Source organism: Helianthus annuus, chromosome 16 (genome assembly GCF_002127325.2).
Source record: "Helianthus annuus cultivar XRQ/B chromosome 16, HanXRQr2.0-SUNRISE, whole genome shotgun sequence".
NCBI classification, from domain to species: domain Eukaryota; kingdom Viridiplantae; phylum Streptophyta; class Magnoliopsida; order Asterales; family Asteraceae; genus Helianthus; species Helianthus annuus.
In genome coordinates, this window is record NC_035448.2 from 11345963 (window position 1) to 11479009 (window position 133047).

The window sequence follows — 133047 nt, forward strand, 5'->3', positions numbered from 1 at the left end:
TCGCTTGAAATGCAGTATTCCGCTTGAGTTTGTCTGCTGATTTCGCTTGAAAATTCAGGTTCCGCTTGAAAGTATTGTGTGATTCCGCTCCAAAGTGTTTGGTGATCCCGCTTGAAAATATTTTGTGATTCCGCTTCAAATTACTATCTCGCTTGAAAATTGTTGACTGATTCAGCTTCAAATCAGTGATTTCGCCTGAACAGTTGTTGTTTAAAGTTGGTTATTTCGCTTGAAAATACAGTTTTGAAAATTTTGAAATCCGAATCATGGACGAAGAATTTTATAACGCATTCGCTACTCCGGTTACCCCGATTACTCTTGCCCAAAACACGATGTTGGAAAATGAAACGGGAACTATGCAAAAACATCCCAAACTCATGAACATCGAAGAGTATAAAGTTTGGGAAGGTCGTTTCGAAAACTGGGTACAAGCAAACTATTTAGATGCTTGGGAATGTGTTGAGACAAAGTATGTGAGACCTACAAATGATGATGAGGAGATTATTCCTATTAAAGATCTGAGTGCTGAAAACAGAAAGAAATACAAAGATGAGAAAATGATGCTAAGTCTACTACAACAAGCTGTGAAGGAAGATATTTTGGTGTTATTACAGCATACTGGAACTTCATATTCAATATGGAAAGCATTAAAATCAAAGTTTCATGGTAGCCAAGAGATGGTCAAGAACAAAAAATCGCTTTTAAAGAAAGAGTTTAATCTGTTTCGTGGGTTGAAAAATGAAAGCACAAAGCAGATTATTGAAAGATACTGCAATCTTTTAGCCAACATGAGAAGGTTAAGCATCGAAAAAAACAATGAAGAGTTGATTGAAAAACTTGCTGATGCATTGCCACATGACACTTGGGGAACATATCTCATGATGCTAAGAAACAAGAAAGGATTCAACAATCTGACACTTAGCAAATTCATTGAAAAGATTGAGGCTCAGGAGATGGAACAGAGAAAGATCTCCAGGATGAAAGACTTTGATGGTGAACAAGACATCGGGATTTACTACAAAGCAGGGTTGAATGACAAAGCAACAAATTTTTCTCCAAAAGTCGAAACTGCTTTCAATGCAAAGAATTCATCCGGAAGTTCTTCAACAGGATCAAGTAGCAAAACAAGTTTCTCATCGTATCCTTCATTTGATCCAAACTTGACAGTGACAAAGAGTGGTAGGAAGCTAAAATGCAACATTGTTCTGAATCTGGAGAATGATCAAGATTACACTGAAGAAGTTGCAAAGAGCCACATGTCTTTGTTGGGAACTGTTTTGGAATCCTATGGAAGTTTTGTGACAGGTCGAATTGGGAATCCTATGCTGACTAAGGAAGATTACGACCAAATTGATGTTGAAGAGATGGAGCTAATGGATATAAAATGGTGTTTGGCTAGTGTGTTGAGGAGAGCTGAGAAATTTAAGCAGATCACAGGAAGAGATGATCTCCGTGAGGCTAATGTTTCTACTTTGGGTTTTGATAAATCTAAAGTCACTTGTTTTCGTTGCAGAGAAAAAGGACACTTCAAGAGAGAGTGCAAGAATCGCGAAGCAAGTGGAGCTCAAAATCCTTTCAACAACAACAACGATTATTATCGGAAGGCCATCTACCATCAAGTTGCTCAACAACCAACTCAGCAGCAGGCACAAACAACACATGGAAGGGTTGTGATTGAAGAATCATCAAAGAGAGCTTGTATGGTAAATCAAGATGAAAAGAAGCCAGCAACAGAATTCAACTGGGACAAGTATATTCTATCTGATGCAAAAGCATGTGTGATTGATCAAGATGATGAAAAGTTACCTGAAGGGTTTAGTTGGGAGAATTTCAATTGGGATGATTATGATCCTAACAAAGCTCCAGTCCACACAGCTTTTGTTACTCGTGTTGAGGAAGATAGTGATGGTGACAGAGAATATCATGCAAGAAGATTGGCAGCTCATTTTAAAATGTTGGAAGAAAGTGACAGTGAAGATGAAAAAGTTAAAAAGAAAAAGAAAAAGGTAAAAACACCAGTTAGTAGTGATGATGAAGATGTTCCTGTGATAAGGCGAAAGGTGAAAGAAGTTCCGAAGTTTAAAGTTGATGAAGACGCTAATGCTAAAAAGATTCCGGTGATTTGTGAAAACTGTGAGTTTATAAAAAAGAAAAACAGTGAATTGATTAACAACATAAACCAGTTGAAGGAAGCATACGATGTTCTGAACAAGGCCATGAATCAGTATAATCAATCAAGTGAAGAGCAAGCAACAGCAATGAAGACACTTCAGGGAGCTTTCATGACAAAGCAAAAAGTTGTGAATAACTATATCGAGAAGTGTGCTGCTCTTGAACAGAAACTGGAATTACAAAGAATTGAAACTGAAAGAGTTAATCGTTTGTTGAAAAGTTACTCATGTACTTCTTATGTCATTGACAGGATTTATCCAACTGTTGAAGGCATGAAGGCATTTGAAGAGGATGAAGTAACTGAAGAAAAGAATGCTGGAAAAGTTTCTGAAGAAAAGACTCCAGAAAAGAAGACTGAGAAGAAGAATGACACAAAGAAAAAGGCTGACAAGAAGAATTCTGGTAAGAAACAAGGTGTCAGTTATAACAAGTGTCCACCCCCGCTGGAAAATGGATATTTGCCAAGAAATCCAAATTCTGAAAGAGTCCAAAAGGCTACAAACTTACAGTGGGAGTCGGAGTCGTCAGTCAATTTGCCAAAAAGTATTGATGTCACGTTTACATCGTCTGACACTGATCAACAATATCAATTGATGAAGAAAGTAGTGGATCATATGTTAGATAACGATGAAACAGAGGAGTCAAAGTTGGAGTCTAGTTCAGAGTCAAAGTCTGAGTCCAGCACTCCGGATCAAAATGAAAAACAGGGCAAAAGAGTTTATAGTAATGAATTCCTGTTATCAAAATCTAATTTGGATGACGAATCGTTTAAAGTTGCTTATACTTTGAATGATTCTGACAAATTATATTCTGATGAGGAATTTCCAATAAGAGGTGTCAAAACTGAATTGATCAAAAAGGTTTTCAAACTAACAGAAATCAATATTTCTGAAATAAAAGATATAAATCTTTCTGATAAACCTAAAAATACACCTCAAAAGTTCAACAAAGATTAAACAAGAAAAAAGGTTACGGTTCTGGTTCTGGTTTTCAAAAGAAACCAAATCATAACGGTAATTTCAAAAAGAAAGGTCTTGGATTTACTCCAACAGAAAAACAGAAAAATGAAAAATATGTTCGAGATTTTAAATCAAAGATGACATTTGTTTCAGGTACATCAGCAGAAGAGGAAGAAAAGAAAGAATTTTGGAGACAGTCAAATAGAGAGTTCCTTGCAAAGAAGCAAGATGGGATGAAGACTGTTTATCAGAAGAAGAAAACTCGAACCTGTTTCAAATGTGGTGGAATTGGACATCTTGCGGTGAACTGTTCGCAAGCAATTCAATCCAAACAGGGAGTTTCTTAACTGAAAGAAAAAGTGGTTGAGTTTGAACCGCCAATTGATAGAACCAAATTATTCAGAAACTCAAAATTTGAAATTGGTGAATGTTCAAACAAGTTTTACAAGAAAAGAGCTAGATCTGACAACCAGAAATGGGTTGTTAAGAAGTCTGTTGATAGTTCTAGCCATGATTCTGATAGGTCAAAATCAGAGGAGCTATCTTCTGGCGATGAATCTGATTCCACAAAATCAGAGGAGCCACAGGTTGAGGTTAATGGTGAAGAATCAGTTCCAACTGTGGATGATGAGAATTTTCCACCACTTCGGGCTGAAAATTTTAGGAAGAAAATTGGTAAAGTTGAAATTTCTAACCAATTTTATTCTGATAAGCAGGTTTTTGATGTTGAAAAGACCTTTAACCCCAAGGTAAAACATATCTTTGGTAAAATTATTGATCGAAAAGTCAAAGGGGTTAAAGAGTTCTGCGAGAAGAAGATGGGAGGTAAGAAACCGAGTGTTGGTAGCTCGGTAACACCGAAGGCTGGTCAGGCTTGGGTGGATATTTTCTTTGAATAGAAAAACCTGACTTGCCGGAGTTCCCAGGTTGGTAAGAGTGGAACATGAATCGGCATCATTCTTTATATTTTATTGTTTTACGTTCAAGTGGTACAGATGTTGGTTCTTACAACATGATTAATCAAGGTCATTAATTTGAACTTGATGTAATCTTCATATATTTGGTTAAAAGACAATATGATGAACCACATCCCCATCCCTACAAGTGGTGAAATCAACTAAACTTATTTTCCGGAAAAATCATTTTGATTAAAACAAACTTAAGTGTTTTGAAATCTTAATGAGAAAATAGTTTGTTGATAGGGGGAGTTCTGATTGTTTATGCCTAAGTGGATGGCGAATTGAAGCAATTTGATATCAGTTGTCATTGTTTTTGTACAGTTTGTTTTCAAATTTCTTTAAATGTGTTTGCATTTTAGGGGGGGTAAAAATTTTAGAAAATCCAAAAACATTAGAAATTTTGAAAAGGCCAAAAACATGATAAAATCAAAAATGAGTTTTATTGAGAAAAAGAGGAAATGATAGTACATCAGTGGACTATCACAACATGCTAAAGAAATGGAAAGTATAAATGTGATAAACAATCTCACTGCGGATGTGCCAGTAGGTTTTTGCACATTTAGTAGATTGTGACGAGATATAAACCTAAAATTTCAAACTTGCTTATCTTGTGGGTAACATTTCTTGGATATATGGGTAACCCCTGAAATCTTGTTTGAAAGGTCCCTCTTTCTGAGATACTAGGTCTTTATACTCAGTGATATCTGGGGTATTATTCCGGGACTTCTGCTGAATGGAAATTCTGACCTAGTCCCCGTATAATACTTTCTGCAAATGCTTGAAACATAGCACAGCCCTCAACAAGTTGATGAAACAATAAAATTGATAATCATTGCTGTTGAAGAATAGATCCTCTAAAGGGGACACACCAAAAGTCGAACCGGCATCTCTCTGCTGAACGGAAGTTCTGACCTGAGCTCTCACGGTTTCGCATCTAACCCCTTTACAGATATCATCTGTGGTATACTCACCTGTAAGACTGAATATTGGGATCTGGATACGGGAGTATATACAAGTAGTGGGACACGCGAATAAGTTTAAGTGCTTAAGACATTAATCTCGTATCTCGAAACAGTTGAACTTTGTGTGAAAATTTAAGTGGACCAGTATACTGACAATCTAGGTGATTTGTTTAGAACTTAAAATGAAATCAAGCTTTCCGGTGTTGGTGATTTGTCTCAGAAACTGATATGATCCTCTTACACAAACTCACAAAAATATTGTCTGTAAATATTTCTTTACTGCATTTCATATTATTCAAAAATTCAAAAAGATTTTAGTGTGTTTTAGCATAAATTTTGAAAAATACAAAAAGATTTTCGACAACTGGTGTTGGAGAGCTGATTTTCAAAATTTCAAGTGTTAAACATGATGAACAGGCTTGGGAAGATTGTGTTTTATAGAGTTTAAAATCTATCTTACAAGTGGTCATCAGAAGTTTTTGTAAAGAAAACGATTCTGCAAATGGTTCATCAAAGACTAAATGATAAATCATTTTGTGATTTTTACAAGTGGTGTCTGAGTGTGTTAAAGTTTAATATCATAAAACTTATGTTTATGGTAGAGAATGTGCAGATTTGAGTCAGGCAACGATCTTGAATCTGTGCCAGCCAGACTGCGATCCCAGCCTACTGAGAGGGGGAGTCTGAATGACAAAGAGCCAGGTTCTGATCCTGAGATTGCTGATGCTGACGAGATTAAAGATTCAACATTTGAGGGGGAGTGTATGTTGGTGCTGATGAATAGAGAAGACGTCAACATTCGAGGGAAAAAGTTTGTTGGTGGTGAAAAAGAATAGAAGACAGAGATTGAGGATATTTACAGCGTCAGATACTTCAAAGAGTTCAAAGAGAAGCCCAAAGGCTGATAAAGACTGAAGATGCGAAGACTCGACACTGAAGACTCCGTCAACATCCGAGGGGGAGTTTGTTGGTGCATCTGTCTGTCGTCTTCGTCTTGTATCGAGTCTTGTATAGAACGTATTAGATCAGGGCTCAAAAAACGAGATAGTGTGAATTAGAACTGATTTCGCTTGAAATCACATTAGGTCATTTTCAAGCGAAACCACATTGCTTATGATTCCGCTTGAAACATTGTTGGAGATTTCGCTTGAAACGTGTTCAAACGAAACCTCACTGCCTATATATAGTGCAGTTCGAGCAGAATAGGTAATCAGTTGTTCCGGTTTTGCCACGAAGTGCTGCCGAAGTGTCGACTTGCTGTAAACGTCATTATTTCAATATAAAAGACAGTTTAAAGTGTATACATTGCTGAATTGAACTCAGTTTGTCTGTTTCCGTCGTTCAAACTGAGAAAAATTCTTCTGATCGACTCGTTTGGGTCTGAAAACGATCCTACAGTTTTACTTTGATAAAATATTTCCTAACTACGGTCCTGATGAAATTTCCGCTGCCAAATTAATAAACACCGATACCACCGACACTGATGCTCGCGACCGCCCGTTCCCGGGACAGATAGGGGGCGGGGGTTGCGACAGGTGGGGGTAAGTTATTTTTTAATTTTATTAATGTTTTAATATTTTTTTAATAAGAATGGGGAATTTGGTTGTTTCTGAACAAACTAACGCCAATCCAGTATAGGGACTACCCTAGTAACAAGTAAGCAAAACACAGGGAGCAAACATGTTATTTTGAAAAATTAGGAACCTAGTAAAAATATATAGCTAAAATAAGAAAACTTGGAAGGTGTTTGGGATTGCTTATTTAACTCCAATAATGTATTTGTCAAATGTGTTTATTGCCTTATGATTTTACCAAAAAGAGTTTTAAAAAAAGTATTTGGATCGGCTTTTTGTGGGAAAACTAAAATGACAAAAAATAAGGTAAGTTTCCGTATTTGATTGTTATTTTAAAGGGTGAAGTTAGATTGATAATTTTAAATTAAAGGGTAAATTACACTTTTCGTCCTTTATGTTTGTTTCAAATTGCAATGAATAGCCTTTAACTTCAATAATTACAGTCACAATCCTTTATTTGCAAAACCCATTACACCTTACGTCCTTTAGCCCTAACCTAGTTAAATTTTTAAGTTAAGTTTATTGACATGAGGGTAGTTTTGTAATTTTACCTCTTTGCTTAAAAATATATTAAACAGAAAATGAAAAAAACAAAAAAATGTCACACTTTCAACTCTCTGTCTCTCTTACTTAGCCTTCCCACGTCTTCCCCCACCACCATTATCAACCTGCAACCCACTTTGCACCCACCTCACCCCACTCAACCATCTTCTCCATCCCTCTCCTTCAAATGCATGTTTCATTATTAAAACTTAACCCCTGATGAAATTCTTTTGGAGAAAATAGTGGTAAGTGGATCTATTACAGGTTTCATTTGTAGATCTTGACGATTCACAATCTTGAGGATGACCCGCAAATCGCCATCTATACTAAGGGTATGTTTGGCTAAGCTTTTTGAAACAACTTATTGACTTATTGGCTTTTTGAAAAGTCATAAGCTTCAAAAAGTTTGTTTGGATTGAGGGTGTATGTGAGGGGAAAAGTGACTTTTCTAAAAAGTCACTCCATCCTGACTTTTCAAAAAGTCATAAGTCACTCCTGAAAAGCTAAGCCAAGCATGGCCTAAATGGATTTGTTCTTTAGATGATTTACTGAATTGTCTTCTGTGTCAGATCGGTTTTGATTTTGAATCTGATTCGATGATTCTGTATCTTGTAATTTTGATTTCCATCTGCCGGTTCTAGTTGGTGTTTTTGTTTACACCAACCCCACTCGTTTTCCTAAGTAATCTGAGCCCCCATCTCTTAGTTCTACTGCTTCATAGACACCTATAGGACAAGAATTATATGCGTAGCTTATTCTGATGTTAAAATCTCATTGCTGTGTTGTAATATTGCTTGCAAAGTTAAGATCAACGCCTCAAACCTTGACAAACATTGAAATACTTGAAATTCCTCCGTTCCCACGTTTCCGCATATCTGGAGCTTCGCCGGAGTTCGTACATCATCGGAAACTATTCGTCTTCGCTTAAACCTCGCAACCCATAAGTTTTGTTTACACCATTCTTGTCGTTTTTACATAGGAAACAAAAAACCCTCAATCAATTCGTTGTTTCGTTACCTGAGTTTCACGAAGTTTTGGATTCAAAAATTTAGGGTTTTCGGTTGGGTGCTGGTTGGGGAAGACGCACTGATTTTGCTTTTGTATATTGATATATATATTTTAAATAAATAGGTAAAAGACAAATTTGCCCTCATGTGAGGTCCACATGACTAGATTTAACTATGAAAATTAACTAGGTTAGGGCCAAAGGACGTATGATGTAATAAGTTTTACAAATAAAGGATTGTGACTGTAATTATTAAAGTTAAAGGTTATGCATTACAATACTATACAAACATAAAGGACAAAAAATGTAATTTACCCTAAATTAAAAAAATCAAAAGCTATTTAAAAAGCCGTGTAAAAACAACTTTTTATTCTTTTCCAAAAGAAAAAAAAACATGTTTATGAATGTGAAACACTTTTTTTAAAAGCCAAAAGGTCAATAGTCCTAAACACTCTCTTATGCAAACTGGGTCCCATCTGCATTGTGGGGTGATAAGCCAATTATTTTTCTGTTTGATAACATGTACGTCTTTATTTCATATACTTGTACATACTACACATAACATAATTTCAATAAAAATTACATCAAGACACAAATAAAAATACGCTTGTCAAAAACATTTTATTAATTAGGTTAAGGAATTATAGAGTAACTTTATTAAAGTCCAACCCATGGCTTTATAGCCTAGTGGTATCTTGGGGGCAGGATAAGGTTTTGGGACCAATAGGTCATGGGTTAGATTCCCACAATGGGGTTTTCCCATATTTATTGGGTTACTCCTGAATTGGTGTATAGGCATTATGCCTAGTGGAGATGGATATGATCGGATGGTTCCGCTGGTGGTACGATGATACTCTATTGGTCCGTCAGTGATCCAAATTTGCCGTTTAAAAAAAAACTTTATTAAAGTCCATCAATAACAAAACCTCACTATTCCTCCAGGTTGGTTCGTCACCTTAGCAAAGGGAAAAGACTAAAAAAAATACTAAAAGTAATAAAAGTTAAAAGGAATAAACATGTATACTACCAATGCTAAAGCATGGGGATTAAACACGCATTTACACAAAGTTAACCAAAAAAAAACTTTTTAAAAATAGAAAGGCTAAAGACGCATATTAGAAAAGTAAAATACAGCCAATGAGGTAGTGGTGCAGTGGTTGGGAAAAGACTTGGTATTCATTGTGACCCATGTTCGACTCTCACTCTCTCCCTTATTTTATGCGGCATCCAGGTGAAGGACGGATATGAGTGGTGTCGGTTCGTCTTGGATGGGAGGCGAGGTTTTATCGATTATTCTACTGTTATGCCTTCGGGCGGGTGGAGGTCGGGTTTTCGCGCATCTGGGAGAGCCAAGAGGTTGACGGCGGTCGAGTAGTCGACCTTGGCCACAACGCCCGATGTCACGATGGTTGGCACATCGTTATCTACCGTTAAAAAAAAGAAAAAAAGAAAAGTAAAATAAAAAAAATCATGGCCAATGAGAAGTGTCACCATTCTTACAATACATCCAAACTTTTCTAAACTTTGTAAATGAAAATAAAACAAAGGGAAAACGAGGAAAAAAACTTTATTAGAGCTCGAGAACTATAAAGTAAATTTTAAAGTTTAAAGGTAGTAACGTAGCTTATTAAAATTAAGGATTAAGGTTAAAAATCTCTAATTTACCAAAACAAACGCCGGAGAGGATTCAAACCCGGGATTGACAGTTCAACCGGCAACCGCATAAGCCTTTTCCAACACAACACTCCATTTGTTTTACAATCTATTTTCAAATGTGTGTATATCAATACTAGCTTAAGAACCCGTAAACTTCGCGGGTTGGTAAAAGAAAATATCTTCATTATCACCATTGACATAAATATTATGATTTTATACACGTTAAAACACAAACCAATATATTAGATTATGTCGTTTGAAATACAAAACCTTCTACATACAGTGTTAGTAAACCAACAGCATTATCTAACGGACGGAATCTCTGAGTTGGTCCACTTAGTTCACAAATTCTCCTACATAGTAATAGTAATTTCCCATTACACGAAATAGAAAAAAAAAGATAAAAAGAGAAAGAAAGAAAAAGGTTCATATGAAGTTAGCGTTATCTACACTCACACATCAGTTAAGTTCAGAAAGAAAATGGATGAAGGAATCGGTCCCGAAAGCCCCGTCCCAATTAGTTCTCTTCAAAAATGACAATACAAAAAAAGTGAACGGAAATAAATATACAGCACAAGTGCATATGATTTACAAACTGAACTTACAGTTCATTGAGCTGTCTCCAATTCTCTATGAAATTAGGTATATGGACCCACTGAGATTGTTGTCACTTATCCTGCTGTAAAATAAAAAAAAACAGTTAACTTACACCTCAAACATCAATGAAACAAAAAAAATCATTAACTTTCAATAGCAATGTGAAAATGTTTACAAATCTTTCAAATTGCTCAATTCAGCAAGGGATGATGGCAACGTTTCCGTCAACCGGTTTGAGGACAAAATCCTGGAGTCATTTTATATACCAATCAATAATTTTATATATTAAATAATGAAAAAAATTACATTTTTAAGAACCTTATTTATTATAGCCAGAGACCCTTTCTAACAGATTTCTATAATATCCATAGCCTAACTCAACTACAAACTACTCTATAATTGTTTCAAATAGAGTCACAATATAAAGTACTCTACTAACAACAATTTGGGGTGACAAATTAAAAAGTGATTGCAAATAGTAAATTAAAACACTTTACTATCAATCGGCATTAACCTAACCTTTTTCAAAAATTCATTGGAACCGATGCAATCCGTTCATCATATATCGATATATCATTTCTGTAAAAATATATCACAATATTTCCATAAAAATATGCAACTACAAAGATGGAAGAGTCGAGTCCATAAGTTGATTAGAGAAAAAGCCATGGACAAAAACCATGATAAGAAAGCAAATATGGTCGAAATAAAATACCGGCTGCAGATCTTCGGAAGGCAGACCGCCCCATCAGTAGTTAGCAACACATCCACAACGGGTACAATAGAAGAGGCTGCACCGAGTCTGAGTGTCGACAACAGCTGTTGCTTCCAGAGACAAAACCATGAGTAGGCAATTGTGATAAAGAAATAAAAATGCTTAAAACAGCTGAAATAACAAAAACTTACCCAGGTCCATTGTTGGTTTAAATCCCCACTCACGGCTATCAGCAGGTATCAATTAGGATATGGGAATGTTTCTAAAAAAATACCTCATTGTTGTACTTTCCATTATAGCCTCCAAAAGCAACCCAAAACTGATCGGCGTCGATGAATGCTGATGACACAGAGATCCCTTTGTTTCATATTAAAAAAGAAAACTATAAACATCAGTATCATAATTTATAAAAGAATACATTAAATGACAAAGAAAACATTTACATCTTTTAATAGATCACTCTTTCAAATAATGGTTACCTTGCTGGCAAGTGGTTGTCTTCCCTTTACGTTCGTCAAAACCGAGATAAGAAGCTTGTGCATATCCATCACCAATGTCTCTAAAGCACCTGCAACAGGTTGTATAAACACAACTTATTATCATATTCATAATAGGCAAGGTGTTCTAGCTTATTTGATGTATTTGAATTTACACACCTATACTAGCCCGTGTCCGTTTTTTCACCAGATAGACTGATATGACAGCGATATGACCAATACGGCCGGTATCACTTTTTTATCACCCACCAATATGACTTGTTTATGTAACCATATGGCTCGTATCACTTATTATGTCCGATCCATACCGCTAGCATCGGTTGTGGGGCCTACCTGCGCCATTCGTATATATCTGAAGTCTGAACATGAAACTTTATAGCTAAAGAAAACAGACCTTAACCCATAGTTCCCAAAAAGTGTTAAATTACGTGTGTGCCCATACAATTTATGTTTAACTACCTGCGCCATTCAGACCAGCGAATCGTATACAGCATTATCACCATGTGGATGAAACTTACCTAGGACCTGAAGAAGACAAAATAGTCCAGGTGTAAATTTACAATGTGAAAACAGAATACAACGACTGAATAACAAAGAGCAAATAGTCTGGTGATAACCTCTCCAACAACTCTAGCGCATTTCTTATGAGGTTTACGTGAAGAAAGGCCAATTAATGCAATGCGTATCTGCAATTATATTGAAAAAGATATTAACTTGTCGCATCGTTAATAACATAAACCAACATATCAATGCAATTGCAGATCAAACAGATTCACAAAAAGATGTAAACCTAATAGTTATTATTCAAGAGTCATAGGAATATTAATTAGATAGGATTAGATATTTAGATTGCTTGAGTTATAAGCTTCTAGCTCTGTTGTTAAGGCTCGCCTAGGCGTGAGCCTAGGACCAACGCAACCTTCTCGCTTCGCTTCAAAAGCCCCATTTTCAGACCATAAAGCGCATTTTTCAGGCCAAGTTCCGGCCAAAAATCGTCTGAACAGTCTTCAACAGGTCCGACACCATTATACCCGTCCTAAACAATCCTGAAATCAACCTAAAACTGTCTTTTTTATACTATACACCTCGCTTATAAAAGCCTTCATTTTTTAAGTGCCTTTCCGCCTTCAAACAATATCCACATATTATTCTCCAGCATCCCTTTCCCTAAACTGTTCTTCCACCTGAACGTCCAATTCATTCAACAATCATCAGTAGTCAATATCAATCAACAAATGCAGAGTACTAACTACAAAACACTTACATTTTCAGTCTGTACAGAAGAAACCATGTTACAAGTCGCTGCAGCCTCCTTTCTGACCGCGCTACCGATGAAACTGTGCAGCTTCCACATCATCTCGTTATTAAGAACCGCAAGATCAAGCTCAATTTCATCCGTTGGTTGTTTTCACATTTTTGCTAGTTGGATATTGCATTAACCGGGTATTACTTTAACTGGTTTGGTTATTCACTTCAACCTGTTCGGTTAATAACCAGTTATTTTCAAAAAAAATCACGATTAACCAGTACATCAGTTAAAAACAAGTTAAAAATAACCAGTTAGTTCTAAAAGGTCCATAACCAATTACTGACCTACGGTTAAAAACATCCACTAATCGGTTACTCCTCGATCAACTATTAACCCGTTACAGTTTCAGTTAATAACCAGTTATTTTGTGCACCTCTACCTAAACATTATAAATCAAAAAACTGTTAATGCACGGATGTCTGTTAACTTCGTCTTTATAGAGTCTTGTATTGTACTAGATAGATCAGGGCACGGAAAACGAGAAATCATGATTTAGGTAATTCCGCACGAAATTGTAATTTCGCACGAAATTGTAATTCCGCTTGGAATTATAATTTCGCATGAAATGTTAATATCGCATGAAACATAATCTCGTGTGAGTTAATTCCGCATGAAATTAAGTTTCGTGTGTGTCAGTTCATGCAGAATTAGCTGTCTATAAATAGTGTTGTGCTTGTGTCATTTCATACGGAATTACAGTGTGTGTTTTGAGAGCCGAGGTGCTGCCGGATTGTTATCTGATTTGTAAAAGCTCAGGAAATCAATATAAGAACAAAATTAAAGGAGAACAAGCTGTTTTACGTCATTTACATTGATTCCGCCTTTGTATTTGATGATGAACTACTCAGATTGACTCGTTAGGGCCACACGACGATCCAACAAGTGGTATCAGAGCTCAGGACGAGGAGTTCATACCAATTCAGCTTGATTTCATCGGATTCTCTCACTTCTACTCATTCTTTTCTGATTTGAACTAAATTTAACGGTTGAAATGGCTTAAAACTCACATATATCACGTAAAACATAGTTTTAACTAATCCTTGAGAGTTTTGGACCTTAATTCGAACAAATTTCGATAAAAACTGATAATTCCGTTTGAAAAGATTTTCGGACTTGCTGACATCATCATATTAATTCCGCACGGGATAACACATTTGGACATAATTTCGCTTGAAAGTTGTTGTTCTGTTCACACGAGATTTAATATCGTTTGAAACATTCAAACGAAATTACTAATTTCGCACCAAGTGACTTAATTTCGTTTGAGATTGATCTAATTCCGTGTGGAATTAGACATCATTTGGTAATTTCGTGTGAAAGCTTAATATCGTGTGAAAGGATCTTGATCTTAATTTTGCTCGAGTTGTGATTTCGTTTGAAATCATAATTTAGCTTGTATTGATTTCGTTTGAAGCTGTTTTTTAAAACCAAAAATTTTCTAAGTGTTTGTTGACTGTTTCAGGTACTTGAAAGATGGATGATTTCATGAATCCATTTAGTGACGTGTTTGCATTTACCAGTGGTTCGGGAGATGGTACATCAAGTAACACGAATGAAACTACATCAACACCGAGTGCGAAGAAAATTCTTCAGGATGCTATGAGTGTAGACAGTGCGTATGGAACATACAACAAGCCGCCCAAGTTGATGGCTATAGAAGATTACAACCGGTGGGCTACAAGATTCGAAGAATGGCTTAAAGCATTTGCGTATCCCAGTTGGAGAAGTTTGAAAAATGGATTTGATATGGGAAGAGATGATTATGAGAACTTAGAGGAAGATCAGATTGAAAAATACGTTGCTAAACAGAAGTGTATTGCCCTACTTCACCAATCTGTTCGAGATGACATTATCGCTTTGATCGAATACAAAGATTCGAAAGACCTTTGGGATAAATTAAAAAAAATGTATTGGTAGTGCTGAAATAGGGAAGAACAAAAAGAAATTGTTACGAAAAGAGTTTGATTTGTTTGGTTGTCTAAAGAACGAATCTGTTTCCAAGATGATCGAAAGATTTGGGCATCTGAAGATGGAGCTTGCTAGACATGATATCATTTATTCTCAAGAAGAGCTGGTAGACAAATTGTTTGATGCATTACCGAATGAGCAAGACTGGCAATATTTTGCATTGATGCTGAAGAATACGATAAAGCCGGCTGATATGAAGGTTGATCTGCTTATAGAAAGACTGGAAAGCCATGAATTGGAGATCAAAAAATCCAGTAAAGTCAACAACTCATCTTATCAGCAGAATGTGGAGCTGTATTACAGAGGCAGTATGATCCCAAAGACTGCATCTCCAAAGACAGCTTTTTCAGCAGAAAGCTCAAACACAATGAATCAAGAAACTCCTAGCAGTGGCTATCATGGTGGTTCTTCGTCAAGTACTTCAAATCAATCTGCATCAAAGAATCTATTTCAATGAAACATTGCTGTGGATTTGAAAAATGGTCAGAATTTCAGTGAAGAATCTGCAAAGCAACAGATGGTGTTTTTGGCGTCTGTGATGGAATCGTACGAAAGTCTCGTTGCAAGAAAGATAGGCAACACCAACCTAACAAAGGAAGATTACGATCAGATCGACCCTGAAGAGATGGAGTTGATCGATATAAGGTGGTGTATGGCAAGTGCAATGAGAAGAGCGTAGCGATTCATGGAGATTACTGGAAGACAGTCTATTGGTGGACCTTCTACCAAGTTAGGCTTTGACAAGTCAAAAGTGACATGTTTCAAGTGTAAACAGAAAGGTCACTTTAAGCGTGAGTGCAGAAATGCTTACACTGATGATACTGCAAATCCTTTTCGAGAGGATTATTACAAAAGAGCGATTTATCATCAGAATAAAGCAGAACCTCTGTAACACCTCGAAATTTTGTGTCCAATAATGTATTGACACGTGTCTTGAGTTTACACGTGGCATGTAATATTAAATAAAGGACTAAAGTTGACAAACATTGAAAGTATGTAAATTCGAGGGTTATAAATGTCAAACAGGGGTAAGTATACTGTATAGTAACCCTAAACGATGCTCGTACCTTCAAACGAATAAATCATGGATCGTACGGAAGCGAAACGCGGAAGAAAGTGAGAGATTACAAGTTGCGGGGGTTAACTGTGTCAACATGTTTAGTTATACCTCTGAGTGACCCTTTGACGTACCCGAGGCTTTGTAACAGTAGAATACGCTCACTAGAATGTACTATATGAATTCCGCGAAGTTCCGTTTTAAAACGAGAAAGATATGATCAAATTCGTACGAGAAGGGTTAAAAGCGTCAACAATGAAAGTTAAGGCTTTCCAGATAACTAACAAACTAACCGGGGACTTAACAATGCGGGTAAATAACACGAGGCCCTTAGTTGTAAATAATCAAGGGCCAAATCGCAAAGTTACCCCTTCAAACCCGAAAGGTCAGGTTATTAATTACCAAAGATTTCGTTATTAATTGCAAAGATTTCGCAATGATTATAAAAGATTTAGAAATCTTGAAAATCTAACCTAACGCGGGCCGCGTAAGAGATATGGTTAAGTTAACGCGGGCCGCGAGCCATCTGTTTATACGCGTCCTGATATTAGAACTCAGGCGACCCGCGACCAAGATACATGAAACTTTAACGCGGGCCGCGTGGGACACACAGATGCAGAATGTAAGGGCAGATTCAATGATTTGGCTTCAAAACGAAATTGTGAACAATCAATGAAGCATGGGTGCCCCCTACTCGACCCATAACACTCTAGGCCACCTGCCCATCATCCATACTCACTTGTAGACTGAGTTGTAAGGATCTTAAAGCAATTCTTGCACTATAAATAGGCATACATGGTTCACAATTGAAACACACCTCAAAACACATTCTCTGATCATTTTTGAAGCTCCCAAGTGTTCTTCTCTAGTTCTAAGTCTTACATCAAGTCTCTGTAAGTATGCCAAACCTTATATGGCTTTGTTTTTGCTTAGTTTAGCCTAAAAGTCAATCCGTCGTAACTAACGATTGACTTTGCGATAAATCACGAATGGTCCAGTGAATTCTCGAATCAAAAGTAGTTATGTGTTGGTATTCATGTGGGTAATAAACCTCTAAAAGGGTTCCCCTGATCACCACTCTAACTAATTCAAATGGCGAGTCAAACGTGCACTTAAAAAGTCAACAGAAAGCCATTTTGCGATTTTGTACATAATCTGTAATGTATATGCTATGAAACCTGTTTTGATGATCATAAAACATGATAATAAGTATATAAACTCGTCTAAGCATGTTTGATCCGACCGTTTGCTATATTGACCCGGTTCGGAGCCGAATGTCGCAAAAGTTTGACTTTTGCTTTGACTTCAGTTCTGACCCGTTTTAGTGCAATGTAGATATGCCTTAGGACTCTCTTAGGACCAGGTCACGTGACGGTATCACCCTCTGTGACCGGCTCGTTGTTTGTCCGAGTCTTTTACGCATTTCCGTTAATTACTTAAAAGTTGACCGTAACGCCCTTTTTAAAATAAAACAAGTATTTCGGACACGTGAAGGGGCCATAACCTTGCTTACTAAATTCTAAGCATGTCCCTAAAGTTTCACGCCAATCCGAGGTCTAGAATGGGAGTTATGCTAAATAGCGCATTTATAAGAAACTTTTGTAATAAACGGCGCAATTAGCATAACGCCTACCTAAACCAAGATTTCGTCACCAAAATTTTTACTCACTGTAGTAAAATAATATTTTGGGATTTTTAAAGATTTTTAATTAATTTTAACCTGCTCATAATCTGAGGTTATGGCTACGGTTCGGTAAATACCGAATACGCCCTTTTCGGCGAAAACTTGAGTTCTACAAGGTCTTTTGACCCGATTCCAGTTGCTACTGATTTTAAATAATAAATAAGATATTTTAGACTTATTAAACTGATCGGGAAACTCAGGTTTCCTGTAGAACTCAGAAAGCCCTTTTAAAAGTCTTTAAAATGACCGGAAAACCCCTACGGGGCGTATAATGAACTAAAACTCGTTACAGGCATTACGGAAGGTATCCTGCTGATACCACAACCTCTTTAAAGTATAATGACTTAGGAAAACAGTGTAGGACTCCTACGGATACCCGTTGCGCCTATTGCGCGCACGATTCGGCTTATGTAACTAGTTTACATAAATTAGCCGAAACGGGTCAAACCATATTATCTTGACCCCAAAATCCAGAGTGTGAATATTAAACCCATATAAAACAAGTCTCTGAACTTGTTGGGTCAGAATCACATTCCGTTCTCGGTTTTCGCCTTTCACGCGATTAAACCGTATCTATCCCTCGAAACTGACCGGTCTAGGCTACGGCTAATATAAAGACCCGTTAGGATTCTAATAGGTTATTTTAAAACCTTCGTTCCAGAATAGGAGCCCCAGTAAAAGATATATGTGATTTAACCGATTAAGGACAATACTTGCAAAGGTAAATACTTTTAACTTATTTTCCCTTATACGGGCTTGGGTTACGGTATATAATATACCGCTTGATTGAGCATCAAATCTTCCATCGCTTAGGTGGTTAATTGAATAATTTGATCGGCTCATTTAAACAGTCTTGTTACTTAAAAGCCTTTGGGGGGTTAATGACCATGTCCCGGATATCCTTGGCATCATTCGAAGAAATGGCCACGACCTTGACAGTCGGGTGTAGGCGTACACCCGGTATTATGTCTATACTATTAAAAGACGTAGCCGATGGTTTACCCACCTCGGTTTTACGCAATGTGGTGTGTCTATTGATCTTTAACCCGGACTAGATCCGGGCTACTGAACGCATAGAAGGAACATGTAATTCGTTCACAAGATTATAATTTTAAATAATTCTCCCAAGTTATAAAAGAATTTGTGCCTCGTGCATTCAAATCAATTTTAATAAACATTTTACAAAAGTGTCGGTTGAATGTATTTACCAGTGTAAACTGACGTATTTTCCCCAAAAAGATTAAGTGCAGGTACTATACGTAATCGGCTGGCAATAGCTCCTTAGCATCTTAAGAAGTCTCGCAAGCTTGATGTCTTATCTGTTGAACAACATTTTTATTTATTTTGATCCCTCCTGTGGATACTATTCAACTATATGTGATACAATTGATATTACAGTCAAAGGTTGAACTATATTTATCTTTATGCTTCCGCTGTGCATTCATATATTGTGGTTTGACTATATTGTTGCCAACTACGTCACGGTAATCCCCCACCGGGCCCACCGGTGATACACGTGGAAATCAGGGTGTGACAACCTCCCAGGATGAAGCAGATAGAGGAGGCACCCAAAGAAAAATCCAGGGCACTTGCAGTTTTTCATGACGATGAAGCTTATGTTTGGAGTGATGTTTTGCCTGAGGAAGACGCAGTTGGTTATGCCTTTGCAGCAACAAAGATTGTTCCATTTAAAGATAAGAGAACTGAATAAGTGAAGTATGTGAACAGGAAGGATACAGCTCGATTCATGAAAGCCAAAATCTATCGTACCTGGATGGAAGCAAAGAAAGCAAGGCGATAGGATCCTGATAGAGAATGTTATCTTGATCCTAATGGTAACATAGTTGTGGATCCAGATACTGTTGATCTTGAAGTTCTCACCAAACAGATTGCTGATGAAGAAGAAGCCAGACAGAGAGAATGGTGGGGAGGAGGAGAATCTGATGAGAAAGAGAAAGAGAAAGAAAAAGAGCCGCAGCCAAAGAAGATTGATGATGGAATCATTGACACATCACAAGAACTCACCGCTGAAAATTTGAAGAAGATGGCTGACAAGGTTCTTGCTGCGAAAGAACTATAGGTAGTTTCTGGTTCTGGAACTGAGTCCAAAAACAAGGTCAGTTCAAATGATACACACGAGTCAGGTAAGAATGCTAAATCTGAGAACAACTGCAAAAATTGCATGAAAGAGTGCAAAGTTTGTAGTACAGTTGCTTACTCTAGTGGTAAGAAGGTTGAAGAACTGACTGGTAGAGTCAGAAGTGTTGAAGATCAGATCTTGAACCGTGATAAGTTGTTGAAAGCTTCAAATGACAAATTAAAAGAATTAACTGAGAAAATCGAAAACGATAAAAAAGACGTAGAAAGAATTAGGAAAGAAAATGAAAAATTGATTTTTGAAAATTGTCAAATTTCAGAAAATTTTCAGAAGCTAAAACGAACGGTTAAAGAAATGGTAAGACAGACAAAGAAAATCTTCAACTGACAGGTGTTCTTAGAGTTAAAGAAGAGTTAATCAACCAGCAATTGGATGAAATTGCTAAGTTGAAACTTCAATTTCAAGAAGCTAAAATTGAAAAAGAGCGCATTAATATGAAATTAACCAGTTACAACTCCACAAGCTTTGTTTTACAACACATTGTTCCCAAACCCATAGGGAAAAACAAAGCAGGCGAAGATGTATTTTCTGATGGAACAGGGGTGGGGTATCATCAAGTTCCACCACCAGTTTTAAACAATTATTCAAAGAAGAAATCAGGGCTGGTTAATGATGAAGATGATCATGAAGTGAAACTTCCGGACACGATTGATGTCACATTCACTTCATCTTCCGATGAGGATGGTGTCCAATCTAAAATTGTTAAAAGCATGGCTGAAAATGTTTTAAAATCTGAAAGTGACACAACTGATGATGATGAATGTTTTTTGGACAGATACATTCCAAAATCAAAGTCCCAAAAGAACTTAAATGAGGAACCTAATCTTGTGATGTACAAAATGAAGGGTTCTAATAAGTTGTATTCGGATCATGATTTTCCGATAGAGAATGTGAATGTTAGCAAACTGAGAAATGTGTTTAAATTGATTGAGATTGATGTGTCGGAAATAGAAGGGTTGAAACAAACAAAGAGGCAAATGAATTTTGAAAAAGATAAAGCTTACTACAAGAAACCTGTTGTTCCACCGCGTTTTTATAACAACAATCAAAACAAATGGTCGGGTGGATATCAGGGTGGTAAGAAGTATCAGAAAAAGAATTTTCAAAACAAGAAGTTTGTTGAGAAGAAAATGTTTGTGAAAAGTTCGAGTTCGAGTTCGCTTTCGCTTTCTGATGAAGAATCTAAAATCTTTTCAAAATCAAACAAAGAGTTCTTCGAGAAGAAGGCCTCACAGTTTCAGTCTGAAAGCACAAGTCGTGTAGTTGACACCCGAACATGCTTTAAATGCAATCAAGTTGGACATATTGCACGAAAGTGTACCAACTTGAAGCCTAAGACTGAAGTTGTTGAGATTCGGAAAAAGAAAGTTGATGGGAAAGGAAAAGCTCCAATGGTTGTTGAAAAAAGGTTTTGAAAAATGACAACACCAAAGTCAAAACTGAACCTGTAAAGAATGTGGTAACTAAAAATGACAAGTTTTACAAGCGGGTTGCATCATCTCAACAAACATGGAAGCCAAAAGTGGTTGAAAAGAAAACAAGTTCTCCAAAACCAAAGGTTTCAGAGTCAGAAAAACAATCATCTTCTACTACACCAGTAAAGATGAATGTTCCTTTGGATTACTATGTGAAACTTGAGAAAGAATTGCAAAAGTCTGAGAAGAAAGATGTTTCAAAGAAAGACCAACCATTTGGTCAACCTCAGAAAGATGAGTTTTTCTTATACAAAGAGGTTAAGGTTGGGTATGAAGAAAGCTTGAAGATCAATGATAAGAATTTTCCACCATTGATCATCAAAAGAACTGTTCTTGATGACCAGTTACCTGAGTCGATAGAGGCTTGGGTAACACCAAAATCTAACTAAGTGTTTTTGACATGTGCAGGAGCTTCCGAGATCCGTTTCGCGATGGATTATGGATAGTGGAGCTTCTCGGCACATGACAGGGAAGAAGACCCTGCTGTATGATGTTAGAGGGTTTAATGGAGGTTATGTAGGTTTTCTGCAGAAAACAGTTTCAGCACCCTTTTCGGCCCTATCTGCAGATCAGATTCTTCTGCAGAAAACAGTTTCAGCACCCTTTTCGGCCGTTTTTCGCCATTTTTACCATCCGCAAACTGTTCTAACATTTTTCTCACATAAACCCTTCGCTCGGTATGATTAAAAACTGTACACGACTACGGAAACTACCAAACACACCAAAATTACGCTAAAACTAGAAAAACACATAAAAAAGACGATCCTACCCCTAAAGCGCTTTTGATGCTCTTGCTACATTTTTGATCCGCGAGTCAGTAGCGTAGACTCATGCTAAATTTTTGTCGGCGAGTTGATAGCAAGACTCATGCTAAATTTTTGTCGGAGAGTCGATAGCAAGACTCATGCTAAATTTTTGTCGGCGAGTCGATAGCAAGACTCATGCTAATTTTTTGTCGGCGAGTCGATAGCAAGACTCATGTCCCCACACTTGTTACATGTGCGGGTCATTACCACGCCCCTATTTATTATTATTATTATTATTTCTTCTTTTTTTTCTTTTTTTTTTTGCTGAATAGAAACAGAATATTAAAAAAAATGGGCTGAAAATTTTATAACAATTCATAAATGGGCCCGAATTTTTTTAAAAATCATAATGAATTAAATAATCGAATCGGCTTGTATAAAAATAATTTTTCGGAGCCGAAAACTCAAAGAATAAATGAATAAATAAATCCGGATTCGAACAAATAAATGGAACAAAAATTTACAAGTGTACAAAAGAATCACGAAAACGAATAAATTGAATTAAAAGCAAGAAATATTAACAAAATAAATAAATAAACAAATAAATAATCAAGAAAATATTCACAAATATTAACAAGTATATACACCGATAACACAATGACTCGGGTCGTTCCTAAAACTCGCCATGTCCCCGGCAGCGGCGCCAAAAACTTGACGTGTGCACGACTACTCGTATTTTTACAATGAAATACACACGATTTGGTTTTAAATTTATAAAAGTGATTATTACTTTTACATCAAAACACACACGAAAGAGGCAAGTGTACCCCGTCATATATGTAATAAAGTATCGGTAAGAACCAAGTATCGATCCACGGAAATGGGCGGAGAAATAATACTAGACCCTTGTCACTAAATTACTGGTAAAAACATAAGTTGTTTGGTTTTTAATTAAACTAAAGTAAGCATAAACAAATATTTATAAAACATAGTAGATTATATATAAATAGCCTTGCTTAATACACAACCAAAGCATGTCAACTAAGTCAGTTTTGGCACTAGAAATATTCGGTCAATTTTCCAATTTAAGACAATTAGTATCCCTTTCGGGAATCCTAACATGACAATCATTCGGAAAGTTAAAACGACAAACACACTTTAACCACCTAAAATTGTTCTTTAGCGTGCAATTGATTAATATCTACAAAAATCTCCTAAAAATAAGTTAGTCATCCGTTAGGAGTTTTCTAACCTCACTTAATCAAGGAAAGCGACACCGATAAACACAATGCAACCACCGAGACAAGCATAAACTAGATTAAATCACAACCGAGTTCATTTTACAAATCTTGCGCATAAATTCACCAAGATAGCAATTTTTGCCGAAACTACTAACTAAGCTAACAAATCATGGCAAGAATTCATAACAACACCATCTAACCCGTTAGAGTCCTTCCGTGAGGGCAAGCTTTCTTGATTAACAATAATTACATTTTGTTAAACCACTAACCATTTCTAGTATCATGATGCCCACATTTTAACCAAGTTAAACTAGTTAACCAAATTAAAAGTTTACTAATACATGATTAATTAAGCTTCATTTTTCAACTATCTTAACTAACCAAGTACCAATCATCCAACACAATTACTTATAATCAAGAAATCAATATCAATAACAAGGTTGCAAACTAATCATCAAAGATAATCATAGAAAATACTTCAAAATGTCATTACAAACAAAGATTAACATACTAATGGTTATAATCACGCAAGGGATTGTTGTGTTTTTGCCTAAAGGCTTACATTAATACATAATAATCAGTCTAAATGCTTGAAACATAACAAAATTATGGAAAGATTTGAGAAACCAAACCATAAACAAGCATAAGAATGAGAATCCGGATAGTAACCGAGCTAAACCGGGCAATGTGGCTTGAATCCGGACTAAAGCTGATGCTTCCGGAGCCTGAAAATCGCCTGTGGAGCTCTCCAAAATTCCAGAGTTACGAACAGAATGCTTCTGTTCGCTTTTTATATTTTTTTGATGTCACACGGTCGTGCACCGATCGCATGACCATTCACTTTATGCATTATTGTAGTTACTGTTCATGACATCAGCAGAGTTGACTGGTCTTCGCTCTCGTGCGACCGTTCTTCATATGGCACGACCGTGCCATTCCGGGATCTTGTTGCACGGACTGCAGCACTGGTCGTTCATCACCGGGAATTAGCTGATCATCGGATCCGCACGGGGTGCAAGGTATGGCACGACCGTGCATCACTGGGATTGTCTTGAACGCCTTGTTGCACTGGTCGTTCATCACCGGCTGATCTTGGTTTGTCGGAGATGCACGGTCGTTCCTAAGACCGCACGACCGTGCCACTTGCCCAGGTTAGTTTTCTAACAGAATGTCCGCAGCTTTGTCGTTTTGTTCGGAAAGTCCTCGTTTTCACTATCATCTTGCCCGGTATGCTGTTTTAGGCCTGTAAACAAAAGTATACATAATTAAGTATCCGAATGACGATTTTACGGCCGAAAACGCATAAAATGGGGATAAAATGGGGGACTAAAATATGTGTAAATTAGCGAATATCAAGTCACATATGATTATTCAAGATTTTCTTGGGTATTATTTCTGAAGTCAAAAGATGAGACGTTTGATGAAGCTTTTCAAGAAGATGGAAAACTTGTACCAGACACGCATTAGAAGATTACGTAGTGACAATGGTACTGAGTTCAAGAATATCAAGATGGAAGAGTATTGTGATGAAAGAGGTATATTACATGAATTTAGTGCTCCTTACACTCCGCAACAGAATGGAGTAGCTGAAAGAAAGAATAGGACGCTAATCGAAACGGCCAGGACGATGCTTGCTGATTCCAAGCTACATGTTAACTTTTGGGCAGAAGCAGTATCAGCCGCATGTTATACTCTCAATCGGGTTCTCACTGTCAAGAAATTCAACAAAACATGTTTCAAGCTGATCAATAACCGCAAGCCGAACCTGAAGTATTTAGAACCGTTTGGGTCTCCCTGCACTGTTCTAGAGCCTTTTGGGAAGTTTGGTGCAAAGAGCATTGAAGGAATATTCGTTGGTTACTCAAGTCCTTTGAGACGTGTCTTTGTTCCAAGCTTAAAACGGATCATCGAAGCACCGAATGTTGAGTGTCAAGGTCATACAATGCCACTGCAGAATCCAGGAGATTCGTGGCGTTTTCATTATGACACTTTGTGGAATTCGTTTGACATGGATAGAGAAGAGGAAGAAGAAGAAGATTTCTTTGATGAGTTGGATATTTTGCGAGAGTATGAGTCATTGTAGGAAAGGTTCCCAGCTGAGTCTTCAAGGCGTCAAAAACATACTTCAAATGACGATGAAGCAGGTCCAAGCAATGCTGGAGAACATGATGATATTCAACAAAATGAAGTTGTTCAAGATAATCAGACGGTAGAGAATGATAATCAAGAATCTGTGAACATACCAGTATTTGACCATGGTGATTCAGATTCCGAGGGGGAGCAGATTCAGATTTTAAGTCAAACAAATCCAGTCGGTGAACAAAGTGTAGATCAAAATCTCACTAATCTGGAGGGCGAGGTAGATGTTCCAGGCGAGGTGATGCCAAGAACACTTTCATACCATCCAAAGGAGCTAATTATAGGAGAATTGCAATCAGGCGTCCGCACAAGACGACAAATTAAGCAAGGCCTTACTTGTTTTTATTCTATAGTAGCACCTTTGCAAACTGAGTTTTCACAAAGTTGTTTTATTTCGCATATCGAACCGCGAACTTACAAAGAGGCGCTTACTGAAGATTCTTGGGTCAATGCTATGCAAGAAGAGTTGAGTCAATTCGAGAAGTTAGGAGTGTGGAAGTTAGTAGATTTGCCTGATGGTCACAGGAAAATTAACACAAAATGGGTGTTTAAGTGCAAGAGAGATGATAGAGGGGTTATTATTCAAAACAAAGCTCGACTCGTAGTCTAGGGCTTTAGTCAGCAGGAGGGTATAGATTTCACCAAAATATATGCTCCCGTGGCTCGACTAGAAGCAATTAGAATCTTTCTGGCATTTGCATCGTGGAAAAATTTCAAAGTATATCAGTTAGATGTGAAATCGGCTTTTCTCTACGGGAAGGTTAAAGAGGAGGTATATGTCGGACAGCCATCGGGCTTCACTGACCCAATCCACAAAGACAAGGTTTATTTGATGGATAAAGCGCTGTATGGTTTACACCAGGCCCCAAGAGCTTGGTATGAGACATTGTCTCAACACCTGCTAGCCAACAGCTTCATCCGTGGAAAAGTGGATGCCACTCTCTTCACCAAAGAGGTCGACGGACATCTTCTGATAGTTCAGATATACGTGGACGACATCATATTTGGGTCAACGAATGAAAATTTGTGCAAAGATTTTGAATCAGTTATGAAACAAAAGTTTGAAATGTCATCGATGGGGGAGATGAAATTCTTCTTGGGACTTCAAGTTGATCAACTATCTGAGGGAATTTTCATACACCAGACAAAGTATGTTCATGATATCTTAGAGAAATTTGGGATGTCAGGATCTACTCCACGTCAACCCCTTTAGCGACTAATCATGGGATAAACCCAGATCTCACCGGAGATAGGGTAGATGAAACGATGTATCGTTCCATGATCGGATCGTTGATGTACTTAACTGCTTCAAGACCCGATATCATGTATCCAACGTGCCTCGCAGCACGGTTTCAGTCAAGCCCCAGAGCTTCGCATATGGTGATTGTGAAACGGATATTACGCTACCTGAAAGGAACTCCTTCATTGGGGTTGTGGTATCCAAAAACAGGTGATTTCATGCTCGAAGGGTATTCTGATTCCGACTACGGAAGCTGTAAAGTTAACGCAAAATCAACAACAACGGGTTGTCAGTTCTTTGGACCATGTTTGGTCACCTGGCAATGTAAGAAGCAGACCTCTGTGGCTCTATCCACATGTGAAGCGGAGTATGTATCTGCTAGCAGTTGCTGCTCTCAGATCTTGTGGATCCAGTAACAGATGCGCGACTATGGTTTGCAATTTCTTAACACCCCTATCTTTGTTGATAATGAGGCTGCAATTAATATCACGAAAAATCTTGTTCATCACGCTAAACGAAACATATCGAAATTCGTCATCACTTCATCCGAGATTGCTTCGAGAAGAAGTTGATACGAATTGAGAAAATCCACACTGACAATCAAAAAGCTGATTTACATACCAAAGCATTTGACAAAACTCGTTTTAAATATCTTTTAAAACTAAATGGTATGAAGCTTTTATCAGTGTCGGATGGGATTATTGGCGTTGATGAGGATCACATTGTAGATGATGATGTTGAGAAACAATCTGCAATGGTTTGTCATTTTTTACTTGTTTTGGTATTTAGGGGGAGTAGTTATATTTTCAGAAAATACAAAAACAGTAAAAAAAATTCAAAAACCCAAAAACATGAGAAAATTCAAAAATAAAAAAAAAACAAAAGAAAACTGAAAAAGAGCTTGTGTAAAAAGGGAAAATGATAGTACATTGGCTTGACAGTTACAGTACGCTAAAGAAATGTAAAGTTTAAAGTTTTTAAACAGTCTCGCTGATGATGTGCCGATAGGTTTTTATACATTCAGTAAATCTTGTTTGGGATATAAACTTAAAATTCAAACTTGCTTATTTTGTGGGGAACAAATCTTGGATATATAGGTAACCCCTGAAATCTTGTTTGAAAGGTCCCTTTTTCTGAGATACTAGGTCTTTATACTCAGTGATATCTGGGGCATTATTCCCGGGACTTCTGATTTTGCGGAAGCAATGGCCTAGTCCCAGTATAATACTTTCTGCATGCTTTTTAAAGTTCACCCTCATCATAAAAAAAGATAACACATTGCAAAATGTTAATCATGTGCTGTTGAAGAAACGATTCTCTAAAGGGAACACACCTAAAGTCGAACCGTCATCTCTCTGCTGAACGGAAGTTCTGACCTGAGCTCTCACGGTTTCGCATCTAACCCTTTTACATATATCATCTGTGTTATACTCACCTATAAGACTGAATATTGGGATCTGGAGACGGGAGTATATTCAAGAGGTGGGACACACATATAAGTTTAAGTCATTAATTCACCTTAATCGTATCTTGAACAGATTGAAATCTGTATGAAAATTTAAGAGGATCAGCATATCGACAATCTAAGTGAATTGTTTAAGACTTAGTATGTTATAGAGCTTAACGGTGCTAGTAACTTGTCATTAGCTGATATGATTCCCTAACACGCTCATCAAAAATATGATTGTAAATAGTTTACATTCTGCATTTTAATTCCTGTATTTCATTTTCTAGTTTAGAAATTTTATTAAAAATCCAAAAAGATTTTTCATTTCTGCTTTATTTTTCCGACAAATCAAAGTGGAGAGTTGATCTTCAGATTTAGAAGGTTGGAGCAGATGCAGAAAGATTCTAAGCTGGATGATGAGTTGGGAGCTTAACTTGTTAATTGAGAAAATTGGAAAGTCAAAACAAGTTCATTAAATTGAAATTTGTAATTTTTCAGAAAATATTTGAAAATGTTGAACAAAAGTCAGTTTGTTTTGTCACAAGATCAACCAAGGTCATTAAGTTGGACTTGGTAGATAAATTGAGTAATCAGGGTCATTAACTTGGACCTGAATACTTAAGTGGATTTCTAAAACTGATGAACAATTAATGAAAGTTTAAGTTTGTATAGACTATAATGTTATATGTTTGAGGAATAGGAAACAGGAGTGAAATCCCCATGGCAAAGAAAATGTCAAAGTTTGAACCAGAATTCAAGTCCCAGCATATCGAGAGGGGGAGTCTGTGAAAGGGGGAGTCAGAATTCTGGATCAACATTCAAAGGGGAGATTGAAGGTTAGAGTTTGAAGATAAAGATTGAAGGATGCTTTACAAGTTCAAGACAATTCAGGGCAGAGAGCGATAGATCAAGACTAAAGACTGAAGACTGGATGCTCAAGACTTCGTCAACATCCAAGGGGGAGTCTGTTAATGCACGGTTGTCTGTTAACTTCGTCTTTATAGAGTCTTGTATTATACTAGATAGATCAGGGCACGGAAAACGAGAAATCATGATTATAGGTAATTCCGCACGAAATTGTAATTCCGCTTGGAATTATAATTTCGCATGAAATGTTAATATCGCATGAAACATAATCTCGTGTGAGTTAATTCCGCATGGAATTAAGTTTCGTGTGTGTAAGTTCATGCGGAATTAGCTGTCTATAAATAGTGTTGTGCTTGTGTCATTTCATACGGAATTACAGTGTGTGTTTTGAGAGCTGAGGTGCTGCCGGATTGTTATCTGCTTTGTAAAAGCTCAGAAATCAATATAAGAAGAAAATTAAAGGAGAACAAGCTGTTTTACGTCATTTACATTGATTCCGCCTTTGTATTTGATGCTGAACTACTCAGATTGACTCGTTAGGGTCACACGACGATCCAACAAAAACCCATCAAACTATCACACTCAACAAAATCAAGCAAATCTTTAAAATCAACCTCTTAATAACCTAGATCTAAAAAAGCTATCAACTTTATCAACATTCACAACAAATCTTGAACAACCTAGATCCAATTCATCATAATAACCCTCAAATCACAAGAATCAACACAAATCAACAACAATTGACAACAACCCATTACAGATAATATGAACAAAAATGTACCACCAAATAAAAGTAAAAGCATTTACCCATCATGAGAGAGTCCACAAGGAGGTAATTTGTAACACCCCGAAAACGGGTTTGGTAATCAAACCCCGTTAATACTAGATGACGGGTAAAGTAACGTTATAGGTAAAAGTAAACCGGTGAATATTAGGATTTTAATTAAATGAACCTAATATTAGATAAAAACGGTATAAAGGCTTTTGAGGAAACAAAGTATACAGAAGGCCCGAGATTTAACGGGACTTAAAATTAAAACGGGTTATAACTTCCCGAACCCATTAAGTTAACTAGGAATGTTTAACCTAGTTAATAAGGGGAATATTACTAGAAATAGGTGGGTTATGGTCTACTTAATGACTAACCAAACTAGAGGGACCTAAGTTGCCAAAAAAAAGACTTGAATTATAAAAACAAAAATCAAAACACAAGACACACTTCGTGTGTGTGTGCGCGTACGCCCAGGAGCAAGAACAAGGGGCTCCAAACCCTAGTTCAACAAATTGACCCAATTGAAGCCCAAATCAAGAGCCAAATCAATGCATGAACGCAAATTCGTGATCACCAAGTCAAGGGGATCGTAAGGTATGTTGAATTTCTAACATTCGTGAAGTTGTAAAAAGTTGGTAATCATCCTAATCGCGAATTAGGCATGGATTAGAGAAGCTAGGGCTAGATTAGTGATGTATACTTGCTTAGGAACGAAACCCTAAGTGAAAATCATACATAACATCCTATGAATTGAAGGATTTGATGAATTAACACACTTAGATAAGTGGGTTTTAATGTTATGATGAAATTGGTGGTATAACTATGCTTAGAATCAACATGCATGATAACAAATAGAAGGTGTTCGATTGAAGCATGAATTTGGGTACAAGATCATACTTCTCACTAAATGGGTTTTGTATGATATAGGGAAATTGATGTTAAGATCGTGATGTAGATACTTGAAATCATGTTACCTAGTAGTTAATGTGTAAAATTTGATTTCGTTAAAAGTTCGGATGAAATGCCTAAGCGAAATTCCATAAACCAAATGTGCATTTAATAAGTTGATAAGTCGATTGACTATAAAAAGTCAACCCGACCAACTATATGATCGAATGACAAATTCAATATAAGAAGCGTAGGACGGAATAGTCGTAAAATGATTATTACTAACCTAACCATCTTACAATTACAATGATAGTTTGACGCTTGGCAAGCTAGGTGAAAGCTTGGGGAAGGAAGCGGGTCAAACGAATCAAGAATGAAGGAAAAGCGCAATTCGGATGCAAGGTAAGTAAAGCTTACACCTTTTTATGTAATACCTATTGGTTTTATATATCATGATGAATGTAAAGTCTTGTTTGAATTATGATGTTCCGACACGACATGTGCGGTTCGGAACAAAAGACAATGTTTATAAACCATGTTTAATGGTTAAAAGAGAGCTAATACGGTTATTTAATCATGAAATGGTCAAAAGATAACGAGTCATATAGTTAAGATGGTAACTAATATCATCTCATAAAGATTCACGGTCATTTAGACCAAACGGGTCAAAAGGTGAAATTATCACCATTTGATAATATTGACTAATGGTTTGTCAAGTTGTATGATTTTAGGAATAAATAGCACCCGGATGTTCACATTGCTATTACTTAGCGGCCACTAATGCAAGGTATTAAAACTGGTTAATGCATTGATCCGAGTCAGGTATGTAAAATGGTTCAACTCATCACTTAGAACTTGAGGTTCTCTAAGAGTTAAACAAGGTCAAAAGTGGATATTCGGTTATCTTAGAGGTAAACCGAATGATTTAAGTTAAAATCGTGGTGTTTTAGAGAAATAATGGTTTCTAATCAGAATTATAGTTAAAAGATTGGATTTTGGGTCAAACAAGTATCTATAAGTCATTCGTCGTAAAAGAAGGACTAAAATTGACCAAAACGCCCTCGTAGGCTAAATTGAACAAACAACCCTTAAAGGTTGTTTGGAAACGAGTTTTTACGATTAGATAAATACTTAGGACGAGTATAAAAGTTGAAAGATGTAATACGTTAGTCAAATGGCTCTATTTGAGTCTTTGCCGTAAAATAATGAGTTGAGGGGTAAAACTCGATTTATATAGATTACCATAGTAAACCCACCATAAATACAGTTGTGGTGGAAAATTTTATGATAAGAAATGTGGTAATGTAATGCTAGAAACAATCGAAAGCGATTTTAAGTTAGAAGGTGCTTAAATACCCTTAACGGGTCAAAATAAGAACTTGAGCGTAAACGGGTTTCTATTATGTAAGAAACCCGTGATTTGAGATTAATATGATAGGAGATGTGGAATTTATGAATTTCATGAGTTTAAAGAGCAAATAAACATGTTTGTTTGATAAAATTGAACGGGTCAAAATTTGGTAAAAAGGGCAATAAGCCGAAGACTTAAAAGTCTGAAATTTTGTTAAACCGGATGTTGGATTTTAACTACATAAGGTGGAGAATCAAATTACAATTACGTAGGAAGAAACGGTAGGTCAAACGGACAAGCGGATTGAAAGATACGAAAGTTTTCGTGTCAAAAACGGCAAAATGGAAGGGTCTGATACAGGGGCCACCGCCGTAAGTTACAGTGGGGGCTGAAATCGTTACGCCAGTTCACTCCTGCCTTACGGTAGGGGTGCTTTAAAACAGGGGCCACCGTAACTTACGGTGCCCACCGTAAGTTACGGTGGAGGCCAGTTTCAAGTCCTTGTTTGTGGAATCAAGAGATTAATGTTGGGATTTCTTTCCATTATCATTATCTTGCCTAGTACCATTAATTAAACTATCAATACTAACATTTAAGCTGGTATTGATCATAGGTGAAAGTCGAGAGTCCCGGATGAAGATCAAGCGTCGAGCAAGAACCGAAAACACATTAAACGAAGCTTCCACAATGTTGTTTCGTCGTTATTCTAAAACGGCAAATTAAATCACACTATGTTGTTTTGCTTTCAAGTTTAGAAAAGTTTTAATAACCCGTATTTGAGTATGAATGTTTAAATATAATTACTCAGTAATTTGTGATTATTTACGGAAATCGCTAAATAAATTTATGGTTGTTACATAATTGTTCTTGAAAGAACTGAAACCCCTGAATGGTGTGCGCCAAAAAGGACCCAAAGGCGGTACCTTCAAGTGCACTTTATAATGCAATATACAAACTGAAATCACTACAACCTAACGAATCGAAGAAGAAAAAGTATGAATCAGTGTAAATACCTCAACATTGTTGTGTCTTTGTTCACATAGACATTTCCACAAACAGGTGGGCTACATGTAAATGATGAGATAAAGAATCTAGTTGCCTGAATGGTGATCAACTTGAATTTCATACAACAACAACATATGCTAACAACAAACATCTAACAACCAAATAACCGATTAATAGATTAAACTACAAACCTTCAATTCTGTTAATATCGGACGGGTTGATGGGAGACGCGAGCACTTAACACAGACGTCGTTTGCTTTGATTTCAACCGGCGGAAGTTCGAATAGCCGTTGCCGCCAGAGACGACGTCAAAAGACCGCCGACAACGACGGGCTTCCTCAGAACAGTTGCTTAGCTGAGATATTCGAAGACGGGGAGAGAAAGATTGAGCTCGGAACAACCGCCGATCGGATAGATTTAGGGTTTGTGAGAGCGTGTAATTGGCAAGGTTGGAATGATTGAAGAGAGAGAGAGCACGCGGTGTGAAGGGAAATAAGAGAAAAGAAAATCCCGCCCAAAGGGAATTCTCTGGCCAAAGAGGGTGTCCACATCACCCAATTGATTGGCTAAGAATAGATCATGTGGCTAAAAAGAATTCTTTTAGTATAGTAGATAGATTCACTCGATAAAAAAAATGATAATAACTTTACCTGCCGTCCTTCCATCTGCAGCGCAGTGGTTGTGACATCCAGGTGAAGGCTCGGCTCGGGATTCAACCCGGGTTCGAGTCCAACGGAGGATGAGGGTAAACCCATTCCATGGGGTTCCTGCGCATCAGGGGTGTGCGACGCTTTCTAGCGGTGGTCGAGTAGTCGGCCTTTGGACATAGCTCCGAAAGGGTGGGTTTACACGTGGAAAGCAGTTAGCCGTTAAAAAAAAAAAAAAAAAAACTTTAACCCCCGCCCATGAACTTTAATAATTTAAAAGTGAGTTAATTACTGTTTTCGTCCCTGTGGTTTGTCAAAAATCACTATTTCAGTCCATTAGTTTAAAAATTGCGATTTCAGTCCCTGTTGTTTCACTTTCGTAACCATTTCAGTCCCTGTGGTTTCACTTTCGTAACCATTTCAATCCATTATTCTGTTAAGTACAAGGACTGAAATGGTTACGAGGTGGACTGAAATGGTTACGAAAGTGAAACTACATGGACTAAAATCGCAATTTTTAAATTAATGGACTGAAATAGTGATTTTTGACAAAACACAGGGACGAAAACAGTAATTAACTCTTTAAAAGTAAACATTGTTCCCGCCAATAAACTTTAATAATTAAAAGAAAAAACTGTTCCCGCCAATGAACTTTAATAATTAAAAGAAAACATTGTTCCCGCCGTCAATGAACTTTAATAATTAAAAGAAAACATTGTTCCCGTCCAAGAACTTTAATATCATTGAAATGAAATGAAGTGGAATTTGGCAGGGAAACTTTTCGGTAGGTGAAGTTTCAGTCCGCACACATACTCACCCAACGAGTGTTCGGGTTACGTTCAATTTGGGTATCTCCTCCTTTTGATCTCTCTCTCTCTCTATATATATATATTGTTATTACTTACTTGATTTCATCAATTTTTCATGCCTTCTGTTTCAATTTTTGTGATTTGAGTAAGGGCTTATTAGAACTTTCATATCCGTCGTTTTTGTGTTGTAATTATAAATCTACGCTTTCTGTTTGATAACTGCTTCTTTCCATTTCACTATTCATAAGTGTTTGTTCATGTCATGTGGCTGCCAAAAAGTTAATCTGATAAATGGATAGGTGTTTCGATGTGGGTTTTTATTAGTTTTTTGTTCTGTATTAAGTTGTTATAATAGCGTTGAGTGCTTCAATTTCACGATTCATAAATGTTAATTTCACCCACAAAAACTGCACATCTGTGAGAAAAACAAACATGGGTTGTTTATATGGCTGCCAAATGTTAATAGAAAGAAAAAGTAACAAATAGACTGATAAATGGATACTATAATAAGGGGTTTGGAAGTGGGTTGTTCTGTAAGTAAATAAATATAAAAAGTGATGGAGGAGATGATGATGCCTCATGTATTTCGTTTGTTTTGCAGCATTATTAATTTTCAATCCAACAAAAAGAACAACTGAAGATGAAACTTCAATATGCTGAACGAATGGCTTTGGATAGAGTCAGCACGCTTCCGCAACCCATATTAGAAACCATCCTATGTCTTTTACCAACCGAAGAGGCTGCAAGGACTAGTATTCTCTCAAGGGAATGGAGGTACAAGTGGACCAAGATTCCTATACTAGAGTTTAATTTGCGTAAAAGAACTTCCGAGCTAACATCTGACATATCAAGTACAATAAAATACATTGACATGCATGATCTACACCAAGTTTTGCTGCTGCGCCAGGGTCCAATACACGAGCTCACCCTTTCTATGACGGGTAATTGGGAAGACCACGACTGTTTTGAATTTGATCAAATAATACTTCATTTGTCGAGAAACCACACTGTCAAGAAACTACGACTTGATGGACCGGGTAGCATGTTGCATGAATTACCCAAATCTGTTTTCGCATTGCATGACTTAGAGGACCTCGATCTTTGTGATTTTATTGTTGACCTTCCATCAATATTCAATGGCTTTGGTAGCCTTGTAAGCTTATACTTGAATGATGTAAAGCTCTCTACAAAAACTCTTCGACATCTTTTATCAAATTGTCCATCACTTGAGAGCTTGAATCTCGTAAGTACCCACTTGAACATACGTTCTCATGTCATGGACTTTCTAAACTCATCTGAGTATCATGACGTGTTGCAGGATATAGGTGAATCAGATGATAAATGCACTATTTATGAGCTACTCAAGTGTTTACCTGTGATTGAAGATCTGACTATTTCGATTGATTACTGTGAGGTAACATGTCCACATGAAAATATAATTGAAAGAAAAGTTGTAAACTTTTGGCTGTTAATATTTGTTTTGGTCTATGGTTCAAGTGGCTAGTTCTAGACTCGGTTCCGCAAGAGCTTCCAACCTCACTAATCCACCTCAAATACATACGTTTGGATGGAATGTCTTTTGTTGAGGGCTCAAGATTAGCTTTTCTTCTTGTTTTGATCAGATGTTCCCCGAACTTGGAGAGAATTAAGCTACAGGTAAATGATATTACTATATCTTGTATTCTGTTTGTTTGATTGTCGCTGACCAAAAGAATTACCTTTATGTAGATGGCGTTGGAATATAACGGTGATCAGGGATACGGTGATCATGAATATCGTGCTGTAAAGGATGAATATTCAGATGTTTGGTTTAAGCGTCTTTGGTTGGAGCATCTGAAAAAACTGGAGATTTCTTTGATCAGAAGCTCACATGTGATTGAATTTGTAAAAGACTTTGTGAAGTTTATCTTGGTTAGGTCACCTAAGCTGAAGAAGGTGAGCATATGCAGTGTGGTTCACCGGAATCAAGAGTCGGAGATGTTGAAAACTCTCTTACAGGCCCCACGCGCATCTCCGGCAGTAATAATTACCACCAATGAATATTAGTGAGAATTGCTTTAAGACCTTATTGTTTGTATGTTGAGATTTATGATGATAATGTAATGTTTGTATGGCTACTAGTTATTAGTTATCTAGTATTGTGGTCATTTCCGGATCAACTGTCACTTATTGTTGTGTTAAAGAGTAGAGTCGGGGAAATGGACTGCTATGAGAGATGATAAGCCACATCAGTGGCAAATGAAAAACCAGTGCGGGCCGGACTCTTAAAAATCTAATATTTTACACTACAAAAAAGTTTTTTTTTCGGAAGTTTTCGGTAAAATTAACACTACGAGCGAAAAAAACAGTGGGGCCGGACTTTTAAAAATCTAATATTTTACACTAAAAAAAGTTTTTTTTTCGGAAGTTTTCGGTAAAATTAACACTACGAGCGAAAAAACAGTAGGGCCGGGCCACCAAGAAGCTCCACCCGTGAGTCACGTGCCATTGCTGAAGATCAACCTTTCTGCGAGGATATGGTGACGCATTATGAACCATACCAAGATCCCGGATCTACGGAGTCAGAATTCCATGTTTCGGTTATCATACATGTATCCAATGAAGAGGTAATAGGCTCAGCTACCAATCCATTAGTATGAACAAGTCACCTGTTAAGTAGTCCATGTAGTACTTTTATTTTTAAACAACAATTCCTAAATTTTTAGGATAAATACACAACCTACATTCTACAGGATTTGAACCCCTGACATTTTGGTTATAAGGCATACACCTTAACCACGTAGATGTCCCATTGAGGACATGTAGCAAAATACTTAGGCTCACAAAAACCACAAGATCCTTGTACTTGCCCATGCCCATGCCTAAAATGTATTTAACCAATACGAAACGCAAATAAAATATCTTCAAACGTATGTGGATATATAAAATAATCATTTAGAGGTGCACAAACTGGTCCAAACCGGTTCAGGCTCTGTCAGCTGAAGTCAAATCAAATCGGGGCCAAACGGGTTTGATTTAAAACCGAGTTCTAATATGAACCGAGTGAAACGAAATCAGACCGGATCAAATTTTAAACACGGAAGAATCGAATCAAATCAAGTGGGGACCGGTTTTTGGTGAAACCCGGTTTCAATAGTGTTTCCGGATCGGACTATAGACTGGATTCGGATTCCTTTTTATTTACCTACAACTCATTATGTCTATGTTGGGCTATCAAATGTACTACCTGATGGACCTGATAGCCCACGTTAGATTGAAATTAGAATATGTGAAATGGCTTCAATAGCACGAATAAGGTAGGGGCGCTCGACTAGTAATAAAATTCCATCACTCACAACATCCAATCAAGTTTCGCTATGTTATCATGTATTATTCCATCACTAGTGATGGATTTTAGTGGAAATGCCCATCACTAGTGATGTTTTTTTTTAAATTATAAATTAACAACAAAACAATAAAACAATAAAATTATAAATTTCATTTAAATAAATCCTAAATTACACTCTATAAATCCCAAGATTAGCTCGAACCTTCGGTCGTACGGGTTTTTTCTTCGAACCCGAACCTCGTTTGCTTGAACCTTCCATCTTTGGTTGAATTGATTTTTTTTGAGCTTTAAAGAGTTAATTGCGCGGATGGTCCCTGTGGTTTGCCATTTTTTCATGTTTAGTCCCCACCTTTTTAAAATAGCATGTTTGCTCCCTGTGGTTTGCTCGGTTGTTACTCGGATAGTCCCTAATATGGATGGACGTTAGTTCTACTAGTTAAGTCCATATAAAATGACTAAAATACCCCTTAAAATAAATATAATCTATATATATCTATATAATACATTTCCAATGGACATAAAAGTAATTTAACCCCTAATTTTTAAGATGGCAGACTAAAAGATTTAAATAAAACCTATAATTTTACATTTTTCTTCCCATTTTATCCTCCTCTCCTTACAATCAACACCCACCATCATCAGTTTCTTCATTTCTTCACCGAACCGTTTCTACCTTTACCAGATTCTTCAACTCAATCGTCTCAAATTTAAGGCCAATTGAATGTCCATTGAATTCCCATCAGTTGTGAATGTCGATTGAATTTCCATTGAGGTCATGCATTTATCAATTCATGAATATGTGATTAATGGTACCACTCCTTCGATGTATTACTTAAAGAGGGAGATAGAGTGAAGACTGGAGAATACGGAGAGAGGGGAGCAAGCCAAGGCCCTCCGGCAACGGTGACATCGATGACAGCTACGATACTAATCTCACCGCTATCTCCTCTACCTTTTGATTGATTTGATGTTTCAATCGAAGATTGAAGACGCCAATTGAATTTGGCCAGTTGTGTCTAGACCCGCAAGCCCGTCGTAACGCCGTCATACAACAATGGTTCACGTCTCCTTCAAGATGTATATCTGATATTTGCTTGCTCGATGTATCAAATTGATCTCAACTTTTTAATGTACTGAATGCTTAATTTGGTTGAAGAGTAGCATGGGAACACATAGAAATTGTTGTTTTTTTAACTGTAATATATGAACTCATTCATCATTCCTGTTGCAGGAAACGTGTTATGATTCGAAATTGATGGTAGTCTAGGGGAGAATTCCACCGGTCACCCCTGTTGAATGAATATATCCTGGTCTGGATCTTGTTATGCTTTTTCACAGCTTTCAATTTGCGTTTTTAACCCCAAAGAATAAAGAAAACAGGGGTCACACGTATCAAACGAGTCAAGAACTGCAATAGGCATGTGGTTTTCTATTTCATAATCCTCTTTTTGTTGATTAATTTGTGATTTTTTGACGATTTGATTCATATTTTCTTGGAAACCACCTGTAGGAGTGACTCTCGAAACATGGAAGACAAATATTAAATGTTTATCCGTCACATGAACCCACCACGAGGGCAACGAATCATGTAAAAACACTACAATCATCTAGGTACACACACCTTTCAATTTGACAATTTCATCATGTTTTAGGGCATAAAAGAGCCTGATCAATAGCATGCCCACAAGGTGTTTGTGTTAATGCCTGAAAGAAACCGATTGCTTGATTCACATACTCCTACTTGATATTCAAGGTCTAGGTCAGTTTGCGGTAATTTTTTTCATATAATTTTTAAACCTAATAAGACATAATTTAGAGATTTTTTTGAGGCCCTAAAAAAGATTTGGTTATTTTTTGTTGGTACCATACTTCTAAGGGATTGTTATTATGTAATAGTCTTTAGGTTTTTTAGATGTTTTATTCATGGTTCAGAGTTGCGGTTTATGGGATGGCCTCTTTAATTTCAGGCTTAAAATATTTTTTTTTTGATGTTTTATTCATGGTTCAGCATTGCGGTTTATGGGATGGCCTCTTTAATTTCAGGCTTAAAATATTTTTTTTTATGTTTTATTCATGGTTCAGCGTTGCGGTTTATGGGACGGCCTCTTTAGTTTCAGGCTAAAAATAAATTATGAAGAAGGATGTTTGTCGTTTATGTATATATGCCAAGGCCACAATCAAAGGTGGGGTTGAAATTATGTACAAAAAGGATGCTATCGTTCCTAAAAATGTTCCGCATGCATTCTGGGAAAGAGCTAAAGTTTGATCTTTTATATTTTTTTATTTTGTTTGATTGTTTCATATATATAGGCTTTTGCTCATCGCCACTTTTATATACAGATACGATGCAGCGAACGAGATAGCTTCTCCATATTCAGTCTTGTTAGTTCTTGTATCTGCTACTATATTCTTAGCTTGTTTATTTATTATTATTATTGCTACAGATCATAAATTTGATATGCATGTAAGTGCTATAGGACATGTTCATTGAATCGGGCGAACTGGGCGAGCATATAACATAGGTCAATATGTTTCAATCGTAAGTTCTTTTTTGTGTATTTGATACCATTATTTCTATTCAGTTTTTTATTAAAAAAATTGGTGAGAAATAGTTGAGTTAGCTAAAGAACCTGATGGCAACGTACATCAAGATCATATATACAGGATAGCTTGCTTGGCTGAGATGACCAGCACCACGTGAACCCCCCGTCGCATCCCTTTGTCTAAAGGTTTGGCCTTGAACATTTAATCATTTTTAGAAAAAGCTCTATGTTTTTAATAAGTTAGTTTGGCAAGCCTGATTTATTCCTTTTTTTGTAATCTTCAGATTTGTACTCTTGTCCAACACGATTTATTCTTTTGCTTGACAACAGTTGCTCTCTCTGGCACAAGCTGGATATGACATAACTGCAGATTTACTTAGAACTACAGGTATGTTTGTATCAGTTAGTTACTAAGTTTATACTGATTGTTGAATTTGTCTTCTTTGTTAGAATATGTTTGTCTTTACTGGTAGATAGATGAAGAAATGCCTTATAAATGCTTCAAATCATCCTTATTTTGTTATTGTAGATGATGTTGAGCTTTTGGAACCTCCAGTGATGGAAGGTTTGGATTTGCTTTTGGCGGTAAGCATCCATTTTTATATATATACTTATTATAAATATATAAATGTTATGAAACTCTTTCCTGTATTGATGCTTTTCGCTTCTGTCACCTCCAGAAGCATAATGGTTCAAGAAACAATGGTGTCCCTGAAACAAACGGTTGGTTTCCACACTCACTTATGTCGTAGAAATTTATAAACCATTTCTTATTATCTTATTTGGTTCAACATTATGAAGGTGTTTTGGCAGGGCAGCCCGTGCCAGCAAAGAGTCTATTTGGTTGAAGGTGGTGATCATTGTGGTCTGATTAAAGAAGGATATGATGGCTAATTCTTAGTGGAACGTATATTTGATTGAAAAATATGTGATTTTTAAGCTCCAGCCTTCATCTTCATTGACCAACGACGGCTTCGACAAAGCACCACCGTAACCACCGGACACACCACCGTCATGGTCCACAACCCCATCCCCACCCATCTTCTCATCTTCTCCGGCGACACTCCTCTGTCCGTTCCTTTCGTCTCCGGCTAAAACACCACCTCCATCCCATTGTTCTCTGGCGAAGCACTCCCCTTCCCTCCTTTTTTACGGCCAACCAATTCTTTTGGCGCCCATTAAATCACTTCACTGCCACCAGGTGGTGGACTTCAACCGGCAAGATAACATCCATCGGATTTGCAGGTCCCTTCATTGCCAATTTTCCATCACAGGTCACCTTGCAACATTCACCAAACAGAGTACATCTTGATTTGCAGGTCCCTTAATTGCCATCGCAGGTCACTTTACAACATTCGTGGATTTGGAGGTCTTTTCATTGCCATTGGATTTGCAACGTCCACCGAACAAAGTACATCTTGATTGGTTTTACTGGGTTTTGGCATGTTTGAGCTAGTTCAGTTTGGTTTTGTTTTGTCTATAATTGTTATATTATCCATCATATCTATAAACAATTTTACAAAATCAAATTCAAACAAAATCAAGATTGTTAATTCTCTTTAAACAATAATAAGACATAAATTGCAATCAAGAATGCGTGGTGATTTTTCAGCGAGTTCACCTGGTGCGTTTTCCCGCTACAACACGGCGGAATGGAGTTGCCGCATGCCGGAACAGTCCTCGTAAAAGAGTTTGGGTGGGTTGTTGAAGATAAATCATAAATGGGTCCCACCTTATATTTTTGTTTAATGTATTTTTGTTTTTTTAATAACAAAGGGTATTTTAGTCATTTCAAACTCACTTAACACTAAGAACTAACGTCCATCCATATCAGAGACTATCCGAGTAACAACCGAGCAAACCACAGGGAGCAAACATGCTATTTTAAAAAAAAAAGTGGGGACTAAACATGAAAAATGGCAAAACACAGGGACCATCCGCGCAATTAACTCAACTTTAAAAGTTTGTATATTTTTGTGTTGGAATGATTGTATTGTGGGGAGATTGTTAGAAAGAATGTTTTTTAAAAGTTATAATGTGTGTGTATATATATATTTTCTACAAACGGTAACTTCTAACGGTCACAATCAACCCAACATTCAACTTTTTGATTTCAAAACGCGTGATCATGAGCACGCTTAATAATTTCCACGCGTTATAACCTACACCCGCGGCGGCGTTTCACGCCAATCGACGCGTGAACAAAATGATATCACGGGGCGCCCGTCCCCCCTAAGGAAACATCACTTCCAATTACCGAAGATGAAACCATATTGGGAGCAACTGAAGATGAAACCATATTGCGAAGCCGAACAATTGCCTTTGGATAGAGTCAACACACTTCCGCAACCCATATTAGAAACCATCTTATGTCATTTATCAACTAAAGAGGCAGCAAGGTCAAGTATTCTTTAAAGGGAATGGAGGTACAAGTGGACCACTATTCCTAAACTTTTGTTTACTTTGTGTAATAGAACTTCCGAGCTAACATCTGACGTAGCAAGTACAAGGAAAAGCATGGACATGAATGATTTACACCAAGTTATGTTGTTGCGCTAGGGTTCAATACATGAGCTCACTCTTGCTATGCATTACTGGGAACATTACGACTGTTTTGAATTTGATTACTGGGAACATTACGACTGTTTTGAATTTGATCAAATAATACTTCTTTTGTCAAGAAACCATACTGTCAAGAAACTAACACTTATCAGATCGGATGGGTATAAATTACCCATATCTGTCTTCTCGTTGCTTCACTTAACAACACTCTATCCTTATGGGTTTGATCTTGACTATCCACCAACATTCGATGGCTTTGGTAGCCTTGAAAGCTTATACTTGAATAACGTAAAGATCTCTACAAAAACTCTTCTACATCTTTTATCTAATTGCCATTCACTTAAGAGCTCGAGTCTGGTAAGTACCCACTTGAATATACGTTCGCATGTTATGGACTTTCTAAACTTATTTGAATATTATGACGTGTTGCAGGAAATAGGTGAATTAGATGATGAATGCACTATTAATGAGCTACTCAAGTGTTTACCTGTGATTGAACATTTGACTATTTCGAATCGAGCCTTTCAGGTAATATTTATCCACATTATATATAATTGAAAGAAATGTCTTGAAATTTGGTTGTTATTACATGTTTAGGCCTATGGTTCAAGTGGCTAGTTCTAGACCCGGTTCCACAAGAGCTTCCGACCTCACTAATCCACCTCAAATACTTACGTTTGGAAGGAGTGTGTATTGATAAGGACTATAGATTAGCTTTTCATATTTTGATAAAATGGTCCCCGAACTTGGAGAGATTTGAGCTTGAGTTAGATAATATACAACAAATTCTGCTGTTGTGCCAGGGTCCAATATACGAGCTCATCCTTCAATTGCCTGAAGATGAAGATGCTGGTTTAGAACTTGATCAAATAGTATCACAGCTGCCAGCCAATTCCCCGTTGGTCCAGTCAAATTACAATTTTGCCTCGTTTAAATCTACAGTTTTGGTATTGGTTTGGTTTTTTCCCCTCCCAGCCAAATTATGATTTTGCCCTCAGTTCAAATTTACATTTTTCCATCGTTTTTGCTTTTGTCCGTGTCAAATTACGATTTCCCCCTAGTGTAAAATTATCGTCATGCCATCGTTTTAGTTTTTTTTGACAAAATTATGGTAGTGTTTTATTTTAATTGGCTCACTCCGTGTAATTTTTATTAGTGTCAGGCGACTGCCAGTTTAAAATTATAACATTTCCATCGTTTTTGTTCTTTTTTTTTGCAAAAGTATGGTAGTGTTTTGTTTTAATTGATTAACTTAATGTAATTAGATTTTTACCCATGCCGCGCATTGCGGCGGCAACATCAGTTTGTGACTTCGTTACATGCGATACGATGATGACATTAACGTGCGGTGCTCACGCGTGACTTGACATGTTTTTAACTTGGTTACACACATTACATTAGTGACATTAACGTGGTTATGCATAGATAAAAAAAGTATAATGTCTCGCACTGTAACACCCCGTGTTTTCGAAAGTCAGAGTCAAAGTCAAGATTGAAGTCAAAGGAAGAAAAGATCGCTAATTGCGATCTGTCACTCCTTGCTCAATTCCTGTTTTGACTTCTTTGACTATAGTTAGTCAATCTATCGATTACGTTAGTTGTATTATGTGGAGTATCTATTAATAATCGAAGTTTAATCGCTATATTTATCGCTAATCGCATAGTTAATCGCTTATCGCAATTGCGCTCGCTAACTCAATCTCGCATTTTGGTTATTGATATACGTGTGTGCCTTATGTGTTACATGTGCATGTTTACTTTATGTTATGTGTGGTAATCAATCGAATCGCAATCGAACCCAATCGAAATCGAGTTATGATAAATAGTGGAGGAGAGATAGTGCGTGATATGAGTGGTTGGGATTAAAAGTAATTTGAATAGGAAACTCTACCGCGTTCGCATCAATCGCAATCGAAATCGAAATATTAAAAATCATAGCGTCAAACACACGAACCAAGTGCCATCCAGCCCGATAGCCATCCGACAGGACAGCCACTTGGTCATGGTGTCAGGCGCCATCCGACCGAGATGACATCCGACCGGATAGTCATTCGGGCGGGATGCCATCCGAACGACCCACACTTTACCCTTTTGGAATCCTATAAATACCCATGTCACTCTCAAACTTTTTACTTTTGGAAACCTCTGTCCGACCAGCACGCTCAGCTCACCTTTTCTTCGATTTCTCTCGATTCCGGTAAGATCTCGTCCTAAATCTTGTACTTTCTTGATCTACACGCACTCCTACACCTTTATATCTTTTGAATCTTAACTTTTAACCGTGAAATCACTAGATTTGAGGTGTTCTAGGATGACGTCATCATAGTGTTCTTATGAACTTCATGTTTTGGCTTCAATCCACCAAGAATTACTTAGATATAACCGATTTCCACACAAATAAACAAAGATCTTGCATAGATCTAAACACATTCATGATGAAAAAGGATTGAAAGATGGTTTCTAACTTTCTTTCAACTCTTTTACACTCAATGCACTCAAAACCGATGGAATCGGACCTAGATCTGGTCCTCTACTCATTCTCAGTGTTGTACTAGCTCAAGATCTGGATTCTACACGCGAGACCACTGATTTCGAGTTAACCAAGAATAACCGTCTCGAACCGGCTAACTAGCCGAACTAGGGTGATTCCTGGTCGGTCTGGTCACTCAGGTCAAGATGGGGTTCTGTTGGTTAACACGTGTCAAAACGTCTCGATAAGACGACAAACAATCAAAACGACCAAGTGTAAGACGAACGGAACAATCATGACGTAATGCTGTCCGACCGGACTACTGTCCGAGCGGATAAGTCACCCGAACGGATTGCCATCCGAAGGGATCACACCTTGGGTCCCACATTTAGACAACCTTATCCGAAGTTTGAGTATTGAACGAATTGCTATCCGAACGGACTACCATCCGACCGGATTACTCTTCGGATCATGAGATACTAGGACTCTGAAGACTTAAACAATTTTCAACATGTTCGTTAACAGGGTTGCCACCCGGTCGGATGAACATCCGACCCAGTGACTCCTCTGCTGTGAACTTGTCCCCACAAGGTAACCTCATCACTAGAGTCGTCGTCCGATCGGACTACCGTCCGACCGGGTGACCATCCGAACGGATTGTCATCCGCACGATTGACCGTCCGATCGACCGCCTTTAAGGACAGAGATACTTCAATGTTTTCAAAATGCTACAACAAAAACTTCAAAAGTCAAGCCATCATACACAAACACATTCCTCTCATAGGAAGAAACAATCCACTCGAATAGTCATCGACCGGACTACCGTCCGACCAGATGACCATCCGAACGGATTTCCATCTGCACAAACAAGCCATCCGATCGGATCACCATCTGACCGAACTGCTATCTGACCCATTCACACGTTATATCATTTTACCCGACACTTATCATTATGCTATCAATCCATTCAGGCTAACTTTACTCGCTAAGCGCTCCCTTCAATCCATCAACCGCTATGAGTATACTCGATCCATTTTTTGCTTTATACACTTTTGGGTGTTACATACGTTACTTATACAAAATCACAATCGAACACACTACGCAATACTTTAAACGCTAACCATTACCGCATGTATTACGTGACTAAATGAATGCTTGTTGTTATGTTTACACGTGGAATGTTGTCTACCTGCCTTAACGACGATAGTACTATAGTTTGGACTCAGCACCCGCTCATGCGGGGGTTGTTAAGGACAATTATTTGCGTGGATTACAGTGGTGATCATGTATTACGAACTGCCTCGGGCAGTCAACCCGCAATCATTGGTATCGATAGATACATGTCGATAACTAACATGCATCGTTTTCCTCTGTGTACGTGCTGGTTATGCGTAAACTATTTCGAACTCTATATGCTATTATCAAACTTGTATACTCACCTTTACACTATGTGTATTGACTTTATTTTAACGTATGTGACAGGTGTTTAGGATGCTTATCTGCTAGGAAAGCGAGGCTAGAATAAAGCTCTAGAGTCCAACAAATAGTTGTCTGTAGTAATTGAATCAAGGGTCTCTGGAAGCAGATAAACAATTGCTATATTTAAATCTGAGTTGTCGGAACAAAATTAATTGCCTAGATTTGGCCTGTAATAATTTATTTACTGTTTGAGACATGGTATGGGACGTGTTATTTTAAATTGAATAGTAATGAAAATTGTTATGGAAACTTCTGGACAATCTGTTTCGCTCAGTGCCATGCCCCGATGATTCCGCCATCGGTTGGGGTGTGACAGATTGGTATCAGAGCCATAACTATAGGGAATTAGGCAAGATTCGACCTAGTCCGGGTCGATATCTTAGAGACCTAGTCTATAGTTAGGAACCAACAAACCGAGTTGTGTATATCTAGTAGGGATTATGTACGAGTCTATTTCTCGCTATTCTCGCTTATGCTAGACTATCACTGCACTCAAATTCCCAATTACGAATAAGTGATAAAGTCGAGATTAGGTGTGAAAACCGCAAACTCTCGACTAAAATTGCTTAATCAACCCGCGACTTTACTTACAAACGGGGAGAATTATACCAAATCAGGAGTGAAATCCATATTTTGATGAATAATCTCCTCTATTTTTTATCAAAAACAGGAGCAAAGTTGTTAAGCCAGGGGTGAAACCCTAACCTTGACGACTTGTTCCGCCCATTTTACAAAACTCTCACCAAAGTCTCGACGGACTCCAATGACCTGAAGTCACAATACGACTAACGGGATATGTGCCAAACGCCCAAGAATCGAGGCAAAAGCATAATCCCGAGGGTCAAATGTGCACAACAAGTCTTTGCGAATACTCGAACCACTTTGGTTAGTAGATGTCTATTTAGCCGCAGACAACCTATATCTCGATTTTTATGTGTTTTGATTCTGAGCCCGCGAACTGCTGACTCTGATAATTCGTCGATTTTATGTGATTTATGTGTATCTACCTGCTTATGTGTTTAAATTTTTAGAGAATTACTCGATTTTTGCCTTTCATTTTGATCAACACGCACGACTCGCACTGCACTTCTATCTCAACACGCTAACAAGTCGCTACAATAGGACGACCTTATGCTATGATACTATACTAATCGATATGCTATACTCGAACGACTCGCGAACTTTGAATGATAGGTTTCTGTATTCTGACTGCCTCTGTGATTACATATGTATGTGCTTCTGTGACTCTATGCTCTACATGATTTTGTGTTCCTATGTGTTTGTGTGTCTCTGTGATTACGTGCCTATGTGTCTCTGTGATAGAACGTATTCCTAAGCTTTAGTTAGAACTAGACGTGCGAGGTGAGATTCGATTATGATGTGTCTGAGACCTACGACGATGTCTGTTGCAGACTATGTCGTCATCTGGACACCGACACCCACTTACTCGTCAGGAAAAGAGAGACAAACGTCTTGCTGCTATCATCGCCAAACAAGTAGCAAAGGCTGTGAGTGATGTCTATGAGAACGTCAGCAAGTCATCCGAGGAGTCGAGAACCGAAGCTCCCAAAGAGGCTGCCAATACTGCTTTCAGCTTCAAACAGTTCAAGGCATGCGGACCAAAGGAATTTACCGGAGAAGATGGCCCAACAACTATGTTTCAATGGTTCGATTCCGTCGAAGTCACTCTGAGCCAAAGTGGTTGTCCTGAAAATCTCCGTACCCTAAACACAACCGGCGTCTTCCAGTCCCGCACTCTAGACTGGTAGACGACTGAACAAAACAAACGCGGGAATGATGCAGCTTATGAGCTGACCTGGGAAGAGCTAAAAGCCATCATGATGGACGAATTCTGCCCTCCCCATGAACGCCAAAAGCTGGAGGACGAGTTTTGGAACATCAAGCAGAAGGATGGAGATAACGCTGCCCTGACTGCTCGCTTTAAGCAGCTCAGCATTATCTGTCCCGATCAAGTCAAGACGATAGACATGGCAATCAAGAAGTACATTCGAGCTTTACCTGACTGTGTTGCGGATTTTGTTCACGCCGCGAAGACATCATCGATCGAAGAGACTTACTTGCTTGCCGCTGAAATCAACGATAAGCGAGTAAATGCTGGTTTTTGGGATAAGCCCTCCAAGTCTCTGCATCAAGCCACCACTGCACCAACCGCTGAAACCGCCACTGCTCAACCGTCAAAGTCATCACGTCGCAAGAAGAAGAAGAACAACAACAGCTCCAGCAACAAGAACTGTGCTGTCACTACCACTGCTGCTCCTCTGCAAGCCGTACCGGCTCAGCAGCAATCTCACCACCGACCAGCACCAGTAACATATGCGCTGCCAGCAAAGCGTACATACACAGGCCCCCACCCGGTTTGCCCAACATGCTCATTTCACCATCTGGTGGGTCTTTCCTGTCGTTTCTGCGCTCACTGCAACATGTACGACCACTTCACCGCTAACTGCCGTATTGGTCCTCGTCAAGACCCAACTCAAGCCACTGCTCATCAAGCTCTGCTCCTAGCCCCGCAAGGCCTGTAAGCGGCTCAGGCACCCACGGTCAACGCCCGAGTCTGCTTCGCTTGTGGTGATCCAAACCACTTTGCGAACATGTGCCTGAACAGGGTTGTGAAACAAGAGCCCCAGCAGCAGCAACACCAACAGCAGCAACCTCAGCAGCAGCAACAAGCCGCACGCGCCAGGATTTTCAACATCAATGTACGTCAAGCCCAGGCCGAGAACAACGTGGTCAATGGTACGTTCCTTGTGAATGGTATTTATGCATCATGTTTGTTTGACACTGGAGCCGATAATTGCTTTGTGTCGTTCGAATTTGAGAAGCTCCTTGGTTGTAAACGCTCCCAACTTTCCTCAACGTTCGATGTAGAAGTCGCCACTGGAAGAACTGTTGCCGTTAATTATGTTCTTCGTGATTGTACTCTCGAGCTCAACAATCACATCTTCCCAATCGACCTTATTCCGATGCAACTTGGAAGTTTTGACGTTATAGTAGGCATGGACTTTCTTCGCAAAAACCATGCTGAAGTTGTGTGCTTCGATAAAATGATTTAATTCTCGCTCGCGAATGGTGATTTATTGTGTGTCTACGGTGAAACTGCTTCGAAAGGTCTCAAACTCATGCCGTGTGTCCAAACTAGCAAGTATCTCCGCAAGGAATACAAGGCTTTCTTGGCTAACATTGTAGTAGTGGAGAAGGAAAAGAAAGGAAAGACAGAAGTGAAAGACGTTCCTGTGGTTCGTGAATTTCCTAATGTGTTCCCTGACGATCTTCCCGGTCTACCTCCAAGTCGTGATATCGACTTTCGTATCGACCTCATTCCTGGAGCTAACCCCGTTGCCAAAGCTCCCTATCGACTCGCACCGTCCGAAATGTGTGAACTCTAGAACCAACTCCAGGAATTACTTGAAAAAGGCTTTATTCACCCGAGCACCTCTCCTCGGGGCGCGCTAGTCCTCTTCGTTAAAAAGAAGGATGGGTCGTTCAGGATGTGCATCGACTATCGGGAGTTGAATAAGTTAACCATCAAGAACCGCTATCCCCTGCCTCGTTTCGATGATTTGTTTGATCAACTGCAAGGTGCTACGTGTTTCTCGAAGATCGATTTACACTCAGGCCATCATCAACAGCGCATTCAGGAAGAAGATATACCCAAAACCGCTTTCCACACACGCTACGGCCACTACGAGTTCGTTGTTATGCCTTTTGGTTTAACCAACGCACCCGCGGTTTTCATGGATCTGATGAATCGCGTGTGTAAGCCATTTCTAGACCGTTTCGTCATCGTGTTCATCAACGATGTCTTGATCTATTCTAAGTCGAAAGCCGAGCACGCGCAACATCTACGTTTAGTTCTCGAGCTACTCCAGGGGAATCAACTCTATGCCAAGTTCTCCAAGTGTGAATTCTGGTTAGAGGAGGTTCAGTTTCTGGGTCACATAGTCAATAGTCAAGGTATTCATGTCGATCCCGCGAAGATTGATGCCGTTAAGAGTTGGATTACGCCTAAGAACCCGTCTGAAGTTCGTTCTTTTCTCGGATTAGCGGGCTATTATCGACGATTTATCGAAGGATTCTCTAAAATCGTTGTGCCGCTTACCGCTCTTACGCATAAAGACAAGCCTTTTGTTTGGGGAACCGAACAAGAGTCTGCTTTCCAAACCCTCAAGCACATGCTTTGCAACGCTCCTGTTCTCACATTGCCCGACGGAAATAACGACTTCATTGTCTATTGTGATGCTTCCAACCTTGGTCTTGGTTGTGTTCTTATGCAGCGAGACAAGGTTATAGCTTACGCATCTCGTCAGCTCAAAATCCACGAGAAGAACTATACAACCCATGATCTCGAGCTAGGCGCGGTCGTTTTTGCATTAAAGATTTGGCGACACTACCTGTATGGTACCAAGTGTACGATCTTCACCGATCACAGAAGTTTACAACACATCTTTGATCAGAAAGAACTTAATATGCGTCAACGCTGATGGGTAGAACTTCTCAACGGTTACGACTGTGAGATTCGTTATCACCCAGGCAAGGCAAATGTTGTTGCCAACGCTCTCAGCAGACGGAGTTATTTGCTCAGCATGCGCAATACCCAAGCCCAACATGATCTCGAAACCCTCATCCGCGAAGCCCAACATGCTTGTTTCAATGAACGCACTTTGAAGAAGGAAAGAATCTATCACGATGGAGCTCAACTTGTAAGCAAGTCGAATGAGATCTTCTATTTTCTGGACCGAATTTGGATCCCTAAGCGGACCGATTTGCGAAAGATCTTGATGAACGAAGCCCACAAATCCCGATACTCCATTCATCCCGGTGCCGATAAAATGTACCAGGATCTCCGCTACAAGTACTGGTGGCCGGGCATGAAAAGGGATATCGTCCTCTATGTTAGAGAATGCCTGACTTGTGCAAGAGTCAAGGCGGAACATCAAAGACCCTCTTGCTTACTCGAACAACCACCGATCCCTATGTGGAAGTGGGAGAGTATAGCTATGGACTTCATAACAAAGCTTCCGCACACGTCATCCGGTCACGACAACATTTGGGTTGTCGTTGATCGCTTGACCAAATCAGCTCACTTTTTGCCAATACGGGAAAACTACAAGGTAGAACGATTAGCCCGAATCTACACCAACGAGATCATTTGTAATCATGGTACGCCTCGCGACATCATCTCTGACCGTGTTGCTTGGTTTACTGCGATTTTGTGGGAAACGTTTCAAGCGGCTCTCGGTACGACGCTTAACTTAAGTACCGCATTACATCCTCAAACCGACGGACAGACTGAAAGAACGATCCGTACTCTTGAAGACATGCTCCGCTCGTGTGTCATAGACTTCGGTGGTAACTGGGATAAATATATGCCGTTAGTCGAATTCTCGTACAACAACAATTATCATACCAGCACACAAATGGCACCATTCGAGGCCTTATACGGAAGAAGATGTCGATCGCCTATTGTGTGGCACGAGATCGGTCACTCGCAATTAACCGGTCCCGAGTTACTGCAAGAAACAACTGACAAAATCCTCCAAATTCGAGACAACTTGTTGAAAGCTTGAAGTAGACAGAAAAGTTACGCCGATAGACGACGCAAGCCCCTTGAATTTGACGTTGGCGACTACGTACTCCTAAAGGTATCACCTTGGAAGGGTGTGGTGTCACACCCCGACCACGTAGGACAACAAACCGTGGCGGAAACATCGGGGAGTGTTGTAACAGAAGCAATCGTTTCACAACCATGGATACAAAAAGTGTTTCGTTTTATTGATAATATTAAGCATTGCATTGTCTTAACATAGAATAAACAAATTTTATATTGTCTATCATAGTTATTATGTCACTAAGGCCTCGTCCAGATCCTATGTGACGCATGCATCCTAGCAGTCATTCAAGTATCAACACCTGAAACATATGTAATAACTTAGTCAGCAAAGAAATGTTGGCGAGTACATAGGTTTGATAGGAGTGTCGAATTCATGGCTGTTTAAGTGTTGCAATACTTTATTTAAAACTTTGTTTTGAAAAGAGTATAATATTGCAACTTAATTGACCAACTCGAATCAAGCGGGTTATAGTTTATAAAACCTCGTAGCCATGACTCTTAACCCAAAAACCTTTGCTTTAGAACACCAACTTGTAAAACATCTTGCAAAAGCTCGTTAAAAACTCGTATAGTTTATATCTCTTAGAAAAACATCGTTGTGTGATATCGTTTCAAAATCGTTTACCCAAGTGAACTAAATAACGGCACGATATGTAATATGATGAAAACACTTATATATAAGAAGTACCATCGGCGTATCTACCATGTTTTCACCACATTACACCCGTCTCGTTATCTAAACACTTAACCAAAAACCAATCGCTTATCGTAATCGTTTAACATCGTTTCCAAGTCGTCCCCAAATCGTTTACTCGTTTCACCTCGTGTGTCTCGTTTCAAATCGTTTAACTCGTCTCAAATCGTATTCGTTTTAATAGTGAAACTACTTTTGGTCGTCTCGCTAACAACATTCAAACCTGTGTGACTCGATTATTGTTCAACTCGTTTTCGCATTCACAAACCTCCAAAGGGTAAGTTAAAAATTATCAGATTCAGTCGTTACCCACAACCCCCACACATAACCATGGGTGTAGTGCAATAACGGGATTTGTCAGATCCTATGGTACCATAACCTAATACTGGTCGGCTTGATCAATGTTAATGAATGTCATTCGTTATGTAATTACAACCAACAAGTCGTGTACACCTTATCGAAATCGTTATTAGTTTTGTATAAACCACCTTAATCGTTTTTGAAACCATCGTTAAAACATCGAAATCGTTATTAGTTTTGTATAAACCTCCTTAATCGTTTTTGAAACCATCGTTAAAACATCGAAATCGTTATTAGTTTTGTATAAACCACCTTAATCGTTTTTGAAACCATCGTTAAAACATCGAAATCGTTTTGATACATATGAATCACCCCAAAACAATTGAAAACAGTAAAATAGGGGAACTATGTACTCACCTTGGGTGCGTTTTTAAATGTTAACACAGTCCCTCAAATTGTTTATGCATCCTAAATAAAGTAAGGATGATTTTTAATAACCAAAATTCACATAAATACCGAAGTTTCTCCGATACTTAGAATTTTCACATAACTTTGAGTTTTCTCGAAAAGTTATTATTTTTGATTATTTTGGTGTATTTGTATATATACATATACTCAAGCGTAATATGCATAATCTTGTCAACACAAACACATCATCATACACATATTGTAAAACACATAGCACATTGTGACACATTAAATTTACTTATGAACAACCCATTCTAGTTATGTTGAAAAACACTTATTTTATCGTTTCGGTAACATTTTTGAGTGTCGGAAGCCACGTATGACTAACCGAACACCAAGTAAACTTAGTATAAGTTAAAATACTTGTTTTTATATCAAAAATATCAGTTTGGTTACTGATCAAAAACAGTTTAATAAAAATCCTCCGAAAAGGCGATTTTTAACCGTTTTACCGCATAGTTTTGCATCAAACGTTACCGAACCATCCGAAATCGAAACGACTTGAAATTTTGACACAACCCATGTTATTTACTGAATAAAATAATGGTTATACTCACAATAGTGCAGGTCTTAAATAGAGCATATAAATCATGCAAATTTCACATATTTTATCACTTTTTAAGCTATATGTACAACATGCAATGCTACCAAACCTATGTCAAAGTTTTATGCCATTATATTACACCAAATAATGTTATTTTTAGTGTTTATAATCTGTTCAAAATCACTTTTGTCATACAACCATTTTTTTATTACTTCTTGAGCTTTAAATCAACATATTCCTTCATGTACAAGTGTCTAAAGCACACTATCATATCATCATCTTTTCATGTGAGTTTAGATGCATCAAACATGTGATTTATTCATGTTTACTTGCTGATTTAATTGATCATTTATCATATCTTGCACAAATCATCAAATGCTTGCATTTTTAACTATATTCAAGAACATGCAACAACATAAACAAGTACTTAACAAGAAATCAAACTTCAAGACTCATACACACACATATATATGTACGGTTATACATACATATATATCACCACCATTTTTTTTATTTGATTCAAGACCCATTTCTTTTTTTTTTTTTTTTAGATTTCAAGTTTAGTGAAAATTCCAAGATTCAAGAGAAACTTCAAATCATCAAGAACAACCAAGAATCAAAAGTATGATTTTAACATAAGTGTTATACCTTCAAGATTCAAGTAGGTTGTGGGATGAGATTTTAATGATAGAAGCTTGAAATCACTTGAATACACCTTGGAAACCCCTTTGATTCTTCACACCAACTTGAATTTGGCTTGAAATGGTGTTGGAATTGGATGAATGAAGTTGGAAGATGGAAGTAAGGTGGTGGTGGGATGCTTACGGTTTTGGAGAGAGGGAGGAGAGAAGAAGTTGAGTGTTGTAGAGTGTAAAATGATCTATGGAAGATATGGAAATAAATAGAACAAGATGTTGTAAAATCCAAGTAAAATCTAATAAAATCCAAGAATATCAAAGTGTATCAAGTAAGATATAGGCAAAGATATGGTGGGGTCCCCATATATTGAATCCGTAAGTTTGTATATGGGGGGGGGGGGTTTAAATGTAATTTTGTTGGTAAATAGGATAGAAGTAGGTGTTTAACTGGGTACCGGGTATTTTATCTAGCGTTTAAATCCCGGTTTATGGCGTTCTAAATTATTTTTATTATTCTATAAAAATAAACTCGCCCAAAATATTACTGAAATAAATTTCAGTTGCCAAGACTGGCTGCGTTGTCCGCGTTTCGCAGTAAAAGCACTGTGTCGCGCAGAAACACGCGGTACGTGCTTAAACTTGGAAAAATAACGTTTTTAAGCGTTTTAATTTATTTTTCAACACGAACCTGATTAAAATAAGATTTTAATCATAACAGAATATTTGTGGGATTTAAAATTTGTCCGGGCGGTCACCAACGTTCGTTTCGCAGTTTTGTTGCAAATAGTTCTTTAATTCAAATAGTCATGTTTTTGCCATACCGAATCCTTCAAAACTTATTTCTAAGTTATGTAAAGGATATTTAGGGTATGTTTAGCTTACGTCACAGTTCCGGAGTGTACGTTGCGTTAAACTGATTGCGTTTAAGCACCAGTTTGCGTATAACCTTCCAGAAGGTGATCTAAAGCTTGAAATCGGAATCGAATCAAATTGTAAAATTGTCAAACACAAATACACACATAATAGCACAAAAACACATATAATAACACCAAAGCACATTGTTTTATTGATAACCAACATTGTTTTACATTATACGGTGCTTACAGAACACAGTTGTCACATGTGGTCCGATTCGGCAAGAAAGGGAAACTAGCGCCTCGATATGTTGGACCTTTTAAAATTCTGGAAAGGATCGGAAAAGTCGCCTACAGAGTCGAACTACCGGAGGAACTTAGTAACGTCCACCCGACTTTTCATGTGTCAAACCTCCGAAAGTGCCTGGCTGAGCATGATTTAATTGTACCCCTCGATGACCTCCAAATAAACGAAACACTGCACTTCATGGAGAAGCCTGTCGAAATCATGGACCGCCAAACCAAGCAACTCAGACGCTCGCGCATTCCTATTGTGAAGGTCCGATGGGAAGGCAAACGAGGCGAAAAGTTCACTTGGGAACTCGAAAGCGACATGAAGGCGAAGTACCCGTAGTTGTTCGAAAGAACTTGTTCTAGAGAGTGAAAGTCTAGAGAAAGAAAGTTCTCCAAAGTGATTCACGGTGGTGTACATCTTTCGGCCTAATTTCGGGACGAAATTCCCTAAACAAGGGGAGGCTGTAACACCCTGTGTTTTCGAAAGTCAGAGTCAAAGTCAAGATTGAAGTCAAAGGAAGAAAAGATCGCTAATTGCGATTTGTCACTCCTTGCTCAATTCCTGTTTTGACTTCTTCGACTATAGTTAGTCAATCTATCGATTACGTTAGTTGTATTATGTGGAGTATCTATTAATAATCGAAGTTTAATCGCTATATTTATCGCTAATCGCATAGTTAATCGCTTATCGCAATTGCGCTTGCTAACTCGAATCTCGCATTTTGGTTATTGATATACGTGTGTGTGTGTGCCTTATGTGTTACATGTGCATGTTTACTTTATGTTATGTGTGGTAATCAATCGAATCGCAATCGAAACGCAATCGAACCCAATCGAAATCGAGTTATGATAAATAGTGGAGGAGAGATAGTGCGCGATATGAGTGGTTGGGATTAAAAGTAATTTGAATAGGAAACTCTACCGCATTCGCATTGATCGCAATCGAAATCGAAACATCAAAAATCTTCGTATCAAACACACGAACCAAGTGCCATCGGGCCAGATAACCATCCGACCGGACATCCACTTGGTCATGGTGTTAGGCGCCATCCGACCAAGATGACATCCGACCGGATAGTCATCCGGGCGGGGTGCCATCCGACCGACCCACACTTTCCCCTTTTGGAATCCTATAAATACCCATGTCACTCTCAAACTTTCTACTTTTGGAAACCTCTGTCCGACCAGCACGCTCAGCTCACCTTTTCTTCGATTTCTCTCGATTCCGGTAAGATCTCGTCCTAAATCTTGTACTTTCTTGATCTACACGCACTCCTACACCTTTCTATCTTTTGAATCTTAACTTTTAACCGTGAAATCACTAGATTTGAGGTGTTTTAGGATGACGTCATCATAGTGTTGGAGAAGATGAGATGTGTAATTTTTAAGTAGAATTAAATGATGGGTCAATGTGTCACTTACCAAAAGATTGGATTGAATATGTAACGTCTATAAACTTGAGGGTCACAAAAGAAAACTTAAGACCATGGTTCACCAACAATGGTTTTTAAGTTTATACCAGTTATTTAATATAACAACCCTCGGTAAAACCGACATCCTCATAATATTTCTGACACCCTAATATATCTTAAAATATATCAATATGTCTTTATATGCACCCCGTATGTGAAAAACCGAGCCCAAAGTAGATTATATATATATATATAGTAAATTAAAAACAATAAAAATTAAGTTGAGGCGGGCCGTATGGGACCTCACCTCAACTTAACGCGGGCCGTGTAAGGGTGTAACCAGACTTCGCTAAAATCATAAGTTCATGCGGGCCGCGTACAAGTTCGTTTAAGTTTATGCGGGCCGCGTACAAGTTCGCTAAAATCTGGCACAGCCCGGTGTGGCCACGTGTCCGATGCGTGTCGAGCCTATATGGTGACCAGACCAAGCTACGCCGTTGACCCAGGTTGACGCGGGCCGCGTAAGAGTTGGCCTGTTCTTTACGCGGGCCGCGTGGAGACGCGATTACAACCCTATATAAGAAGGCAACGGGCTTTCAGTTTCCGTCGTTCATTTCCTTTCTTTCTTTCTTAATTTCTGTAGTGGCGTTACTATACCCGGGCATTATACCCCCTAAAATAGCGAGGTTCTGCTACGATGTAAGTATTATAACCCCTGGAGACGTATTAGATACGCTGCCCGATTGATCTAGGGTTCCGTAACGGCTGTCGTGGTTCTGCCCGACGTAGTCGTTGGAATGCCGTCTCGGGGAGGGTATTACTAATGTTAAAATGGGTTATTATACTAACACACGTGCATTTGTGTAAATTATAGATATTCACCAGGAAACCCTAAAGAATAACCTAAAACAGCAATGTGAGTAATCTCCTTTTTGTTAAATGTTTTTACAAAACCTTAAATACCTTTTTCATGCGAATGACAGTTATTGAGTATTTGTAAGAATACAATTATCGTGGGTATGTTGGGGTTTTGTATACAAAATTGGTTACAACCTGGTTAAGGAGTAACATTTCCACAAGTCGGGTGTCGACAGTACCAACGGGTGATAATTGATATAACTTGGAAACAAATGTAATTGCGGGATCGCCCTCAATACTGTTCACTGTGAAATGATTTTATTTAAACTTGATTAAACTGGGATTCACTCACCAGTATTTCCCACTGACAAAATGTTTTTAAAACGCGTTTCAGGTAACAAAATGTGAAAGCCAAATAGAAGCCAGCTGGACAGCACTGGAGGCTTGGAAAAGTGGCAATAAAGTTACCTAATAATAAGATGGATGTTTTATTCAATAAATAGGATTTATTCCTATGAAACGTGTGTATTGAAAACTTGGGTTTTACCCATATGTTTAATATTATAAATCATGGTGGTTTACTCTGATTAAAATATTTCCTAACTACGGTCCTGATGAAAATTTCCGCTGCCAAATTGGATAAATAAATGTGATACCACCGAAACTGGCTCACGGCCGCCCGTTCCCGGGAGATAGGGACCGGGGGTTGTGACAGAAGGTGGTATCAGAGCTATGCCACTGATTTAGCCACAGAAGTGTGCTGCTGACATCAAAATTCAAAGTGTTAGGAAATAATTTATGGAAATACGTGTATAATTGTATTTCTTGCTCTGTGTTATCTGACTATTTGTTAGTTTACAGTATGAGCGACCAAGGACCTTCTGACGCCTATCGTCAACTGTCCGGTTCGCCTAGGAGCGAAGGCACCTCCTCTTCTCAGGCTGCCCTCTCGGGGTATTCTGCTGACACAGAAGAAGGAATCTTTGTGTTTAAGGCTCAGTCTGAAGAGCCATTTCCTCAGAAAAAGAGGGGATGGTTCAGTAGGGGAGCGCACGAGCGTAGGAAAAGAATGAAAAAGTTGCAGGAACAGCGAGTGTTAGCCGCAGCAAAAAGAGAAACTGATGCTTATAATCAGGACATGCTCAATAGGGGTATCGCTAATATCCATATTTTAGCAACCACTGCTGCTGACCCAAACCTGGAACAAATGCTAGCACCACAACCACAAAATCCTGACCAACCCATGGAAGTAGAAAACTAGATAGAAATGCCTGATTACAACCCGGAGGAGATACCTAGGGTACCTGCACCAGATCCCCTAGACCCAAACAATTACGACCCCTGGTGGGACGATGTTAGGGACTACGTGCAACAAAACCCAATACAGGAAAATGTGCCAATACCCAACTTAGGAGCTTACCCAGGGTTAGATCCTCAAGATCCCTACAACATTAGTGATGCATATGTTAGGGAAATTTTAGAGAATCCATACCCGTACCAGGCCCCTATGCCTCCGTATCAGGAACCCGTACCCCAGTTTCCAAACCCAGTCCTAGAACCTGCACCCCCAATGAGTGCAGAAAATGTCCAAGAACTTAGGACTTTTGGGGAGGAAATTTTAGAAAGCAGTGATCGAATGCGACAGGTGGGAGAACGCCTCGTATGGAAATACGATGAGCGTAATATGGATTTTTGGATGAATCCATATCAGTGAAGGTGATGGCAGAAACGGTAGTAGTAATAATAATAAAATATATGTGTGTATGTGTTAGAAAAAAAAAACTATGGATGCCTACTATTAGTATTGTAGCTTTACATTTCAGTCAGTATGGTAATTTAAATTTCAATACTAGTGTGTAATGATGCATACTATATAAATAGAGTAAAAGTCGCAATGCTCGACGCTTTTGGTTAAAAAGTGCGTGACATGTGATTGGCTATATTCAAATATTAATTGTGATATTAATATTTAGTAAATTGTGTAAAAATTCAGATGGCCGACGAGGAAAATCAGGATAATCTGAATAACGATAACCAGAGTAACATTAACGTGGTTAATGAGAATCCGGACAACAATAACAATGGAAACCAAATGGATAACAGTGCCGTTCAACATATAGTGGCACAAGGAATTATAGATGCAATGTCATTTATTATTCAAACGGTTCAAGAAGCGAATAATAAAAGTAAGCATAGCAGTAAGCGACCAAGTGAACCGGAACACAGCGTGAACAATGGACCCGTACTTCAAGCGCCCATTCCCAAAAGAAGAAGAACCATGCCATATGGTTGTTCTTACAAAGAATTCTGGTCCTGTAAACCAATAGAATTCTCGGGCAATGAAGGACCCATTGCAGCCTTACGCTGGATAGAGAAAACTGGGGCTGTTCTAAAAATAAGCAAATGTGCTGAAGAAGATAAGATAATGTTTGCTTCAAATTTGTTTAAAAATGCAGCCTTAGAATGGTGGAACACTATCCTCCAGTCAAGAGGAAGTGATAGGATTTATAACATGGAATGGGAGGAATTTAAAAATATGGTAGAAAGGAAATTCTGCCCTCCCAATGAAAAGGAACAGATAGCAAATAAGTTTCCGAATCTTAGAATGACCGGGGTAGACAGTAAGGGTTACACTACCACATTCTTTGAATATGCTAGGATAGTACCAACCCTTGCATCACCTGAACCGGTATTAATCTCCCGTTATATCTGGGGATTAATTGGAGAGATTAGACATGTAGTCAAGGCAGCTAGACCCCAAACTATAGAAGAAGCTATAGAACTAGCCAATACCTTGACAGATGAGTTAATCCGTACTAGAGAAGAAGAGCAGAAGAGAAACCTAACCCAAAGGCTTACCCAAGAATTCCGTTCTGGGAATTCCAACCGTAGAAATATAGGTTCTACCTCTGCACCATACTGCAGGAACTGCAAGAAGAAGCATTCTGGAAGATGCTCTACTTACTGCAATTACTGTAAGGCGCCAGGACACAAGGAAGAAAATTGCAGAAGAAAAGCCAGTAATGGAATGTGCTACAACTGTGGAGAAAAAGGTCATATTAAGACCAACTGCCCAAAATTGACTCCAGCTGCAAACAACAAGAATACTAAAAATGCTAGAGCATTCGTTTTAACTGCGGATGAAGCCAGGATGATTCCAGACGTAATTGCTGGTACGTTTTTAGTTAATGATATTTTTGCTAAAGTATTATTTGACTCTGGTGCCAACCAAAGTTTTATTAATACTTCATTTTGCAAACTCCTAAATCAATCATTAACTAAACTACCACAAGAATGTCTAGTAGAAACCGCAAATGGAGAAACCGTTAGAATTTCTGAAATCTTGCAAGAAGCAAGAATAGAAATTTTTAATCAAAAGTTTATTGCAAACCTTTACCCAATGAATCTGGTAGGATTTGATGTCGTGTTAGGAATGGATTGGTTAATAGCCAATAAAGCCAATATCCTATGCGATCAAAAGTCAATTCAGGTAAAATCACCAAGAGGTGAAAAGATCACAATTAAAGGAGATAAGCCATCTAGACCCACTAAATTCATCTCTGTGATGAAAACTGCAAGTTGTATAAGGAAAGGATCTATAGTGTATTTGATTTCTATAATCACTAACACTAAAGGAAAAGAATTAAAAGACATTCCAGTAGTGTCCCAATTTTCAGATGTCTTTCCAGAAGAATTGCCAGGACTACCACCAGACAGGGAAGTTGAATTCAGAATTCACCTGTTACCAGGGACAGCACCGATTGCCAAAGCACCTTACCGTTTGGCACCCGCTGAAATGCAAGAACTAAAGAAACAATTAGACGAATTGTTGGAGAAAGGATTTATACAGCCAAGCTCATCGCCATGGGGAGCGCCGATTTTATTCGTTAAAAAGAAGGACGGATCAATGCGTATGTGCATTGACTACCGTGAATTGAACAAAGTCACGATTAAGAATCGGTATCCATTACCAAGAATCGATGATTTGTTTGATCAACTTCAAGGAGCTCGATTTTTCTCTAAGATCGATTTAAGATCAGGATATCATCAATTAAAGGTACAGGAAGAGGACATTCCTAAAACCGCATTCAGAACAAGGTATGGTCATTATGAATTTACTGTCATGCCATTTGGTTTAACCAATGCCCCAGCCGCATTTATGGACATGATGAACCGGATATGTAAGCCATATTTGGATAAATTCATAATTGTTTTCATAGATGATATTCTAATTTACTCTAAAAGTAAAGAAGAGCATGCAAAGCACTTGCACTTACTTTTAAGTTTATTGAGAAAGGAAAAGCTTTATGCTAAATTTTCAAAATGTGAGTTTTGGATAGAACAAGTACAATTTCTCGGACATTTAGTTAACCATGAAGGAATTCATGTAGATCCAACGAAAATTGAGGCAATTACCAAATGGAAAACCCCAGAGTCACCAACTGAGGTTAGAAGTTTCTTAGGATTGGCCGGTTATTATAGAAGATTTATCCGAGATTTTTCTAGAATAGCCATTCCTTTAACTAAGTTAACCTGTAAATCTGTTAAGTTTGAATGGGGACCAAAACAAGAAGAAGCCTTTAGAATTCTTAAGCAAAGATTAACCCATACACCCATACTAGCATTACCAGAAGGAACTGAAGACTTTGTAGTCTTTTGTGATGCTTCTAAGTTAGGATATGGATGTGTGTTAATGCAACGTCAAAAGGTTATAGCTTACGCATCTAGACAGCTTAAGAGTCATGAAGGAAATTATTCAACCCATGATTTGGAATTAGGAGCCATAATTTTTGCCTTTAAGATTTGGAGACATTATCTTTATGGTAGTAAGTTTACCATATTTACGGATCATAAGAGTTTAAGATATGTCTTCGGGCAAAAAGAGTTGAATATGAGACAGAGACGCTGGATGGAGTTACTTAGTGACCATGATTGTGATATCCAGTATCATGCAGGAAAAGCCAATGTGGTGGCTGATGCTTTAAGTCGAAAGTATCACGAAAAGCCAAAAAGGGTACGTTCTCTTAAATTAAATCTACAAGTAGATTTAAACAATCAGATTAGAAAAGCACAAGAATCAGTAATCAAGGAGGATACTGAAAAATTAAAAGGAATGATTAAGGAATTAGAACAAGGAACAGATGGAATTTGGAGGTTCCATAAAAAGAGAATGTGGATACCTAAATTAGGAAATTTACGTCACCGTATATTAGAAGAAGCCCATAAGTCTAAATATACGATGCATCCAGGAAGTGATAAAATGTACCAGGATTTAAGGAAAAATTTCTGGTGGATAGGAATGAAAAAGGATATAGCAGCTTATGTTTCTAAATGTTTAACTTGCTCACAAGTTAAAGCTGAACATCAGAAACCCTCAGGTTTGTTACAACAATTAGAAATACCAGTTTGGAAATGGGAATTGATAACAATGGATTTTGTTACCAAATTGCCTAAAACAAGGAAAGGTAATGATACAATCTGGGTGATTGTAGATAGGTTAACCAAGTCAGCTCATTTCTTACCAATGAAGGAAACCTTTAGTATGGAACAATTAGCCAAATTGTATGTAAATGAAATCGTTTCTTTACATGGCATTCCTTTATCAATTGTTTCAGATAGAGATAGCCGTTTTACTTCTCATTTTTGGTCAAGTTTCCAAAAAGCAATGGGAACCAGGTTAAATCTAAGCACAGCTTATCATCCTCAAACGGACGGACAAAGCGAAAGGACAATTCAGACAATGGAGGACATGCTTAGAGCTTGTGTAATTGATTTTGGAGGTAACTGGGACGAACACTTACCTTTAATAGAATTTTCTTATAATAACAGTTATCACACAAGTATCAATGCTGCACCATTCGAAGCACTTTATGGACGAAAGTGCAGAACCCCAGTCTGTTGGGCAGAAATTGGGGAAAAACAATTATCTGGACCCGAGATAGTACAGGAAACAACTGATAAAATCATTCAAGTCAAGGAACGACTGAAAACAGCACGTGATCGACAAAAGAGTTATGCCGATAACAGACGCAAACCATTAGAATTTCAAGTAGGAGATAAAGTATTATTGAAAGTCTCTCCCTGGAAAGGAGTGGTAAGATTCATCAAAAGAGGAAAGCTAAGTCCCAGGTATATTGGACCTTTCCAAATTCTTGAAAGAGTAGGACCGGTAGCCTATCAACTACAACTGCCAGAGGAAATGGCAGGAATACATGATGTGTTTCATGTATCTAATCTCAAAAAGTGTTTAGCTGATGAATCACTCGTAGTACCTCTCAAAGATATAGAGGTTAATGAACAACTCAAATTTGTAGAGAAGCCTCTACAGATTGAAGATAGAAAAATTAAGAATCTCAAGCATAAGAGATTAGTTCTGGTCAAAGTGAAATGGAACTCTAAAAGAGGACCTGAATACACATGGGAACTTGAATCAGAAATGCAAAAGAAATATCCACACTTGTTCCAGTAGATCTCGAGGACGAGCTCTAAAACAAGGTGGGGAGGATATAACAACCCTCGGTAAAACCGACATCCTCATAATATTTCTGACACCCTAATATATCTTAAAATATATCAATATGTCTTTATATGCACCCCCTATGTGAAAAACCGAGCCCAAAGTAGATTATATATATATATATAGTAAATTAAAAACAATAAAAATTAAGTTGAGGCGGGCCGCATGGGACCTCACCTCAACTTAACGCGGGCCGTGTAAGGGTGTAACCAGACTTCGCTAAAATCATAAGTTCATGCGGGCCGCGTACAAGTTCGTTTAAGTTTATGCGGGCCGCGAGCGTCCTAAAATCTGGCACAGCCCGGTGTGGCCACGTGTCCGATGCGTGTCGAGCCTATATGGTGACCAGACCAAGCTACGCCGTTGACCCAGGTTGACGCGGGCCGCGTAAGAGTTGGCCTGTTCTTTACGCGGGCCGCGTGGAGACGCGATTACAGCCCTATATAAGAAGGCAACGGGCTTTCAGTTTCCGTCGTTCATTTCCTTTCTTTCTTTCTTAATTTCTGTAGTGGCGTTACTATACCCGGGCATTATACCCCCTAAAATAGCGAGGTTCTGCTACGATGTAAGTATTATAACCCCTGGAGACGTATTAGATACGCTGCCCGATTGATCTAGGGTTCCGTAACGGCTGTCGTGGTTCTGCCCGACGTAGTCGTTGGAATGCCGTCTCGGGGAGGGTATTACTAATGTTAAAATGGGTTATTATACTAACACACGTGCATTTGTGTAAATTATAGATATTCACCAGGAAACCCTAAAGAATAACCTAAAACAGCAATGTGAGTAATCTCCTTTTTGTTAAATGTTTTTACAAAACCTTAAATACCTTTTTCATGCGAATGACAGTTATTGAGTATTTGTAAGAATACAATTATCGTGGGTATATTGGGGTTTTGTATACAAAATTGGTTACAACCTGGTTAAGGAGTAACATTTCCACAAGTCGGGTGTCGACAGTACCAACGGGTGATAATTGATATAACTTGGAAACAAATGTAATTGCGGGATCGCCCTCAATACTGTTCACTGTGAAATGATTTTATTTAAACTTGATTAAACTGGGATTCACTCACCAGTATTTCCCACTGACAAAATGTTTTTAAAACGCGTTTCAGGTAACAAAATGTGAAAGCCAAATAGAAGCCAACTGACTGGAGGCTTGGAAAAGTGGCAATAAAGTTACCTAATAATAAAATGGATGTTTTATTCAATAAATAGGATTTATTCCTATGAAACGTGTGTATTGAAAACTTGGGTTTTACCCATATGTTTAATATTATAAATCATGGTGGTTTACTCTGATTAAAATATTTCCTAACTACGGTCCTGATGAAAATTTCCGCTGCCAAATTGGATAAATAAATGTGATACCACCGAAACTGGCTCACGGCCGCCCGTTCCCGGGAGATAGGGACCGGGGGTTGTGACATTTAACCCGCGCATTGCGACGGAGAATGCATTGAGAACTTAATCGATATTGACTCGGTTTGTTACGGGACTGGTAAGGTACCCAGTACGATACCACCAATCGCTACAGCAACTAAATCAACACGTGTTCGGTTCGTTATCTTTTAAAATTTGATGTATCTTCATATCAAGGAACATTATATTCATCAATTACAAAGTTATTTAGTTAAATAATTAAAAAAACACTCATAACTTAGGGGCTAGTGGTATGGTGATCGACTCGCTATAAAAGTAATATGAGTTCAAATACTTGTAAGTGTAAAGTTAGATGAAATTTTGATGTAAAAAATATTGGTTAAATATTAAGAAAAGGGAAATTGGCCTGTAATAATCCCACCTAGACCTTTTTGGCCATTAATAATCTCACCTCAGAATATTCCCCCCACCAGTCCCACATTTCACCTATTTTTCCTACAATAGTCCCCCGTTAAAGAAACTTAACAGAGTTAATCTTTTTTTCCAAATTACAAACAGATTTTTAGGGCTTTTGATTAGAATGACGATACGAGTCCATTGATGTAAAACTTGTTTTGAAACAGTGCTCCAAATGATGAAAACGACGCTTCAATTCGGGTGTTTAAATTTCCAATTAACCAAAATCAAGTCACTTGGAGCATCATTTCGAAGTAAGTTTTACATCAATGGACTCGTATCATCGTTCTGATCAAAAGCCCTAAAAAATTGTTTGTAATTTGGAAAAAAGCTTAATTCCGTTAAGTTTTTTTAACGGGGGACCATTGTAGGAAAAATATGTGAAAGGTAGGACTGGTGGGGGGAATATTCTGAGATGGGATTATTAATGGCCAATAAGGTTTAGGTGGGATTATTACAGGCCAATTCCCCTTAAAAAAATATAAAGTAGAAAACCTAAATATAAAATAAAACTTCAAGTTAAATAATAATAAAATATATTTAATTGTAAAAAAATAAAAAATCTTATGTAAGTCATGATCCATACGTAAATAAGGTTATGTTAATGTTTTGGATTAGAATGAAAAAATTATATTTTGGATAAGTTAAGTGGTTAGTCGTAACAACAATAAAAAAAGAATAGTAAAAGAAAGAAGGAAAGAACAATGATTAAAGAAAAAAGTAAAAAAAAGAAAAGAATAGTAAAAGAAAGAAGAAAAGAATAATGACTAAAGAAAAAAAGGGTTGAAACGAAGCCGAACCACTGACCTTTGGTTTATATTTGTCACAACCAACCACCAGACCAAATTAGAGTTTTGATTTAAGTAAAGCGGAACATTTTTATATATAAAAGAAGGTGGTGGCTGTGATGTGACAGCCACTGACCTTCTTCTTTAAGAGTATATAAATTTTTGTTTGAGGATGCGTCATGAGTAGTATGTACGAGTAACCGAAACATAGATGTACATATTATGAGGGAGAAATATTCGGCTTTGTGCCTCGTAACGTGTACGAGGGGCAATAAGTAGTTAATATACAAGCACTCATATAATTAAAAATTTTGAATTTATACTACGTAGGGGTGTGCACGGTTCGGTTCGGTTCGGTTTTTGGGTAAAATCAAAACCGAAACCGAAATGTCGGTTTTCGGGTTTTAAAAACCGTTCGGTTTCGGTTTTTTTCGGTTTCGGTTTTTCGGTTTTTACATCGGTTCGGTTTTTCGGTTATTTCGGTTTTTGGAACAAAATTATGTGACATTCAAAAAATAAAAAATAAAATTTATATTATAACAATCTTTTTATATGTTTACATTTAAGTTATTATAGTCAATCTCTTTAGTTAATATTGTTTACATACACCTAACCTTCTAATCTATTTTTATGTTTCTTCAAAGTTTTTATTAAATTTGATTTTTATATTAAATTTTGTTATATCTTATAGGTAATAATAAATCATTTCAGTTATAATGTTTTTATTATAAACACTTAACATTCAAGAATAAAATTAACATTTTCTACTAGCATTGGGTTAAACACTTAAACAATTTAAACTTAAACATAAAAATATATGGATTGTAACTTATCGGTTCGGTTCGGTTTTTTTCGGTTATTGAAAAAGTTTATCCGAAAACCGAACCGAAATTTTCGGTTATTAAAAATCCGAAAACTGAACCGTCGGTTTTTATTTCGGTTCGGTTTTTTCGGTTCAGTTATTTCGGTTATTCGGTTACGATTCGGTTATTTCGATTTTCTTGCTCACCCCTAATACTAAGCTAAACAAAACCACCAAAACTTAAATACTCTAAAAAGAAAAATACATATATGAACCCAATAAGACCCAAACAGGGTTTTTTTTTATCGGAACAGCGTAACCACCGTCTCGATCGGAAACATCAGCGTTACAATCTTCACCCTCCACACACAGGCTTGTTTTCCTTCCGTTTACCTCCAACGGCGTTCTGTTTCTTTTAATTTCTTCGACATCTGATTCATATGGTTAACGGCGCCGTTAGGGTTAGAGCACAGAGTCCTCGTTAAACACATCAACGATTGAACTGCTCTGCTCTGGTAACATCACTATTAATTTCTATTTTCAAATGTATTTTGATGGTGTAATTGTTTCTTTTGAAATTTATATTATTTTAAGAAAACCTAAAATTTATAACTCATCATTTATAACAAAATGGTTCAAGCTTCACATGGAAAACCCAAGTAAGAAGCGTAGCCCCAATTAGGGCTGCAAACGAACCAACTTCGTTTGTTAAGAAATATATGTGTTCACGAACACTTACCGAATTTATGTTCTTTGTCAAGGAAATGAACTTGTTGTGTGTTTGTTTGTGTTTGTTTGTTAATTTTAGGCAACGAACAAAAACGAAAGTGGATGAACACAAATGAGCACAAAAATGTTCATGAACACAAATGGAAACAAACGAACACAAACAAGCGTTTATGAACATAATATATAATACACAGACTCTTATTAAATATTTTATTTGTCGGAATTTTGAAGTATTTAAATAAAATAGAGTTAATTGCTCGGATGATCCCTGTGGTTTCATGTTTTTTCACGTTTAGTCCCCACATTTTGAAAGTAGCAGGTATGCTCCCTATGGTTTGTCATTTTGTTACTCGGATAGTCCCTGAGTAGATGTCAGTTTGTTTGAAAAAAGCAGGTATGCTCCCTATGGTTTGTCATTTTGTTACTCGGATAGTCCCCAGAGTAATGTTTGGGGACCATCCGAGTAACAAAATGACAAACCATAGGGAGCATACATGTTATTTTCAAAAGATGGGGACTAAACGTGAAAAAATATGAAACCACAGGGACCATCCGGGCAATTAACTCAATAAAATATAAAAACTACAAACGCTAATGAATTACCGAACACAAATGAACACGTTACCGAACGCTCACGAACATAAATTAACAAACGCAGCCTCTGTTATGTCCATTCATTTAACTAAACGAATGGAATTTCTTGTTCATGTTTGTTTGTTTAATAAACGAACGGACAGAAACGAACTTCTTGCCGAACGGATCACGAATTGTTGTATTTGACTTATTATCACTTTAACTTTAATTGATCTTTGCTTTAATGAGCTTTTGGCAGCATTACTTGGTATTAGTCCAAACAAAAAGAACAAGTGAAGATGAAAACTAGAAGTATGTACAAAGCTGAACGATTGTCTGTGGATAGAATCAGCACACTTCCTCAACCCATATTAGAAACCATCCTATCTCTTTTACCAACCGAAGAGGCTGCAAGGACTAGTATTCTTTCAAGGGAATGGAGGTACAAGTGGACCAACATTCCTAACCTTCGGTTTGAATTGCATGCAAGCACTTCCGAGCTAGAGCTAACACCTGACATAGAAAGTGAAATGAAATACATGGACATGTATGATGTATACCGGGTTTTGTTGCTACACCAGGGTCCAATACACCAGCTTACCCTTGTTATTGAAGATGATTACCGGGAACATTACGACTATTTTGAACTTGATCAGATAATACTTCATTTGTCGAGGAACCATCCTGTCAAGGTACTAGCACTTAATGGACGTGATGACACAGAAGACAACGTTTGGTATAAGTTACCCGAATCTATTTTCACATTGCATCACTTAACGGACCTCTATCTTTCTACTTTTGATATTGACCATCCATCGGTATTCAATGGTTTTGGTGGCCTTCGAAATTTAGACCTGAGTTATGTAACAATCTCTACACAAACTCTTCTACATGTTTTATCCAATTGTCCATCACTTAAGACCTTGAGTCTGGTAAGTACCCACTTGAATATACGTTCTCATGTCATGGACTTTTTAAACTTATCTTAATATCATAACGTGTTTCAGGATATTTGGGAATCAGGTGATACATGCACTATAAATGAGCTACTCAAGTGTTTACCTGTGATTGAAGATCTTACTATGTCTGGTGATGTCTCTGAGGTAATAATTTATTCACCCTCATATATTATATATTGTAAGAAAAGTTTTAAACTTTTGGCTGTTAATATTCGTTTTGGTCTATGGTTCAAGTGGCTAGTTCTAGACTCGGTTCCGCAAGAGCTTCCAACCTCACTAATCCACCTCAAATCATTATGTTTGAATCAAATGTGTCTTACTGGGAGCTTCGGATCAGCTTTTCTTCTTGCTTTGATCAAATGTTCCCCGAACGTGGAGAGAATGCACCTAGAGGTGAATGATATTATTATATCTTGTTTGTTTGATTCTCACTGACACAAAAAATACAAACCTTCATGTAGATGGAGTACGATTTGGACTTCTCCGCCATAAAGGATAAATATTCAGACTTTTGGTTGGAGCATCTGAGTGTATTGGGTATCTGTTTTGGCAGCACCGATCTTGAGACGGAATTTGTAAAGTTTATATTGGCAAGGTCACCTAGGCTGAAGAAGGTGAGCATACTCACTGTGGTTGATCGGAAGCGAGAGTCTAAGATGTTAAAAACGCTCTTACGGGCCCCCCGCGCGTCTCCGGGAGCAAGAATTACCACTTGGAGGTGAAAATTGCTTTTCATATCACCCTTTAAGTTTCTTGAGAAGTAGTTTTTAGAATTATGGTGATAATGTAATGTTTGTATGGCTACTTTGCTAAGGGGCTGTTTGTTTACCTCTTAATGAGGCTCTTAATGGTTCAGACCTCTTAATGGTTCAACACTTAATGGTTCGGACTGTTTGTTTCGCGACAAATGTCTGAATGGTTCAGACATTTGTCTCTGAATGGTTAAGCATTATATATTCAGACATTTGTCTCTGAATGGTTAAAACCTCTAATCTGAATTGGTCAGACATTTGCCTCTGAATGGTTAAGGGGCTGTTTGGCAAGTGCTGAACCAGTAAGTGCTGAACCAGTAAGAGGCCTGAATGGGTAAGAGGCTCTGAACCAGTAAGTGCTGAACCATTAAGAGCTGTTTGGTTGTATCTCTGAATGACTATGTAGAATGACTATTTTACCCCTCTGAACTATCTGAAAGTGTTCACTAGAATATCTAGAAAGAAAACATGGGTACACACACATAAACACACAAGGGCCTAGTTCGATATTGGGGCAAATCCATAAACATATCATCAAGAATTGAACAAATCCAGAAAATTAAACAAATCCATAAAAAAACAAACCATAACCAAATCATAATAATGAGTAACTACGGTTTAATACAAAAAAAAAAAAAATAAACACATCTAATATAAATTAAAATCAGTTTAATAATCATAATAATACATCATAATACACATCTGAAAGTGTTCATCATAATACAAACCAAATCATAATAATCAGAAAAATAAACACATCTAATATAAATGAAAATCAGTTTAATACAAAAAAAAAAAAAAAAAAAAAAAAAAAAAACCAAGGTAAAACGAACCTGGGTGGAGAGGGAGGCTGAGGGCGGCGTCGGCAGGAGAGGGAGGCTGAGGGCGGCGTCGGCAGGAGAGGGAGGCTGAGGGCGGCGGTCGGAGGAGGAGAGGGAGGCTGAGGGCGGCGGTCAGAGGCTGAGGGCTGAGGGCGGCGGTCGGAGACGCGGAGAGGAGTGCGGCGGGAGGTGGTGAGAAGACGAGGTGGGGGCGGAGGTTTTGAGAGCTTTAGGGTTTCTTGTGCATCAGAGGTGAAAGGGGGGCAACTAAGGTCTTTTTTTCATTCAGCATGTTAATAGATCTGAATGATTCAGCACTGAATCATTAAGAGGTTTCCCATTAAGAGGCATAACCAAACAGCCCCACCTCTGTCCGAATAAGAGGTCCACCTCTTAATGATTCATTAAGAGGGTTACCAAACAGCCCCTAAGTATTATACTGGCTCTTAATGGTTTAGACCTCTTACTGATTCAGCACTTAATGGTTCAGACCTCTTACTCGTTCAACACTTAACCATTCAGAAGTTGCCAAACAGCCCCTAAGTATCAGTTATTTAAGATTTGTGACTTGTTATTATTGTGTTAATTTGTTTTATTATTTCCTATTTTGATGTTTTTGTTACTCCAATTTTGAAATATACTTTTCTATTTTCTTATGTCAGGGTTCCAAAGCCACCGAGAAGAGTTGCGACCGAAGAGTGTTAGAACTTGACAAGATTTCACATTTAATACTCTTTTATTATAATTAGGCATGTGTTTGATATACATTCATGGAATTAGATTTGTGATCTGAATTCTGTAACATTGATACGTAAGTCCTATCCGGATTGGGGTGTTGCACTTTATCATTACAATCTTTTATAGGGTATTTTCCTACATTGAATTATTCGGTTGTCAACAATTAGGGCTCTTGTTCTACCAAAGTGCTTCTAAACACAATGATTTAACCCAAAGACTGGGTCGATTTGTGTTGCTATGTAGCATAAGGAAGTCCTTGGTCTCCAATGTCACTATTTCGGATCACGGCGTATTTCACTATTTCTAATCCTTATTTGATGTGTAATGTAACATAGTAATTATCTTTTTCAATTGGGATTCAACACAAAGACAACACTTAGGAAGTCCTTGGTCTCCAATGTCACTCATCGTTAAGTGACATGATTGTTTTAAACAAGCTACTTCAATATACACGAGTCATACTCATTATTTTTAGTTATTGGGTCAAACTGGTCATTTTTAGTAAACGGGTCAAACTCTTTAGTTTAGTGAACGGGTCAAACTCTTTAGTTTAGTGAACGGGTCAAAATTGTCGTTTTTCCGTAAACGGGTCAAACATATCATTCTTAGTAAACGGATTCAAATTATTATTTTTTAGTGAGCGTATCAAAATTAGTACTTTTAGTAAACGGGTCAAAATTATCATATTATTATATATATTAATTGATAACACATACTTGCTACAGTATCGAGGGGTACATTCGTAATTCTATATACATTTACGGTCGCTCCTTTACAGAATTGCCCTGGCCAAGCTTCCTTTTCTTCAATAGAGTGAGAGGACCAGAAATTCAATTGAGAGAGAAGAAACAGAGGAGAATCGAAGAGAGGAAGCGTCAACGGAAGGGGATCCGGCAATCGTCTACGGTCGAGCACCCTGTTTTCGTCACCATCTCTGTCTTTTGCTCCCTGTTCTAGCGGCTAAGGGTGTGGTTGATACCTGAGGTTAAGGATAATCATGGACTCAAACCGAAGCAGACCATGATGATGACGACGTTACCGGTAGCGCCTAGTGTTCCAACAGAGCAACGGTGAGCCAAATTCGTTTACAAATGAGTACCCTAATTTGAGAGTTCTTTAGATGGCGTCTCATAGATTGAGAGTTCATTGTACAGTCGTTCTTCTTCTCAGGTACAGCTTTCTTATTTTGTTCTTCTCAGGTACGATTTTCTTTTTTGTTACTCGAAATTTTCCAACATTTGCTTCTTATGATTCCGATCAAGATCCGACCCCAAATACGAACCCTAACATTTTTATCTCAAATGATCTGCAAAATTCCTGCATCGTTGTAACAGAGCAAGAAATTAGCCCTAAAGGGAATTTCGAGGATCCTTAACAGGTATGCCTTTTTTTCCTATATTTTTTTAGAGTGTCTGATTTCACTTTCGTAACAAATTAAGGCTACAATAGTAGATTATATCAACGTCATTTTCAAATTTAGTTGCGTATATGTGTTTTCACGTGTTCGAATTGAGGTATTTTATTGTCAATTGAAGTAATTTGTGTTATAAATGAACCATGAAAGATGGAAGTAAACGTGTGTAATGATGTATATTATTTAGCCGTACTGCACAATTGATAGTTAGGGTTTCTGCTGGTAATTGTTGAGGTGATTAAAGTTAACCGAACCGACGAAAGGTCAGCCAAGAAGCCTCGAGGTTCAGCTACGAGGACGAGTGCGCGAATTGGCATGACCAAAGGCTATTTAGAGAGATGGATCTGATGAAGTTGTAAGTTCTTTAATTAAGCCTTTTAGTTTAAAAACATATTCACGATACCCAATTTGTTCTTTTCAAATCTCATCTTCAATTTATTTCTTTAATGTTAGAGTTAATTACACTGTTAACAAGGTCAGGTATTAATAGTTTAAGTCACTCTTTGAGGTTTTAACTTTTAATTTTGTAATAACTTGAGGTATTAAGCCTAATTTTCATTAAATTTTCATTAAATTTTCGATTGAGTTTGAATATAATGACAAAAATATTCTTACATATTGTCAGGAACTACGTATGTAATCTATGTATTATTAATATGAGGGACCATTTATGTAATACCCATCTTTCTGCATCTAATATCACACACACCCATCGTTCATATCCCCCTTAATTGCTCTTTCATATAACTTTATAATTTTTTCTTAATTGCTCTTTCATATATCTATTGTTTTTTTATATCTGTTATAATTCTTTTCCCCCATATAAGTGTTTGCGTGGGGTTGAACAAACTTTACATATGTTAGGTTTATTTCTAACCGTGTGTCTTCAGCAATTTGAAATGAAGGTTTCTTTGTAATTTTTTGCTTTCTGACTAAACTTTGTTGCTTGTATTTATGATACATAGTGAAATCTAATACATGTATGATCATGGCATGTTAAATTCTTCTTCTGTCAGTATCAAAGGGTACCTTGATGTGACTTCTTGCATGATAAGTTCTTAAATTTATAATTTCCCTAAATCACTTGATTTCGTCATTACAGGTGTGTCTATTTTGTATTTGCCTCGCTTCTTTCTACTCTATTTCACTTATGTCTATGTGTAGGTGTTCGGAGCTGATATACATCCAGGTGCAAGAGGCTATGATGAGTTAAGTCGCGATCGGCTCTTGGCGTGGCAGGATCGGAGGACGGAAAGTGCGAGTTTCTCTATTTGCAACCTCTGATGCAGCCATGGTGGTCTAATAGACAGATCTGAACCACGCTATATTAGTCGGCAAATCTGAGGCAAACAAGTTGGTCCGTTTATGCTAACATATCATTATATTACCTCCTTTTGTAAATGGAATTTGTATCTATTCATCTCGATACAACTCTTTAACTCGATGTTTTCTCTTTTGGTTACTTTGGCGAGTGTTGATGCCGTAACGAATCGAACGAATACGGGACAATCTTTTAGCTTCTATGATATGTGAATGTCAACCCGGCCGCAACGCGGCGGGTGTTACATCTAGTTAGAAATCAAACCTGTCATTTTTAGTAAACGGGTCAAAATTATTCTACAGTGCATGGGTCAGATGAATATTATAAGTGGGGTGGCTGATGCTGCTGTTGGTGATCTTTATAAATTCATAGTAAAATATCAAAATAAAATTAATTATAAAAACTTAAAGTCAAATTGGGGATTAAATTAGAACTGGGGTTTTGTTCCTCCAATTTTGGTATCTCTCTTTCACATTTTACAATTGACTCGTACCTATCAATGATCCCAAACGGCTCCCTTTACTTGATAGGTCTTGAAACAAACATTACATAATTAATATTATAATTCGAGGTTCATCATCCAAAATCCAACGAAAATCAAAAAGGTCTTGAATCAATTCGTACTTAACGGTGGTAAATAATTACTCCCTCAGAAGCGCATGGCGCTCGTAAGAGCGTTTTCAACATCTTTGACTTTCGCTTCCAATCTACCAAGTGAGTGAGTATGGTCACCTTCTTCAGCTTAGGTGACCTCGCCAAGATAAACTTTACAAACTCTGTCTCAAGCGAGTCGGTGCAAAAATAAATCTGCAAATCATTCAGACGCTCCAACCAAACATCTGAATATTCTTCATCCTTTACAGCGGAGAATTCAAGATCGTTCTCCATCTACATGAAGGTTTGCATTTTTTTGTGTCAGTGAGAATCAAACAAACAAAATACAAGATATAATTATAAAATTCACCTCTAAGTACATTCTCTCCAAGTTCGGGGAACATTTGAGCAAACAAAGAAGAAGAGATGATCCGTAGCGCTCAACAAGACACCTTTGACTCAAACATAAGTATTTGAGGTGGATTAGTGAGATTGGAAGCTCTTGCGGAACCGAGTCTAGAACTAGCCACTTGAACCATACGCCAAAACAAAAATTAACAACCAAAAGTTCAAAACTATTCTTTCAACAATATATGATGGTGAATAAATATTACCTCAGAGACATCACCAGACATAGTAAGATCTTCAATCACAGGCAAACACTTGAGTAGCTCACTAATAGTGCATGTATCGCCTGGTTCCCAAATATACTGCAACACGTTACGATATTAGCTCGTATTTCGTTTCACTTGCTATGTCAGATGTTAGCTCGGAAGTTGTATTACGCAATTCAAACCGAAGGTTAGGAATAGTGGTCCACTTGTACCTCCATTCCCTTGAGAGAATACTCGTCCTTGCAGCCTCTTCGGTTGGTAAAAGAGATAGGATGGATTCTAAAATGGGTTGAGGAAGCGTGCTGATTCTATCTACAGACAATCGTTCAGCATTGTACATACTTCTAGTTTTCATCTTCAGTTATTCTAAATAATGCTGCAAAATAAACTAGTTACTCTGAAATCAATTTAAGATAAAGAGTTGACTGCTGATTTCGTCGTGTAGTTTGTCCAATTATGCCAGTCTAGGCCAAATTTTAAATTTGTACCATTTCCGTATCTGAAATTCTTAAAACATGCTTGTTCCGTCCAAAAAGTTACCGGTCGTTAACTTTGACCGTTGAATGAGGGGTAAAACGGTAATATTAGCCCTTTTAGAGTTAACTGTCATTTACGTCCCTGACACACAGGGACGGAAATGGCATAAGGTGGAATATTACCCTTTTACCCCTCATTTAACAGTCAAAGTTAACGACCGTTAAGTTTTTGAACAGAACTGGCATATTTTAAGAATGTCAGGGACGAAAATGATACAAATTTGAAATTTGGCCCGGACTAATAGTTGGACAGACCCCATTGAAATTTGGTATGGACTACCATAGTATAGTTGGACGAAAATGACAGTAAACTCTTAAGATAAAATGATAATAAACCAAATACAACACTCAAAGAAAGAGTAGACATATCATTGTGGCTATGCTTCTTAATTGGGTTTTGTATGTAATGATTAAACGATTTTGTTATACTCAATCATAGTTATAGTAAATTGATTATCTGAGGAACCCTATACCAGAATACGGTTAACTTATTAGCAGACATAACAGAAATGATTATCAAATGATGAGTTATACTAACCGTAACGGCGGATGTCGAAGAAATCAAAAGAAACTAAACGCCATCGGAGACGGTGGTTACTAGCAGTTCCCTTGCTAGCGAGAAAGAACTCTGATCCTCAGAAGAGTGGGCCCAACATGCCATAAGAATGATAATTATACAAATCCACAAGATGTTTTATTTGGGTCTAGTATTGGGTTTATATATTTTGGGCCTTGGCATGTTCACAATTCACATAGAAACTGTAAAATGAGATTTTGACCATCAACCCTAGAGGTGCAAAAAAAACCCGAACCCGTAAAAATAATCGGAAATCGGGTATTAGAAAACTGGGTTTTTTTAAACTCGAATCTATCTGTAGGGTAGGGACTGGGTTTGCATATTTTGTTCAATACCCGTACCCAGGTTTTTTCATACCCGGTTTGTACCCGGGTTTTTGTAATACCCATAACCGGGTTTTCGTAATACCCAGATGCGTTGTGTACAACATTTTTTTTGAACGTTTAGAGCTTGTGTGAAGCTTTTTTTGACAGATTTCAAGGCATACAATATGTATAAATAATGTTTCCATTATATTTATGGATTATGATCAAATACAAAGGCTCCTTATTGTAAGAAGAGTACAAAAGCTTCTAAAAAACCCACTACAAAAAAAAAAAAAAAAAAAAAACTAAATACCCACCACCACCCAAAAACCTAAACCCCCACCTCACGACCCACCCCCATTTTTTATGTCGAGAGGGGGGGGGTGTGGGGGGGGTGTGGGGAGGGTGTGGGGGGGTGTAGGTTTTTGGGTGGGGGTGGGAGGTTTAGGTTTTTGGGTGGTGGGGTGGGGGTGGGTGTTTAGGTTTGGGGTGGTGGTGTAGTGGGTTTAGGTTTTAGGTTATTGGACACTTGTCACTCTATAAATCTTTCTTACACTTCTTACAATTAGGAGTATTTGTAGAATAACTTAACCCTTATATTTATATGTTTTATGCCAAAAAATTGAATCGAAAAAGCCGACCTATACCCGAACCCGAACCATACCCGGCCAATACCTGAACCCTACCCGGACCCAGAAATTGGGTATTAAGATACCCGGGTATTCTAACTCACACAACCTCTAATTCTACTCATAAATCTACACATTGTCTACCATGAGACTAGAATCCTTAACCACTTGAGGATGAAAACCACTATTTAGACACCTTAATACCGTTAGACTAAACCTTCATTAGCGCCCGTTACCAGTGGTCTTAGAACGTGAGTTTAGGATGACTCGTCTCTATTTAAAAGGAGGAGGCTTTAATTATGTAAGGTGTAATTATATAAGTATTTAAGAGTATGTTAGTTTTTAATTATAAAAAATTTAGAATACGGGCTCATTCCTGTATTTTTTATACCTCTTTTTTCTACCTTCGGTTAATTTTGATGGTAGAAAATAAAAGACGCAGACGGTGTTGTCACATTCGATAATCAACCCGTATCTATCAATAATCTTAAACAACTCCTTATTTCATTATATGGGATATCTTCACTTGAGAGTTGAGACTGTGTAGTCAGTGTTACTCAACTTCTACTTCAGGGAGAGAGTTATTTTGTTTTTTTAGTATTTGATTTAACTATACCATTACACACCTTTAATGGGTTAGTTTTTTTTTTTGAAAGGTGAATTTCTAATGGTGACCATTGTCACATCCGTACATTGCGGACCCTCTCCAAGAACGTGGGCCCAGATAGCAGGGCCAGCGCTGGGTTAACCAGTCTTGGGTCGAAGGCTTTCCCCCGGAAATCGTACTGCCTCCACACCATTTTACTTGCTGGAGTAACAGCCGGATGAAAACCGGAGTGACGCTCAGGATCAAACCCTCCTCGGTAGGTTTTTCACCGTCATAGCGCACATGTCACACCCATTTGCCTTTGCCGGGAATCGAACCGGAGTCTCACAAGGAAAGACCCGGTCCAACAACCAACTGAGCTAGAGGGGTGGACTTTAATGGGTTAGTTAATGAGACCCTTAATGCATACGTGATAGTGACATGAAGCTCACTTTTTCACTCACTAACATTAACTACTACACATAGTTTTGAAGTGTAAGAGCATTCATATCCGAGTTCTTATCCATATCCTTATAAATTAACTAAAAAACACATTTACCTCATCAATTTCAAGATTTATAAAAAATAACCCACATCCGACTCCTTATATTTATTTTTATTCAATTAAATAATACCCTTTTAATCAAATTTTATCATTCTTTCTTTTTCTTTCACTCAAAAAAAAAAAATAAAAATAAAATAAAATTATAAGGCATGAATAGGAATTCTTATATTTAAGGAAATGGATAAGGTAATTATATGGATATGGTGTAGGTTTAAGAAATGGGCTGTATGCGTATTTTTAATGATTTTATTAACTTTACCATAAAATATAAAGATAAGGGATGGTCACAATACTGGATAACTAAAAACAAGTCACAAATCTCAAATAACTGATAACTAGCAAAGTAGCCATACAAACTTTAGATTATCATCATAATTCTTAACATTACTTCTCAAGAAAATTAAAAGAGTGAGTGATATAAAGGTCTTGAAGCAATTTTCACTTCCAAGTGTAAATGTTTACTCCAGGGGACGCACGCGGGGCCCGTAAGAGTGTTTTTAACATCTTAGAGTCTTGCTTCCGATCAACCACAGTGAGTATGCTCACCGTCTTCAGCTTAGGTGACCTAGCCAATATAAACTTTACAAACTCCGTCTGAAGCTCGTTGCTGCCAAAACAGACATCTAATTCATTCAGATGCTCCAACCAAACATCTGAATATTCATCCTTTACAGCCGAAAAGTCTAGACCCCACTCCATCTACATGAAAGTTTGTAATTTTTTGTGTTAGTGAGAGTCAAAACAAACAGAATACGTGATGTAATTATATCATTCACCTCTAGGTGCGCATGCTCCAAGTTCGGGGAACATTTGATCAAACAAAGAAGAAAAGCTGATCCGTGGCGCCCAACAAGACACATTTGATTCAAACATAAGTATTTGAGGTGGATTAGTGAGGTTGGAAGCTCTTTTGGAACCGAGTCTAGAACTAGCCACTTGAACCATAGACCAAAACAAATATTAACAGCCAAAAGTTCAAAATCTTTTCTTACAATATATAATATATGAGGGTGAATAAATTTTACCTCAGAGACATCACCAGACATAGTAAGATCTTCAATCACAGGTAAACACTTGAGTAGCTCATTCATAGTGCATTTATCACCTGGTTCCCAAATGTTCAAGTGGGTACTTACCAGACTCAAGTTCTTAAGTGATGGACAATTGGATAAAAGATGTAGAAGAGTTTTTGTAGAGATCTTTACATAACTCAGGTCTAAACGTTGAAGGCTACCGAAACCTTTGAATATTGATGGATGGTCAATCTCAAAAGTAGAAAGACAGAGGTCCGTTAAGTGATGCAATGTAAAAACAGATTCGGGTAACTTATACCAAATGAACTCTAAGTCATCATGTCCATCAAGTGTTAGTTTCTTGATAGTATGTTTTCTCGACAAATGAAGTATTATCTGATAAAATTCAAAATAGTTATAACGTTGCCAGTAATCATCCATAACAATGGTGAACTCGTGTATAGGACCCTGGCGCAGCAACAAAACTCGGTATACATCATATATGTTCATGTATTTCTTTGCACTTGAATTGTCAGATGTTGGCTCCAAAGTTCTATTACGCAAAGTAAATCGAAGGTTAGGAATAGTGGTCCACTTGTACCTCCATTCCCTAGAGAGAATACTTGTCCTTGCTGCGTCTTCGGTCGGTAAACAACATAGGATGGTTTCTAATACGGGCTCAGGAAGCCTATCCAAAGACATTCGTTCAGCTTTGTACATACTTCTAGTTTTCATTTTCAGTTGTTCTTTTTGTTATTTCGAAACTAAATAATGCTGCAAAAACTAGTTACAGTGAAAATCAATTTAAGATAAAGTGGATAATAATCAATCCTACAATTCACTGATGCCGAGTGATGCCTTCGGCTACAAATTAACGCCAACCGTCTACTAACCCTAACATCGAAGAACCGTCTACTAACCCTATAGCAACTTATGAAAGAAGAATGAGGATATCAGATCTAACCTGTGCCCAAACTGCCACAAATCGAATCAACACCTGCCACTGTCACAAATCGAAGAACTGAATAAGCCCTAATTCCCGAATCAATCAACGTCTGCCACAAATTAATCAACTTCTGCCACTGCCACAAATCGAAGAACAAGAACTGAATCGATCGAACAACATATATATAATCGAAGAACTGATTTAATCAGTAAGACAGTAATCACACAGTTTGGTTAATGGTTTGTTTGTAATCGATTATTGAAGAACTGTAACAGCTGTTGTAATCAAATGGAAGAACTGAAGATGAAGAAGATATATGTAGATGTAAAAAAGCAAAAAGAGCCGTTAGTGAATTACTTACCGACGATTCGTTCTTCAATTTCATCGGCGCATGATCGGATGACGGTTCGTTCTTCAATACCATCATTGTACAGCCGCCGACCTTTGGTTCTTCAATTCATTGATTGATCTGCGAGTGGTGAATCTGTGTGAGGCATTAAAACTCAAAACGGGGCCTTTCATGTCATGGGCTGTTTTCTTTAAAACTCAAAATCGGTATACCAAAAAAAAAAAAAAAAAAAAAAAAAACCCACAACAAATTTAAGGTCTTTTAAATTGGGTGGCCCTAGGCCTATGCCAAGGGTCGGAAACTCATTGGGCCGGCTCTGAACTTCCTGTTTTGTTAAAAACTAGTTGATGTCCCGTCTGTGTAGTGGGGCGATGTCCGAATAATTTCAATCAATTAAAAAAAGACTACTATAATTTGCTAGGAAAAAAACAAAAACGATGATAAAACCGTAAATTTTGGCTCAGGGCAAAATTATAATTTTTCAGGACTAATGAGCCAGTGTTAGGCAGCTATTTGACACGAAAAAAATTAAATCAAGTCAACTAATTAAAAAAAAACTTTATAGTTTTGCTAAAAAAAACTAAAACGATGGGAAAAACGTAATTTTTAACTGAGGGCGAATCATAATGTTAATTCAGGGATAAAATCGTAAATTAAATGGACCAACGGAGGAGTGCCAGGCAGCTGTCGGCATGACTGTAATTTTACACCCGGGGAAAAATTGTAATTTCACCAGCAAAACAAACAAAAACGATGGAAAATTTTAAATTTAAGTTGAGGGAAAAATCGTAACTTGGCTGTGAGAAAAAAAACTAATGACAAAACTATAAATTTATACGGGCGAAAATCGTAATTTTGAACCAAGAGCAAAATTGGAATTTTTAGCTGGGAGCAAAAGCGTAATTTTTTTTAAGTGGGGGTAAAAACATAATTTTGAACTGATGGCAAAATCGTAATTTTAAGGGGAAAAAACTAATGGCAAAAATGTAAATTGAACGGGGAAAAATCGTAATTTTGAACCGCGGGCAAAATTGAAATATTTAGTTGTGAGCCAAAGCGTAAATTTATTTTAAGTGGGGGCAAAAACATAATTTTGAACTGATGGCAAAATTGTAATTTTAAAGCGGGATAAAATCGTAAATTTGTTGGGCCAATAGGGGAGTGCCAGCAGCTGCCTGGCACTATTCCCTCTGCCGCCCATTTAGCCCAATAGAGGGCAACCACTATTGCCCCTTGACGACGGGCCAGTTGTTAGCCCAACATAACCCGTCTTGGGCTCTTATCGTCTGGGCCCAATTGTTAAGCCCATGGCTTACACCCTCTCTTGACGAAGACCTTACATACTTGAAATGAGCGGGAAACAGAGGAAAGGAATCCAAGAATGCTGCAAGACATTAAATGCCTGATTGATAAGGAGAAAGAAATCGCCGGAAACATGGTACAATTGAGCTGGCCTCATTAACCGAAGTTCCTGATCCCACCGTTGGGGCTCAGACACGTGTCTGAGTCCCCCAAAGGCAGCATAATGTCGTTAGATCGTCCAAGCATCATTTTCCAAGGGAGATAAGTGATCTCCTTTATATAAGGAAGGTAAGTAACGACCCTTAACACACAAGAAAACTCTCACTAAATGCTCTATACTTGTCACACCCCGATTTCCACGTGTCTCACCGGTGGGCCCGGTGGGGGATTACCGTGACGATGTTGGCAACAATATAGTCAAACCACACAATTATATAATGCACAGCGGAAGCATAATTTAAATATATAATTTCAACCTCTGATTGTAATATCAAAATGTATTACAGAAGTTGAATATCCACAGTGGATCGTAAATACAGATAAAGTATTGTTCCATTAGATACTGCAATCAAGCTTGCGAGGCTTATCCCGACGCTAGGGAGCTAATACCAGCCAATTAAGTTTAGGTACCTGCACTTAATCTTTTTGGGGAAAATACGTCAGTTTACACTGGTAAATACATTCAACTGACACATTTGAAAATGTTTATTAAAATTGATTTGAATGCACAAGGCACAAACTCTTTTATAACTTGGGAAAATTCATAATGATCTTGTGAACGTTTTACATGTTCTTTTATGCGTTCAGTAGCCCGGGTCGTGTCGGGTTAAAGATTTATAGACACACCACGTTTGCGTAAAACCGTAGTACAGAAACCAACGGCTACGTCTTTTAGTTTTAATGTCGACACTTTATACCGGGTGTACGCCTACACCGGGATGTCGATGGTCGTGGCCATTTCGTAAAATGATGCCGAGGATATCCGGGACAACGGTCATTAAACCCCCCAAAGGCTTATAAGCAACAAAACTGTTTAAATGAGCCAATCATATTATTTAGTTATCCACCTAAGCGATGGACGAATATAGTGCTCAATCAAGCGGTATTAATATACCGTAACCCAAGCCCATATAGGGGAAATAAGTCAAAAGTATTTACCTTTGCAAGTATAAATCCTTAATTAAGATCAAGTCACCGATAGCTTTTACTGGGGCTCCTAATCTGGAACGAAGGTTTTAATTAACCTCTTAGAATCCTAACGGTCCTTGTATTAGCCGTAGCTTAAACCGGTTGATTCCGATATATATAGATATGGTTAATTCGCACGAAAAGGCGAAAACCGAGAATGGAGTATGATTTGGACCCAACAAGTTCAGAGACTTGTTTTATATGGGTTAATAGTTCATACTCTGGATTTTGGGGTTCAAATAATATAATTTGACCCATATCGGCTATTGCACGAAAACTAGTTCCGTGGGCCGTACCGTGTGCGCAAATAGGCGAAACGGTTAACCATAAGAGTCGTACGCTTATTTCCTAAGTCAATATGCCTTAAAGGTATTTTGGTATCAGTAGGATACCTTCCGTAATGCCCGTAACGAGTTTAAGTTTATATTATGCCCCGTAGGGGCTTTTCGGTCATTTTAAAGACTTTAAAAAGGCTTTTCGAGTTCTACAGGAAATCTGAGTTTCCCGAACAGCTTATAAAGCTAAAAATACTTTATTTATTATTTAAAACCAGTGGCAACTGGAATCGGGTCAAAAGACCTTGTAGAACTCCCGTTTTGGCCAAAAAGGGCATATTCGGTATTAACCGAACCGTAGCCATAACCGCAGGTTATGAGCAAGGTAAAAATTATTAAAAATCTTTAAAATTCCCAAAATATTATTTTACCACAGTGGGTAAAAGTTTTGGTGACGAAAACTTGGGTTAGATGGGCGTTATGCTAATTGCGCCGTTAATTACAAAACTTTCTTAAAATTGCGCCTTTTAGCATAACTCTCATTCTAGACCTCGGATTGGCGTGAAACTTTAAGGACATGCTTATATTTTAATAAGCAAGGTTTTGGTCCGTTCACGTGTCCGAAATACTCGTTTTAATTTTAAAAGGCCGTTACGGTCAACTTTTAGGCGAATGACGGAAATGCGCTAAAGACTCGGATAACTCATGAACCGACCACAGAGGCTTATACCCACATGTGACCTGGTCCTAAGAGAGTCCTAAGGTATATTTATACCTCACTAAAACGGGTCAGAACTGAAGTCAAAGCAAAAGTCAAACTTTTGCGACATTCGGCTCCGAACCGGTTCTATATAGTAAATGATCGATTCAAACGAGCGCAAACAAGTTTATATACTTAATATCAAGTTTTATGATTGTCAAAACAGGTTCCATAACATATATATTACAGATTATGCATAAATCGCCAAAATAGCTTTCTGTTGACTTTTTAACCGCACGTTTGACTCGATAATTGACATAGTTAGAGTGGTGATCAGGGGGAACCCTTTTAGAGGTTTAATACCCACATAAATACCAACTCAAAACTACTTTTGGTTCGTCATAAGACTGAACCATTTGCAAGACATTGCAATGACAACCGTTAGTTACGACGGTTGCGTTTATAGGCTATAACTATGGAAATGTGACACCACAAAGGGTTTGATCACTTACAGAGGTTGTGTTCTTGCTTATGGAACTTCAGAGAAGTCTTGAGAGCTTGAGAGATGATCAGTAGAAGTGTTTTTGAGTGTGTGATTGTTATGAGCCAAAGAGGCCTATTTATAGTCACACAAGACCCTCAAGATCATCACACAACATGCTATAACTGATCATGGATCATGGGCAGGTGTCCCTAAGGGGTATGGGTCGTGTAGGGGTCACCCATGCTGCCATAATTGATCAAATGATCGTTCAAGAGCTCAAAAGTCAAGAAACTACAACCATTCTGCATCTGGGCGTCGTACGCGACCCGCATGGACAATCCATGCAACTTGTACGCGGGTCGCCTGGGATCAGAAGATCAGACGCGTAATAGAGGGAGCTCGCGGCCCGCCTCAACTTATGTTAAAACCTAACGCGGGTCGCGTGGGGTTATATTTTCTGAATTTTTCAAATCTTTTATAATGATTACAGAATCGGGCCATTAATAACGAAATCTTTCGTAATGATTCACCTGGCCTTTCGGTTCTGAAGGGGTAACTTTGCGGTTTGGCCCTCGGTTATTTACCGATAGGGGCCTCGTGTTAATTACCCGCATTATTAAGTCCCCGGTTTATTTATTAATTATATTGGAAAGCCTTAACTTTCACTGTTGACGCTTTTAACCCTTCTTCTACGAATTCGATCGTAACTTTCTCGTTTCATATCGAAACTTCGCGAAATTCATATATATTATTTTAGTGAGGGTATAATACCGTTACAAAGTCTTTGGAACGTTAAAGGGTCACTCAGAGGTATTATTAAACATGTTGACACAGTTAACCCCTGTAGTTTGTAATCTCTCACTTTCTTCCGCGTTTTAGTTTTGTACGATCTATAATTTATTCGTTTGAAGGTTTAAGCATTATTTAGGGATACTATACAATATATTTACCCTTGTTGACATTTATAACCCTCGAATTTATATACTTTCAAGGTTTGTCAAAATTAGTCCTTTATTTATTATAGATGCCACGTGTAAACAAATGACACGTGTTAACACATCATTGGACACAAAAATTCGAGGTGTTACATCCTCACCCCCTTAAAATAAATCTCGACCCGAGATTTACTCAAATAAATAGGGGTATTTTTCTTTCATTGTAGCTTCGACTTCCCACGTATATTCAGGACCTCTACGAGCATCCCATTTGACTTTAACAATCGGTACGTGCTTTCTGCGAAGCTTCTTTACCTGTCGATCCTCAATCGACAAAGGTTTTTCTATGAACTTTAAGCTCTCATCTATATGCACATCTGTGTGTGGAATCACCAACGATTCGTCGGCGAAGCACTTTTTGAGATTGCAGATGTGGAACACATTGTGAATTCCATTGAGCTCTTCAGGCAAGTTTAGTTTATAGGCAACTGATCCGACTCGTTCAATGACCTCAAAAGGCCCTATGTATCTCGGACTCAGCTTGCCCTTCTTGCCGAAACGCATCACCCCCTTCCAGGGTGACACCTTAAGTAATACCTTTTCACCTACTTCGAAGTGAAAATCCTTACGCTTTGGATCAGCGTAGCTCTTCTGCCTATCGCGGGCAGCCTTGAGACGTTCCCGGATCTGGACAATCTTGTCCGTCGTCTGGAAAACAATCTCTGGTCCCGATAATTGGACCTCTCCTACTTCCGCCCAACAAACAGGCGATCTGCATTTCCTACCATATAATGCCTCAAAAGGCGCAGCCTTTATGCTGGTGTGGTAGCTATTATTGTAGGAGAATTCGATCAGGGGTAGGTTTTTATCCCAGTTACCACCTAAATCGATCGCACATGCACGAAGCATGTCTTCTAGCGTTTGGATAGTACGCTCACTTTGACCGTCCGTCTGTGGATGGTAAGCCGTACTAAAGTTTAAACGCGTGCCCAAAGATTGCTGGAAACTTTTCCAGAAGTGAGATGTGTATCTAGTATCCCTGTCGGAGATAATAGACACAGGTATGCCGTGTAAGGCTACAATCTTATCAACATAAAGTTGGGCTAACATATCGGAGCTATACGTCTCCTTGATGGGTAGAAAATGAGCTGATTTAGTCAGCCTATCGACTATGACCCATATTGTATCATTTCCTTTCCTGGTCTTGGGTAACTTGGTTATGAAGTCCATAGTTACACATTCCCACTTCCACTCGGGAAGTTCAGGCTGTTGTAGCAAGCCAGACGGCTTTTGGTGTTCGGCTTTGACTTGAGCACAAGTCAAGCACTTTGCTACATGGGCGGCTACAGACCTTTTCAAGCCTATCCACCAATAATTTGCCTTTAAGTCTTGGTACATTTTATCAGCACCAGGATGGACTGAGTATTTGGAACTATGGGCTTCCTGAAGAACAACATCACGTAATCCTCCATAAATCGGAACCCATATACGTCCATTCAGTCTAAGGACTCCATCCTTGCTAAGAGTCAACTGCTCTGCAGTTACTCCCAGCTTTTCAGTAGGATAATTAGCTTCCAACACAGCCTCTCGCTGTGCAGCCAAAATCCTTTCAATCAAATTATTTTTAACTTCAATGCTCTTGGCATTGATTCGAATGGGTTTTACCCTTTCTTTCCTGCTCAATGCATCGGCGACTACATTCGCCTTGCCGGGATGGTACCTGATTTCGCAGTCATAATCATTCAGGGTTTCCATCCAACAGCGCTGTCTCATGTTCAACTCCTTCTGGTTGAACAGGTGCTGGAGGCTTTTGTGATCTGAATAAATCACAAATTTAATACCATAAAGGTAATGCCTCCACAACTTAAGTGCAAATACAACGGCACCCAACTCCAAATCATGGGTGGTGTAATTCTTTTCATGCACCTTTAATTGCCTTGAAGCATAGGCAATCACCTTGCCTTTCTGCATAAGCACACACCCCATGCCTGTATGTGATGCATCGCAGTAAACTACGAATTCATCTGTACCCTCAGGTAATGTCAACACAGGTGCGTTGCTCAGCTTCTGCTTCAGTATTTCAAAGGACTCTTGCTGCTTCGGGCCCCAAATGTACTTTTCTTTCTTCTTGGTCAAGGAAGTCAAAGGCGCAGCAATCCTTGAAAAATTTTCAATAAATCTTCGGTAGTATCCTGCTAAACCCAGGAAACTACGGATTTCGGTAGGCGTCTTTGGCTCTTGCCAGTTCATGACTGCCTCTACCTTAGCGGGATCCACTTGGATACCACGCTCACTCACAACGTGTCCTAAAAACTGAACCTCTCTTAGCCAGAATTCGCATTTCGAGAATTTGGCGTAGAGTTTCTCACGTTGTAGTAACTCGAGAATGCAACGGAGGTGCTTCTCGTGGTCAGCTTGATTCTTGGAATAGATAAGGATATCGTCGATGAAGACTATGACGAATTTATCCAAGTATGGCTTGCAAACGCGATTCATGAGGTCCATGAACGCAGCCGGTGCATTTGTGAGCCCAAAAGGCATCACTAGGAACTCGTAATGACCATAGCGAGTCCGAAATGCAGTCTTGTGTACATCTTCATCTCTGACCCTTAGTTGATGATACCCCGACCTCAAGTCGATCTTGGAGAAGTAGCTTGCTCCTTGCAGCTGATCGAATAGATCATCGATCCTTGGTAAAGGATATCTATTCTTTATGGTAACTTTATTCAGCTCTCTATAGTCGATGCACAACCGCATCGATCCGTCCTTCTTCTTTACAAATAGGACAGGAGCTCCCCAGGGAGATGAACTAGGTCTGATAAAACCTTTCGCCAGTAGTTCATCCAACTGGGTCCTCAGTTCTTTCATTTCCGTTGGCGCTAATCTGTAAGGTGCTCTGGCTATCGGAGCTGCTCCCGGAATGATGTCAATTCTGAACTCCACTTGTCTATCTGGTGGCAAACCAGGTAGTTCTTCAGGAAAAACCTCGGGGTATTCAGAAATGACAGGAAGATCCTCGATCTTCGGCTTTGGTTCTTCAATTATCACCTGAGCCATGTAAATTACGCAGCCTCTGTTCAAACACCTTGAAGCTTTCAGCATAGATACGTCTTCGGGCAATCCGTAGTGCGTATCCCCTCGAATGGTAAGAGATTCACCACTCGGAGTCTTTAAGACTATTTGCCGCTTGCCACAAATGATTTGGGTCTGGTTATGGGATAACCAGTCCATGCCTAGCACGATATCAAAACCCGCCAATTTGAAGGGAAGTAGAGATAAAGGAAAAGAATGGTTCCTAATGGATATTTCACATCCTTCTAGAATAGTAGAGACGGATTCTATCGTGCCGTCCGCTAACTCTACTTCGTATTTCACGTCAAGGGTTTTGATTGGCATATTTAGTAGTTGGCAAAATTTCTGGTCTACAAAGGACTTGTCAGCGCCAGAATCGAACAGTACTCTTGCAAATATATTATTTACGAGAAAAGTACCTGTAAGCACATTGTCGTCCTTGACCGCTTCCTTTGCATCCAGGCGAAAAACTCTCGCGTTTGTCTTCTTAGTCTCTTCTGCCTTCTTGGCATACTTCGGGCAATTACTCTTTATGTGCCCCTTTTCGTTACAATTAAAGCAGGTTGCATCCTTTATCTTTTTGCACTCCACTGTCTTATGCTCCTTGGACTTGCATAGCCCACAGGGTGGAGTCCTTTGTTGCGACTGTGAACCAGACGCAAACCTACACTTCCCGGAGTGAGGTTTCTTACAGACCTTGCAGTAAGGTCTTCCATCAGCTTGCCCCTCCTTCCTTGCCTCCGACCCTTTCTTGCCCTCACCGTTTCCACGGTGCTTTTTACCGGACTTTCGTGAGGTATCATCCTCACGCTTTCGCTTCTCAGCCTCCTTGCTCCTTTGTGCCCTCAGACGGACAGCATCAAGTGTAAGAGACAAGGAGAGGTCAGTAACTGACCTGAAGGTCGTCGGCCTAGAGGCCTTTACGCTGGCCTTGATCGCCGGCTCTAAGCCCCAAATGAATCGGGCAATCCTTCTAGGTTCTGGTGTCACAAGATATGGCACCAGGCGTGACATAGTGTTAAAGCTTGTCAGATAAGCTTGACAATCCAGGTTTGTCATCACTAATGAGACAAAATCAGCCTCAATCTTCTCAACCTCGTGCTGAGGGCAGTAGTTCTCTTTTATGAGGGTAATAAACTCCCCCCATGACATTTTGTACAAGGCAGACTTACCTGAAGCCTGCACCAGAGCTCTCCACCATGCCAGGGCCTCGACCTTGAATGACTGGGACACAAACTTAACCACGTCCCTCTCAGCGCACCCGCTGATGTCCACAATCGTGTCCATCTCGTCCAGCCAGGTGATACAATCAACCGCACCTTTCTCCCCTGTAAATTCACGGGGCTTGCATGATACAAAGTATTTGTAGGTGCAACCCTTAGCACTGGACGCATCAGTATATTCTCTATCGCGGTGAACGCTGTGCTCAGTAGACGAATGCTTGTCGTCATCTTTCTTGGGTTCAGAGGGTGGTTTGGAGTGTGTCTTTGGTTTAGAGGGTGGCTTTGACACAGATCTGCCTTGAGACTCAGTATTCTGACGATCAATAGCTGCCTGGACAGCATTGTTGATCAGAGCCTTTAGCTGTGCGCCTGTCAAATGTACTGACGCATTGTCATAGTCATCTTCATTCGTGTGGCTGTTCTCTCCATTGGGATCCGCCATTGTAACTTGAATCTGTTACAGAAGATAACAAAATTTTAATTTAGGAGATTATTATAAAATTGTCTTTTATGACAATTTGTCAACCATGGTACGGAGACCATATCCGGTTAACTTATTATTTCATTATATATTAGGATCTGAATATCTCCTATTTCAACTATATAAATAGTATTGGCGGCATAAAGCCTAATCATGATGATGTTTTATAATATTAGCCGAGATTTCATAGAATCAAAGGCATAGAGATTTGAACCGTAGTTCTTTTTATCTCTTTCTGACAGAGAGTCATAGACTACCACTGCCTTTTGTCTTTATAAGACAATTATTATGGTCCATAGGCACTACACCTCTAATGGATGTCTTAATATGGTTGGCCCGTAGGCACTACATCACTAATGGATGTTTTGATATTATTGGCCCGTAGGCACTACATCACTAATGGATGTTTTAATAATACTGGCCCGTAGGCACTGCATCGCTAAATGGATGTCTTTATAATACTGGCCCGTAGGCATTGCATCACTTAAATGGATGTCTTTATAATACTGGCCCGTAGGCACTGCATCGCTAAATGGATGTCTTTATAATACTGGCCCGTAGGCATTGCATCACTAAATGGATGTCTTTATAGTACTGGCCCGTAGGCATTGCATCGCTAAATGGATGTCTTTATAGTATTGATCACCTTTATTGGTGATTTAACCCACGATCTATATATCATTTAGTTGGGTTTTGAAATCCTCTAAAGGATTATTGTATAAGAATGACGTGCGTGATTTTAACGAATCACATCTGTCATGAATGTTAACATGCGTACAGAGGTTAACATGGAATCAGAATCTTTTCAGCTAGGTCGTACCATCTTGACTGATCTCAAAAGACCCCAAGCTAGGTTTCATCCCCTTAAGATTCTTTATTTAGGCAGATCAATGTAAAAGGAATGGTTTTGATTTATTTTTATATATATTAAAACAAAACTCATAACATACATTCCTAAATTTCAAATACAAGTACATATTGCCCTAAACGGGTCTTTCAAATAATACATACCTCCATAGAGGTTTTAAAATAAGTGACAAGTCCACGCAGGGACTAATATAAGATAGGTGTCCATGCAAGGACTAAATATAAGTCCACGTAGGGACTGAAATACGATAAGTTGTCCACGCAGGGACTTATTTCAAAGTAGAAATTACAGTAGTACTACTATTAAGGGCTAATGGTCACGTTTCTTCTTCTTGCCCTTTAGTAAATTCGCCAAGCCCTTGAGAAATCCTCGGTGGCTTTTCTTCTCTTCCTCGAATTCTCTCTCCACACGATCTAGTCGATGGAGTATTTCTTCCTGTTCAGGAGGAGAAAATCGTGGTTGTGGCGCTTGCTGCGGAACTGGAGGTCTGGGAGGTATTGGATACCCATGAGCTGAGTAATCCGGTGGTCCCATGTTTCCATGTGCTCCGTCAGGGTAGCGCGCATTATATCTAGCCGACACCACATATGGGTCTCGCTCATAGCCGTAGTTGTATTGTGCTTGTGACGGTTCAAACGGGTTGTAAGCCGTTGGACCTGTGTAAGCTGGTATGGGTTGGTCATACCCAAATGGTGGCGAATTTCGTGCAGTAGGTGCGGAGTTCGCTTCCTGTATAGGACTTGAAGGTCCTTCTTCTTGTAGCGGCGGATAGTGACTGCTACTAGAATGTCGAGGAGTGCTGAAGTGGTTACCCCCTCCTCCTCGTGTAGACATACGAGCATTGGTCCTCCTACGCCTCGGCGGATCAGGTATAACTGGTTGTGCCGGTGGCGGAGGTGGTGGCGTAACTGCCTTAAAGCGTGAATCCTCAGAGGGATCCTGTGGATGTCTCGGTTGCGATGTCTGATGAGATGGTGTGTTGTACCACTCATGTCGGTCAAACAAGGCCATAAAGCTGTCTGGGCCTTGATATTGTGGACCATGATATGAAGATCCATCAGATATTTCTATCGGATGCGTGGGCGTACCACGAGCTGGTTCAGTTGGATCCTCATCTTCCTCCATGGGATCTTCAGAAAAATGGTCTTGTGGCCCTAGTGGAACAAAACCTGAAGGTTCCTGTATGTAGTCAGCCGGATTAAACTGAGCTACATAGTATGGACTAGGGTCGTCGTAGTTCCGGTGCGAAACCGAACGTTGTAGAGGTATGAAGGAAGGTTGTGGGTTGTTGGGATTATTTTCTGAATCTGGCCCAAAGGAGTGCCGGTAGGATGGCGTCGAGCTGTGCGAAGTGGAATGCCTCGCTGGTTCGTAAAGATCTCTTCGTCGTTGTGGCTCTTCGCTTCGTGTCATCGAAGGATGTCTTGTACCAGATGGTCCAGCTTCTTGATCGTGATGTGTCACGATTTCTCCTCGGCCTCTACGTCCCCTTCCTCTTCCTCGGAATATAACAGGTGGCATTTTCCTGCTCCAAAACTTATTAAAAATCAAATCGAAAATAAAGACAAAAATGGAGTAGTAATCCGAATTTGTCCTAAGTTCTTGTCTAGACTCAAGTATGTGCAATTGTGTCATTGAGATTAAACACATTAGGGTAGTGTTTAATTCACTCAATGTTGGCTCTGATACCAACCTGTCACACCCCGATTTCCACGTGTCTCACCGGTGGGCCCGGTGGGGGATTACCGTGACGATGTTGGCAACAATATAGTCAAACCACACAATTATATAATGCACAGCGGAAGCATAATATAAATATATAATTTCAACCTCTGATTGTAATATCAAAATGTATTACAGAAGTTGAATATCCACAGTGGATCGTAAATACAGATAAAGTATTGTTCCATTAGATACTGCAATCAAGCTTGCGAGGCTTATCCCGACGCTAGGGAGCTAATACCAGCCAATTACGTTTAGGTACCTGCACTTAATCTTTTTGGGGAAAATACGTCAGTTTACACTGGTAAATACATTCAACTGACACATTTGAAAATGTTTATTAAAATTGATTTGAATGCACAAGGCACAAACTCTTTTATAACTTGGGAAACTTCATAATGATCTTGTGAACGTTTTACATGTTCTTTTATGCGTTCAGTAGCCCGGGTCGTGCCGGGTTAAAGATTTATAGACACACCACGTTTGCGTAAAACCGTAGTACAGAAACCAACGGCTACGTCTTTTAGTTTTAATGTCGACACTTTATACCGGGTGTACGCCTACACCGGGATATCGATGGTCGTGGCCATTTCGTAAAATGATGCCGAGGATATCCGGGACAACGGTCATTAAACCCCCCAAAGGCTTATAAGCAACAAAACTGTTTAAATGAGCCAATCATATTATTTAGTTATCCACCTAAGCGATGGACGAATATAGTGCTCAATCAAGCGGTATTAATATACCGTAACCCAAGCCCATATAGGGGAAATAAGTCAAAAGTATTTACCTTTGCAAGTATAAATCCTTAATTAAGATCAAGTCACCGATAGCTTTTACTGGGGCTCCTAATCTGGAACGAAGGTTTTAATTAACCTCTTAGAATCCTAACGGTCCTTGTATTAGCCGTAGCTTAAACCGGTTGATTCCGATATATATAGATATGGTTAATTCGCACGAAAAGGCGAAAACCGAGAATGGAGTATGATTTGGACCCAACAAGTTCAGAGACTTGTTTTATATGGGTTAATAGTTCATACTCTGGATTTTGGGGTTCAAATAATATAATTTGACCCATATCGGCTATTGCACGAAAACTAGTTCCGTGGGCCGTACCGTGTGCGCAAATAGGCGAAACGGTTAACCATAAGAGTCGTACGCTTATTTCCTAAGTCAATATGCCTTAAAGGTATTTTGGTATCAGTAGGATACCTTCCGTAATGCCCGTAACGAGTTTAAGTTTATATTATGCCCCGTAGGGGCTTTTCGGTCATTTTAAAGACTTTAAAAAGGCTTTTCGAGTTCTACAGGAAATCTGAGTTTCCCGAACAGCTTATAAAGCTAAAAATACTTTATTTATTATTTAAAACCAGTGGCAACTGGAATCGGGTCAAAAGACCTTGTAGAACTCCCGTTTTGGCCAAAAAGGGCATATTCGGTATTAACCGAACCGTAGCCATAACCGCAGGTTATGAGCAAGGTAAAAATTATTAAAAATCTTTAAAATTCCCAAAATATTATTTTACCACAGTGGGTAAAAGTTTTGGTGACGAAAACTTGGGTTAGATGGGCGTTATGCTAATTGCGCCGTTAATTACAAAACTTTCTTAAAATTGCGCCTTTTAGCATAACTCTCATTCTAGACCTCGGATTGGCGTGAAACTTTAAGGACATGCTTATATTTTAATAAGCAAGGTTTTGGTCCGTTCACGTGTCCGAAATACTCGTTTTAATTTTAAAAGGCCGTTACGGTCAACTTTTAGGCGAATGACGGAAATGCGCTAAAGACTCGGATAACTCATGAACCGACCACAGAGGCTTATACCCACATGTGACCTGGTCCTAAGAGAGTCCTAAGGTATATTTATACCTCACTAAAACGGGTCAGAACTGAAGTCAAAGCAAAAGTCAAACTTTTGCGACATTCGGCTCCGAACCGGTTCTATATAGTAAATGATCGATTCAAACGAGCGCAAACAAGTTTATATACTTAATATCAAGTTTTATGATTGTCAAAACAGGTTCCATAACATATATATTACAGATTATGCATAAATCGCCAAAATAGCTTTCTGTTGACTTTTTAACCGCACGTTTGACTCGATAACTGACATAGTTAGAGTGGTGATCAGGGGGAACCCTTTTAGAGGTTTAATACCCACATAAATACCAACTCAAAACTACTTTTGGTTCGTCATAAGACTGAACCATTTGCAAGACATTGCAATGACAACCGTTAGTTACGACGGTTGCGTTTATAGGCTATAACTATGGAAATGTGACACCACAAAGGGTTTGATCACTTACAGAGGTTGTGTTCTTGCTTATGGAACTTCAGAGAAGTCTTGAGAGCTTGAGAGATGATCAGTAGAAGTGTTTTTGAGTGTGTGATTGTTATGAGCCAAAGAGGCCTATTTATAGTCACACAAGACCCTCAAGATCATCACACAACATGCTATAACTGATCATGGATCATGGGCAGGTGTCCCTAAGGGGTATGGGTCGTGTAGGGGTCACCCATGCTGCCATAATTGATCAAATGATCGTTCAAGAGCTCAAAAGTCAAGAAACTACAACCATTCTGCATCTGGGCGTCGTACGCGACCCGCATGGACAATCCATGCAACTTGTACGCGGGTCGCCTGGGATCAGAAGATCAGACGCGTAATAGAGGGAGCTCGCGGCCCGCCTCAACTTATGTTAAAACCTAACGCGGGTCGCGTGGGGTTATATTTTCTGAATTTTTCAAATCTTTTATAATGATTACAAAATCGGGCCATTAATAACGAAATCTTTCGTAATGATTCACCTGGCCTTTCGGTTCTGAAGGGGTAACTTTGCGGTTTGGCCCTCGGTTATTTACCTATAGGGGCCTCGTGTTAATTACCCGCATTATTAAGTCCCCGGTTTATTTATTAATTATATTGGAAAGCCTTAACTTTCACTGTTGACGCTTTTAACCCTTCTTCTACGAATTCGATCGTAACTTTCTCGTTTCATATCGAAACTTCGCGAAATTCATATATATTATTTTAGTGAGGGTATAATACCGTTACAAAGTCTTTGGAACGTTAAAGGGTCACTCAGAGGTATTATTAAACATGTTGACACAGTTAACCCCTGTAGTTTGTAATCTCTCACTTTCTTCCGCGTTTTAGTTTTGTACGATCTATAATTTATTCGTTTGAAGGTTTAAGCATTATTTAGGGATACTATACAGTATATTTACCCTTGTTGACATTTATAACCCTCAAATTTATATACTTTCAAGGTTTGTCAAAATTAGTCCTTTATTTATTATAGATGCCACGTGTAAACAAATGACACGTGTTAACACATCATTGGACACAAAAATTCGAGGTGTTACAATACTCTCATTTATTCCGACCATCATATACTCTCATTTATTCCGACATAATAACTCACTTATCAGAATCCACACCAAGGAGAATATTCCGGCGATCATACTCGTCGGAATAAGTTTCTCATTTATCTCCGGCAAGTTTACTTATTCTCACGCCGGAGCTTGGTCACGGATCCCCCTCCCAGGGCCCTCCGTGACGAGGCTAACGGTTTCTTTTTTGTAGAAGACGGAAACAGGGATATCACAACGTCAACGAGATCCTTTGGACGTCATCAGTAATTTGAGGACTCGACATTGGCGCCATCCGTGGGATAGTCTGATTGATCTTCCCACTCAAAAAACCATCGACGTTGTAAGAACACCCATCATCCGAAAGAGACGACATGGCAACACCTCCTAGCTCACGAACCATCCAGACGGTACAGGGTACCAACGATGCAGTCTTAAAAGAAGATATCATTCACGAAGGAGAGAACGAGAATCAGGTGGGAGCCTTAGAAAAAAGAAACACCATCACCCCAGACTTCGTGACCATGCACAAAAAAGAACTCAAGAAACACCTTGAGGACTTAGAGAGGCAGGAGAGGCTGGAGAGCCTCAAAGCCAGGTTATCCTTTGACACGCCACCTAGAAAGGGAGAAGCTCGCCCACTGTAACGCCTCGAAAATTTGCTTCCTATAATGTATTGACACGTGTCATAGGTTTACACGTGGTAATAAATACTACCGAAGGGACTAAAGTTGACAAATATAGAAAGTATGTGAATTCAAGGTTTCAAAACGTCAACAAGGGATAAATATACTTTACAGTAACCCTAAAAGATGCTCGTACCTTCAAACGAATGAATCATGGATCATACGGAACGAAATGTGGAAAAAAGTGAGGAATTACAAACTGCAGGGGCCAAATGTGTCAACATGTTTAAGTTATACCTCTGAGTGACCCTTTGGCATACCCGAAGCTTTGTAATGATAAAACATACTCACTAGAATGCACGATATAAATTTCATCACGTTCCGTTATAATATGGGAAGGTTACGACCAAATTCGTTAAGAAGGGTTAAAAACGTCAAACGTTGAAAGATAGGACTTTTCGGGAAGCAATAAACTAACCGAGGAACGGCGCGTGTAAAAGTCACGAGGCCCTTATACGTAAATAAGAAAGGCCCAAAACACAAAGTTACCCCTCCGTAAATCCAAAGGCCAACTGTAATTATTGAAAAGATTTGAAAAATCTTACTTTTGGGTCTTAGGCGGGCCGCGTGAAAGATGTAAATGATCTTACGCGGGCCGCATGGACAGTAGGAGATATGGGCGTGTCAGAAGGATTCTGGCGGGCCGCGTAAGAGTTGATGTATCTTTTACGCGGGCCGCGTCAGCCTCCCAGATACAGAAAAAGCGGACAGAAGCACTGTTTGCTGTTTTAACCGACTCTGGGCATGATTGTAAGGGCATGGGCACCCCCTAAACGACCCCTAGCACTCAGGGACACATGTTGATGATCAGGGAACCCTTGTAGCCTTAGTTGTAATGATCTAATGCATCCAAATTCACTATATAAAGGCCACTTAGTGCACCATTGTTCTTCACACCTTCAACTGCTTTCTTGATCACTTCTGGAGCTCAAGCACTCTCTCTTAGCATCCCTGGTCGTGCATAGGACTCTTGTAAGTGTGCTCCACCCTTTCTTGGTTAAGTTTTGCTTAGATATAGCTTAAAAGTCAATCCGGTTCGTTGTTTGTCCAAGTCGTTTACACATTTCCGTTATATGCTTAAATGTTGACCATAACGCCCTTTTGACTTTAAAACGAGAATTTTGGACATGTGAAAGGACAATAACCTTAGTTACTGATTTCTAAGTATGTCCCTAAAGTTTCATGTCAATCCGAGGTCTAGAATAGGAGTTATGCTAAATAGCGCAATTACGGAAACTTTAGTAATTAATCGGCGCATTTAGCATAAAGCCTATCTAAACCCAAGTTTCGACACCAAACCTTTTACCCACGGATGTAATATAATACTTTGGGATTTTTAAAGATTTTTAATTATTTTTAACCTGCTCATAACCTGCGGTTATGGCATCGATTCGGTAAATACCGAATATACCCTTTTCGGACATAACTTGAGTTCTACATGGTATTTTGACCCGATTCCAGTTGCTACTGATTTTAAATAATAAATAAAGTATTTTGAACTTTATAAACTGGTCGGAAAACTCAGATTTCCTGTAGAAACTCAGAAACCTCTTTTATAACCTTTAAAATGACCCAAAATACCCCTACGGGGCGTATGTTGGGATTTAACTCGTTATGGGCATGATGGAAGGTATCTTACTGATACCACAACCTCCTTGAAGCATATTAACTTAGGAAACTTGTGTAGGACTCTTACGGTTACCCGTTACACCATTTACGCGTTCGGTTTGGTTTATGTAACTAGTTTACATAAATTAGCCGAAACGGGTCAAACCTTTTCGTTTTTATCTCAAAATCCAGAATGTGATTGGATTACCCATATTAAACAAGTCTTCAAACTTGTCGGGCCTAAATCACATTTTATTCCGGTCTTCGCTTAATCGTGCGTTCGAACCGTATCTTTCGTTAAAACTAACCGGTCTAAGCTTAAGTTTAATCAAAGACCCGTTAGGATTCTAATAGGTTATTATTAACCTTCGTTCCAGAATAGGAGGCCCGATAAAAGCTACTTGCATTAGCTGTTTGTGAATTATACTTGCAAAGGTAAATACTTTTAACTTATTTCCCTATACGAGCTTGGGGTACGGTATATAGAATACCGGTTGGTCGGGCAATTGACCTTAATCGTTTAGTGGTTAAGTGTTATCAATTATGACCCGTTAAAAATTTGAATTGTTTACTTAAAGCTTTTGGGGGTTAATGACCATGTCCCGGATATCCCTGGCATCATCTTACGAGATGGCCACGACCTAAGCACGGGGTGTAGGCGTACACCTGACAGCTGCATATGATAAATGGTATCTCCCTCAAGGAATAACCTTGTGGGCATCATACCTGTGGTGTGTCTATTAGTCTTTGACCCGGTCTACGGAACGGGCTACTGAACGCAAAGAAACATGTAATTCGTTTACAAGTATTATATTAAAATAATTATCCCAAGTTATAAAACTTTGTGCCAAGTGCACTTAAATCAATTTTATTAAACCTTTTACAAAACGAAACCGTCCCCGAAACTCAACCACCCAACGATGGTCCTTCCGCATCGAAACCCATAAAAAAGAGAAGCCATAAGAAAAAAACTGAGGCGGATAAAGCACTTGAAACCGCTAAGCGAAAACAACTAAAATGGACCGTTCCTGGAGAAGTTGCATTGGCGAGGGGTTGTGTAACACCCCGTGTTTTCCAATAGTCAAAGTCAAAGTCAAGTGTTGACTGTTATTGGAATTAAAGATTAATAAAGATTAATTTCATTTTAGTTTCATTTTGATTTTCGTATTATTTGGAGTAAGTGTTGTATAATCAAACTAATCGACCGATAATCGAACTGTGAATCAACGACCGACTGTGAATGATAGGAAGTAACAACGCAATAAAGCTAGTCAATCAATAATCAAGCTAATCAAATCAATCATCGAACTCAAGTGTGGGGATTTTAGTACTTTTTATACGTGTGTGTGTGCCTTATGTGTTACTTGTGCATGTTTACTTTTGTGTTAAAGTGTGTGGTGAATCAATCAAATCAATCAAGACTCAAAGGTGAATCAAACTCAATCGAAATCGAATCTAAATTGTGGTGTAAGGATGATTGTATGTTAGATATAGTAGTTAGGACTAAAAGTAATTTGATTAGGAATTCTATCATTTTCAAATCATCGTTCATCGAACTCGAAATATCAAAAATCATCGCGAAACACTCAAAACCAGGCAAGCCGATCGAACAGGGCAACCTGATCGAACAGGCTAGCCGATCGAACAGGGCAACCTGATCGAACAGGCTAGCCAATCGAACAGGGCAACCTGATCGAACAGGCTAGCCGATCGAACAGGCTGTTCGATTGGGCAGCTGTTCGATCAAGGATGCTGTTCGATCAGCTGACCCTTTCCTCTTTTGGAAGCCTATAAATAGGGCTGTCTTTGTCAACCTTTCCACTTTTGGAAAAGCTCTGACCGACCAGCCTCTTCTTCTCACTAAATCTCAGATTTCTCTCAAACCGGTAAGTATTTCACTCTAATCCTTGTACGTTTTTGTTCATTAATCGATTCTCCATCTTTCTATCTTTCAAAATCTGGAATTTCATCCATGAAATCACCAAGATCTAGGTGTTCTTGAGTGATGTCATCATGGTGTTCTTGGTGTTCATCAAGAACTTCATGTTCTTGACTTCATTCAACCATGAATAAGCTAGATCTAACCGATTTCCACATAAATAACCTAAAATCTTCCAAAGATCTTAACATTTCACGGTGGGAAAGGATTGGAAGATGGGTTTTCATCTATCTTTCAACTCTTTTACACTCAAAAAGGTGAAAACGAGACTTGAACCGATTTACAATCAACCTAAACAAACACATGGTTCAAGATTCGGGTTTTACCGAGAGACATACCGATTTCGGGTAGAACGTTAAACTTAAGTTCCAAACCGTCTCTGACCAAGTTTGGGTGATTCCTGCTCGAGTCAGTAGGCTAAGTGGGGACTTCAGCTTCGTGGTTCAACTCGTAGTCAAAATATCTCTAAAACACCAACAACTAACGGGAATAACCAAGTGTTAGGTGAAAGGTTAAACGACTCGAGAAGCTGGCCGAACGGCTAGGCTGTTCGATCGAACAGCCCAACCGAACGACTATGCCAGCCGATCGGCTAGGCTAACCGAACGACTAGCACTTAGTCCCACAAACTCATGAAGTGTAGTATTGACGAGGTACTGTTCGATCGACTACGCCACTCGATTGTAAACATTACTGTTCGAATCATGAGATACTATACTTCAACACTTAGACTTTTCGAAACGTTGGAATGTCACCCGATCGAACATACCAGCCGATCGAGTGACATATTTGAAAACATTGAAGTACTAGCCGATCGGTTGGGCTAACCGATCGAACAGCTGTTCGATCGGCCAACTTGAAAGGTAGTACAAACCATCATACACAAACACATCCTTCTCATCAAAGGAAGAAACAATCCACTTGAAGGAACCAGCCGATCGAGCCAGCCGGCCGATCGAATGGATGTTCGAACGGACTTCCAAACCCATCGAACAGCCCACTCGATCGAACTGCTGTCCGATCGAATGGCCTACACGATTCAAGTACATTGTTTACTTTTTCCGCGTTACTCATCGTTGTGTTATCGAACTATTCAGGCTAACCTATTCTCAGTGCTCCCTTCAATCCACAATCAACCACTGTGAGTATACTCGATCCCTTTTTGCTTTCAGCACTTTTGGGTGTTACATACGTAATCTATCAAATTCACAAACAACACAAACTATTTGAACGCTAACCTATTTGCATGTATTACTTGTCTAAATGATTGCTGTTTATTATGTCTACACGTGGAGTGCTATCTACCTGCTTTAGCAACGTAGTACTATAGTTTGGACTCAGCACCCGTTCACACGGGGGTTGCTAAGGACAATTACTTGCATGGATTACGGTGGTAATCATGTATTGCGAACTGTCTCGGACAGTCTACTCGAAGTCATTGGTATCGATGGTCCCATGTCGATAATTTACATGCATCGTTTGCCCTTGTGTACGTGCTTGGTTATGCGTAAACTATTCGAACCTTATATGCTATATCAAACTTGTGTACTCACCTTTACATTATATGTATTGACTTTTATTTTAACGTATGTGACAGGTGTTTAAGCTACTAGCGTGCTAGGGAAGCAAGGCAATAATAAGCTTCTAGGAGTCTGTGACCTTAGGGCAGTGTCCACGTACCTGTTCCAGGGCCATAATTATCTGTAGATCTTGCACTGGCACTTGTAGTCAGTAAGATTTACGGATAGCCGTCTAGGAGTCTTAAAACAATATTTACAATTGGTCTGTAATAATTAAGAATTTGAGTTGTCGGAACAGTTCCCATATTGTTTAGTTGATTTCTATGATAACTTGTTATTATTTGGGACACGGTATGGGACGTGTTATATAACTGAATTGTATGATAGTTGTTGTGGAAACTTCTGAACAATCTGTTTCGCTCAGTGCCGCGCCCCGATGATTCCGCCATCGGTTGGGGTGTGACAGATTGGTATCAGAGCCATAACTATAGGGAATTAGGTTAGACACGATCTAGTCCGGATCGCTGTCTTAGAGACCTAGACTATAGCTAAGGAACCAAGAGACCAAGTTTATGTGTTTATTTTATGTTGTTTCCTACTATTCTATCATTACATCCGAACTCCGAGCCGAATTTTGTAATTTGGACGGGATTAGGAGTGAAACCTGCAAATTCCTGCCTAAATTACAAATTTTGCCAAATATTTTGTGCGAATTTCTATCAACAAAAGGGGGAGAATTATACCAAATCAGGGCTGAAACCCGAAATTTGATGAAAACTTTCCTCTAAATTTTCTTAAACAAGGAAGAAATTGCTGAGCTAGGGGTGAAACCCTAACCTTGGCAGTTATTCCGATTTTATTCTATCTCGCCAAGGCAATTGACGGACTCCAATGACCTGAACTCACGAGTATGACCTAGAATGCGCATGCATAATGCCCAAGAATCGAGGCAGAAACATGTCCCCTAGAGTCGAAAGTGACGACAAGTCAACTGTGAATAGTTAAATTGCCATGGTTAGTCAAAGTCTAGTAGCCGCAGACAATCCATTTTCCGATTTTGAGTGTTGTTTTGTTGATTTTATATGATTTATCTGTTTATGTGTTTTAAGATTCGTTGGATACTCCATTTGTTTATCGATCTGCGTGACTCCTGATGCTATCCTATCTCGATTCGAATCCCTGTTGATGTGATCTAAACGAAACCAGTGTGCTATGCTACGCTATACGACTAAGTTAGACGATACAATGTGATGCTATCTGATACGCAAAACGAACAACACTCGACTTGTGGTGATAGGTTTCTGTTTTCTGACATCCTCTGTGATAAAAGTGCGTACGTGTTTAGGAAATTTAGTGCCCTATTTGCTTAATTGCTTATGTGCTCTAATTGCTTCTGTGCTTATGTGCCTCTATGATTATGTGCTTATGTGATTATATGTGTTACGTGACGAGAGATGCGACGTGATTCTAAGCTTTAGAAATCTAAGAACGTGTGAGACTCGAACTCGTTGTGTTGAGCCTGTGACGATGTCTATTGCAGACCATGTCGTCATCTGGACAACCTAGATCGCGCTCGCGTCTTACCCGCCAGGAGAAAAGAGATCGACGTCTGGCTGCTATCATCTCTAAGACCGTGGCGAAAGCCGTGAGTGAGGTTTATGAGAACGCCAGCAAATCATCTGAGATGTCACAAGCTGATGCTCCGAAAGAATCCAGCAAGACTGCTTTTAGCTTCAAGCAATTTAAGGCATGTGGGCCGAAAGAGTTCACCGGCGAGGATGGTCCAACGGCTATGTTTCACTGGTTTGACTCGATAGAAGTCACCTTTCGTCAAAGTGGATGCCCAGATAATCTCCGGACTCTCAATGCTACTGGCGTCTTCCAGTCCCGTGCTTTGGACTGGTGGACTGCTGAAAGAAACAAGCGCGGAAACGACGCAGCCTATGCTCTGTCATGGAAGAAGCTGAAGGAAATCATGATCGAAGAATACTGTCCCTCCCATGAGCGTCAGAAGTTGGAGGATGAATTCTGGGGTATTAAACAAGACAAGGGTGACAACGCTGGTCTCACTGCTCGCTTCAAGCAGTTAAGCATCATCTGTCCAGACCAGGTCAAGACTCCCGACATGACCATCAAGAAATACATCCGCGCTCTTCCTGACTGTGTAGCGGATTTTGTCCTAGCTTCAAAGCCCGCAACGATTGAGGAGACCTACCTGCTCGCCGCTGAGATTAATGACAAGCGGGTGAAGGCTGGTTTCTGGGATAAGCAAGTCAAGCCCCTGCATCAAGTCACTACCGCATCAACCGACAACCCTACCACTCAAGCCTCCAAGTCTTCAAGAAGAAGAAAGAAGAACAAGAGTTGTGCTGCCGCAACCACTGCTGCTCCACTACAGTCTGTACCAGCCCAGCAGCAACAGCCACAGCGTTCAGCGCCAGTGATCAATGCGCCGCCAGCAAAGCGTGCGTACACCGGCCCCCACCCACTCTGTGCTACATGTTCTTATCATCACCCGGTGGGTGTGGCTTGCCGTTACTGTGCCCACTGCAATGTTTACGGGCATTTCACTGCGAGTTGTCGCTATGGTCCCCGTCAAGCTCAAGCTCAAGCCGCTGTCAACCAGGCTCTACTCCCTGCTCCTCAAGCTCCTCAAGCTGCACAGGCCCCGGCAAACAATGTTCGGACCTGCTTTGCATGTGGTGACCCTAACCACTTCGCGAACCGGTGCCCGAACAGGGTGGTGAAACAAGAAGCTCAACAACCCCAGCAACAACAGCAACAGCCTCAACAACAAGCCGCTCACGCCAGAACTTTCAACATCAATGCACGCCAGGCTCAAGCTGATAACAACGTGGTCAATGGTACGTTCCTTGTGAATGGTATATATGCATCATGTTTGTTTGATACTGGAGCCGATAACTGCTTTGTGTCCTTTGAATTTGAGAAGCTTCTTAGACGTAAGCGCTCTTATCTTTCGACACCTTTCGAAGTAGAAGTCGCTACCGGAAGAACCATTGCTGTCAATTCTGTGCTCCGTGATTGTACTCTCGAGCTCAACAATCATATATTCCCGATTAATCTCATTCCAATGCAGCTCGGAAGTTTCGATGTCATAGTAGGCATGGACTTTCTTCGTGAAAACCATGCTGAAGTTGTGTGTGCCGATAAGATGATTCGTTTTGTGCTAGCTAGTGGTGATACTCTATGTGTTTATGGTGAAACTACTGCAAGAGATCTCAAGCTCATGTCCTGTCTTCAAGCTCGCAAATATCTCCGCAAGGAATATCGAGCCTTCTTGGCCAACATTGTTGTAGCAGAGACGGACAAGAAAAAGAAAGTTGAAGTCAATGATGTTCCAGTTGTCCGAGAATTTCCTCAGGTGTTCCCTGATGATCTTCCTGGATTACCTCCAAGTCGTGATATCGACTTTCGAATCGACCTTATTCCAGGAGCCAACCCAGTGGCCAAAGCTCCGTATCGACTCGCTCCATCTGAGATGCGAGAACTCTCCAACCAACTCCAAGAGTTACTTGAAAAAGGCTTTATTCGCCCGAGCACTTCTCCATGGGGCGCGCCAGTCCTTTTCGTCAAAAAGAAGGACGGGTCGTTCCGAATGTGCATCGATTACCGGGAATTGAACAAGCTGACCATCAAGAACCGATACCCCTTACCAAGAATCGATGACCTGTTTGACCAACTACAAGGTGCTCAGTGTTTCTCCAAGATTGATCTACGTTCAGGCTACCATCAGTTGCGGATTCAAGAGGAAGATATACCCAAAACCGCTTTTCGAACCCGATACGGCCACTACGAATTTGTTGTCATGCCTTTTGGTTTAACTAACGCACCCGCGGTCTTTATGGATCTGATGAATCGCGTGTGTAAACCGTTCTTAGACCGTTTCGTCATTGTATTCATCGACGATGTCCTGATCTATTCCAGATCGAGGGCCGAACATGCGCAGCATTTGCGATTGGTTCTCGAGTTGCTTCAGGGAAACCAACTCTACGCCAAATTCTCCAAGTGTGAGTTCTGGTTGGAGGAGGTTCAATTTCTGGGTCACATTGTGAATAGTCGGGGTATACACGTTGATCCTGCAAAGATTGAGGCAGTCAAGGGATGGGTTACGCCAAAGAATCCGTCAGAAGTTCGCTCTTTTCTCGGATTAGCTGGTTACTACCGGCGATTTATCGAAGGATTCTCAAAGATTGCTGTACCGCTTACCTCCCTTACTCATAAAGACAAGCCTTTTGTGTGGGGAACCGCGCAGGAGACTGCTTTCCAAACCCTCAAACACATGCTGTGCCATGCACCAGTTCTTACACTGCCGGACGGAAGCGATGACTTCATTGTCTATTGTGATGCTTCAAACCTTGGACTTGGCTGTGTTCTCATGCAACGAGACAAGGTTATAGCTTACGCATCTCGACAGCTCAAAATCCACGAGAAGAACTATACAACCCATGACCTCGAGCTAGGCGCAGTTGTCTTTGCCTTAAAGATTTGGCGACACTACCTGTATGGTACGAAGTGTACGATCTTCACCGATCACAAGAGCCTACAACATATCTTTAACCAGAGAGAACTCAATATGCGCCAACGCCGATGGGTAGAACTTCTCAACGATTATGACTGTGAGATCCGTTATCACCCAGGCAAGGCGAATGTAGTTGCAGACGCCCTCAGCAGGAAGAATTACGTGATAGGTGTTCGAAACATCCAGGCTCAGTATAACCTCGAAGCTCTCATCCGTGAAGCACAACACGCTTGCTTTAACGAGCGTACGTTGAAGAAAGAACGAATCTATCACGATGGAACTCAGCTCGTGAGCAAAGCCAACGGGATATTCTATTATCTGGACCGAATCTGGGTTCCGAGGAGGACAGATTTGCGAAAGATTATCATGAACGAAGCCCACAAATCCCGATATTCCATCCATCCCGGTGCGGACAAAATGTACCAGGACCTTCGCTACAAGTACTGGTGGCCTGGGATGAAAAGGGATATTGCTCTATATGTTGGTAGCTGTTTAACTTGTGCAAGAGTCAAGGCTGAACACCAAAGACCTTCAGGCTTACTCGAACAACCGCCGATACCCGTATGGAAGTGGGAAAGCATAGCTATGGATTTCATAACTAAGCTTCCGACCACGCCATCAGGTCACGACAGTATTTGGGTTATAGTCGACCGTCTAACCAAATCAGCCCACTTTTTGCCAATACGAGAAGACTATAAGGTGGCCAAACTAGCCCAAATCTACACCGACGAGATCATTAAGAATCATGGCACGCCTCGAGACATCATTTCTGATCGCGACGCTCGGTTTACATCGAGATTGTGGGAAACTTTTCAAGCAGCTCTAGGTACGACGCTGAATTTGAGTACCGCATTCCACCCGCAAACCGACGGGCAGACTGAAAGAACGATTCGTACTATTGAAGACATGCTCCGTGCGTGTGTTATCGATTTTGGTGGTAGTTGGAGCAAACACCTACCGTTAGTCGAATTTTCGTACAATAATAGCTATCACTCCAGCATCGAAATGGCACCTTTCGAAGCCTTGTATGGTAGGAGATGTCGCTCGCCTATTGTATGGCACGAAGTCGGTCATTCACAATTGACTGGACCCGAGATTCTGCAAGAAACGACTGACAAGATCCACCAGATAAGGGAAAATTTGGTAAAGGCCCGGGACAGACAAAAGATGTACGCCGATAAACGACGCAGGCCCCGCGAATTTGCAGTTGGCGACTACGTGCTCCTAAAGGTATCACCTTGGAAGGGAGTAGTCCGATTCGGCAAAAGAGGGAAACTTGCGCCTCGATTTGTTGGACCTTTTAAGATTCTGGAAAGAATCGGTAAAGTTGCCTACAAACTCGAATTACCGGAGGAACTCAGCAATGTCCACCCGACTTTCCATATTTCAAACCTTCGAAAATGCGTAGCCGACCACGACGCAATAATACCACTCGATGATCTTCAGGTCAATGAGACTCTACACTTCGTGGAAAAGCCTGTCGAAATCATGGACCGACAGACCAAGCAACTCAGACGCTCTCGCATTCCTATTGTGAAGGTACGATGGGAAGGCAAACGAGGCGCGGAATTCACTTGGGAACTCGAAAGTGACATGAAGGCCAAGTACCCGCAGTTGTTCAGATAGATCTGAAGCATCAAATAGGCAAAATCACACGGCGATGTACGGTTCTCGGCCTAATTTCGGGACGAAATTCCCTAAAGGAGGGGAGACTGTAACACCCCGTGTTTTCCAATAGTCAAAGTCAAAGTCAAGTGTTGACTGTTATTGGAATTAAAGATTAATAAAGATTAATTTCATTTTAGTTTCATTTTGATTTTCGTATTATTTGGAGTAAGTGTTGTATAATCAAACTAATCGACCGATAATCGAACTGTGAATCAACGACCGACTGTGAATGATAGGAAGTAACAACGCAATAAAGCTAGTCAATCAATAATCAAGCTAATCAAATCAATCATCGAACTCAAGTGTGGGGATTTTAGTACTTTTTATACGTGTGTGTGTGCCTTATGTGTTACTTGTGCATGTTTACATTTGTGTTAAAGTGTGTGGTGAATCAATCAAATCAATCAAGACTCAAAGGTGAATCAAACTCAATCGAAATCGAATCTAAATTGTGGTGTAAGGATGATTGTATGTTAGATATAGTAGTTAGGACTAAAAGTAATTTGATTAGGAATTCTATCATTTTCAAATCATCGTTCATCGAACTCGAAATATCAAAAATCATCGCGAAACACTCAAAACCAGGCAAGCCGATCGAACAGGGCAACCTGATCGAACAGGCTAGCCGATCGAACAGGGCAACCTGATCGAACAGGCTAGCCAATCGAACAGGGCAACCTGATCGAACAGGCTAGCCGATCGAACAGGCTGTTCGATTGGGCAGCTGTTCGATCAAGGATGCTGTTCGATCAGCTGACCCTTTCCTCTTTTGGAAGCCTATAAATAGGGCTGTCTTTGTCAACCTTTCCACTTTTGGAAAAGCTCTGACCGACCAGCCTCTTCTTCTCACTAAATCTCAGATTTCTCTCAAACCGGTAAGTATTTCACTCTAATCCTTGTACGTTTTTGTTCATTAATCGATTCTCCATCTTTCTATCTTTCAAAATCTGGAATTTCATCCATGAAATCACCAAGATCTAGGTGTTCTTGAGTGATGTCATCATGGTGTTCTTGGTGTTCATCAAGAACTTCATGTTCTTGACTTCATTCAACCATGAATAAGCTAGATCTAACTGATTTCCACATAAATAACCTAAAATCTTCCAAAGATCTTAACATTTCACGGTGGGAAAGGATTGGAAGATGGGTTTTCATCTATCTTTCAACTCTTTTACACTCAAAAAGGTGAAAACGAGACTTGAACCGATTTACAATCAACCTAAACAAACACATGGTTCAAGATTCGGGTTTTACCGAGAGACATACCGATTTCGGGTAGAACGTTAAACTTAAGTTCCAAACCGTCTCTGACCAAGTTTGGGTGATTCCTGCTCGAGTCAGTAGGCTAAGTGGGGACTTCAGCTTCGTGGTTCAACTCGTAGTCAAAATATCTCTAAAACACCAACAACTAACGGGAATAACCAAGTGTTAGGTGAAAGGTTAAACGACTCGAGAAGCTGGCCGAACGGCTAGGCTGTTCGATCGAACAGCCCAACCGAACGACTATGCCAGCCGATCGGCTAGGCTAACCGAACGACTAGCACTTAGTCCCACAAACTCATGAAGTGTAGTATTGACGAGGTACTGTTCGATCGACTACGCCACTCGATTGTAAACATTACTGTTCGAATCATGAGATACTATACTTCAACACTTAGACTTTTCGAAACGTTGGAATGTCACCCGATCGAACATACCAGCCGATCGAGTGACATATTTGAAAACATTGAAGTACTAGCCGATCGGTTGGGCTAACCGATCGAACAGCTGTTCGATCGGCCAACTTGAAAGGTAGTACAAACCATCATACACAAACACATCCTTCTCATCAAAGGAAGAAACAATCCACTTGAAGGAACCAGCCGATCGAGCCAGCCGGCCGATCGAATGGATGTTCGAACGGACTTCCAAACCCATCGAACAGCCCACTCGATCGAACTGCTGTCCGATCGAATGGCCTACACGATTCAAGTACATTGTTTACTTTTTCCGCGTTACTCATCGTTGTGTTATCGAACTATTCAGGCTAACCTATTCTCAGTGCTCCCTTCAATCCACAATCAACCACTGTGAGTATACTCGATCCCTTTTTGCTTTCAGCACTTTTGGGTGTTACATACGTAATCTATCAAATTCACAAACAACACAAACTATTTGAACGCTAACCTATTTGCATGTATTACTTGTCTAAATGATTGCTGTTTATTATGTCTACACGTGGAGTGCTATCTACCTGCTTTAGCAACGTAGTACTATAGTTTGGACTCAGCACCCGTTCACACGGGGGTTGCTAAGGACAATTACTTGCATGGATTACGGTGGTAATCATGTATTGCGAACTGTCTCGGACAGTCTACTCGAAGTCATTGGTATCGATGGTCCCATGTCGATAATTTACATGCATCGTTTGCCCTTGTGTACGTGCTTGGTTATGCGTAAACTATTCGAACCTTATATGCTATATCAAACTTGTGTACTCACCTTTACATTATATGTATTGACTTTTATTTTAACGTATGTGACAGGTGTTTAAGCTACTAGCGTGCTAGGGAAGCAAGGCAATAATAAGCTTCTAGGAGTCTGTGACCTTAGGGCAGTGTCCACGTACCTGTTCCAGGGCCATAATTATCTGTAGATCTTGCACTGGCACTTGTAGTCAGTAAGATTTACGGATAGCCGTCTAGGAGTCTTAAAACAATATTTACAATTGGTCTGTAATAATTAAGAATTTGAGTTGTCGGAACAGTTCCCATATTGTTTAGTTGATTTCTATGATAACTTGTTATTATTTGGGACACGGTATGGGACGTGTTATATAACTGAATTGTATGATAGTTGTTGTGGAAACTTCTGAACAATCTGTTTCGCTCAGTGCCGCGCCCCGATGATTCCGCCATCGGTTGGGGTGTGACAGGTTGGTTTTAACAATCTCAACATGCAACTTTAGGTATTCTTAATAAACTTTGTTTATAGAGTAAATTGCCAAAATCGTCCCTAAGGTTTGGACGTGTTTGCCAGTTTCATCCAAAACAACTTTTTTATACAACATTGCCCTTCACTTTTGAGATTTTTTGCCATTTTCATCCAAATGTCTAATTTGCTTTATATTTTCTATCAAATATTTGGATGAAAATGGCAAAAAATTCCCAAATCTCAGGGACGATTTTGGCAAAAAAGTTGGACGTTTGGATGAAAATGGCAAAATATCACAAAAGTGAGGGACAATATGGTACAAAAAAATTGTTTTGGATGAAACTGACAAACACACCCAAACCTCAGGGACGATTTTGGCAATTAACCCTTGTTTATATTAATGGTTTTTTTATATAACTTTGTAATACATTAAATTTTGTTTTTATAAAAATAGGAAATTCTCAACATCGAACCCATTTGTGGCAAGGGGTTAGTACGATATTCCATAAAGAATTGGGAAGAGAGGTTTATCGTGAAAACGATAGCTTATCCTCAAAGTGGAGCGAGATAAGCGGCCAACTTACAAAATATAGTGGGTTTTTAAATAAAGCAAAACAAAACCCAAAAAGTGGTGAAACCGAAGCCGACATTGTGATGAATGCATTGGTTCAATTCAAATCAAATGTAGGGACCGACTTCCGTTTCATGCATTGTTGGGAGATTTGTAAGTTCCATCCAAAGTGGGCGAAAATCCCCAGTGGTAGCGAAAGTAACACGTCTTCCAAAAGGTAAAGGGCCTCGTCCCAAGCCCAATCTGATGCACGAGATCAAGAGTTTGAGGACCTTTTGGATGATTCGCCAAGCCCAAACCGTCCTGAGTATGGAAGAGATTCCGCAAAAAGGCGTGCTCAAAAATCAAGATCTGGTACGACATCGCCTTCAGCTGGGAGTTCGAGCTTGCGTAGGGGAATATACAACGACCGGTTGGATGACATTTCATCCAAGTTAGATACATTGAACGTCTTCCAACAACAAAGGGCCGAACAACGAAGGAACAAAGAAGCTAGAGATGCCGCTAGAGATGCCCTGAGACAAAGACGTGATGATTTGAAAATTCTATCCTAGCCGATTGATCACCTACAGGGTGACGAGTTACAACTAGTCTTGGAGATGAGAGAAGAGATAAAAAAACAAATATAAACATTAGGAATTTTTTTTATGTAATTTTCTTTAATTAAAAATATAAAAAAAAATTAATATTTGTTGTTTAACAAACAGCCCGCCGGGTCAGCCCAGCGAAGCCCACCAAACCCACGCCCCAAACCTCCGCCCCACCATACCCTGTTTAAATGTGGGTCGCCCCATGTCAGTCCCACCAAGCCACTTGTCAACAAATGCCCCAACCCAACCCAAGTCCCACCATACCCCACGGTCTAACTAAAAGTAATTTACTATAACACATAGCAAATTCCACATCAAAATAATAAGTAATTTAATAAACTAATATAAGAATGTGAGTATAATAATAAATAGGGATGAGCGCAATACGTGTACTAATAGCTAATGTACTGATTCTGAAAATCATCAAAATTACGGTATCTAAAGGTAAAAATCGATAAAATAACGGTATTGTACTGATCCCAAAAACACAAAAAGGTGGGTACCTAAAGGTAAAAATCGATAAAATAACGGTATTGTACTGATCCCAAAAACACAAAAAGGTGGGTACCAAAATAATTCGGTACGATAAATTCAGTACCGGTTCGATTTCAGGATCTGGTACCATTTGCTCATCTCTAATAATTAAAATGTTTAATAAACTCATAGTAAAATATCAAAATAAAATTAATTAAAAATTAAAAATTTAAAATTAAAAATAGCTAAAAGTAAAAGTTAAACTGGGACCATCCATTGTGGTTTAACATGGTAGAGGGCTTTAAAGCGCCACGTCAGTGACACGTAGACAACATAACTTTAACTAACTTATCCTATAATCAACCCGTTGTGATTTAACTAGAAATTAAAAAAAAAAAGAAACTAAAGAAAAATGAATGGTTGCTTTTAGGTGACCCCCACAACAAACCTTCATTAGCGCCCGTTAGCAGGTTGGTGAGGAGTTTTTGGCGCAAATGTTTTGGTGTTTGGGGTGCTAAGGTGCAACGAGTGGTCTTAGAACGTGAGTTTAGGTTGACTCCCCTCTATTCAAAAGGAGGAGGGTTTAATTATGTAAGGTGTAATTATATAAGTATTTAAGAGTATGTTAGTTTCTAATTATAAAAAAATTAGAATGCGGGCTTATTCCTGTATTTTTTATACCTCTTTTTTCTACCTTCGGTTAATTTTGATGGCAGAAAATAAAAGACGCAGACGGTGTTGTCACATTCGATAATCAACCCGTATCTATCAATAATCTTAAACAACTCCTTGTTTCATTATATGGGATATCTTCACTTGAGAGTTGAGACTGTGTAGTCAGTGTTACTCGACTTCTACTTCAGGGAGAGAGTTATTTTGTTTTTTTAGTATTTGATTTAACTATACCATTGCACACCTTTAATGGGTTAGTTAATGAGACTCTTAATGCATACGTGACAGTGTAATGAAATTAACTTTTTCACTCACTAACATTAACCGCTACACATAGTCTTAAAGTGTAAGAGCATTCATATCCGAGTTCTTATCCATATCCCTGTAAATTAACTAAAAAACACATTTACCTTATCAATTTAGAGATTTATAAAAAATAACCAACATCCGATTCCTTATATTTATTTTTATTCAATTAAATAATACCCTTTTAATTAAATTTTAGCATTCTTTCTTTTTCTTCCACCCACAAAAAAAATTATAAGGCATGAATAGAGTTCTTATATTTAAGGAAACGGATAACGTTCCCATGTAATTTTCTGGATATGGTGTAGGTTTAAGAAATGGGTTGTATCCGTATTTTTAATGATTTTATTAACTTACTATAAAATACAAAGATAAGGGATGGTTTACCAAATGTGAATGCTCTAATAGAGATGAGCTCGGTACCGACCGGTATCGGATCCAAAAGTACTGGTACTGAAAATCCCTAAAAGTAGGTACCGGTACCGAATATACCCGGTTCGGTACCAAACTGGTAAATACCGATACCGAACTGGTACCGAAAATATACCCGGTTTAGTAAATTCGATACCGGTACCAGTTCGGTACCCGGTACCATTTGCTCATCCCTATCCTCTAATATCCAAAAAAGTATGGCTTATATAAATCATGTTTCAGGTTCATGATCTGGTAAATTGGTAATAATGACTCCTATTTGTTCAAGAGGTACTGTTAAAAAAAAAATCCATAAGTAAACAAACATTACATATAATAAGAGCCAATGAGCTACCAATGATCTCTTGGTATAGTGGTCAAGAAGGAGGTGAGAAGCTTTTTTTCTCTTGGAGGTCCCAGGTTCAAATCCAGGCAACGAGGGATTTTAATACTAACTTGGTGATACTAACTACTAACCCGGTTAGCGACATCCTAACTATATGCCGTCCAAAAAAAAGCCAATGAGCTGGTGCTGGAGTGGGAAGGGAGAGACCTAGTGTTCTAAGTGACCCAGGTTCGATTCCTGCCCCTTAGTTTCAGCAACATCTGGTGATGATGAGAAACTCGGTGGCGATCACTAGTTCGATCTTGAACTGAGCTGGTTTTACCACAACGCGCTGTCATGCCTTCGGGTGAGTGTTCATGGGTTTCGGCCCCAGGTGAGGGTTTCCCCGATTCGGAGGCGATCCCGATATGATGAATTTCACCGTTAACCCATTTAAAGGATTCGTTGGCCATTAAAAACATATATTAAAATTAAAATTCAAGGTCCATCCAATATCCAATAAAAATCCAAAAGAATTTAATTAAATTGTGAAAATAGTAAATTATATCCATTAAAGTACTGCATACTCCTATTTTTTTTTTCTTTTTACTGCCTACTTGAATAATTTCGAAACCAGTGAACCAACATCAAAATCAAAATAAGTAAATATCAAACAATGAGTTAACACAATAACTGATAATGGACCAAAAAATGACCACAATACCGGATAACTAAAAACAAGTCACAAATCTCAAATAACTGATACCTTAGCAAAATAGCCATACAAACTTTAGGTTATCATCATAATTCTTAACATTACTTCTCAAGAAAATTAAAAGAGTGAGTGATATAAAGGTCTTGAAGCAATTTTCACTTCCAAGTGTAAATGTTTACTCCAGGGGACACACGCGGGGCCCGTAAGAGTGTTTTTAACATCTTAGAGTCTTGCTTCCGATCAACCACAGTGAGTATGCTCACCGTCTTCAGCTTAGGTGACCTAGCCAATATAAACTTTACAAACTCCGTCTGAAGCTCGTTGCTGCCAAAACAGACATCTAATTCATTCAGATGCTCCAACCAAACATCTGAATATTCATCCTTTACAGCGGAGAAGTCCAGACCCCACTCCATCTACATGAAAGTTTGTAATTTTTTGTGTTAGTAAGAGTCAAAACAAACATAATACGTGATGTAATTATATCATTCACCTCTAGGTGCGCATGCTCCAAGTTCGGGGAACATTTGATCAAACAAAGAAGAAAAGCTGATCCGTGGCGCCCAACAAGACACATTTGATTCAAACATAAGTATTTGAGGTGGATTAGTGAGGTTGGAAGCTCTTGTGGAACCGAGTCTACAACTAGCCACTTGAACCATAGACCAAAACAAATATTAACAGCCAAAAGTTCAAAAATTTTTTCTTACAATATATAATATGTGAGGGTGAATAAATTTTACCTCAGAGACATCACCAGACATAGTAAGATCTTCAATCACAGGTAAACACTTGAGTAGCTCGTTAATAGTGCATTTATCACCCGGTTCCCAAATGTCCTGCAACACGTTACGATATTCAGATAAGTTATGAAAGTCCTTGACATGAGAACGTATGTTCAAGTGAGTACTTACCAGACTCAAGTTCTTAAGTGATGGACAATTGGATAAAAGATGTAGAAGAGTTTTTGTAGAGATCTTTACATAACTCAGGTCTAAACGTTGAAGGCTACTGAAACCTTTGAATATTGATGGATGGTCAATCTCAAAAGTAGAAAGACAGAGGTCCGTTAAGTGATGCAATGTAAAAACAGATTCGGGTAACTTATACCAAATGAACTCTGAGTCATCATGTCCATCAAGTGTTAGTTTCTTGACAATATGTTTTCTCGACAAATGAAGTATTATCTGATAAAATTCAAAATAGTTATAACGTTGCCAGTAATCATCCATAACAAGGGTGAACTCGTGTATAGGACCCTGGCGCAGCAACAAAACTCGGTATACATCATATATGTTCATGTATTTCTTTGCACTTGCTATGTCAGATGTTGGCTCCAAAGTTCTATTACGCAAAGTAAACCGAAGGTTAGGAATAGTGGTCCATTTGTACCTCCATTCCCTAGAGAGAATACTTGTCCTTGCTGCGTCTTCTGTCGGTAAACAACAAAGTATGGTTTCTAATACAGGCTCAGGAAGCGTATCCAAAGACATTCGTTCAGCTTTGTACATACTTCTAGTTTTCATTTTCAGTTCTTTTTGTTGGATTGATAGTAAATAAATGCTGCAAAAACTAGTTACAGTTAAAAGAAATTTAAGATAAAAGAGATAATAACCAAAATAGATACAACATTTGGAGGAATGTATGCTGTTTGTTTACCTCTTAATGAGTCTTTTAATGGTTCAAACATCTTACTCGTTTAGCACTTAATGGTTCAGACTGTTTGTTTCACGAGCAGATGTCTGAATGTTTCAGACATTTACCTCTGAATGGTTAAGCATTATACAAAGTCTGAATGGTTAAGACCTCTGATCTGAATTGGTCAGACATTTGCTTCTGAATGGTTAATCATTATACCGGCTCTTACTTCTTACTGATTTGGTTCGGACCTCTTATTGGTTCAACACTTAATCATGAATAAATTGTTAAACAGCCCCTACGTCTAATAATCCTACAATTCAAAGAAACAAGGAGTACATATATTATAATAATATTTTATTCTACCCTTCCTTTAAATTAAATTAAATTAATTATAAATTTAACACCATGGCACATTTGAAATTGGAGAGTGAAAGTGAAGAACAAGTTACCAGAACAATTCAATTCAGTGATGCCTTCGGCTACACATTAACGGCAACCGTCTACTAACCCTAACATCGAAGAACACACAAGAAACATAACGCCGTCAATGGTATGTGATGGAGGCAAAGATACCAAATCCGATGCTTCCGATCGAGAGTTCGAGACGGTGGTTCCCCGTTCTCTTACTAGCGAATACCGACTAGACCATCAGGTAGTGCATTTGAAGATGTTTCGTTTGGGTCTACTATTGGGCTCATATATTTTGGGCCTGGGAATTCAGGGATTTCATGATTTTTTGTTTATAATCGGACAGACCCTACCAGTAAGTATCCATATTGTATACATTTTGAGATCAATACAATATCGTTTTATATCTAAAAATACCAGTAAGATCAATACAATATCGTTTTATATCTAAAAATACCCGAAACTAGTTATACTCTATAAAATACCCGAATTACTAAAGTATACTTTTATGTTTACTATAAAACTTTTATATTTAAGTTCAAAAAAATGCAATATTATAAAGCAAATAATTTGTACTTGAGTGAATTTGTTGCAATTACGTTTACAAATTACAAACCAAATCTTTTTTAAATGAATTTACTTTTCTCTAAAATAATTAATAACATAAAAAGTAAATAAAGTGATTCTGGATCCAGATACCATCCGTTCTGAATCCTTCTGGTTAGGGATGCTACAGGAACCGAATCCAACCAAGTCATGATGATATTCAAATCACTCTTAGTTCGGTTTCTATTTGATCGGGTAAAAACCACCAATTCTAATTTTTTTTTGCTAGGGAAGCTACATGATCCGAATTCAATGAGTATGCAGGATTCAGAATCCGGATACCTCAAGTTCTAAATCGTTCTTGTTAGGAATGCTACAGCATCAAAATCCAACCGAGTATGAATGATATTCGAATCACTCTTAGTTCGGTTGCTATTAAATCCTGCAGGCTAGGATAGCTAAAGGATCCGAATTCAATTAAATACGGATGATTTAGGATCCGGATAACACCCCTTCTGAATCCTTCTGGTTAGGGTTGCTATAGGATCCGAATCCAGCCAAGTCTTACTGGTTTCCGAATTACTCTTTGTTTGGTTGCTATTGGATTCATAAACCACCCATTCTGAATCCTGCAAGCTAAGGAAGCTATATGATTCGATCTCAATTTAATGTGATTTTTTGGAAAAGGGGTATAAAAAGTAATAAGCGGATGTACAATTAGCCTATCCCTTGTTAAAGACATCTCATAATGACTAAATCCGATCTGAATATGCATTGACTTTTTATTTATATATTTTTTTTCTAATAACTATGGGTATTTTGGTCAATTTACACAATAAAAAATTAAGGGATTATTATTCATCATACTCAAAGGGTTATTTTTGTTATGAATATATAAAAGTTTACCATGAAGATCAAGATTTACCTCTAAGATTTTACCCAAGCAAGTGGATGAACTCTTTGTCAAACTTATGGGTAACCCTTGTCTACTAAATAGTTAATCTTGTCCACCAAATAGTTAACCTTGTCCACCAAATAGTTAATCTTCTTGTAGTATAAATACTAGCTCAAGGTAGAAGGAAAAATGCACCTCATGTATACACTTTCATAAGTTATACAACTCTCTTCTTCTTTCTCTTATAACAATTCTATAGTTCTTAAAGTTTTAGCACTAATCTTGTGTTAATCCTTGTTATATTATAACACGTTATCAGCACGAGGCTCTAGTCAAGGAAACGTTCAAGCAATTATAATCAAAGTAAGCATTTGATTAATATATAAACTATATTGTTATGATAAACTAATACCAGTGCAGATGTATCTTACGATGGATATACGATCGTTGTTGGACTACAAAAACGTAACATGTCTTTTTATGTATTGTGGGATTGTTTTCCTTTAGGAGACCCTGTTATCCAGACACTCCTATCATAAAAACAATTAAGTCCCATACTTAAAAAAAAAGAGACTGAAAGATTTGATAGCACTTGTATTTATTTATGCATCTAACTTTTATTTATACACACATACTAACATTTAATTTAGAGTTTACATTCATGTATACTAACATTTTTTTCTTATTACACATCCTAATTTTATATCTTATAAAATAACATTTCCTTAATACATCATTTATTATATATACATATACATATACATATATAGTGTAGAGTTCAAATGAGAAGAAATTTTTTATAAGAAGAAAAAAGAAGAAATTTCAACCAATAAGAATGCTTTATTTTACTTCATTTAATATAAGTATTTAATGTTACTACAAGGGTACATTGGTAAATCTACATAAGTAATTAATTTGTAGTTTTCCTCTTTAATAGCTAGTACATTAAATTTTTTGTAACTTATCTTCAAAATATATATATTTTTTTTAAAATAATATAAAATAATTTAAAATGTAGGATAAATTACGATTTGTGTAGGACAAATTATGAGTTGTGTAGGATAAATTTCAACGTGTAGGATGAATTACGAAATATGTAGGATAACTTTTGATGTGTGTAGGAAAAAAAAGTTAAGGTGGAGGATAATAGTCTTTATGACTAATTAATTAGTCAAAAATGATAATAATTAAGATAAGTGAAAAAACTATTTAATGTTTTACAAAATTACCCTTTGTTCTTTTTCTTCTCAATTAAATTTTCTTCTCAAATGAACATTCCCCTACATATATATAACCGTTGTACAACGGCTATAAAACGGTTATAATTTACCACTATAAATAACCAATTATCAATCTCATTTTTTCACAGCAAACACTCTTCTTCTTAAAGTTATTCAAGAAAAAAATTTCAAAGATGATTCACCCGGTTTTAATATTGGCCGGCATAATATTAATATTGTTGCCGACCTTAATATATGAGCTTCCACCTCATCTTTTCAGTACTTATGTATTCATTTATTTGTTTATAGTTGTACCTTTATATGTTTTCTCATTTTTAATGAGTATTTAGATTTTAATATTTATCTTATTTATGTTTAGCAACAAAATGGCAAACATCGCAAAAATTGAATTCCCGGCTCTTAATATCACCGGAGAGAATTATATGCCGTGGACGGCACATGTTAAGTGACATCTCAAGTCAATGGATGTTTTGGAAACGATAACGGAGTGGAACGAATGTAGCGATCAAGACAAGGCAAAAGCCGATGTCTTCTTCCATAAACACATTGATGAGATGTTGCAATTTGAATATTCAAATTTTGAGGATCCATACGTTTTGTGGGAAGATTTAAAAAGCAGATTTGATAATCAAAGGGAAGTTTTACTTCCCACTTCTAGAGATAAATGGAACAATCTCAGGTTCCAGGATTTTAAAAAGGTGAATGAATACACCTCTGCTTTGTACAGGATATGCTCAACGCTCCGATTCTGTGGGCAAACTGTTACGGAGGAAGATATGTTGGAGAAAACTTTCTCCACATTTCATGCATCAAATATAAACTTGCAACAACAATATCGGTTGTAAAAGTTTCAAAGATATTCTGATCTAAATTCATTTCTCCTCGTAGCAGAGAAAAACAATGAGTTACTAATGAAAAATTATCAAGCTCGTCCTACTGGATCATTAGCCATTCCAGAAGCAAATGCTGTTATTAATGATGATACTAAAGACTCTGGAAGAAAATGGGGATGAGGCCGTGGCCGTGGCCATTTTGGTAAAGGTAATGGTCGAAATTATTCCTTCAAAAGAAATAATAATTTCCGAGGTAATTCCCATGGTCGTGGACGTGGTCGCGGTCGTGGTCATGGTCGAAATCAAAGAACCCCCAATTACCACACTCCACAAAATATCAATCCCAACCAGTATAACAAAAGGAATGAAGCTGGTAGGTCCGAAAACAATGGCACTGTCACGACCCCGACCCACCCTGGACGGAATCGGGTGCCGTGAGCAGTCCCGTGGTACCGGTGATTATTTTTGAAAAACATTGCAGCGGAATTTTCATCAGGACCGTGAGTTAGGAAAAATATCAGAGTTTAGAAAACACCGGATTTGATTTAAATAGATGGGATAACTCCCTATTTTAAAATGGTAGCTTTAATAAAGATAAATTTTATTTTATAAAACAATATTTCTTTAATAAGCCATTTCTTGATGCCTTTCAGTGCCGTATCCAGCCTTATGATAATTACCTGAAACATGTTTGAAAAAGGTTTTGTCAGCGGGAATGCTGAGTGAATTCATTCCATTTTTATACAAATATATTGTTATACCTTACAGTATTAAGGTTTTATATTTATTTGTATTTACCTTACTCGATCAGTATTTTGTCACATAATAGCAATTCCAATATAACAGCAATAATATCACTCATTGGTTTACTTTCATCCAATAGTGAATTAATCAAATAACTATACTTTACTGTTATTCAATTTATCTATCATTAAGCAATTCCTATGACTGGGTCATATCACTGTTGATCATTCTTTCAACTAGTGATTCTGACCATATCACTTGTTCATAACACTGTTGATCATTCTTTCAACTAAGGTCTTTGGTCATATCGCTGTTGATCATTCTTTCAACTAGCGATTCTATTCATGGCACTGTTGATCATTCTTTCAACTAGTGCTTCTAGTCATTATCACTGTTGATCATTCTTTCAACTAGTGCTTCCGGTCATTATCACTGTTGATCATTCTTTCAACTAGTGCTTCTGGTCATTATCACTGTTGATCATTCTTTCAACTAGTGATTTTAATTATAACACTGTTGATCATTCTTTCAACTAGTGTTTTTGGACATATCACTGCTGATCATTCTTTCAGCTAGTGACTTTGGACATAATGATGTCTTATTAGTTTGTCAAACATATTATCTCTAGCACCAAGTCATGCAATCTAGAATAATGACTTTTCATGTCAATTACTATAACTTACCAAAATATATTAATTTACTAATTGTAATATCAGGGTATAGTAACCTGACTAAAATTATTATACTTGACTATTTTATTATGGCATGCACCATTTAGATTTATACCTAATAATTTAAGAATAATATTAGTTATAATTGTGGTCATGCTAACTTCCTGGGTAATAGTAACGAGAATCAAATAATGTATAATACCTCCCATACCAGTAAAATATAATAACTTAATCACTGTAAGTATAACTGGTAACCATTTAGGATTTTTAGAAAGCATTTTGTAATATAATTGTTTCACAAAAAGGTGATAAAACTGTGACAAAAGAGTATAGACTCACAAACGGTGAGAAAAGAGAAATGAACTCACAGTGCAGATTTCTACGGGCAAAGTTTAGTCTACAGATAAGCCTTGATGTATTGCTGATTCAATTTAAGCAGAGTCTAGTCTATTGATTAGCCTTTTTATCCTAAGTTTAATAACAAGCACACAATTCTGGGTTAATGATCAATACAGCAGTTACGATAATTTACGAGATCAAATTTTCCCAATGAATGACCAAGTGCAATACTTCAACTCATTTATCGTATTAACGACAAACGACAAAGTATAATACTTCAACTCATTTATCGAATTATCGACAAACGACAAAGTATAATGCTTCAACTCATTTATCGAATTATCGACAAACGACAAAGCATAACCCAATGTGGGCGGCACTTAGACATTTTTTGGACATATTGATCCCGGAAATGAATCGTAATAGCGATCGAGTTATACCCTGATTGCGGCAGCGATTTGTGTTTTTGGAGTAATCTGGTGATATCTCAACGTACAGAACGAATTTTCTCGTCGATTTTGTGCCAGAATTCAAGTCCCAACCTCTACTATTTATACCTGAAATTTGACCCTGTCGCGTAGCGCGAGGGGTACCCCCCATAGGCGTCGCGCTACGCGAGGGGTAACCTAGTTTCTATAGGTAGCTTCGTGTCTAAGTAGCTTAGCTGAGTCGATGAAATTATAAAATTCAAAACGGCCAGCAAGTTATTTAGATAATCGTAACTAGGGTTTTGCCCCCCCTGAGTTTTAGGGGCCATGATCCTGATTCTGATTGTTCTGGAAATTTTAGGGTTAGTGCAGAATTACTTGGGTTTCTTAATTAGGGTTTTCTTAATGGCTAATTGCCATCCTAATTATGGATTTTAGTGACAGTTGTTACATCCTCCCCACCTAAATAAAAATCTCGTCCTCGAGATTTGGGTTATGATATTTCTGTTAGATTTAGGTCATAATTTAGTCAATGGAACTGGATTCTTTTAAGGTAAATGACACAGAGTCAAATTTTGTGAATACTAGTTGTATCAGTAGGGTTTTTTTTAAAAAAAAAATCCAACTGAAATAGTTCAAGAAATCGATGACCACTGAATGAGATGAAATGATATAGTTTCGAATGGGACTAGGTTCAAGTCAACAGATATATGATCCAATAGATATCTGTTTACAGTTAGTGAAATGACTTTTTAGAATAAAGGTCAAAAGAAGACTTACTTTGATTGGCAACTGGGGAAGACTCAGAATCAATAAGGTCAGAATGAAATAATAGCACGAAGATGATTGTTAATTATCGAATCATATCAAGAGAAAAATCAGTGTGTTTGACATTGCAAGAATACACTGGACTGCAACAAAGTTTAGTGTATCATTGTCTTAATATACAATTGTATCAAGACTACTTTCGAATGATGAGTCAAACGAAAGACATACGTGGGTTTTAAATGATTTGTATGTTTATGATAAGCTACGACTTCGCAAGGTGTCGTAAGGCTTGGAATAATTTTAATAATTACGGTGCTCGAACAATTTCACCGTATAATTAACTGAAAGTTTTAAATGAAGAAAACTTGGATATTCAAAAATAGGAGTTTCAATTTATAATGAAAAAGACCAATTGAATTATTCTAAAATTTTCGATAAATAATGAAAGAAACGTTTAAGAAGTATACCGGAATATAATACGAATTTGTGTACTTTTATCTTAACACATAGTTGTAGTAAGATTGGTTAAGAATATGAACCAAAAATTAAAATTCGTATATTAGGAGTGAATTTGAAAATAGCTCAAGCTACAAATTTATTATGACGCCACAAGGTGTCATAGTAGTGGTGAATGAAACGAGTTTCACCATGATGTAAATCAAATGTAGTAAATCCGAATGTTTCAAAAAAATTATTTTGGATTGAAATAATTGAAGAAAGTTTTTCGATCGAAGATGATAAGGCAATAAGGATTACGAAACGCTTGATAGATACACGGAAATATGAAATGAATTTGTGTATCATTATCTTAGCACACGATTGTGTTAAGATTGTTTTGATAGAATAGATCAAAGCGGATTCAACATAAATGAATAACTAAACCCGTATGTAAGAGGTGCAACGAGATTAGCACAAGCTTCAAATTTGTGAAAATGTTACCACAAGGTGATAGTGATCAAATAAATGATTTAACGAAAGTGAAAACCAAACAAGTTTGTTATGAATCTGAAATAGAGGAAATATTTGACGGAATGTATTTATTTATGAACTTTTATTTGTACTAGGGTCAAGTAATAACTTAACTTAAATATATATCAGTGACTACGTCTGGAATCATCTCTACTTCTTGTGTAGTAAGTGCGTATGCTAGCGCGTTCTTCTTAGCTCCGTTTGTTGTTCTAGCCTTGTTGTCAGATGCTTTGGTTAGTTTCGGGCAATATGGTTTGATGTGTCCGGTTTCCCCGCAATTGTAACAGACGTTAGTTTTCCTTCTACACTCTTCCTCTATGTGCCCAGTCATCTTGCAGAAGTCACAGTAGGGTGTGTTCCTAAAACGACATCGTCCTGAATGCGTTTTGTTACTGTTTCTGCAGATAGGTTGCTCCAATGACGGTTCAGTTTCTTTCTTCTTGAGTTCTTGGGAAATTTTCTGGGCTAATTCTTTCTTCTTGTTTTCTTCTCTTGTGCGGATTAGTCCACCTGTCAGCATGTTAGCTAGTTCAACTGCTTCCTCAATAGTCTGTGGTCTAACGGCCTTGACTATGTCTCGGATTTCGCTAACTAATCCCCAAATATAACGAGAAATCAGTACGGATTCTGGCGAAGCCAGAGTTGGTACCATTCTTGCATATTCGAAGAATATTGTCGTATATTCACGACAATCCACATCTGTCATTCTATGATTTAGGAACTTGTTAGTTATTCTTTCCTTTTCATAAGGAGGACAAAATTTTCTTTCTACCATTCCCTTGAATTCTTCCCAGTTTATGGCATAAGCCATGGTCCTTCCTTTTGCCTGAAGAATAGTATTCCACCATTCTAAGGCTTCTTCCTTAAAGAGATTAGATGCATACATCACCTTATCTTCTTTAGCACATTTGCTGATCGTAAGAACAGCCTCTGTCTTTTCCAACCATCGCAGAGCAGCCGTGGCACCTTCACTGCCCGCGAACTCAGTTGGTTTACAGGCTAGAAATTCTTTGTAGGTACACCCGAGAGTCATCGCCTTCTTCTTATTAGGAAATGGGGTTTTGATAATATTATTATTATCACTATTGACACTATGGTTAAAACTATCGTCACGGGTATGCTTACTGCTCATGGCTTTGGTGGGTTCTATGGGATTTTTAACAGCTTTAATTATTAAAGGTAAAGCATTAGCTATTCCTTGAGCTATTAGATTTTCTATAGCGTTTTTATCCAAAGGATTTTCATTATTAGCATGAACTTCTGGATTATGTGATACTTCATTCGACATCTGGATTACAAATATTTTCACGTATTAATATCACAAAATAATTAAAATAATACCTCCAGGATATTATATGTGCATATTGACATATACATATTTTATGTATAACACGTAAGTTAATTTGTATTAATTTCCTAACTTTATTGTTTTAGGTATTAAAGAACACCTAATTAGCTTAAACAAGTGACTTAACTTATACTAAGGCATCTTTTCTTATTCAACCTTTGAATATTATCAGATGTGCTACCAGTTAATAGCAATCTCCTAACTCTTTTATTTAAGTTTAAATACAACACTTATAGGCTCAGAATAATGGCTCGATCAGTGGCTCTGATACCACCTTCTGTCACGACCCCCGACCCACCCTGGACGGAATCGGGTGCCGTGAGCAGTCCCGTGGTACCGGTGATTATTTTTGAAAAACATTGCAGCGGAATTTTCATCAGGACCGTGAGTTAGGAAAAATATCAGAGTTTAGAAAACACCGGATTTGATTTAAATAGATGGGATAACTCCCTATTTTAAAATGGTAGCTTTAATAAAGATAAATTTTATTTTATAAAACAATATTTCTTTAATAAGCCATTTCTTGATGCCTTTCAGTGCCGTATCCAGCCTTATGATAATTACCTGAAACATGTTTGAAAAAGGTTTTGTCAGCGGGAATGCTGAGTGAATTCATTCCATTTTTATACAAATATATTGTTATACCTTACAGTATTAAGGTTTTATATTTATTTGTATTTACCTTACTCGATCAGTATTTTGTCACATAATAGCAATTCCAATATAACAGCAATAATATCACTCATTGGTTTACTTTCATCCAATAGTGAATTAATCAAATAACTATACTTTACTGTTATTCAATTTATCTATCATTAAGCAATTCCTATGACTGGGTCATATCACTGTTGATCATTCTTTCAACTAGTGATTCTGACCATATCACTTGTTCATAACACTGTTGATCATTCTTTCAACTAAGGTCTTTGGTCATATCGCTGTTGATCATTCTTTCAACTAGCGATTCTATTCATGGCACTGTTGATCATTCTTTCAACTAGTGCTTCTAGTCATTATCACTGTTGATCATTCTTTCAACTAGTGCTTCCGGTCATTATCACTGTTGATCATTCTTTCAACTAGTGCTTCTGGTCATTATCACTGTTGATCATTCTTTCAACTAGTGATTTTAATTATAACACTGTTGATCATTCTTTCAACTAGTGTTTTTGGACATATCACTGCTGATCATTCTTTCAGCTAGTGACTTTGGACATAATGATGTCTTATTAGTTTGTCAAACATATTATCTCTAGCACCAAGTCATGCAATCTAGAATAATGACTTTTCATGTCAATTACTATAACTTACCAAAATATATTAATTTACTAATTGTAATATCAGGGTATAGTAACCTGACTAAAATTATTATACTTGACTATTTTATTATGGCATGCACCATTTAGATTTATACCTAATAATTTAAGAATAATATTAGTTATAATTGTGGTCATGCTAACTTCCTGGGTAATAGTAACGAGAATCAAATAATGTATAATACCTCCCATACCAGTAAAATATAATAACTTAATCACTGTAAGTATAACTGGTAACCATTTAGGATTTTTAGAAAGCATTTTGTAATATAATTGTTTCACAAAAAGGTGATAAAACTGTGATAAAAGAGTATAGACTCACAAACGGTGAGAAAAGAGAAATGAACTCACAGTGCAGATTTCTACGGGCAAAGTTTAGTCTACAGATAAGCATTGATGTATTGCTGATTCAATTTAAGCAGAGTCTAGTCTATTGATTAGCCTTTTTATCCTAAGTTTAATAACAAGCACACAATTCTGGGTTAATGATCAATACAGCAGTTACGATAATTTACGAGATCAAATTTTCCCAATGAATGACCAAGTGCAATACTTCAACTCATTTATCGTATTAACGACAAACGACAAAGTATAATACTTCAACTCATTTATCGAATTATCGACAAACGACAAAGTATAATGCTTCAACTCATTTATCGAATTATCGACAAACGACAAAGCATAACCCAATGTGGGCGGCACTTAGACATTTTTTGGACATATTGATCCCGGAAATGAATCGTAATAGCGATCGAGTTATACCCTGATTGCGGCAGCGATTTGTGTTTTTGGAGTAATCTGGTGATATCTCAACGTACAGAACGAATTTTCTCGTCGATTTTGTGCCAGAATTCAAGTCCCAACCTCTACTATTTATACCTGAAATTTGACCCTGTCGCGTAGCGCGAGGGGTACCCCCCATAGGCGTCGCGCTACGCGAGGGGTAACCTAGTTTCTATAGGTAGCTTCGTGTCTAAGTAGCTTAGCTGAGTCGATGAAATTATAAAATTCAAAACGGCCAGCAAGTTATTTAGATAATCGTAACTAGGGTTTTGTCCCCCCCTGAGTTTTAGGGGCCTGATCCTGATTCTGATTGTTCTGGAAATTTTAGGGTTAGTGCAGAATTACTTGGGTTTCTTAATTAGGGTTTTCTTAATGGCTAATTACCATCCTAATTATGGATTTTAGTGACAGTTGTTACAGGCACTTCTTGTTTTAGATGTGGAAGTGCAAACCATTGGTCAAAGGCTTGTCGTACACCTTCACATTTATGTGAACTTTACCAAGCCTCTCTCAAAAGAAAAGAAAAGGAGATGAACCATGTGGATAATTTTATTGATATCAACGTCGAAATGAATGTCGCCGACTTTACCAATAACATGGAACTCTGAAACAAATGTTGCTAAACCATAATAATTATATGCTACAATTATGTAATTTCCTTTATTATAAGTATCTTTATTATGTTTCAGTAGTCTTTCTTTTCATGTCTCTTATTATAAAACAATTCACAATGCCTTCGTTATACACTTATTATTATTTCTCTTTATATTTTCAAGATTAAAATGAATACCACTGGAGCACAAGAGCAGACAAATGATGCAGATATATGTATAGCGGATAGTGGAGCCACACACACTATACTTAAATCTAAGAAATATTTTTATGAGTTGAAACCAACAAAAGGAACCGTTGATACAATATCAGGTCCTACAAACTTTATAGAAGGAGTGGGAAAAGCTAATTTAATATTACCAAATGGTACAAAGCTCTTAATAGAGAATGCTTTATTTTCCCCAAAATCAACAAGAAACTTGTTGAGTTTCAAAAACATATATCATAACGGATATGATACTCAGTCAAGGACTGTTGATAATAAGAAATATTTACACATCATGAGCAAAGACCATATATTGGAAAAATTGCCAATGCTCCACTCTGGTTTGCATTATACACACATTAATGTGCCTCAAGCACATATGGCAGTAAAGGAAAGTTCTTGTGATCATGAGACATTTAACTTGTGGCATGACAGACTAGGCCATCCAGGATCTACAATGATGAAAAGAATTATTAAAAACACACATGGACATCCATTGAAATATCAAAAGATCCCCCAATCAGATAAAATGCCTCTATGTACCTCTTGTTCACTTGGAAAACTAATTACAAGGCCTTCATCCTTAAAAGTTGACAAGGAATCACCAATGTTTCTTGAAAGAATTCAAGGTGATATATGTGGACCAATTCATCCACCATGTGGACCGTTTAGATATTTCATGGTCTTGATAGACGCATCCAGCAGATGGTCTCATGTCTCTTTATTATCAACTCGTAATGTTGCCTTTGCAAAATTTCTTGCTCAAATTATCAAACTACGAGCACATTTCCCTGATTACACTGTTAAAAGGGTGAGACTTGATAATGCTGGTGAATTTACATCACATGCTTTTAATGATTATTGTATGTCTGTGGGAATTGTTGTCGAACACCCTGTTGCTCATGTACACACACAAAATGGCTTAGCTGAATCATTGATCAAACGTTTACAGCTAATCGCTAGACCATTAATAATGAGAACAAAACTTCCTATGTCGATTTGGGGTCATGCAATTTTACATGCTGGATCGCTGATTCGTGTGAGACCAAGTGCAAATCATAAGCACTCCCCACTACAAATTGTTTCTGGCCATGAGCCAGACATTTCCCACCTTAAAATTTTTGGGTGTGCAGTGTATGTTCCTATTGCACCACCACAACGCACAAAAATGGGACCTCAAAGAAGGTTGGGAATATATGTTGGATATGAAACAGCCTCCATCATACGATATCTTGAACCTTTAACAAGTGATGTATTTAAAGCACGTTTTGATGACTGCCATTTTAACGAGGCAATGTTCCCAGCATTAGGGGGAGAAAATAAAAAACGAGAAAATGATGTCTCATGGTGTGTGCCTTCATTGTCTCGTCTTGATCCAAGAACAAAACAATGTGAGACAGAGGTTCAAACGATAATACACTTGCAAGACATTGCAAATCAATTGCCTGATGCTTTTACTGATACAAATAGAGTTACAAAATCTCATATACCAGCTGCTAATGCTCCAGCTCGAGTTGAGATCCCAAGTAAGGCAATAGATAATAAGATAGCTCATAAATCTCAAAAACGTTTAAAACGTGGAAGACCAATCGGTTCAAAGGATAAGAATCCACGAAAAAGAAAAGCACTTGTAAAAGAAATTGACCACAAAGAGAATGATCTTGATAAAACAGTAAATACCGCACAAAGAGATATCAATCAACTATGGTCATACACATATCATATGGAACCGATATGAAATGGAAAATAATGATGAGATATTTTCTTATTCTATAGCAAGTGACATCATGGGTGGAGATGATGATCCTGAACCAAAATCTGTAAATGATTGTCAAAATAGACATGATTAGGATAAATGGAAAGGCGCTATGCAAGCTGAATTAGATTCACTCAACAAACGAAAGGTTTTGGGGTCTATTGTTGTTACACCTAAGGCTGTAAAGCCTGTAGGATATAAATGGGTTTTTGTACGAAAACGAAATGAGAAAAATGAGGTTACAAGATATAAAGCGAGACTTGTAGCTCAAGGTTTTTCACAAAGGCCAGGGATCGACTATGAAGAAACATATTCTCCCGTTATGGATGCAATAACCTTTAGATACTTAATCAGCTTAGCAGTTTCTAAAAAGTTAGAAATGCGTCTTATGGATGTCGTTACAGCTTACTTGTATGGATCACTTGATAGTGAGATCTATATGAAAGTTCCGGAAGGATTTAAACTCCCTGAAGCATTAAGTTCAAAACCCAAAG

The 133047-nt window shown here is 38.4% G+C and overlaps 5 protein-coding genes and 2 long non-coding RNA genes across 34 annotated transcripts; 5 read left to right on the top strand and 2 right to left on the bottom strand.

The window, feature by feature from the left end:
• Window positions 1-34348: 34348 nt before the first annotated feature.
• Window positions 34349-36602, top strand: LOC110917095 (F-box/FBD/LRR-repeat protein At1g13570). 2 transcript variants are annotated; one of them, XM_035986036.1, is made up of 6 exons: window positions 34349-34482; window positions 35045-35217; window positions 35351-35686; window positions 35762-35857; window positions 35941-36099; window positions 36172-36602. In XM_035986036.1, the coding sequence occupies exons 2-6, from the start codon at window positions 35212-35214 to the stop codon at window positions 36487-36489; spliced, it is 915 nt and encodes a 304-aa protein (XP_035841929.1). In that variant the 5' UTR covers window positions 34349-34482; window positions 35045-35211; the 3' UTR covers window positions 36490-36602. The 2 variants fall into 2 exon arrangements, with proteins under 2 accessions (XP_035841929.1, XP_022017405.1); XM_022161713.2 differs by having other exon boundaries at window positions 35045-35686.
• Window positions 36603-39277: 2675 nt separating this feature from the next.
• On the top strand, window positions 39278-41845 carry LOC110917137. 15 transcript variants are annotated; one of them, XR_004884746.1, is made up of 9 exons: window positions 39278-39382; window positions 39854-39954; window positions 40112-40153; window positions 40249-40310; window positions 40423-40500; window positions 40599-40702; window positions 40844-40899; window positions 40995-41037; window positions 41116-41585. It is a non-coding gene; the product is annotated as an uncharacterized LOC110917137 (long non-coding RNA). The 15 variants fall into 15 exon arrangements; XR_002580373.2 differs by adding an exon at window positions 41634-41845 and having other exon boundaries at window positions 39854-40310; window positions 41116-41559; XR_002580369.2 differs by having other exon boundaries at window positions 39854-40153; window positions 40241-40310.
• Window positions 41846-68740: 26895 nt separating this feature from the next.
• LOC110918361 (F-box/FBD/LRR-repeat protein At1g13570) lies at window positions 68741-73188 on the top strand. The gene is made up of 6 exons (XM_022162699.2): window positions 68741-68983; window positions 70030-70702; window positions 70778-70873; window positions 70964-71122; window positions 71191-71447; window positions 72965-73188. Exons 2-6 carry the CDS (start codon window positions 70070-70072, stop codon window positions 73005-73007), a joined length of 1188 nt encoding a protein of 395 aa, XP_022018391.1. The 5' UTR covers window positions 68741-68983; window positions 70030-70069; the 3' UTR covers window positions 73008-73188.
• A 547-nt stretch (window positions 73189-73735) lies between these two features.
• LOC110918360 lies at window positions 73736-76025 on the top strand. Of its 3 annotated transcripts, none has more exons than XR_002581259.2 (3): window positions 73736-74418; window positions 74689-74809; window positions 75619-76025. It is a non-coding gene; the product is annotated as an uncharacterized LOC110918360 (long non-coding RNA). The 3 variants fall into 3 exon arrangements; XR_002581260.2 differs by having other exon boundaries at window positions 74699-74809; XR_004884750.1 differs by having other exon boundaries at window positions 73736-74809.
• Window positions 76026-76179: 154 nt separating this feature from the next.
• LOC110915726 (F-box/FBD/LRR-repeat protein At1g13570) lies at window positions 76180-82728 on the bottom strand. Of its 9 annotated transcripts, none has more exons than XM_022160466.2 (5): window positions 82502-82727; window positions 82159-82276; window positions 81207-81882; window positions 76740-76898; window positions 76180-76663 (listed from the first exon to the last, which is right to left on the bottom strand). In XM_022160466.2, exons 3-5 carry the CDS (start codon window positions 81702-81704, stop codon window positions 76400-76402), a joined length of 921 nt encoding a protein of 306 aa, XP_022016158.1. In that variant the 5' UTR covers window positions 81705-81882; window positions 82159-82276; window positions 82502-82727; the 3' UTR covers window positions 76180-76399. The 9 variants fall into 9 exon arrangements, with proteins under 9 accessions (XP_022016158.1, XP_022016160.1, XP_022016156.1 ...); XM_022160468.2 differs by having other exon boundaries at window positions 81207-81286; window positions 82502-82684; XM_022160464.2 differs by having other exon boundaries at window positions 81207-81968; window positions 82502-82680.
• Window positions 82729-117063: 34335 nt separating this feature from the next.
• Window positions 117064-119351, bottom strand: LOC110923553 (F-box/FBD/LRR-repeat protein At1g13570). Of its 3 annotated transcripts, none has more exons than XM_022167627.2 (6): window positions 119141-119351; window positions 118710-119001; window positions 117965-118613; window positions 117794-117889; window positions 117544-117702; window positions 117064-117466 (listed from the first exon to the last, which is right to left on the bottom strand). In XM_022167627.2, the coding sequence occupies exons 3-6, from the start codon at window positions 118574-118576 to the stop codon at window positions 117206-117208; spliced, it is 1128 nt and encodes a 375-aa protein (XP_022023319.1). In that variant the 5' UTR covers window positions 118577-118613; window positions 118710-119001; window positions 119141-119351; the 3' UTR covers window positions 117064-117205. The 3 variants fall into 3 exon arrangements, with proteins under 3 accessions (XP_022023319.1, XP_022023317.1, XP_022023318.1); XM_022167625.2 differs by having other exon boundaries at window positions 117794-117886; window positions 117947-118613; XM_022167626.2 differs by lacking the exon at window positions 118710-119001 and having other exon boundaries at window positions 117794-117886; window positions 117947-118613.
• A 2891-nt stretch (window positions 119352-122242) lies between these two features.
• On the top strand, window positions 122243-122626 carry LOC110924033. Its single transcript, XM_022168077.1, has one exon. It carries the CDS (start codon window positions 122243-122245, stop codon window positions 122624-122626), a length of 384 nt encoding a protein of 127 aa, XP_022023769.1.
• Window positions 122627-133047: the final 10421 nt, after the last annotated feature.

Bases quoted from the DNA above. Each gene is read 5' to 3' on its own strand.
- LOC110917095 (XM_022161713.2), top strand. From the start codon at position 35,084: ATGAAACTTCAATATGCTGAACGAATGGCTTTGGATAGAGTCAGCACG. The intron at 35,858-35,940 runs GTAACATGTCCA...CTATGGTTCAAG, and splicing joins TTTCGATTGATTACTGTGAG to TGGCTAGTTCTAGACTCGGT. The intron at 36,100-36,171 runs GTAAATGATATT...ACCTTTATGTAG, and splicing joins TGGAGAGAATTAAGCTACAG to ATGGCGTTGGAATATAACGG.
- LOC110918361 (XM_022162699.2), top strand. From the start codon at position 70,070: ATGAAAACTAGAAGTATGTACAAAGCTGAACGATTGTCTGTGGATAGA. The intron at 70,703-70,777 runs GTAAGTACCCAC...AACGTGTTTCAG, and splicing joins CACTTAAGACCTTGAGTCTG to GATATTTGGGAATCAGGTGA. The intron at 70,874-70,963 runs GTAATAATTTAT...CTATGGTTCAAG, and splicing joins TGTCTGGTGATGTCTCTGAG to TGGCTAGTTCTAGACTCGGT.
- LOC110915726 (XM_022160464.2), bottom strand. From the start codon at position 81,929: ATGAAAACTAGAAGTATGTACAAAGCTGAACGAATGTCTTTGGATAGG. The intron at 76,899-81,206 runs GTAAAATTTATT...GTATGGTTCAAG, and splicing joins TGTCTGGTGATGTCTCTGAG to TGGCTAGTTCTAGACTCGGT. The intron at 76,664-76,739 runs GTGAATTTTATA...ACCTTCATGTAG, and splicing joins TGGAGAGAATGTACTTAGAG to ATGGAGAACGATCTTGAATT.
- LOC110923553 (XM_022167626.2), bottom strand. From the start codon at position 118,576: ATGAAAACTAGAAGTATGTACAAAGCTGAACGAATGTCTTTGGATACG. The intron at 117,887-117,946 runs ATACGTTCTCAT...GTGTTGCAGGAC, and splicing joins TGGTAAGTACTCACTTGAAC to ATTTGGGAACCGGGTGATAA. The intron at 117,703-117,793 runs GTAAAATTTATT...CTATGGTTCAAG, and splicing joins TGTCTGGTGATGTCTCTGAG to TGGCTAGTTGTAGACTCGGT.
- LOC110924033 (XM_022168077.1), top strand. From the start codon at position 122,243: ATGGATGTTTTGGAAACGATAACGGAGTGGAACGAATGTAGCGATCAA.